The sequence below is a fragment of the Carassius auratus genome, chromosome 2 (genome assembly GCF_003368295.1).
Source record: "Carassius auratus strain Wakin chromosome 2, ASM336829v1, whole genome shotgun sequence".
Classification (NCBI taxonomy): Eukaryota; Metazoa; Chordata; class Actinopteri; order Cypriniformes; family Cyprinidae; genus Carassius; species Carassius auratus.
This window is the reverse complement of record NC_039244.1, coordinates 4,145,938-4,253,933: the sequence shown is the minus strand read 5'-3', so window position 1 is coordinate 4,253,933 and position 107,996 is coordinate 4,145,938. Positions and strand designations below refer to the sequence as shown.

The window sequence follows — 107,996 nt, the reverse complement described above, 5'->3', positions numbered from 1 at the left end:
AATGAGGTCTCTCTTTCCCCCCTCTGCGGATGAAAGTGGTACATTCCAGCAGCGCAGGGAGACGCCAAAAGCCGCTGAAAATATCTGAAAAGAGGGGTGGACATTTCTTAAAGGGCTAGTACAAGCAAAAATAAATTTCGTGTTATGATTACCTTAAACATGAGGTATTCAAACCTGAATGTTTTATTCCTAAATGGAAGACAGACGGAGAGGTTTGGAAGCATTCACATAATAATAATAATAATAATAATAATAATAATAATAATAATAATAATAATAATAATAATAATTATTATTATTATTATTATTATTATTATTATTATTATTATTATTATTATCGATCAAAAATCAAACAGGAATAAAAATAAAAATAAAAGAAATGCCTTATTAGAAGACATATAGTATACAAACAAGTATGTATTTCAATAAAAAGAACTAAAGAAAAACAGCTTGAATATAAATGTGAAATCTAGCCTATATAATTTAACTGAAGATTAATTTTGCCCTGGGCAATTAGTGGAGTTCTTTGGTAATCAACTGTTTCTAAGTAACTAATGAAACAAACGGTGCATTTCCCTTTAAACTATCTTCAGAAAGCAGCTGCTACCAAAATAAGGGAATTTGATTAAGCATCTAGGAGTCAATAAAAGGATTGATGTGGCACGATATTCTGCAATGATTAAAACCATATAAAGTATCTGACTGTGTAATGAGAAATCACATGCCAATTATTGCTCTCTGATACAGTACATGCTTTAATCAAGACATATGAGTAACCACTAAGTGGCGACAAAACACCATTTAAGTAAAAACCTAATTTTTTTCACTATCCGACGTTCATAAAGCTAACAGGCTGTAAAAAAATACAAAAATATACTTATTTTGCTCTTTAACAGAACTGCAAGGCTGCACAGATTCAATTAAATATGATCATAACACAACAACAGACTATAATAAAATAAAAGCCTTCTGCATTCAAGCTAAAGGTTTTCCACTGTCATTTGAGCTGTAAATGCATGGAAAACAATTCAAGCTAATGTAATCAACAGTAATTTACAGGCATGTGCGCTTATGATGTTAGACCACATCTGAAGTGAATCCAAAACAAGAAGCTATAGGTGACCAGTGTTTGGCATTAGTATGTATTTTGTGCATGTGCAGTGTCTGTCTCTCTTGGAGCTCATAGAGCCAGTGAATTTCCAACTCTCTTCTGCCTGGATAACCCTATTCAGCCCTGCAGTGTATGTCAGCATTTCACAAGCACAGCTGAAGACACTTCCAGCCGATGTGCACAGGCTCAACCGCTCATGCTGTGAGAAATCATTTTAAAGGAAGCGATCACTGACAGTATACTGACCCAGGAACAGCCTGGGGTTAATCAGATGATGTCATACAGCTTATCTGCAAGACTTCTATGAAAACAATACCAACTGTGTTCAGCATAAAGAAATAGTGTTTATCTGTGTTGGCTTAATTGCCTTTTTTTTCTAAAATGTGGTTTAACATATGACAATCCCTGCCTCGTGCATCTTATAATTCAAACAGAAAGGACTCATACAGTCTTCTCTCATTTATAGACTCTCACAGGCCAGCATATTACTTACTATTTCCAGACTAATACAGAAATACATTTTCTATTGATGAACACATGCATGACTTGCTGTAAAAGAGTATACCATAATGCAATGCACCTGACCTTCCATATCCTTCATAATTAATGAACTAAATTAATTTATGCCATGATATCATTAAATTTTTTTTTAAATGGTGTAGCCAATAGTCATTCAAAATTAAATTAAGGATGCAAAAGAAACATTTACTTATGATTACTGGACCGTGCTGAATTAAAGGTATAGTTCACCAAAAGAAATTACAATTCTGTCATCATTTACTCACTCTCAAGTTGTTTCAGACCTTTATGAGTTAAGCACAAAAGAAGATGTTCTGAAGAAGGTTGGTTACCAAACAGTTGATGGTAGATTGATAGTATGGAGAAAAAAAATGCTATTGAACTCAATGCCTACCGTCAACTGTTTGGTGAGAAAATGCTGAAAAACCTTTGGGGTGAACTATTCTTTTAAAACATGCATGAAAATTTAGTTATGTTTATCAGTGCATAATTTCAGAGATTAACATTGTGATAATAAAAAGTTTTTAAGTATCCCATTCTGAACATATTATTGATCAAAATAATTTCCTTCCTAAAATCATTTACTACAGCTTGAGATCTTGTCAAATGTTAACAAAGCATAAATGCTACACTCTATACAATGGAACTGTTTACAGGGAGAATTGTATTCATTTTACCCATTACACTTCCAATGAATTTTGCAGTCTCAGGTAAAAGTCTTATTAAATTATCAAGGTGATTTCCCGGGGTTGGCTCAGCTGAATTCTGGGAATCCCATTGTTTTGAACAGTGAAAAAGGCTGAGGTTTTACTATTAACAACAAAGTTCTCATAAACATAAATAATACAGATGTAAATGTTAAACTGCACAATCCAGCAGTCATCAGTGTAAGATCATCAAAAAAGACTGCCAGCATGAACTGAACTGAAACACAAGACCTGCCAAGGATGAATTACACATTAAATCACATGTGTTATATGGAGAAGGGTGCTATTACTTTTCTGAACCAGTCCTGGCTTTTTGGTCATCCGAAGATCACAGAGACATGAGGCATTTGTATCTGGGCACCAGAATATCAGTAAAAATACTAAATCATAGACTCATGGCCAACTCTAGTATCATGGGGGTGAGTTTTATATAAGCAAGATAAACTTTTCTTCAGAAAATGTGAAAAAAAACCTTCACTTTGACTTTTAAATAAACAATCGCTTTTGCACAACCAAGTATTGAATACATACTGGTAATGAAGGAGTTCATTATCTGTTCAGCTTTAAGCATCTGCTCCTGACGTTTTGAAAGCAAAAAACACAGCTGTCACTGACAGATATTCAATTGTCATGCAAATCAGACATGACTAGCTAAAAACATGGGCTGAAATTGCCTGGGTTATTATGTTTAACTAAAAACTGACTTTAATAGTACTTTAAATAAAATATTCAAAATAATATACTGAACAAAACATGAAATTAAATAAACTTTCACTGGAATTTTTCTTTCAGCTATTTGCCAATGTGACATTTCTCATTTCAGTTTAGTTTGACTAGATGTACTTAAATAACTACAAATATAACAAATATATATAAACCTAAGAAAATACTAAAAACAAACCAAACTTAAAATGTTTAAATGAAACTAAAATTATCAAAAAGACATGGAACATTTTTATTTCTGGCTTTGTTATTTAGTTTATTTTTACAGTAAACATGTACACACACATGCAGACACAAATCTCCTGCTCTCTTATAGACTAATCAACCCCAGCGTAGCCCTTTCTGCGCTCCTGGAACCCTTCCATCGCCCTCCTGAGTCACCATGGTGACATGAACAAAGACCACTGAGCCTCATTATATGCTGCTGTTGAGAGTAAAGTGTGGCAAACTCATTCTCTACATTCTAAAAAGGTTTTACTTCATCTAACTCCTTTCTCAGCTCCCTAACAGACTCATGAAAAACCTAATTATCAAAGCAACATTTCTTACCCAGTTCTCCAGCCTGTTTGTTGGAAAATGCAGTAGCCATAACAGTCAAATCAATTCAATCAATCATGTTCCATTCCTAATAACCATGAACATTTAAAAAAATATTTAACATCTAACAATATAACAAATTCTAATCGCAATATGAGCAATTAGGCTAAGTGTGTGTGTTTGTTTGTTTGTTTCTATGCTGGTGGGGACTTAAACCTAAATACACACCAACTCATGGGGACTTGTGTCACAGTGTAAAAAAGCTTATAAATCATACAGAATGAAAATAATTGTTATTATATGTTATTATTATTATTATTATATTTTTTTAGATTGTAAAAAATGCAGAAAGTTTCTGTTAGGGGGTATGTTTAGGTGTAGGGTTAGTGTAGGATGATAGAAAATACAGTATAAAAACCATTATGCCTCTGGGGAGTCCCCACAAGGATAGTGCAAAAGACGTGTGTGTGTTTGTGTGTGTGTGTGTGTGTGTGTGTGTGTGTGTGTGGGTGTGTAAGATTTAACAATACAGTCAGGAGTACATTATGAGATATGGGAAATAAATAATCAAACACAAAATACAGAAATAAACGTAATAGTCTTTTGTTGGTGAATCAGACTACACAGACTGTGTGGTGTTTTTGATTCACTAAGCCGAGCCATAAGATTCATTTGTTAATGAATCTGAATACACTGGTTGCACTACAGTTATTGATTCACTGCAAAGACTTGGCTCGTAAGAGTCATTTGTTTGTAAAAGGGACTACTTGACACGCTGAAATAGTTTGTGCTTGTTTTTGTATGCAAAGACAGACATTTTCTTACTATTGCTTTGGATCATCCTATCATATTCACATTCGTTAAACACTGGCTTGCTCTATTCTTTTTCTACTCTATCTGTTTTCTTTTTATACTATTTAAAAGCCATTGCTACGCGTACTGCGTATAAGCTTACTGAGACTTGTTATAGCTTATATATCATTGCTCTTTTGTTGTTTTTGATTCCTTCCATTGTCCTCATTTGTAAGTCACTTTGGATAAAAGCGTCTGCTACATGACTAAATGTAATGTAAATGCAAAAGTTAAATATTTTGTCTTTTGCCATTTCACTGTAGATCAGTGTCGTGCTGAAAGACTGATGAGAAATATTGCGAATGTGCGACAGTTTTTACATTTTGACACTTGCCCTGATGTAACTATGTGATGAAGTAGCGTAAAGTAGGCCTAACTGATCTGAATATTGAACTATAAACTATAATACTAGTCTACTTCATGTTTTGGATTGTTAATGCATACCGTGTTACGTGTTAGAATCCAACTTTTATGTTGTTGGGGACAATTGACTACATTGAAAATCATCCTTTTGAAATATCAAACAATATATATGTTGTAGCCTGTTTGTTAGCAGTAAGAAGGAAAACTGAACCGAATCCTTGCTGGTTGTTTTTTTTGTTTTTTTTTGTAAAGACATGTTTGCTTGAGTTTCCGTTGAAAAGAGACATGATGATCAGAGGCTCAAGATAAAACAAAAGAGCTGTTCAGCCAAACTGGAGGTTATAAGAACCAAGGCCTCATCAAAAATAAAAACACTTGCCGAAAAGCAAGTTGTTTAGTCTAGCAGCAGACTGAATGTAAAATATCAATTGCAAGGCCTGAGATAGCACCATGTTGACAGATGAACATGCTCTCTGACCATCAATATTGAATTAACTCTCCAAGGTCATTATAGCTTCCAAAGAAAAGCTCAGGAAAGACATAAGCTCAAAGGTCTTTTTCTTTCTTAAGAAGATCTGTTTAAGATGAAGTGGCTGTAAACAACTGCTGTGATCTCTCCTGTTTTCTACCACATCCTCACTTTACAGGTTAAAACGGCTCTTGAAATAGCAGGAGCAAACATTTTAAGACTCACCGAAATATGAAAGCCCTGTGGTTGTGATTATGTGTGAAATGACTAGTGAAATTTAGTAGGTCAGTGGTTTGAGAAACATATTTCTGAAGCCATTTGATCAGATCAGCGTAATTGTTAGAAACATTTGGTTGAATATTCAACAAGTGATCACAGAATATACTGACACAACATATTTACAGTATGTGTGCTTTACAGATGTGGGTGGAATTTGTTAGCTATATTACAAGTAGTGCATAGAAACAAATGAATAATGTTTAGTGCAAAAACTTTAAACTGGAGCTTGAATATTTTTGATAATGAGTCGTGTGCTGAATAACAATAAGATGAAGTTCAACAGTCATCCCTATAACATTCAAGATAAGACAAAAAAGAGGAAGAAACAACTAATGCGCTTGGTTCCGAAGATTTTATAAAACAGTGTAACTAAACCCAATTACCAAACCCATTTTTTTTTTAAAGATCAAAACCATTCAGTAGATGCTTATTTATTTTGTGTTGATATTTTAATAAAATAATAAAACATTGAATCAGTTTTTATTCTATGAATAACAATATAAAAATAAATAATACAACACAAAATACATTAAAATAATTACAAATATTTGAATGTGTGATATGTACAGTAAAATATGTATGTAAAATATGTAAAAATTGATAGCCTGCACTGTAAGTCGCTTTGGATAAAAGCGTCTGCTAAATGCATAAATTTAATTTAATTTTAATGTACAGTATGTTTGGCTTTAGTGAAATAAGTGGCAAATCAATCAAATCTATCAAAGAAATTTCAAAATGCCATTACATTAAAGAGGACATATCCTTTCTCTTCGACTTTATTTCCATTATTTTATTTCCTCAGTAGGCGGAGAGCATTACAATAACTCTAGAAACTCTCTCAGACTCCACAGGGTTCCGCTGGTGTCACTCAAATCCTCCAGCACCGTTATGTGATTTGCATAATGAGTTGACTATAAATGATGCTTCCTCTCAGACTGTCGCTCCCTGTTTGTGACAGTTCCTGAAGAGAGACACAGTGCGCAGAGCAACAACTTCCAAATTTCATGATGTCTACCTCATCCTACAGAAAGCGCTTTGGAGATGTGAGCCGGAGCAGCGCGTTCTCCCACGTCTCCAGCCGCCAGAGCTCCAGCTCCGTGCGCTCGCGCGTGTCTCTCGGCGTCTCCTCGGCTCCGGTCATTTACGCGTCGAAGAGCTCCAGAGTCCGAAACAGCGCGGCGATGCCACGACTGACCTCTGAGATTCTGGACTTTAACCTCTCGGACGCCTTAAACACGGAATTCAAGGCGAACCGGCTGAATGAGAAGGCGCAGATGCAGTCGCTGAACGACCGCTTCGCAAGTTACATCGAGAAGGTGCGTTTCCTGGAGCAGCAGAACCGGATCCTGTGCGCGGAGCTGGAGCAGCTGAGGGGTCAGGGATCGTCCCGCATCACGGATCTGTATGAGGACGAGATGCGCGAGCTGAGGAGACAGGTGGACCAGCTCACCACGGAGAAAGCACGCGTGGAAGTGGCGCGAGACAACCTGGCTGAAGATTTTGAGCGACTAAGAGAGAAGTGACTAAAATATGTTCTAAAAACGTTTTCTTGAGTTATGAAAACGTCATTTCTGAATGTTCTGTGAATTTAAACACGTTCTTTTTCGTTGTGCGCACGTTAAAACAATATGGGAATGTTCCTTTGGAATGTTATTTGAGCATTCTGAAACAAGTAGTTACATAAAAAAAAATCTAAAACATTTCAGTTTTTGTTAACATTTTGAGTAGTAATCGTTCTATTCACGTTATTGAAAGAACATTTGTTTATAACTTTTGAGAGAGCCTTGCCATACAATTCCAGCCAACAAAAATATGATCTAAGAATGTTTTTCTAACGTTCCCATTAAGTTATGAAAACAGTATTTCTTTGCATTTTCTGAAAATGTTTAAAAAGTAGGCTTACACTTAAAAAAACACATTCAATTTTTCAAACATTATATATAACTTATTTTTTTCTATATTATAACTTTCTGAAACAGGTAGCCTATAGTTACATAAAAAAAAAAAAACTGTTAGTTGAGAAACATATCTAAAGTTTTTCTGCTAGCATTTTGAGAACATTATAAAGACCAGTAAATTAACGTTTTATTACGGCAACTGGGAGAACATTAATAACCTTAGCTCTGTTAGTGGTCCCCAAAAAGTTTTCATTCATACACTTTTGGGTGTGTTAAATTATAGATGCATTGCATTTGATCACATCAACTATCAAACCAAATATTATTTGCAGTATGTTAAATATAAACACTTTAAGCAAAACATTTAACAACAAAAAAAAGAAGTTTTATAAAAAAAAATGGGTGAAATATAAGCAGAAAGTATTTGTTTTGTGGGCAAAGTGCATGAAGATTGAGAAAAAAAAACATCCCTTTTGTATAACAATGGAGATAAAATAATACAGGAAGCTGTTCTGATTAAAATATTTTTTTTTTTATCTCATGCAACCATGATCTTACAAAATGTATCATTATATGCAAACACAGAAATTAATAATCAATATTCAATATCCATTTAATATCAAAAAAATAGTATTGTTTAAAATATCAAATTAAGGAAATTCTCATAAAAAATAAAATGTGCATATAAACCACAATACAATACTGTGCAACAAATCAACATTTAAAAGTTATTGTTAGGGTTGCTGGGAGAAAAAGGGACCCAAGAGCAGATTCGCAGTTTGCCAAAATTTATTGAACAAAAACAGGCAATAGTCCAAAACAAAGACAGTAGTCCAAAACAAAGGCAATAATCCAAAACAAACGCTGACAATCAGCAACCCAGGAAGGACTCCAAAAACTGGACTGTGTACGGGACTGGGTACACCAAAAAGACAAAAAACAAGATTAAATGAACAAACAGGGCATGACAACTAGGCACAACTTGAGCACAATAGTTTTAAGGACAGTAGTGAAACGGATGGTAGCCAAGACACACTGACAGAGAAGCACAGAAAGAGAGAAGCATAAGTATAGAAGAAAATCAATGTGAAATTGAGAGACAGGTGTGTGTGTGTGAGCTGGAACACTAATTAGGATGAGGTGCAGCTGTGAAGACAGAGTGAGTGGAATTAACCACTTTAGACATAACACAACAGAAGTCCTGATGATCAAACCAGTGTCCTGACAGGACCCCCCGCCCCAGGAATGCCACCAGGCTTTCCAGGGTGAGGGGCAGATCGATGGTAATCCTCAATAAGAGAGCGGTCCAGAATGTCCCGAGTCGGGACCCAACATCTCTCCTCTGGACCGTACCCCTCCCAATCAACCAGGTACTGGTATCCCCTGCCCCGCCGCCTGGAATCAAGAATCCTCCTAACGGTAAAAGCGGGAGCACCCTCAACTATCAAGGGAGGAGGGGGTAGGGGTTTAGGGGAAGATGATGAAGAGAGAGAACGAATAAAAGGCTTGACACAAGACACGTGAAACACTGGATGCACTCGACGAAGAGGATGCGGAAGCCGAAGCCGAACCGCCACCGGACTGAGCACCTTAACAATGGGGTATGGCCCAATGAACCGCGGTGCCAACTTCTTGGAGGGCACCTTAAGAGGCAGGTTCTTGGTGGAGAGCCATACCTTTTGCCCACAGATGTATCTGGGTGCCTCAGCCCGACGACGATCCGCCAATCTCTTGGTGCGTTCCCTAGTTCTCAGAAGCGCTTCCCTGGCCCTCCTCCAGGTTCGCCGGCATCGACTGATAAATGCCTGAACTGAGGGAACCGCAGCTTCGGAACTCTGTGAAGGAAACAGAGGGGGTTGATATCCGAGACAGCAAAAGAAAGGAGACAATCCAGTAGACGACACCGGCAATGTATTGTGCGCATACTCAACCCACGTAAGCTGCTGGCACCAGGACGAGGGATTATGTGAAGCCAGACAACGAAGGGTCCTCCCAAGGTCCTGGTTCGCACGCTCGGTCTGGCCATTGGTCTGTGGGTGGAATCCTGACGACAGGCTAGTGGTAGCACCAATCTGTCGACAGAACTCCCTCCAGAAGTGGGAGACGAACTGGGGTCCCCGGTCAGAAACCACGTCCTCCGGAAGACCATGGATCCGAAAGACGTGGTCCACGACCGCCCGAGCAGTCTCCCTGGCAGAAGGAAGTTTAGGGAGAGGGATAAAGTGAACCGCTTTAGAAAAGCGGTCCACTACAGTGAGAACAACCGTATTGCCACTGGACTCTGGTAAACCACACACAAAGTCCAGCGCAATATGAGACCAGGGACGAGATGGGACAGGAAGAGGTTGGAGCAAACCAACGGGTACAGAACTAGAGGACTTGTTTTGGGCACAGACCGAGCAGGCGACCACAAAATCACGAACCTCCCCCCCCATGCCTGGCCACCAAAAACGCTGACGAATGGCAGCCAACGTTCTCCTCACTCCTGGGTGACAGACCAGTTTGGAGGCGTGACCCCACTCCAGAACCTCTGGCCGAACCAACTCCGGAACAAACAGCCGACCCACCGGGCCCCCCTCTGGCACCTCTGCCTCCGACTGAGCCAGCCTGACATGCTCCTCGATGCCCCAGGTGACGGACCCCACCACACAACCAGGTGAAATAATGGTGTCTGGTGGAGTTGCATCCTCCGGGGCAGTGAATTGACGGGAGAGCGCATCAGGCTTAATGTTTTTGGAGCCTGGTCGGTAAGACAGGGTAAAATTAAAGCGACCAAAGAAGAGTGCCCAGCGAGCCTGCCTGGAATTTAGTCGTTTGGCAGTTTGGATATATTCCAAGTTCCGATGGTCGGTCCAGACCAGAAACGGCTCCGCCGAGCCCTCCAACCAGTGGCGCCACTCCCCCAAAGCTAGCCGTACAGCCAGCAACTCCCGGTTGCCGATGTCGTAGTTCCGTTCTGTGGGGGACAATCGGTGTGAAAAATAAGCGCAAAGATGTATTTTATTGTCAAGAGGGGATCGTTGAGATAAAACCGCTCCAACACCTACCTCTGACGCATCAACCTCCACAATAAACTGCCGGGAAGGGTCCGGAGTTATTAAAATAGGTGCGGATGAAAACCGCCTCTTAAGTTCATCAAAGGCTGCCTGAGCAGCTAAGGACCAGCAAAACGGTTTCTTTGTGGAGGTTAATGCTGTCAGAGGAGCCGCCACCTGGCCGAAATTACGGATAAACCGCCTGTAGAAATTAGCAAATCCAATAAAACTTTGCAGAGATTTACGGTTGCCAGGGGTGGGCCAGTCAGAGACGGCCTTTACCTTCGTAGGGTCCATGCAGATCCCCTCCACCGAGATGATGTGGCCCAAGAACGGAACTGACTGGTTGTGGAAGGAACACTTCTCCACCTTAGCAAACAGTTGGTTCTCTAGCAACCGCTGCAGCACTCGTCTGACGTGCTGAATGTGTACCTGGAGTGAACGAGAAAAAATTAGGATGTCATCCAGATACACAAAGACAAATTTGTTGATCATGTCTCTCAGCACGTCATTGACGAGCGCCTGGAAGACGGCTGGGGCATTAGTCAAACCGAAGGGAAGGACCCTGTACTCAAAATGCCCTGTGGGTGTATTAAAAGCCGTCTTCCATTCATCCCCCTCCCTGATCCGAACCAAATGATAGGCATTGCGAAGGTCCAACTTCGTGAAGTACCTTGCCCCCTGCAGGATCTCAAAGGCTGATGACATCAAAGGTAGGGGATACCTATTCTTAATGGTGATGTCATTCAGCCCCCGATAATCAATGCAAGGACGCAAGGAACCATCCTTCTTCTTCACGAAGAAGAACCCCGCCCCCGCCGGAGAAGAGGAGGGACGAATAACACCGGCCGCCAGAGACTCAGACAGATACCGCTCCATGGCCGCCCTTTCAGGACCGGACAAGGAGAACAATCGCCCCCTAGGAGGAGAAGTGCCAGGGAGAAGATTGATGGCACAATCATAGGGACGGTGTGGAGGGAGAGATGCGGCCCGGGAATGACTGAAAACCGCCCGCAAATCATGGTAGACCTCAGGAACACTGGAGAGATCAATCGGCTCCTCCTGCAACACAGGAAAAGAAGAGACAGAAGACAAGGCAGACACAAGACAATGGGCATGACAATAGGGACTCCATGATAGGATGGTGCTTTCAGACCAATTAATGTGTGGATTGTGAGTGGTTAACCAGGAATGGCCTAAGACCACCGGAGTGAGGGGTGAGCGAGTGACAAAGAATACTATTTCCTCTCTATGATTACCAGATGTGATTAATTGTAATGGAACTGTGGCCTGAGAAATGGTGGTAAGTTCGCGACCATCTAAAGCATGAGCAGTGAGGACAGGAGAGAGAGATTGAAAAGAAATGCCCTTCTTCAAAGCCCAAGAAAAATCTATAAAATTCCCCTCAGCTCCTGAATCGATGAGAGCAGAGAGTTGATGAACTGCACCTTCATAAGTGACTGAGACAGGAATCATAGAGCGCGAACCAGTAGACGGGGTGGTGGAAGTAGCGCTCGCCAGAACCCCCTTTCTTACTAGCGAGCGTTGGCTTTTGCCGGACAGGAAGAAGCAAAATGTCCATGACGGCCACAGTAGAGGCATAATCCTTTGGAAAGACGTTTCTGTTTCTCCTCTGCAGATAACCGGTACCTGCCCAACTGCATAGGTTCCGGAGCAGATAAGGGAACGGGAGTATCGGACCCCGAAAAGGCAGACACAGGGTTTACAAAAGGCAAGAATGTAGAAGCCCGAGCTCTCCGACGAAGATCCCGTCGATTATCCAAACGGATAGCCAGGTCAACAAGTTCATCTAGATGTTCAGGAAGATCGTGAGCATACATCTCATCCCTTATCTCATCCTCCAGGCCTTCCGTGAACCTGGCTGCCAGTGCTGCATCATTCCACTTACTGGACGCAGCCAGAGTGCGAAACTCGATAGCGAAGTCCGCCACCGAACGCCTCCCCTGATGAAGTGCTGCCAACAGCCGCGATGCCTCTTTACCGAGTGCTGAGCGGTCAAATATCTTGACAAATTCCGCTTTGAAGCTGGCGAACTCCATACAACATGCTGCCTTAGCAGCCCATACAGCTGTGGCCCATTCCCGAGCCCGACCGGTAAGAAGGGAGATGACAAATGCCACCTTGGCTGAATCTGAGGCATAAGTGAGGGGTTGCAGAGAGAAAATCACCTCACATTGTATAATAAATGATCGACATTCCGTAGGCTCACCGGAGTAATTGGGAGGATTGTTGATGCGTGGTTCAGGGGTGACTGAAGAACGTCCGGTGGCTGTTGACAGTAGGTTACGTTCAGTCTCCATCCGGCGAATGGTTTCAGTTAGCTCAGAGACTTGACTGGCTAAAGTGTCCATGGCATGATGAGCTGCCGCCAGCTTTCCCTGATGCTGTCCGAGCAGCACACCCTGCGCTTCCAAAGCTGAGCGAAACTGCGATTGATCTGCTGGATCCATCCGGGTCAGTGTGTACTGTTAGGGTTGCTGGGAGAAAAAGGGACCCAAGAGCAGATTCGCAGTTTGCCAAAATTTATTGAACAAAAACAGGCAATAGTCCAAAACAAAGACAGTAGTCCAAAACAAAGGCAATAATCCAAAACAAACGCTGACAATCAGCAACCCGGGAAGGACTCCAAAAACTGGACTGTGTACGGGACTGGGTACACCAAAAAGACAAAAAACAAGATTAAATGAACAAACAGGGCATGACAACTAGGCACAACTTGAGCACAATAGTTTTAAGGACAGTAGTGAAACGGATGGTAGCCAAGACACACTGACAGAGAAGCACAGAAAGAGAGAAGCATAAGTATAGAAGAAAATCAATGTGAAATTGAGAGACAGGTGTGTGTGTGTGAGCTGGAACACTAATTAGGATGAGGTGCAGCTGTGAAGACAGAGTGAGTGGAATTAACCACTTTAGACATAACACAACAGAAGTCCTGATGATCAAACCAGTGTCCTGACAGTTATTAAATATCAATAAATTCACCTCAGTTATTATTTTAAAAGCACACAGTGACCCATGCGTCAGAATAACTGTGCAGTGCATGGTGACAGAGCAGTGTTTAGTTAAGTGATGTGGTTGTGTTTGTTTTTTAGTGTTTTGGAAAATATAAAATCAATAGTCCCCTTTACCTCGGGGGGCCTTTAGCCTTGTTGCACTCTGAGTAGAATGAAGACAAAGCAAATTTGGAAACTTTGTGGATGTCAGACATCAGCTCTGGCATAATTTGATTGCACATGCCATTGTTTATTATTTGTGATTTAATGCAGTAAAATCATTTCACACAAGTGTTTAGATACTTCTTGGGACCAGAGTTGTGTAATAATGAATAAATCAACTCTGCTGAGTGAAACTATTTTGCATTGTAAAATATTAGAAAACAGCTTTTTATTGACGTTTGTCATTTCCAGACTGCAGGATGAGATTCTTCAGCGAGAAGATGCAGAGAATAACACAAAGAGTTACAGACAGGTAAAACATATTCATGTTAAAAACGAATGGTTTTGAGAAACATATAACCTTCATTTATTTCAAATGGCAGTGTTTAACAAATCTGCAGTAGTTGTTTTATAATAATAACTAAAAGTCAATAATTCTGTTAGCTGGACCAGGCATAAAAGACAGCAACTGTTCGCAGGGAATTATTTCATGAGGCCTTTCCTGATGCAAGTAGTTAGAGATGGTATCGCAACTACTGTTAACAGTTTCAGAAGTATGGTAATACTTGTTGCAACACTTAACCCTTGAGTCAGGTTTCAGGATGTAGATGTAAAAATGTGAGTAACGTAAGATGAGCTGAATAACATTGTGTAATTTCTGCACACATCAGAACACATCAGAAGTTTGTGAAAGGAATGAATACTTTTATTCAGTGAGGAAACACTGTTGGTCAAAAGTGACAGTAAAGACATTTCTAATATTACAATAATTCTGTTTCAAATAAATGCTGCTCTTTTGCCATGTTTATTAAAATCAAAGAACCCTATAAAAAAGTATATCATGGTTTTTACAAAAATATTCAGAATTAATAATAATAATAATAATAAATGTTTCTTGAGCAGCAAATCGCCATATTTGAATGATTTCTGAAGGATCAAATTCAGCTTTGCATCACAGGAATACATTTGATTTTAAAATATATTCAAGTAGGAAACTGTTCATTTAAATTTAAATAATATTTCACAATATTTATGTTTTAACTGGATTTTTACCAAATAAATGCAGCCTTCTGTCAAAAATATAAAAAATCTTATCGAGCATAAACTTTCTAATGGTAAACAGACATTTAGAAAGTTACAAAAAATGATGAATCTATTTATAATCATTGAACTAAATTTCCTAAAATCACCAAAGGGGGTGCTATGACCAAACTTATTGCTGCTTGCAGCTGCAGTATACTTCTCTATTTGAATTGGGAGCTGCTAGAGGTTCTGCTTTGGGTCTGTGTTGGAGGAACGGCTCAGTGTGGCATGTCAGGCTCGGAGCTGTGTCTTTGTCTCTGGCATTAGTGCTGGGAAATCTCCATCTCTGCTGATTGCTCTTCCAGCAGACCAGCAGACCCTGACAAAGCAAACTGTTGTGACTGAACTGGCTGCCAAGGGCAGGAATGTCTGGATATGTGTGTGTGTGTGTGTGTGTGAGAGAGAGAGAGAGCATGTGTCAAGCATAAAAACAGTGTTAAAGCCTCTGTTTATTCATGGTTTTAATGCAGGCTGTGGTAGTCCTGTCAGCAGACACCTGATTGGTGCCACACAGACTGCAGGGCATTGTGCCCGGCCCCGATACTTAGTAAAAATATAAAGACCTCATTACTTTCGGTGCATCTGTGCTCAGTACAGCAGTGCTGTGTAATATAATGTTGTTAATCTTGTGCAGGACGTGGATAAGGCTGCTCTTGCTCGAGTGGATCTGGAGAGGAAGGTGGAGTCTCTTCACGATGAACTCGCCTTCCTAAAAAAGCTCCATGATGAGGTGAGACACATTGCTACAGCTTCCATTTCCTGAAACAAAGCTCCTTTTTAAAAGGCATTTAATGACCACCACACTCTCAACTAGTGACTGATTAATCACAACCAATATTTGCCCATTTCACGACAATTAACTAAATCTGCACAGTCAGTTCAGAAGTATTCGTTTTAAACTGAACTGACAGCAACAGTCTGATAATTGACCCTAAGTGCAGGAAATCAGTCTAAGATATTTATGGGAAAACCTTTTTGAAACCTTTTTGCACTTTAAGAAAATGTAAATTCAGCCATTGAACTGAATTACATTTTTATGATTTCAAAAATATTTATTAAATATAATGTAAAATTGCATACAATTTTCAAAGGTTTCTTTATCTTATTTTGTAAAACTGTATCATGTAAATTAATGAAATAAAATATAATATTAAAATAAGTTTTTATTCATTTGATTATTATAAAAGTAAAATGGTGCAACAAATTCACAAATATATTTCTCTTGTAATCATAAATCAAGTATATATACATTTCTTACAATTATTATAATGAAATAAAAATGTTATGATGTATGATTTCACAATGTTCTTCAGTATTATCACTGATTTGTGTATATATAAAATTACTTCATTACATTACTAATAATTGTTATCATTAATTTAATATTTAGTGTAAGTATAACTTATTCACAATTTTCTTTGCCTAATTGGCAACCATAAAACTATTATGCATATAAAAATATTTTATTAGGATTATTATTATAATAAAATTATGATTTGTATTATTAATTTAATTACAAGTGTAGGTATAAATCATGCAAAATGTTCATTTGCAAACATAAAACTGTATTATGTATATATAAAATTAATTAATATTAATATTATAAAATACATTATTATTATTATTATTATTATTTATTATATATGAATACATTCTTATTATTTATGATCATATAATTTATTTTCCCAACAAAAAGTTCAAAGATCTTTTCCTAGGGAACTTTACATTAAATCACAGGATGGAGGACTTTTTTTTTTTTTTTTTGGAGATCATTGCATACTAAAAAGTAACTGATTAGATTTATTAATTTCAAAGGTTCGTACTAGTCATATGTAAATTACAGAGGTAAATAATAAACAATAAATGTTTAAAGGAGCAGTCAAAAATATAACTGGTACCAAATGTCAAAACCATCTGTGCTGCTTAAACTGCATAAAAACACCCTAGCATTGTGGCTATTAAAAGAAATCAGTATTTAGCTCTATTTTTATGACAACACAAGAAAAAAATATATATATATGACAGATGCTATTCAGAAAGCACTACAGGGGAATCTCTCTGTCTGTCTGTCGGTCTGTAGGAGCTGGCTGAGCTGCAGGCACAGATCCAGGACCAGCAGGTGCAGGTGGATATGGACATAGCCAAACCTGATCTGACAGCTGCTCTGAGAGACGTCCGACTGCAATACGAGAACCTGGCAACCAAAAACATCCGGGAGTCAGAGGATTTGTACAAATCCAAGGTATTTAACATGAGCCATTTCACCGGGGCTTTCCTCTGTTTATCAACATTAATCTTCCTCTTTGGGATCTTTCTTGATCCTAATGTTTTCAGATGAGCGTCTTCTGCTTTTTGAGTTTTACTTCTGTCTACCACCTCTTCCTTTCCTAACATGTGTCTTCCTTCACTGTCAGTTCACTGACCTGACGGAAGCAGCTAACAAGAGTAATGAAGCTCTGCGATTGGCCAAGCAGGAGTCCAATGATTACAGACGTCAGGTGCAGGCGCTCACTTGTGAGGTGGACGCACTCAAGGGAACAGTAAGCATCTTGCATTTACCTGTTAGACTTATTCCTTGGCCAGAAATGTGATGACTGTGACTGTAACAACAAACCTCAGTACTCAAGGGGGTCATAGAGTTTTCTTCAAATGCTTGTGCCATTAAACCATGGGTTATTAGTTCTCTGCAAAAAGATGCTGTACCATGATAGCAGTTGACTTATGAATATGAATAATGAATTGTCTTGTGCTCAGACAAATTCTTTAATGAAATACAATGCAACAAACACTATTTATTTGTTTGTGTTTGTGTGTGTGCGCTCATGTAATTTTAAACGTATTGCTGGTTCACCTGGTAAAATTTATATATATATATATATATGTATATGTGTGTGTGTGTGTGTGTGTGTGTGTGTGTGGGTGTGTGTGTTCATTTTCTGAATAATAATAATAAATTATTATTATAATTTCAAACATATATATATATATATATATATATATATATATATATATATATATATATATATATATATATATATATATATATATAAATAAATATATTTGAAATTATATATATAAATATATATATAAATATGGTTTAGGAACATTAACTATTTAATTTTATTCTGGTTTGTGACATGTTTATAGACATTATCTAGTACAAAGTTTACCTATTAAAATGTGTTAATTTACTTTTTTTGTTATTTTATTTAACTTTAATTTAATATTGTATATAAATATAAATCTATCTGTAATGTAAATGATGCAGAATGAGTCTCTGGAGCGTCAGATGAGGGAGATGGAGGAGAACTTTGCAATGGAGTCGTCGAGTTCCCAGGATAAAATCGTTCAGCTGGAGGAGGACACACAGAACATGAAAGACGAGATGGCAAAACATCTGCATGAGTATCAGGATCTGCTCAATGTCAAGATGGCCCTGGACATCGAGATCGCCACCTACAGGAAACTTCTAGAGGGGGAGGAGAGCAGGTGAACACTGGTTTATTTCAGGTTGAAACAGCACATATTATGTCTTATAAAGTAATTATACACTTAATTCTCTTGGATGTAGAATTTCAACCCCTCTTCCAAACTTCTCCTCCTTTAATCTGAGAGGTAAGAAATCATGTCACCAATAAATATCATAATGAAACATACAAATGTTTGTGCAGTTTAACTGAAGATACTCTTGTGTTTTCACAGAAACGATGCTTGAGTTGAAGCCAAATATTGAAAGTACATTTACTAAGAAAGTTCTTATTAAGACCATCGAGACCAGAGATGGACAGGTATGTGTGTGACTTATCACAGTATATTAGTACATCACTTCTTATGCAAGGGTTTTAAAGTGATAAGTGCTTACTCTGTGCATCTCACAAAAACAGGGCCTGGTCAGTGAAGTTAAATGAAGAAAAACATTTATTTTTATTTTTATTTTAAGTACTTTTTTTGCATTGACATTGTCATTATTCTTTCATTATTTTAGACAAAATGAGTTCCGCCATGTTTTGTAATTATTTGATTTATATTTTAATAATTCACATTAAATGTATCTCTGTTAATCTCTCAGAACAATACAAAATTCAGTTTTGTAAACTTGAAGTTCTACAATGAACTCGAAGTCAGTGATTTCTTTCGGGTCTCTCATGAATTAACACTTCCACTCTTCTCTTCCATTAAGGTGCTCAATGAGTCCACACAGAACCATGATGACCTGGAGTGATGAAGGAAATCAACCACTGCACGCAACAAAAAAGCAGCACCATCCCGATTATACAAACAACCCACAATAACCTGCTTCAAAGTGCCTTTCTATCTGCACAGAAAATAGCGTTTGAGCCTGTAGGGGAAGTGTAGTGATAGCACTCAAGCACAGAAACAGCATGACCTTTATCATACTGTGAATCTTTTTATTGTCTGAACCTGCGTTTATTTTCCACATAGCTTTTTTGAGACAACATAATTTTCTTTAAGCAAAATGCTCCAATAAAACAATCAAAGGAGAGTTCGTATTGATAAAGAACCTCATTCTTTGTCTGCATGTTCTTCCATGCATGGGCTATTATTATTATGGTTAATTTACTAAAAACAAATTATTTTTAAGTAAAACTGTAAAAGCCTTAACTAAAATCCAGATTTTTTTTTTTAAATATGATTCCATTTTTAGCTGATTTTTAATTGATTCTCTGTTCTGTTAGGCTCATGGATTGGTTTAAAACTTTGACAGAAATTCCAACAGGACTCCTGTATAAATGCCTCAGTATATTGGATAAATGAGAAAAAAATAATAAATGAAGTTTTGAGCTGAAAAATATTTGTGTGAATTAGCAGAGAATATATATATCTTGAGTCTTTTAATACTCCCTGCTCTTGGGTTTGAAGCCCATCATTGCCATCTTGTGGACCAGAAGATAGATGCATTCTCAAGTTTAAGTCTGAGTTTTAAAGGATCCTTTTCTAAATAAGGTGCTTCTCTCAGTGTGGAACATCCGTGTCCTCTCTTAGTGGTTCATGTGGGACATGCTTGTCATGTTTGTTCCAGTGATGGAGATATACACTCCCTGGACACAAGTGTTCAAGTTCCTGTTCACTCCCAGGAAAGTACACCGAGAGCTCATGTGTTTGGTGTCATAACCCACCGGCATTTATAAAGCAATAGCTCAGAAGTGAAAATCACGTGCCATTCCAAATGTACATGACTGTCTTTATTCTGTTTAACACAAAAGGAGCATTTCTGAAGAATGTCCATGCTACTTATTAATTCAGAGAGAGAAGAATGGTTTAATGGCTCTCAAGCTCTATAAAGGATGAAAAAGTATCATTAAAATAGTCCATACTCATCCACTACATGTTGAGCCATACAGTTGCTTTGTGTGATGGACAAACTGAATTTTAAGTCGCTATTTTCTACAATCTTTCCATTTGTCAGTTATCAAATCTCATTTACTCTCATTTGCACATATTTATGCATCATGATCCAGTGTTCAATGTCAGTTATTTCAGACAACACACTCAAGCATCCTCTGGCAAGTTAAAGCAAACTTGATTAAACTTGAGTTGTTTTCAAAAACTGCTTAAAAATAAATGCAGCAACAAGCTACCAACTGTTCACACCAGTTTAACGTGGTTAGCGTGGTTAGGAAAATGTTGGTTAACTTAGTAGGTTAAATGGAGCTATAATGACGAGCTTAGATAGAAAGCTGGATTTTGAATGAGAAAGCAAATAGAGACACTTCCTATGTCATGAAATGACGACAGAATTGTATATATATATTTTTAACCCTTATTAGCTACTTGATTATGCAGATCAGAGAAATAAATTTTTGTAAAAGCAAAACTTTAAACAAAACTAAAATAAAGCATAACGTGTAATAATAGATTTTATTTTTAAATATTTAAAATATTCACAAAACAATTCATACCAAAATGATTTTTGTGAACTGATTTTTTTTCTAATTTATCCATTGTGAATATATATTTTTAAGATTTTGTGTATAAACAAAAGTGTAAATACTGAACTAAATGGAGAATGTTGCTTTCGAATGACGAACCCAGATTTATACACATGACATAATTTTAATTGCGAATGTAATTGTATGTATTCGTAGCTCGCCAGAGTCGGATTTCATTAATGTGATACACTTGACAGACTAATTACAGATGTTTGTTTTCAACGCTCGCGACCCCAGAGACTCGTGTTTTCTAACTAACTTTATTCGTGTGACGAGCGCGCGCGCATCTCCCGGGAAAGCGCACAGGAGATTTCCGCAGGTTTTCACCGCGTCTAGTTGACAAAATGACACTCAGATAGACCGAACCGAATGCGAGGAAGGTGGATCAGATCCGCGCATTCTGAACGCTCAAAGGACACGGTTTGCTTAGTATCGTATTTTAATGAGCACGCGACAGCGATGACAGAACCTGAATCCAAGTCATGGAGCGCGTAACTGTGTTTCCGGAGCAGACGTCCAGTCAGCTCAAGGGTTTGTTTGGCAGAGATGGGCTCAGTGACCTCAGCTTTCACCAAGTCTCGCAACACTCTGGTCAAAGTGGGTTTGGAGCCGCAGAAAGAGCCGGACGGGAAAGCGCGGAGTGGGTCTCGTGTGATCGAAAAGCAAACTAGCAAACAACCGCTGGCTCGGAAAACAACCGGCAGCTGCAGAGCAAACACACCGCAAACCCCTACCTCTGCAACAGGTGAGCTTCTGTCAGGAGACATATTCTTATGCGAGTGGATTAAAGCATGTCAAGATGAAACTGCTTGTTTTATTTATGTAGCTACAGTAGCCCCAAAAGTAGTACTATCTGGAGTCTTAAGATTATCTTAACCAAATTAAATTCCAAAATTTTAAACCAAATGACATCCTTCCAGAAAAGCCCTTTCTATATTAAAGAAAAACATTTGTGTAATAAAAAATCTTTAAAAAAAGGCTGAATTTAAAAAAAAAATAGCCTGTGACAATATTAATGGTCAAGAAGCGAGTTCTTCATCATCTGCAATACAAATTCTGACACAATTTACAATTTACAGACACTTGTGTGTCAAGGTCATTAAGTTTTTGACTTTTGAACTTTTTATGAAAAAGTATGTTTTGGAAAAGCATGGGTAATCCTAGGAAAATGTGTGGACATTCATGACTCAACATTTCCTGATTCATGTTTTCTTTCTCTTTTTTCTTTTAAATAATAATTAAGTTATGATTGGCTATTTCATTTAAATTTTAACATATTTTTAAGAGAGCTGAAGTGTTAAGATACTCTTTTGGGGTTCACTTATTAATCTGCCTCTAATAGGTAATTGTGGAATTTCAGCACATGCCTTCATGAGACGGGTGGGAAACAGGTGTCTGCTCATTTTGGGTCAAAAACGGGGGGTGATAGCGGCCATTTATCTGCACATTAGAGAGTTCAGGCACTTCTGCGGAACAGATGAGAAAAACGCTTCATAATGGGATGATCAATGATGCGCCGCTGCGATTCCTTTGAAGGGTCCAGATCCGTGTTTTTATGTTTGAACTCTTTGATGTTGGAATAACAGCCCTCATGATGCTTTATATAGCACAAGTGTGTTTCAGAGATGGATTTTTACATAAATCTAAAATGGACATAACCATGCAAGCTTTATTTTAATGATTTGAAAATGCTAGATAAACTTTTATTAAGTACATTTATTAAATACAATACCTTTCAAAAACTTGATTTTTATGTTTTTGAAATAAGTCTCTTATGCTCACAAATGCTGTATTTATTTGATCAAAAAAAAAAATACAGTAAAAACAGTAGTATTGTGAAATATTATTACAATTTAAAATAAATGTTTTGTGAATGTTTTAAAATGTAATTTATTCCTGTGATCAAAGTTGAATTTACAGCATCATTACTCCAGTCTTCAGTGTCACATGATCCTTAAGAAATATCTGTAATATGCTGATTTTTACTGCAGATCAATTTACAAACAAAGGCACCATTTAATGCAGGATTTTCAGAAAGTTTTAAACTAAAAGTCATTGCTGTGCTGACACTGATGTCTCGCCACACAAGTGTGTGTTTCTAGTACATGATCACTATTGCTTTGTTTGATATTACAGATAGTTTGATATGTACTGAATATGCATTTTTAATTTTAAATGACAGCAGCATCCATCTATGAAGGATGTAGGCTGTCAAACATACACAACTGTTAGCCAATCATAGCAGTGGGTGTTTACTTCTGAGTCTACAATCAAAACAGGACAGAAGATAGCCTATTACTTTTAAATTATGATGTTGTTTTGATGTAAAGATTTTGATAACAGTACAAAATAATGAAAAATGGCAGTTCATGACCCCTTTAAAGGAAGAAGCAACCCTCAAGGGTGACTAAAATATCACCTGTAGCTCTATGTTTCCTGGTTACCATGAAGCAGCGACAGTAGTCTCCCGCTGAGGTCCCTGGTGGACCCGTCGCGGAGTTGTTCGGGTTTTTTTCCCCCTCTACAGCGTATCATCTCTAGAGAGTCACAGGCTAGGAAGACACAACCAACACAGTGACTGAATGTTACATTTGGATCAAATCAATACACCAGTACCTGTGTTTTATAAGGTGTAGGCAGTGTTGTGAGGAGTCAGAGTCCCAAATGTAAAATAAAAACAATACATGAAAGGTGCTTTGGAGCCTTTTTATAATTTCTTCACTTTATAGTTATCAGAATGTTCTTCAGTTGATTCTTTTAAGAATGGTTCACTTAGATTATCTTTGGGGAACCAAATATGGTTCTTCTATGGTATCGCAGCAGACCCTCCTTGTTTTTAGGAGTTGTGAAGCCTGTCACGTGTTTTAACTCAAGCAAACTGTGGTAAAATGCTCATAAAGCGACTCTCAGAGCAGTTCTAGAGATTATGTTCATGTACTCATATATTGAGGCAGCAGAGGCTGAAAACACATCGAGCATCACACGTACTTTAATATGTGTGTAGTAAATTTATTTATTAATCCAAAATGTGGCAAATTCCATGACATTCCGTGTTATTCAGTGAATTCCATTTTATTCTGCAATTCTGTCTGCATTTTCTGCATCACAGAAATCATAAGGCCCTACAGATATAGGATGTGTCTCATTCAGCTCCCTGTTTCTGTTGTTGGTGTACTGCAAATAGATTTGTCAATTCTAGGGCTGTCTCAAGTTAAAATCACAATGTTGTTGATAAATACCAGTGATGTTTTAATTTATGTTGCATGAAATTGAGTTATCAGTAACATGACATGTACCAATATTTAAGTGCATAGTTCCTCATTCTTTGTTGAGCTGCTTTCCTGCTTATTTAGTTGGGTTAGTGAGTCAGGACCCTTGCTGGCTGATTTATGTTCCATGGCTATTATAAAAAAAAACTAAAATGAAAATGAAAGTGACGTGAAGTGTGGCCAAGTGTGGTGTCCCATACTTGGAATTTCTGCTCTACATTCATTTTGCCTCATTGGCCGCTTTGATCCGTTGCCGCGATACGTCAACGTGTCCGCCATGTTAGTGAGGGCAAGACTGCCTTAAAACAAATGAAAGTAAACGGGGACGCTGCGGTTTTTACTGAATAAAAACACCATAACGTTCTCACTTGCCAACCAATTTCAGAGGTTAAAAAATATTAAAAAAAAAACTTTGCCTCCAGTTGTTTAGTAAGGTTTATTAAAATTATTAATTGAAAGCTCACATTTGTCTCACTTGATGATTTCGTTGATTTTTTCGGTTTACAAATCTGTTAATTTAGTATAACTGTTACATATTCATGTAATGTCATTTGAATGTACATTACATGGTATGTAGTTGTTTTATTGCTTTCTCTGTGTTCAATCCCAACATTTTTCTTTCTTTTTTTTCTCTCTCTCTTGTGTCTCAGGTCAGAACAAAGCTCATTCCCTTTGAAGTACTGGGATTAAACCTAAATAATACATCTTTAAACACTAATAATTTACTATCAAATCACACAAATCACACACTTGAAGTCTGCTTTTCATTTTGATAGCACTATAGCCTACAGAAGAACACAACAAATAACTGATGAGGCTATGGATCCAGTGAAAATGAAAATATCCACTGATACAGAGCACAGTACAAATATAGTAAAAGTGATATGTTATATTAAAAAGTATATGTAGTACAACTTAAAGTAAAGTGAATAACATGAAAAGCGAGTACAACGGTACAATAACATATGAGATATAATAGATTTATAAAATTCTATGTATAATATGAATAATACCATAATAAATAACTGAACAACAATAGGTTAATAATAGCAAGAAGAATATGTAATATAAAGGGTGTAATAATACAGAATGGATAAAAATGAAGAATAAATTAATAGTAAAATAAAGAGTAAAATAAAAAAAATTGAAATGTAATTTTAAAATACTAATTCTTAATCAAATTAAGACACAACTAATGACACAACACAAAAAATATTGTGGACATGATTTCCAAATTGTGTTTAATTAATGAGCTCCTTAAGTATAATATATACATGTACTCACACACACACACACACACACACACACATACATATATATATATATATATATATATATATATATATATATATATATATATATATATATATATATATATATATATATATATATATATATATATATATATATATATATATATATATATATATATGTATGTATGTATATAATAGAAAATCCTCTGAATCAATCTCAGCTCAAAAAACACATTTTATTTAAGTTTTCAGTTCTGTCTTTCTCAGGGGCGTGTCTAGAGCATTTTCAGTAGGGGGCCATGCTGGGGCACTGCCTCCTAATGGGGTGGCAGCCAGTGCCAAAAAAATTGAATTCTACAGTGTATTATGTGTATTATGTATATCCTATTGATTTTATTATTATTTTTAACTTGAATAAGTTACTTGTAAACAAATGCAGTAATAAAGCACATTTTTGATTAATTTAGTTTTTGTCATCCCTGTATATATCCATTAAGTTAAATTTGAGAATACATATATTTATTTATTTTTTTTTCATTGAAAGAAACTCCCTATATCTTTACTTCTTTTCATGGCTTGCCACTGCTCTCTTCCCTGACTTCAAAAGAAACACTTATGTGTGTCTGTTTTTCTCAATCTCAAAAAAAAAAATTCAAATTGTAAATGAAATGCACAAAATGCATCCACAACATTTCATGTGTAAATGGCTAAGTTAGGCCTGACAATTTAACTGACTCTCTAACTGACTTACTCTCATGCATTAACAAGTAACGTGTCACCAGACAATTATTATTATGGAACATTCTGTGCTTATTGTCATTTGGTGCAATCTTGCTATATGTGGTCACTGTCACAAAATAAACTGATACAAAATATGCAAATCAACATGACTGTTTATTGTTTGATAGCCCCCAGAGTATTTTACTTTTATTGTGTTTTATTAAACGTTGACTAAACGTTCGATTGAAATCAACCACGACCAACGCGAGCAGAGCCTGACGGGGTAAAAACATTGATCTGAGAAAACCATACAAACATTTTAAAGCATACACAAATGTTACCTACCAGCTCTTTGTTTGGTGTCTTGTGATGTGTCGTTCTTGAACGACGAATCTTTAATGTAACTAGGGAAGAACGAGTCGTCTCTATGAGGGCGACATCACTTTTTTTTTCTTTTTTTTTTACAGTGGATTCTAATCTTCAAAAATGACCGTGTTGTATGATTTATGTCTTTTGAGTTCACCCTTCAGATTAGACTATAGAACTGTAGTGTTACTTGTTTAGGATTCAAAATGTTGTTTGCTTTTAATTTATGTCATTATGTCCTTTTTGAGCAAGCATCTTATACATATATTATTAAAAATGGATTAAAAATTAAACTAGGCTATAAATACTTGGATTATTATATTATTATAGCCTAGTGTTTATTTACTGATAGACAGTGAAAACGACAAATTAATCAATATTTTATTTATAAAAAGGTTTTATTTATTTATAAAATAATAACACCACAGATCCTCAAGAAACAGTAACAAAAACACAGTGACAGAAATGTCAGAAATAGCGCATGGGTTTGTCACGTGATTAAGGAATGATTTGAACCCGAAGACTTGTCAGACACAAGGTGAGTTAATCACAGACTGAAGAATTAATTAATTAAGTCCAAGATCGCGACGAGCGTTGTTTCTCTGAAGACGCTGCACTTCTTTGAATGGCGAACTTCAGTAGAGTCAATAGACTGATTTGCCATAAAATGAACCAATCACAAGACAACTTAAGGGGTGGGGGCACCTGGGGTGGCCAATCGAATTTCAGTGGGGGGGGGGGGGGGGGGGGGCGGTGCACCCCCTGGCCACCACGTAGACCTGCCCCTGGTCTTTCTCTGGGAATAGAGTGGTTTATTTGTGAAGACAAACCCTGACTAATAAACATTAATTCCCCTCCGCTTCCCTCAAGATTTTCTATTTTATTCAATTAATGAGTCAAATAATGTAAAAAACTGGACGATGCTTGACATTTTGTTCTATAATGCACATTACACACACAGTGGTTTGTTTTTCCATGTATGTTGGCCGGCACTTTGGAGCCTGTTTGCGACTAGGTTAATTCAGATCCGCACTTCGGAGTCTGTTCGCGACTCGGTTGATTCAGATAGGCACTTCGGAGCCTGTTCGCGACTCTGTTGATTCAGGTCGGGACTTCGGAGCCTGTTCGCGACTCGGTTGATTCAGATCGGCGCTTCGGAGCCTGTTCGCGACTCTGTTGATTCAGGTCGGGACTTCGGAGCCTGTTCGCGACTCGGTTGATTCAGATCGGCGCTTCGGAGCCTGTTCGCGACTCGGTTGATTCAGATCGGCACTTCGGAGCCTGTTCGCGACTCTGTTGATTCAGATCGGCACTTCGGAGTCTGTTCGCGACTCGGTTGATTCAGATCGGCGCTTCGGAGCCTGTTCGCTACTCGGTTGATTCAGATCGGCACTTCGGAGCCTGTTCGCGACTCTGTTGATTCAGATCGTTACTTCGGAGCCTGTTCGCGACTCGGTTTATTCAGATCGGCACTTCGGAGCCTGTTCGCGACTCGGTTGATTCAGATCGGCACTTCGGAGCCTGTTCGCGACTCGGTTGATTCAGATCGGGACTTCGGAGCCTGTTCGCGACTCGGTGGTTGATTCAGATCGGGACTTCGGAGCCTGTTCGCGACTCGGTGGTTGATTCAGGTCAGGACTTCGAGCCTGTTCGCGACTCGGTGGTTGATTCAGGTCGGCACTTCGAGCCTGTTCGTGACTCGGTGGTTGATTCAGATCGGGACTTCGGAGTCTGTTCGCGACTCTGTTGATTCAGATCAGCACTTCGGAGTCTGTTTTTATTATCGTGTGACGGTTTGTAGGTGTCCAATCTGTCGATGAGTCAGGTATGTTTTCTTCTGTCCTGATGTGAGAGTAATGAGAGTTGCCCGCTCCAATATGGCGGCGACGTTGACGTGCGGTCGAGACGCCAATGAGGCGTCTAGGTTTTTATATGTCTATGTCGACAGCATCTGAAAGCACGCGCTATGCGTCGCCAATTGCAACAAGCGCGTGAACAGATGACGTCTCTGATGATGATCGCTGTGCTTCTTTACTTTGGGAAAATGTTTTGTTTGGAATTGTTAACTGGAAAAAAGAGCATCTTCTGGAAAACAAAATATACTTACTTAATCTTCTTATTTTATTAACAAAATTTCATATACATAAATGTAAATTTCCAGGTCAGAAACCACTTTTTAATGGTTTGCTTGCTGAAGTGCGGCATTACTTTGGGACTAACTCGTGTAACAAGAAGGCTTTAAAAACAAATGAAATTTGTAAGTCTTTTAAGCTTTTCCTTTGATGTGATCTTCTTTGATTAGTTGTGCCCCATATCTTGTTAATACCCTGTAGTTTTTTTATTTATTGGAATCGCTTGCCTTTATATCTTAGACTTTTACCTAGATTGTGTTCTTTTAAAATAAAGGTAAAATTGTATTTATTAGAGTTAGCTTTTGGGTCAACACAACGACTAAACAAAGCGGGTCTCGTTCTCTGCTATGATGGTTGTTTTACTTAGCCTATTTATTTATTAGTGATGTCGTTGTCGCCCTCTTGTGGTTAGAGCATAATAGTTCCACTTAGAAACGAAAATATAATGTTAAATCAAATGAACTGCATCTAACAATATAATCATTCTAGAAAACTTGTTTTGAGATCAAAGACAGTAGCAGTATCTAGTTTTATGACTGAAATGCATGTCATGTGGTAGATCCTGAAAAAATCCTGAAGCAAAACCGAGCATCTAACCTAAAAAAAAAGCATAGAAGAATCTTTTATTTTCAAAGTGCATTGCATTTTTTTATTTTTATTTTTATTTTATTTTTTTTAAATTTATTAATTCTTGCCAAAAAATGCATCAAAGAAATTAATGAAAAAGGTTTATTTAATTTATTTAATTTAATTTTTAATTTTAATTTCAATCATGGCCATGATGTAATGAACCAACAGCTAAAGAGTTGCTGAAGAGTTATTGGACGTTAGTCTCCTGGATAATGGAAATGCATGATGTATCGGCTGATATTAGAAAATTTGGTTGCTTATTTTCAGATTTAGATGAGTTTTACCAACATCTAGCACTAACTAAACAAAACAAAATTCTATTAAAAGCAAAAAGTTAAGCTCATTTCTTGAAAAAATTGCTACAATCATTATTAATATTACTTTAAAATGTGCTGTAAACTCTATTTCAGACCATTAAAGTGTTAAATCTAGAGCTTTTTTATGGAATAACTCTCTCCTCCATTATTATGAGCACTTTTTTCTGAAGCAGATTTTTATAAATAAACATTTGTATTTATCTTTATACTAATAAATATTTGTATTCATTGAAAAAAAAAGGTAGAAACAATTTCCACTCAAAATTGCTAGCACATTCTTCACAATTAATTACAAAGAAATGGCAAGTAACACAGTGAATTAAACTTGAAATAAAAAACAAGCAAAAAATCTAAAGAATAAAGAAAGACTAAAATACTGTAGTATTTTCTTGTAAAACATACTGCAGTTTTCTTTGTTTTAATTACCACTTCGGGAAAATGTTTTTACAATGCATCTTTCATACAGCATACCAATGTTGTTATTTGTTCCTCTTTTTTTGTATAAAAAAATTACGATTAAATGTTTGCTTTTATAGTTAAAACCTGAAAGGCACAGAAACGGGTAACATAAATATTTTTCAGACATAAACACATAAAAGCACTAGAAATAAAGTAGATTGTACATCTTCTCAGTGAACATGAGCTCCAGCTTTTGTCCAACATTGCATTACATTAACCTCAGGATCTCTTCAATGCTGTGGGTAAAAGCCTTGGCTGGTTGCCTAGAGACCAGCATTCACAATCCAGACATCATATACATGAGCTGACATCACGCACAAACACACAAACAAGTAAACGACTTCTCTAATGACTAGAAGCTTATTAAAACACTTTGAGGACAGACCAGACGAGATTTGCTTGCCACTATAAGAATCTCAGCTACTGAACGGCATAACCATCTTCATATGCATTCATTAAAGCTATTAATATCTAATTTTGTCTGGAGAAGAACAGTTCCTCAAATCTGTGACTCTGTAATGCATGCAACGGTAGAAGTAGACCTGAATTCACTCTCTGCTGGTTTTTGTGGGTGGTGGAATATTGCTTAATGCTTATAGCGGTTAATATTAACTGCAAAATCTATTCTACTCTATTCTTTGTAAACATCATTTTATTTATGCAATTTTTTTAATAGGAATATATATATATATATATATATATATATATATATATATATATATATATATATATATATATATATAATATGTATATATATGTAATATGTATATATATACACACACACACACAATAATATATTTTATAGCACTATGAAATAATGTAGGATCTAAATAATATATTTTTGAATTTCTAATTTAGACTTTTTACTTCTTAAAAGCATAATTATTTATTAGAAGAGGCCATATTTTAATACATAAATATTAATCAGAGAACAATATTTACAATACTAATATTACCTAAATATCATATTTTGCAATGGCATACATTATCCTCTAATTAATTAGATGATTACAAGTAATCTAATTTATTTTTTAAAACTATATAAAACAATTATATATTTTTTTCCTTATATATAATATTAAAGTTTAATATATTGCCTTTTAATTAATTATATATGTTTTTAATAATATTATATAATTTTTATATTTTATATTAATAGTATTTTTTTTAATGATATATAATTTTTACCTGACAGTATATGGTAAGATAATTTACAGCTAACCACCTAGTTTTGTACTGTATGATTGTTTAATTAATTAATAAGTTATTTATTTATTTTCTATTTGTTTTGGAGCCAGAGAAAGAATCTTTCTGATTGTCTTCTGCTCTCTAATCATTCCCTCAGACGTGAGACAGACACACATTAAACCGTCACTGAAACCTCAGGGGTTTGAGGTCGTCCAGCCCACTGTGTTTAGAGAGAGACAAAAAGACCAAAGCTCTAAAACTCCAGCTATTATTTCAGCACAACAGCTGAAGAACATCTCAGCCTCCACCTGTCTATTCATTGCAATAGATCTTTTTTTTTAAAAAAAGCAACAGTATTTGAATAGAAATATATGAGTCGTGCTTTACCAAAATATACACACACCTCACGGCCTTGGCCCAGCTAGACACATTTCTGGGAATGTGTTCAACAAATCTGCAGCAGTTCGAAATAGGTTTGATTGCATTTCAATGTTAAAATCACACACACACATCACACGTGGTGCTTTTTTTTTTTTCTTCAAATGTGCATTGAGTTTCCGTGCGATGAGAGAGGCAGAGTGTGTTATGTTATGCATTGGTACACTAAGTGCTCTGTTGAGAGGAGAATCACATTCAGCCGGGGAGAAAATAATGAGACTGTGAGAGCGACAGAGGACGAGAATGATAGTAAAAGAGAAAATAGTGTCTTCCCTCTGAGAGTATAGCGTGAGAGCAGGGCAGGATAGAGAGATCTGACAAACCGGAGACAAAAGACTCGTGCACAACTTTGGGATTTACTCAACAAGAGCTCACAAAATACAACAGGAAAGACAGAACAAAAATGTCAGAAACGGACTCCAGGAAAAAGAACTTCACCAAAGGCAGAAGTGCCACTTTCAGCATCGACGGATTCAGCTTCACTATTGGTAAGAATCAAATAGATGACAGAATCAAGATTTAATGGACATTTGCATGTGCGTTTTCATGAAACATTTAATGGCGATCCTTTCTTTAGTAAGTGAAATTCATCAAGGCTAGATGTACAGTCCAGTCATTTTTTCGTGCATCAGCATTAGACATTGCAGTGCTTGAACAGATGTGTTGATTTCAGCATGTGATGTGTGAGTGTTTGATTTCTGAATAGATTCTTTCAGGTGAGCACAACTCCACGGAGCCATAGCAACTAGAGTAAAATGCACCTGACCACACGGAAACACACACACACACACACACACACACACACACACACACATGCAATACACAATGAAACGCATGCACAAACCTACTCCGATGAAACTGTATTGTTCTTGCATAGCATGTAAGATTTAATGAAGTCTCATTTAAGTATCAGCTTTGTCTCTTTTGTCTCTTTGTCTCTGATGTTTCTCTCTTCTTTTAGAGTAAGAAAACAGTAGAGAAAGAGGTCTAAAATAAATGTGAATTCTATAATTTGAAGAGAAATATTTGAGGTCATATCCAGACCTTGGAGAACAGTTTGAGCCAGTGCTTTTTTTTAAATGTTTGAAATTGAAGGTGTATTTTTTATTATTTATTTATTTTTATTTCAGGTAGTTTAAGGCAAGTTTTTGTTGTCATTTTAAACGTAAGTCTGAAAAACAAGAAGCTTTAACAAAGCAGTTTGTTCTCCATTTAATCTCATTTCTGACTAGGAGAAACCACAGAGATATTGCAGAATAATCTAAAACTGATTCTTGCGAGGATTTAGGGATTCATCATCTATTATTACACAGCCTAATGAATACTTGATTCTGATTGGTCAATCCCAATCAGAATAATCACTAAACCATATCATTTATTTTGTAAAATGTATTTCTGTTATTATTCTTAATTTAATTTAATTTTCAGATTTCAGATAGCTTTACTTAATGATAACAACACAAGTATTTAACATTGCCTTTCAGCTCATCCTGCACAGTTTGAACCATATAGTAATATCATTAATCAAATTTGACAGATTATTAGAATACTCAATTCTGATTGGTCACTTGTGGTCAGATATTTTTGGGTAATAATCAACTAGTCTCCAGCATAGCTGTGCTAGATTCAAATCTTCCTTCTCACATAATAACATTATTTCATCTCAGATCCATATTTCATTTCCATGAGGTGCTCATCATCTCAAAATAAATGCTACGTGTCTGGATCCTGATCACCTTGTTCAGGTTTATTTTGAGATAATGAACCCCTGACTGTACATTTTTCCATACTTAGACATGCCGTCCTGTTTATCAGCCTTTTTTTTTGAGAAACACACACCCACATGGGAGGACAGTGGTCAGGAAAGGTGTTATTATTGAAGCATCAGAGGTGTGAGATGATTTTTACTGTCTGTCCTGATGCATTTATAGAAGGACATTTTAAAATGGTCCTTACTCGCAAAACTGTTTATGCACTTTTAACACTGTTGATAAACTAGTTGATCATAGTACAAGATTGCAGGGAATCTCCACATTGCATTATAAGCTTTATGACATTTTCAAACATGTGCCTGTCGTCATGGTTACGCAGCCCAGCGATCAATTGCTCATTGTGCTTTGAGCTCATCACATGTGACGTGTTGTCAGTCAGGTCCAGTGGAGCATGACAAAGAGCCTTGTTAATTTAATGATGATTGGCTAAAACAGTGTGACCACTTCCTCTCCACCCTCAGTGTCACTCTGGGGGCTTTTAATGGGTTGCTTGCTGGGGAAACATAGCGTGCGTGCGTGTGTGTTTTGGTCTCGATACAAAATGTCATGACTCTTAATGGGGGCCATATGGTGTTTTACTTCACTAATGCATGTTATGATTTTTCCCAGCTCGAACAATGTATGCACTCGAAATGAGATCTCATCGACTGGTTTTGTTTTCCTGACTCTGCTAATGCAGTTTACATTTAATGCACAGGAGCAGCTCTCACAAACCAGCTAAAGGATCTCTTGAACTTTGAACCTGCCTGTGCACTGACTAGATTTACACCGACTCCGTAATGCACCGACTCAACTCTTGTTAGTGTGTTAAAATGCAAATGCATGCATTACTGCTGCTATTGATTATACTTGGGGTTAGACTTTTATTCAAGTCACTAAGCCCAAGTCAGCATTATTTTAGTATTATTAATTATATTTAGAATGATATTTTTCACATTTTTTTATTTTCAATTTTAATTTGAACTTTAGTTTTAGTAATTTTATGTTTATTAATCTTTTAATGGGTTTTTTAATTTTTTAATTTTATATTTAAATATCTTAGTAATTTAGCAAGAAAATATGCATTAAAAAAATAAACTTAAAATCTAAAAAAAAATTGAAATCTATTAAAATCTAAATATTAGATGAATAATTACTAAAGAAACAAGTTTATTTCTAATTTTCATACAGATGTAATAGTGTTTATATATATATATATATATATATATATATTATATAATATAGTGTGTGTGTGTGTGTGTGTGTGTGTACATAAACATATACGGTATATAAAAAATATATAAAAATCTGCTGTAATTTAATTACCCAAAGTATTCAACTTTGCCTTGCAACTCATCCTACACAGTTCAGGCCATGAATGACAGAAATTAAATTGCATGGTTTATGGTTTTCATGTTGTGAATGATAAAACAAAAGGAAAAAAAAAATCTCTTAGGCTGACGGAAGAAGAGACCAGAGTCACATCTAGAGTCCAAAAAAGATCAGAGAGAGGCTCATTTGACCTGAAATCACCCAGTATCCTCCCAGAACACCCTAGCAACCGCAAAGCAGCATGCATAAAAAAAACCCATCACAGCCTAGTATCAAAATGCCGTTAGAAAATGTAGTCTGATAATAGAAATGATAAATATGCAAATAGAAATAAAGTCTGTTTGCCCTTCTCAGTACAAGCATCACAAAAGGCTTTCTTGGGGAGCGTGCTGATTTTCTCTGCCCTTTTTGTGCTTGTTCTTATGTTATTTTTTACTAGAAGTGACTCACAGTACACTAACAACACCCCTCCAGTCCCCTACTGATCAAGACCCATTTCAAATCCTAATGAAAGGCTCCCATAACAGCAGCTGAAGTCAAATTAAAGCAGCCTTCCGTGCTTTTCCAGCAGCTCGGTTCATTATATTCACATTATACAAAAAGACACATTAAAATAGGAGCAAAAACAGCTTTTTAATGATGTATTTTACTAAGCCACTGAAAAAAAGCTTTCAGAATAAGCTCATTTTTGTTTTTAGACACACACACACACACAGAGAGAGAGAAAGAGAAATGCCACCATATAACTGTCTCTTTCTGTTTTTCTCTGTAGTCGCTAATGAGGATGGTGAGACCAACAGCAGGCCACTGGCGAGATTTGCACGTAAGTATATGTTTTAAAGAAAGCAATATATTTGCAGAGCTCTGTCTACATTTAATTTTGTGTAAATGTACATATTTTTATATAGGAAAGGGAAGGGCCAGAATGAAGAAGCAGATTTGCAGTTATATTTAATCGTATAGCAGATGCTTTAATCCTACAAAGTGCTGCAGCAATTCTGTAGAAACACTCACAGCTTGTCTTTAGCAAAAGGCTTTGCACAGTCATGGAAAAAATAAATCTGGGAAAGTTAAAATTGATTTCTAAGCCTATAAAAGTGTTGTGAAATGTCTAATAACAGTATTGAAAATCCCATTTCTAAAAACCATTCTTCAGTAATCACAAAAGACTGGAAAAGTCATGGTAAAAATCAAGTTTTTTAATAGTTCTTTGGCAGGGTGTATGGTTCCATGAAGAACCTGTAATATCCAAAGAACGTTTCCCTTGCACAAAAGGTTCTTTGTAGCACAGAAAGTTTCTTAAGACTATACACATTGGTTCTTCAACCTCAACATGCTTTTTTAAAGCAAAAACTTATGAAACACACAACAATAGTAAAACTTTAAAACTAAAAGAGGAAAAAATGTTACAAAAATATAAATGTAAATACTGCTAAAAATATAGAATACTATAAAAGTATTGATACTAAAAAGGTGAAAACTTTTATATTTTACATTATTGCTGCAATGAATTTAGCTATGGACTTTTTTCATAGAGGCCTTGGTCTGGGACTAGTTTTTCACTCTGATATTAGTCATTGCTGTATGGCTGATGTTCTTTTAACATGACACGGGCATGACACTAGATGGCAGCATCTATCAAGATTATCAAGTTAATTTGAGTTTAATACTTGATCCGAGGAAACTCAGAGGTGGCACACAGATTACATCTGAATGACAACATTATGATTACATGAGCTAATGATAATGATATAATGATATGCACAGCATTGGTGTGAATATAAGCCATTAAGATCCCTAAAGGAGACTTTAGGTTCTTTTTTAATCTTAGAATTTTGGTTTACTAGTGCCATAACCGTTATTTTGAAACAGAACACTGAAAAAAAAGTGCATGGGAAGAACTTAAAATATTCAAATTTAATTTTCAGACATGTTGACAAAGACATAATGTGTTGCTTTTAGACAGCAGAATACTGCCAGAGAAAAATGTACTAAAGAATATATCTTTCGGGGTATGACAGCTTGTCACCGGGGCTGTACCCTCAAAGGGACTCCTTTGTACCGTCATTACCTGTGTAGTAGTAATGTCTACCCTAAAAGTATTGATATGAACTCTTATGGTACGATTATGTACACTGAAGGGGTACAGAAGGGCAAATTAGGCCAAATTAATTCCTTTTGAGCGTACTGCTCCAGTGATAAACACCTGTACCCCTGAAGGTGCAATTTTTGCAACAAAAAAAAAACTCTGAGAGTGCATGGGACTTGTTTATTGTTTATCAAAGGCTTTACATGTTTCTTTGACTCCGATTCATCTTGTTTCCAGGCTCAAAGTCTCAGAGTGCACTCTGGAACACGCTCACTGCTGGGACGGGTAAGAAGGAGAAGGTCAAATTTCAGAGGGACATTCCGGACGATCCACGCAGAATAGAAGAGATCCTGGCGGATGAGCTTCCCTCTACAGACGTCCCAGAAGCAACCGAGAAAACTGCCGTCAGGTTCACCTTTTATTCCTTTTATTATGGTTGACCATTGTTTTACAGGTCATGTGATCACTAATGGTATGCGCTGATCTGGAAACAGCATCTTGAGGAATGTTTTCTCAGTTATTAACAAATGTTTTTAATTATTTTCAAAAGTTGCGAAAGAAACCACTTCAGTTTTATTCAGAGCCCAAACTGAAGAATACACACAAATAATCAAGTAAACCCAAGTTACTTTAATCCAGAAAGTGTTCCTCTTGAAATATTACCAAACAAAATCAAAGTTATTCTCATGTTTACTTTATAAAAATCTGATTTCACAGCAAAAATACATGAACTACAACCTGAAGGTGTATGTTTGTACAATTATACAAAAAGGCCTTTTACTTGCTTAAAAAATAACAAACTACCAATCAGATGGCTGAAGACGTAGTAGATAGTGTACAGTTTATTTCAGTAAGGTTTTGACCATGTTCATAATTTGGAGGCCTTAGATATTTGTGTTTCAGGTCTGAGACAGTAGCCTAAGTTCCATCTGGCCTAATTTGGAAGTAAAGTGCTTTTGAAAAGCAAAATTTCTTCATTCCTGCAGAACCTTTTTTCAGCTATAGGATCCAAATTCTGCAAACCGAATGCATGTTTTGTTCTTTTTCATTCCTTTTGCTGACACTTTGGTCTAAATCTTAACATGCACAGAATGGCTGCACGTTTTTAGTAGTAAAATCAAAAGGCCAAAAACAGGAATGAAAGAGCACTTCAGTGCAGTACTAAATATAGTGTGGACAGAAGAACATCGAATTTTTCTGTTTTATTTGACTGTTTTATTTGCCTTGTTCAAACAGTGTCTTTTGAAAGAGCATTGTGCTGTTTTCTAGTCAAATTACTTTGAACAGACTTTTCATCTTTGCTGTCAGAGATCAGAAGAGTTTAAGTACTGACTCCTGTTGTCTCTTGCAGTCTGACTCTGCTAAACCAAGCTTTATTTTTGGGTGTCATTATTGAGAGAGGGTTAAGGGACATTGTTTGTCTTTTTTTCCCTTGAAAAGTCATAAAATGTGGGTCACTTCCCAGCCATTAACTGTGTGGACACATTTATCGCATCAGATTTCAACAGGAGTTTCATGTGAAGGAGAAAAAGTTCCCCTTGCAGATTTCAGGAATGTTCAATTTGGTCTTTTCTTGGAATTTGGTTCAATTCACCACACTGACAACCAAAAGCTGCTTGCTTTGTCAGAAGATAAGAACTGTTCTGTGTGAACTGTGCTTTATATATCACAACACTAATGACAAGAGACATTGGGCCTTTTTTCCCCCTGTGAAATTTTGCTGTGACTGCGCTTTTAGTCTAGAAAAGAGTTAATGACGTGAAGAAACCAATCTAAGTGCTTGAAACGACATACTGGTGATGCCTTCTGGTCGAAACAGTGTAAATGCAGATAATACTGATCTGAGATCAGGCAAAATCTATATTAACACTGGTTCATCATGTGATCACGGGCAGCAGCAAACCATTGAATTTTCGACATATTTCGAAACCGTTATGACATAAAGCTTTGTTAACTGAAATAATGTGACTTTGGAAATTTGATATTATTTGATATGTGACATTTGGGTTTTGTCATTTTGAAAACATTGAAGGAGTTTCCCTGAGAGAATTAAATGCATGCATGCAAAAAAAAAAGAATTTCTGATAAAGCACTTTAAATTAAATGTCGATCCGAAGAAATAAAGCTCATCGACTTAAATGTGTCTTCAGTTACTTGAAGTATTTAGTCATTAGAATGAGTGGCATTTGATTATTTTCACGAAATATTCATTATGATGCACTCCCGACAGAGATGCCACCCTTAAAATGATTGTTATTAATGGTGTGTTTGCCTGTTGTCATAATGCAGTAATGCTCATTAGCAGCATTGTTAGTATGAAATGTTGGGTGGTATCGGAGGGTTAATTAATAAGAGGAATATTGTTCAGACTCATTAACCGACACCTGTCTGACTGCTGTCAATATTAAAATACCTTGGAAAAGTTGGAAAATCTAAAGAAATCCAGTAGCTTACCGTCAATATGATTTTATTTATTGCCATTTAGCCATTTATTTATTGTCATTTATTAAGATATTTATTTATTAACATTTATTTAGTCCTTTATTTATTGCTATTTATTTCTGTTTATCAAGCCGTTAATACATTTTTTATTTCAATTTATTTATCCATATATTTATTTGCTGTTTATTTATTTTTGCCATTTATTTCAATCTATTTAGTCATTTTTACCGCCATTTTTTTATTGCCACTTATTTAACGACCACCTATGAAAGGAAGAAGTTCATTTTTCCAATCAGACCTACTGTTGTTAAATGTTTATTTGATTGTGTTCATTAAATGTGCAAATGCATGCTTGCATGAGAATGCTAAAACCACTCCTTCAGACGGCACTCATCAGCATGTGCACTCTTAGTAGCAATCACTTAGTTCTCTGCTGACAACATGGCTTTACAGACCCATTTACTATGACGCAAGTGATTTGTAGAATTCACAGACGAGATGCATTAATTTGTTCAGCGCATCACACAGCATGTTCTTAATATTGCTTTGCAAAGATGTGTGGCACTGTTATATTCTCATCAAAGCATCTGGATCAGATGATTAAAAGAACAATAGTGCAATTTTTTCAGTCAGAGAGAAAAACACCTCAAATCAAAAACCAAGTACAACCATTCATCCACATGCAAGCTCCCTGAATGAAAAATGCTGGAAAGTATTGGGAAAATGTCAAATTTGAAATCGTCCACTGGAAGTCAGTGAGATTTTTCGTGTCTCTGACTCATCCTAAACTCATTTGGGACTCGTTTGGCATCTCAGACCTTCATGTTATGCCACAGTTAGCTCCTTTACACTGAATCTTGTATATTTTTGGGGTTCTTGTAATTTTTGTGTGCAGTATGCAGTATGCAGTCCACGAATGGTGTATGCTTTCTCTCTTGGTTTGCTGTTTTCACATTCATTGGAGAGAGACCTTCTAACGTCCTCCTGTGAGACCTTTCCTCTGTCAACACGGCCGCTGGGATTGACCTGTGACATTTGAGAGACTTTCACCTTTGTAGGCTGTGATGTCTGTTGGTTTCATTCAACTCCAAAGATTTTTAAAGCTTTTTAAAGAACCACTTGTTGGTGTGGATCATCTAGAGAGCCTTTCTTTAGTCCCAAAGTCTAATGTTGCTCATTGGTATCTGAATTTCTGCTTTGGGAATTAAATTTGCTGCAGTCTTTGTTGTGTGAAATAAGTGTAAGCCCATAAAATGAATGGCTGGTTGACTGTGTTTTATTTTAAGGCTTAAGTAGTTGCCTTAAATTATAAGAATGCCTTTCAAGACTCCTCTTATTCTGGCCAAATATTAAGCAGCGCATGTATCCTGTAATGAGGTTGCATTTGTTAAAAGTCATCCAAGATGGTAGAAATACAACAAAAATAACAATAAGAAATCCAAGAAATTGGATATTTTTTCATATTTGAGATTAATTTGCCATAATATTGTGTTGTTGTTATTGTCAGTGAGCTCAGCTTTCTTCAATGGACTTTGACTCTGTTGCTCTGCAGATGTGTGTGCGTGTTGGATATTAATAATGTGTTTGCACATTACTTTTTAAATTTTTAGAAAGTACTTTTTTTTTTTTACTGCTAGACTACCGTTCAAAAGTTTTTATTCAATGTTTTTAAAAGAAGTCTCTAATGCTCACCAAGGTTGTATTTTTTTTTTAAATCATAAATACAGTAAAATCGGTATATTGTGAAATAGTATTATATAAGTGTGTTTTATGATGTAATTTATTCCTGTGATACAAAGCTAAATTTTCAGCTAAATTTCTCCAGTCTTCCGTGTCACACGCTGATCATATTTATAGTGTTTTGTGATGCCACTGGTCAAGGTTGATGTGTCTAGTGATGATGTGATGGGTCACAGGAGGTCATGACGTCATGGTTAGAAGCTCTCAGCCTCCTTACACTGTCACTTAAAAGAGAAGAATAGTAGAGTATAGAGAGCAGGAGGAGGCGAGGACCTTCAAACAAGACCTTTGAAGAGCTCCGAGTAGACGGAGGGGAGCCCTCATGTGTGGCACAGAGAGCATCTCCATAGATGAAAGCGGCCCAGTGCTGATGTGTCTGAGACTTTGCCCTGGCATTATCTCCTTCCTCCTGCATCAGGTAATTGAAAGCCCTTTGAAAGAGTCATCATCATCATCATCAGGAATGAACAGCAGGCAGGAGACACAGGTAGAGCGGAGAAGCTAAACACAGAGACAGGACTCGAATGATAATTGTTTTTAATAGGGGGATGCGATGTAAATTACTGGAAAGTCGTGACTTAGTGGTTGGAGAGTTTAACTCCTAACTCTAAGGTTGTGGGTTCGAGTCTCAGGCCGGCAATACCACGACTGAGGTGCCCTTGAGCAAGGCATTGAACCCCCAACTGCTCCCCGGGTGCCTCAGCATAAATGGCTGCCCACTGCTCCGGGTGTGTGTTCACGGTGTGTGTGCGCACTGCTGTGTGTGTGCACTTTGGATGGGTTAAATGCAGAGCACAAAGGTCACCATACTTGGCTGTATGTCACGTCACTTAAATTAAACGCCATTTTGGAGAACATCCGCTGAATGCAAACTTCGTACGTGTCAGCCACGACACAAGGATACTTTTTGTATGTGTATTTATGCTTTGCTTTGCTTTGTATATGAATAGCACACCCGTGTAGTGCGGCTGACACAGAATAGCGTGGATATTCTACTAATGTTATATTTTTATGCTCACTGCTAAAGGTCATTGTAATAATGAGAATTTGAGTTACAGAACCAAGGGGGTCAAAGTTTGGCTGATTAACTTCAGTTAGACTCGTACTGTAAAAACTCCATTATGGCAGCAATAAGTGAGTTCCTCAAGTATCTGTGTGATCTGACAAAATGAACATTTTGGTAGCTTTATATAAAGCAAGTATTTCATTATATTATAGTAAATGTTTTACCAGTTTACTCAGAATTGCATGGATGATTTTCACCATGTTTTGGAAATCTTCGTCACTAACCTGCTGCTGTGTCTCGGCTTTCAATAACAGCTGTCCCTGAACCTCTCCCTAGAGAAATAACATTTCCAGTGTGAGGAATTAGATCTCTGCATTAGTCTCAGGCCGGTCAGCCCAGCTTTCAGCCTTATTGGATTTTCGGGGTGTTCAGGAAACTCCATTATGTAATGGCCCCATTGTGCGAAGCAGATGGAAAAATACAAAAGCACAAGAAACAAAAGGAAGGATGAACTTAATCAACTGATTTTCGATAAGAGCAGTGTAAGGGAACATAAGTGAACCACAGCATGGTGTCACGACTCTGGAGGGGTTCAGTATGTTTTTAACAGCATTTATAGAGCATTCCATGCTTTCGAAATAAACATCACAGCTAAACTGCTGGGAAGCAATGAAACCCATGTATATTCTTAGCATTTTTTATGTACTTAGCAGTTCAGAAAAATTTAATTAATGAATTTGAGAAATTTTACTTTGTGTTAATACTTTTAAATGCAGATTTTGGTCTCTTTTGTCAAACTGTAAGGATTGACAGGTAAAATACTTAAAAGTTTTTCCATTTTGACTCAATATTTCAATTGCAGGCATTCTCTGGCCAACCAAATGTTATCTTCTAGATCAGATTAACATCATGTTAATATTTATTTGAATTAGAATCATAAAAATATTGCAAACCATAACTGTCACGATCATTGGATGGAGTGCCCATGAACTTCAGAAGAGGGCACTCCACTCAGGACCATTCCATCCATCAACCACCAGATGTCACTTGGACACTAGCACCTCTCATACTGTTGCACCACACCCGAACTACATTCCCCATGAGTCAGTGCATCACAATCACCTTGCCACACCTGCACCTCATTCATCAGCCATTTTCCTTGCCACACCTGCACCTCATTTACACACATAAAAGCAGCACGATCACTGTCACTCACTGCAAAGTCTTGTTTAGCCTGTCTGACATTTCCGAGTGTTTTTCCTAGTGTTTGTTCTTCCCGTGTATTATCTTGTATTGTATAACCGACTCTGATTCTCTGCTGCCTGCCCTGATCTCTGCTTGTTACCGTTAATGATTCTGGACATCCCTAACATACCTGACGCCGTTCCTGATTTCTGCCTGTATGACCATTCTATTAATAAAATTCTGCAAATGGATCCGAACACCTCTGACTCCCTGTTACAATAACAATACATACAATTGTTGACAGGTGATTAATATACTCCTTGACAATAGGTAATTTGGAGATCAAATATTAAAATGTTTTATTGTTTTTAAGAGGTGTTTGTTTAGTAACAAAGTAGTTGACAGATATTGTGTTGACAAGGAAAATTTTATATTTTCTTATTTGAAAGAAAATGTTATTTAAAAGTATATTTTTCAAAGGCATTCAGATTGTAGAAACAAATTTAATATAGATAATCTTGACTTTTCAATTTTTTATTCATTATTTTGATTTCAAGGCAATAAAAAAAAAAACACTGCAATTTCAGGGAAGTAAAGGCATTTTTTTGCAACCTGAAAAAGATGCACAAAATATATGTTTGAGATGTGAGTATTTGATGTTTTTGAACATAATATGTAATTATCACCATTGGACATAAAATGTATACTTAATTACAAAAAAAAATATATATATATATAGATATTATTATATTATTATTATATATTAATGTATATGTATGTATGTGTGTGTATATATCCAGTCTTCAGTGTCACATGATCCATCAGAAAACATTCTAATATGCTGATTTGCTGCCCAAGAAACATTTTTGTTGTTGTTGTTATTATTATCAAAGTTGAATGCAGTTGTGCTGCTTAATATTTTTGTGGAAACGGCAACACTTTTTTTCAGGAATCTTTGAATAGAAAGTTAAAAAGAAAAGCATTTCTTTGAAATAAAAATCTTTTGTAACATTATAAATTTAATTACTATCAATTCTGATGAATTTAATGCATCCTTGCCGAATAAATTATTTTATTAAATAAATAAATAAATACTGCCCCCAAACATTTGAACAGTAATGTATATATGAGCATAGTTGGAGACGTTTTTAAGATCCCATCTGAAAGAGAACCATGAGTTCAAATATAAGAAGCGAGAGACTTAGTCTCTCTTAATTTCATTGCTCTCTCGGAGAGCCAATCGAGATGTTAAACTTCCATAATGTTCAGCTCCTAAAAAATAAATTGATAATGCCCGCTCATAGACTTTTTTATTTTCTAGAATTCTTGAATTTGTTCACTGTGAAGTCTCCTGATCTTAAAGACTAATCTGTTTGTCGTCTGCAAGTCCTGAAAGAAAAATGGAGCAATCATTGGATCATCTGGTAAATGGAAGTGAAGAATAGAGCAGTGTGTGTGAATGTTTGTGTTAATGTGTATCTGACAGTAGGGTGGCACATCAGCTAACAGGCGTATAATCTCACTCTGCTCTTCAGCTGCAGGCTAATTGGCCTCTTCATCTCTCTAGTCACAGTTTGTGACTTTAATTCCTTTCTATTTCTCCTTTTCCCCCTCACCTCCTCGGTCACCCCCCTTCCAGCATAATAAGACGCCTAAATGTTATTGCATAGCGAGTTTTTCATTGCCTATGGGTGTTTTCACATCAATTTGCACGGTTGTTAATTGTTTACTAATTGTTTTTTTTATAGTTTTTAAGTAATCATGCTAGATGAGCATCTTTTCGACCATTGCAATATGTCGTTGTTGTGTTTTTTTTTATCATTCTTTTGCATTTGGTCTTTTTTTTAATGTTAGAACTATGACTTTCACACCAATCCATGAAAATGATGGCAAACAAACCAAAAGCTCTAGTGTGAAGGTCTCAATTATTTTGCATTTATGAGCTATAATGAGAGAATTGCTCCCTTATGAGTATGATACTGGATAGTAAATCTCAGATCATTCACTCTTGGATGAATTTGAGAAATGTTTGAGTTCATGTTGAGATTTCTGACTCTGATTGGTATCTTGCCAAATCTGAGCATGTTTTAAAGCCTTGTTGACATTCTAGGAGATATTTTAACTGATCATTAGACACTATTGAGACACTACTATAGCTTTATTATTTTATTTCTGATAATGTTTATTTAATTTTAAGTAACAAAAAATATATATTTATGTTTTAGTTAACTATAATAACCCTGGAGATTTCTCATGGGGCTCAAACAAAAGCCTCCATTTGCTCTTTGTTTAATCTCATTGCTGTCCAAGAGAAACAATTGAGATATTAAAGAGATGTCGATTGTGATTTGTCCTATGGGAAGAGAGCCAGTTTGTCACTATTGATCTCCCTGTCATCACTGCTAGAGGCTTAGCTCCTCCCACCAACACTCATGAAATCAGGAGTCTGCCTCTATGTGAGAGAGAGAGAGAAAAAGAGAAAGAGAGGTCGAACTGCAGTACGCTCACACACTCCTGTTCTCAGACAAGAGTGAAGCACGAGGGACAGGAGGAGGAGCAGCAGGAGAAAACAGGGTTATGACGACTGCAGAGTCCTGAACGCAGCTCATCTGAAGAGGGGAATCTGTCTCTCCTCTCCTCTGCTCCGGCTCTGGCTCTGGGATTAAGTTTGTTTTTTCCTGTCTTGGCATCATGGAGTCTCCCACCAGAGAGATCGAGGAGTTTGAAAGCACGTCGCTCAAGTACTTACAACCCGACCAGATCGAGAAAATCTGGCTCCGACTGCGGGGACTGTGAGTATGAGCTTTTCAACATGTTGTCTTGTGTGTGTGTGTGTGTGAGAGAGAGAGAGTGTGTCCATCCAAGAGATTGACAAACATCCTGAATCTCATGTAAACATGTCAAATTCACTTTTCACCCAAAAATAAAAAGGAAAAAATAAGAAACGGTAATCAGAATAAACTCTAAACCAAGTTTTAGGACCGTTTTTGCATAGTGACCATAATTTTTTTAAATGAAAATTTAGCATTTTTTTTGTGGATTCTCTTTACTGAAAGTCACTTCCTGCAATACATTTTGTTTTGTTTGTTTAAATCAGTGTAAATTAAAGGCAGTACAACAAATATAATGACCGACAAATAATAATATTCACAATATTATTTATTTTATTTTATTATTTTTAAGTTGTATTATTATATTGTCATTCCATATGTCAGATTCATAATAAACAATGAAAATGGTGATTAATAATAAAATAATTAAACATTTAAAAAGCATTTTGGACACTTACTGGATTTGAATAGTCAAATACTGTAAAAACACACTAAAAATAATAAAATAATACATATATATAATTTTAAAATGTATTACTTTTTGCATTGTAGTAATGAGAATTTATTATTATTATTATTATTGTTATTTTCAATTGTCATGAAAATGGCCCCATGCAAAAAGTTAGTTTTTTTAAAAATCTTTTTTTATCTTGTTTCTTTTGTGTGTGTGTGTCTAAAATATGATTTTAAACCATTCTTGATTAATGCACTTAAGAAGATGCTTTAAAAAATATGTATATAGGTCATTTCACAGATACCTGGTGACTTTTTGTTAATATGTTTCAAATACTTCTCAAAAATATATTAAACAGCTCCATCATCTATAGACAAACTCATTTATTCACTGTCAATCACTTTTTCTCTTTGGCTGTTATTGAGTGGCTGGAGAAAAAGTCTCTATATTATCCCAGAATGAAATGCAATTTCCTCACTATGAGTGAAGAAGAAAAGACAAGAAGAGGAGGAGAAAGAAAAAGCGAATGAAAGCAAGAAAGAGATGAAAGGGGGAGGGTTGGTTGGTGACCTCATATATTTTTCCCCTTCATGTAGTAGAATAGTAACTTTCCTCTGTTCATGACGAGTATGATGAGTTTTTGTGTGTATTGAGTCTGTTAAAGTCAATTTTATTTCTATTTAGTTTGTTAAATGCATAGTTCTGGTCTTATTGTAAGTGATTCATTAGTGCAAATTAATCCAAAAAGGAAAATGTCTGTCTTCATAATCTTTTATTCAAACATAATAACTTGCTCCTCCTCTGAAATGACTTTTTCTTCATTGACAGACGTCAACAAGAACTCTTGGTAACACTTTTGTATAGGGGCCGATTCTCACTATTAACTAGTTGTTTATTAGCATGCATATTGGCTATTTATTAGTTTTTATAAAGCACATATTCTGCATGACCATATTCTACATATTCTACACGTTTGCACATGCACGTTTAATGTGTTCCACAAAAGTAATGCCAGATCATTATATTTGTGGTGAACTGTTCCTTTAAGAACGTTGTTGTTCTCTCTAATGGAGAGCCAAAAACAAGTGCACTTTTTTGCCAATATTGTGTTAGTCCCTTCACTTGGTTTGGATTACTGCCCGTCACAGGACGCCAGGCGGGTTGACGGGATGTTAAGCTGTTTTGCTGTTTTGGGCATGTAGAAGCAGCTGTAAATGTGGATGTTAAAGGTTACTGCAGTGGGTAAATCTGACCGCATCTACATTTAATCTCACTGAAAAGCCTCAAACACGCACAGCTGTCATGAGAGTGTGCACATTCGTGGACATGGTTTTGCACGTGCCCTTGAGCGCATACGACATCTTAATGGTGTGAAGACACACTCATAAACGTGTTTGGGGACTTTAGAAAGAAAAGGGAGACAGAAAGAAGGAGTTCAGGCAGCAGTGTAGGCTCATGGCAGGAATGAGTAATGATTGGGCAGCTGTGAATTTTCCTGTGCGTTGAATATTTGCTTCACCGTCCTTGTGTTGTTAATGGAGATACATATATGAGCTGTCAGTGATACACTGTAAAAACAAAACACTTTGAACAGCCTGTAAAGTCAATTTAATACCTTTCATAACAAAATTAATTTAGGTTCATGTCTCCAAAAAAAATAAATAAGGAAAAAACAACATATTTGACTGTATATCAAGTAGATAAACAGTAAGAGATTTTATTATTATTATTATTTATTTTCAGAAAGGGTGTGTGTTTGCATGTTATATGTTGATAGCTTAAAATAATTTTTTAAAAGTGGATGCAAAAATGTTTTTCAACTTGCAACCTTAAAAATAATATAACTAACAAAATATGTATAAATAATAATAATACAGTTTGTTTATGGATACTAACTCATATTCATATTTATGCTACAGTTAAAATAAATACATTAGACCATGAAACAGCAGGGTTTAAATATAATCTGTGTATGTGTGTGTTATTATTTATGAAATCTAATATAATTGTGTACAGTAGTAAAATGTAAGTTTTTTAACATGGTGTTCGTTTTGTTTCAGGAGGAAGTACAAGAAAACATCTCAGAGGTAAGGCGGAGAAGTTCTGAGGTGTGCTGAACTCATCACCATCCACTGTGAAAACCTCTTTCAGCAATAAAAGTGATTTCTCTAATATTTGTGTTCCATGTATGTATTAGCCAGATTCAGTAACATTCACTGGAAAAAAAAAAAAAATAGAGCTAAAACCACCTGAAGGTAGCTGGTCCAAACTGGTGTAGGTGGATGACCTCCCTTCAAATGTCAGCCGGTTTTATTTATTTTTTATGACTCCATGAAGAATCTTTAACATCCATGGAACATTTCCATTCCACAAAAGGTTCTAGAGACATGCATTAAGAAAAGTCTGTTATGACTTCCTGTTAACTTCAAGTGAGTTTAAACTGGATTTTCTAGCGGGGACTGGTATTAAAATGATGTAGTATTACTAGAAACACGTATTACAAATGGGCTCAGTTTTGACTTCCTGTTGATCTTGTTTTCTTATAAGAAGTGCTGGCACGTGATTCTGAAGTAATCTTGTTATGGAGTAGAGTTACTTATTGTTTTTTGAACATAGCAGATGGTTTGTTGCTGGTCCAAAGTGGCCTACTAGTACAAACCAGTATGATCAAGATCATTTAAGCCAAGTTAGTAGAGCAGCAGTTCACACAGATTGTTTTTTCTTTGCAATAACATAAAGCGAGTCGTGTACAGTATCACCAGAAACAAGTAAATGGGGTCAGTTTTGACTTCCTGTTGACTTTAAGTTGGTTTGATATGGATTTTTTTCTGCAGCCACTGTCCTAAAATATTTTCCAAATTTCTGATGAATTCCCATAAGTATGGAAGCTTGTTTCCACCTTTGGATAAAATATCTCACAATTTATTTCACATAAACTCAGTTTATATCTTGCAATTCTGACTTTTTTCCTCCTAATTTTGAGAAAAACAGTCAGAATTGTGAGACATAAATGCAGAATTGCAATAAACAGAATTATGAGATATAAATGCAGAATTGTGGTCAGAAATCTCAATAAACTCAGATTTGTGAGATATAAGTGTAACTGTAAGAACTGTAAGCTAAAAATGCAAAAATGAAAGATATAAAAGCTGCATTATGAGATAAACTCAAATTTGTGGTATGCATACAGAATTGTAAGATCTAATTGTATAATTGCAAGATATAAACTCGGATTTGTGAGCAATAGATGCAAAATTGCAAGTTATAAATGCAGAATTGTGAGCTGTAAACTCAAATTTGTGATTTAAATGCAGATTTGCGGGAAATAAATTCATAATTGCAAAAAATTAATTCAGAATTGCAAGATATGCAGAACTGTGAGATATAAACTTGGAATTGCAAGAAAGTAAGCCTCAATTCTGAGTTCGTCTCATGCAATCCTGACTATTTTTCTGGTTGAATTGTGTGATACAAACTAGAATTAAACAGAAAAAGTCTCAATTACAGAACCAAGCTTTCGTCATAACAACTGCCTGGAGGTGATTATAGAGTAAGCATGTGATTGAGTAGAGTTACCTTGTGCATTTATCAGAATTACATGGCAACACAAACCACAGAAAAGGCGCAGCGTTTGAATGCAGTATGTGGCACTCTGCATTGGCGAAAACATCTGTTGAAACAAATGTGCTTCGGCCTGCACTGAGCACTCTGCAATTATGAGTGAGAAGAGTTGGGGGGGGGGGGGCAATAACAGAGAAAGAAAGATGTCAGGAGAGCCGATGCTGAAACGTAACGTAAAAAAAGAGCGAATGAGAGAAACGCAGAGAGAGAGAGAGATGGTTAAGTCTAATATTAGAGCGAGAGTGGGTTTGAATGGGGAGGGCTCAGCGGAGACTTTCCTCCACTAACAGAGGGAGGGATGACTTCCTGTGCAGCTCCTCTCTGATTGACAGCTCAATGGGAGTCTGGGTAATTATGGAAGGCTAATTGGCTGCAGAGCATTCTGGGACTCTGTCATTACAGACGCAACAGGACAGTTACAAACACGTGTGTGAGAGCATTCACACAGACACACATGTAGTACATGAAGAAAGACTGGAGGATCGTTCATTAATTTTCATTTTCAATGAACTGAGCCATCATTATTAATGCAACTAGTAGTATTTCTGTTCATTTAAATTAAGTACAATTAGTATATGCAGTTCAGAAAGCAGTAAGAATTACTAAAATAAATTTTATTCAGGATGCATTAAATTGATCAAAAGTGAAATTTATAATGTTTCCAAAAAAAAAATCTATATATTTTTTTACTTTCTGTTTATCAAAGAATCAAAAAAAAAAAAAAAAGGTATTGTGGTTTCCAACAAAATATTAAGCAGCATAGCTGTTTTCAACATTGATAATAATCAGAAATGTTTCTTGAGCAGCAAAGCAGCATATTAGAAAGATTTCTGAAGATCATGTGACACTGAAGACTGGAGTAATGATGATGGAAAATTCAGCTTTTATAACAAAAAATAAATTACACTTTAAAATATATTTACATGGAAATAGTTATTTTAAATTGTAATAATATTTCAAAAACATTATCTTGTGAAACATCTTTTAATTAATTTAAAATCTATATGTATATAACAACTAATTATTGTAAGAGAATGTTAATGTAAAATAAAATAAAAATTTATTATATAATATGTAAATTATATAAAATAAATGTATATATATATTTTAATAAAGATACAGTATATCACATTTCTTATATTTTCATGAGTATTTATATAAATATAAACAAAAAACATGGAATAATTAACACTTAAAATATTTTACTGTAATAATTTGAATAAAGTTCAAATGACAATCATAGAAAGAATTGGATTGCCAGTGTTTCACATGCAATGATAGTTCACTACTCTATATGATCATTTTATGGTGCTTTGGAGCGTGTTTGGACACTATGCTTTTATTAATTGGAAAAAAGAAACAACACAAGGCTAAATAATTTGGCACAAGTTTCATTTTCTCTTTAAGAAGCTCTTTTCCCTGTATTTCATCATTAAAATTCTCCTGTGTTATCTTATGTTATGGTGTGTTATGTCATTCAGACCAGTTTTTAGAAATCATTCAGAACAGTTCAACAGCATATGAAGTTAATCTCAAAAGATATTGAGCTTTTCCTTTGCGGGCCCCTGGTTTTTAATCCAAATTTGTGAATCTTGTTGGAGATCTACAGTGGCAGAAGGTCTAAGAGCTCTCGCACCTGGAGATGGCTCCTTTGAGTAAATATAGGCTGTAAATATGGCTGATAATCAATGCAGGATTAATTGATGCAGAATGTTGGAGTGGTGGCTGCAGACACTCACAGAAGGTAAAGTGAAGAGCGTTGGGCTAATTCGGTACTGAAACACCTGCATGGTAAATGACACCAGCAATCACACACACTTCACATGAGCTCTTCAAAGCCTCTCCACATCCCCACTGATGATAAGAGTGAGTCCTGAATGTTGTGTGAGTGTGTGACACAAACAGGCAGATTTCTCTTAAAATATAATCAAATGCAATTTATCTGTAATTAAAGTGGTGTCGTGAAGTGTTTGTACCCTGTATACAGTGTATACTGTCTACTTTAAAAAAGTGTGTGAAACAGTATGCGGTGATACATTTTTAATAAATATTCTATGTCATCACATGATCTTCTTATCTTGTTTCATTTAGCTAGTTATCCAATTCTTATGTAAGAAATAAATATTATTTATTATTTTCGGTTAAAATGAAAAAAAAAAACATGATTTCCTGCTTTTGAGAAATTTAGACCAAAAGTGACAGTAAGGACAGTTATAATTTCTATATAGAATTCTATATAAATTTCTGTTTTTGTTTGTCATTTTTATTCATGAAAAATCCTGAAAAATTATCTCATATTTTCTACAAACATATGAAGCAGCACAACTGTTTTCAACACTGATAATAATAAGAAATGTTTCCTGAGCAGCAAATCAGCATATTAGAAAAGAAAGATTTCTGATATTCACATAGAAAACAGTTATTTTAAATTGAAATAATATGTCACAAATAACTGTTTACTGTTTTTTTTTTATCAAATAAATGCAGCCTTGATGAGCATAAAGGAATGCATTCAAAGACAAAGTTTTTAAAAATCTTACTGATAAATCCAAAAAAGTTAATTATTAGAAATATAAATATACAATATGTTTATAGCTAATTAGCGAGTGTTATGAGAATTTGAGCAAATTTGGGAATAAAAAAAAAAGTAATTTTAAAATAAAAAATATTTACGTTTTTTAAGTTTATTTATTTTTAAATATTTTAATAAATATTGCATATTTATGTTTATTTTACATTTTAATGTTTAGCTTTTTTAATTAAAAATTACAATAAATCTAACCGTAACAAACTCCAATGTTGATGTTTCTGGGGTCTTTAAAAAATGTGATGAATATGGCTTTTAGTTCATTTCATCAGGTTGAGTGCACTGCATTGTGGGACGCACTGTCCATTGAGGAGTGATTAGTTTAATTTACTGCACATGTTTTGACTCCTGCAGTAGATCATGTACTGTATTCAGTATATACAAAACATTTGCATGCAGAAAGTGTAGTATGAGCAGTGTGCTTGTTCACTTACATTCAATGTTGCTGTTTGATTCCTGCTCTCTTTCCACAGTGACAGAATCTTGATAATGAGGGGGGTGATTTATTCCGATTCATGCTATTGCATTCCTCTGCTCTCTGATTCTCCTCCCACTCCTTTCTCTTTCTCCGCCCCTTTCATCTTTTCTTGTCTCTCTCTCCGCCACCCTCTGTTTCTGTCTGGCCTGTCAGGTGCTTTTTAAGGCTCTGTGTAATTGTCATGATCGCACTGAGTTGCTTTGTGGAAGCAGGTGTGAGTCCGTCCCCTCATAATGCACTTCCTCTGCCCGGCATCTTTATTAAACACATACATGTGCATTTAGCCATAGAGCACATTATCTTTGAGAAAAGAAAATGCAAAAATGTGCAAGAAACCAGTTTGACCATTTCAGCGCTGGTGTTACTGCTCCATTGAAGGATTTTTGGTATTTTTCAGCATTTTATTGACTAAAAAGTATTTCTATACTATACTACTACAAATCACCAATTCATTTAAATAAAATATTTTCCTTCTTTCTACTTAATTTGTGATAATGTTTCCTGCACAGCATTTGAACTTAACCAGACTTCACATCAAGATTCCAGCTGTAATAATAATAATAATAATAATAATATTTATTTATTCCTAGTGTTTAGGAAAAATGTTTCTATCCTCGCTATGATCGGGTGGAGCAAGTTTCTGAACACAATAAGCTTAACTGATGTGTAAATGTGGACAGTCAAATATTAATATCTTTGTGACTTTATAAAGTCAAACAAAAAAAATGTCTTTTGTTAATAGTTCAGTATACACTGTAGCTGTTTTACAGCAGATTACATTGCTGAACTGAGCCATTTAGGCACCAGATAATTATATCGGGTCTGACTAGTAATTATACACATATAAACACCTTGGCATCATGGTAAAACTAGTCAATGTGAAACTAGCTTCCCTTAATGGCTTTACATTTGGTTGTGAGTTGTGGATATCTGAATATGTTTGCATAGTATTTTGAACTTTTTTCATTTCAAAAGGACATGAACAATCTTTCTTCCATGAAATAGCGGTCCCTTTAAAGTATTGCCTTTCATGTTTAGTTTTGGCAGGTGTAAATTGATTTTTCCTCTCTGTGAACAAAAGAAAAAGCAGTCCACGCAGTCTAATATTTTCAGGCCTTCATATCATCTGCACTGGCACGATAGATCATAAACTCTCACTCATGTCAACATTGCAGCAAACTCCATATACTGTCAGCACTCAGATTTACACAGATGATTGCTTTATTCACTGTTGAGTATCTCTCCTGGTGCTAATGAACCATTCATTCCACTTTATTACCTCTGCCCTCCTGCGATGTTGTGCCAGGCATCACCAATCCATCAGCTGCTCCCATCTGACAGAGTGAAATAACATGACTGATATTGAACCGGCTGTGGAGAAACTATTCATTATTTACTCTGGCTGATGTTTGTGTGTGTGTGTGTGTGTGTGTGTGTGGCTAATAGTGGAACATTTTTAAAGAAATGGTTTCCCAAAAAAGGATCATTCATCAGTCATCATTTACTAACCCTCATGTCTTTTTAAACCAGTATGACTTGATTCTGAACACGATGTTCTTGCTGTTCTTTTCCATACATTGAAAGTGGAAGGTGATTTTAATACGGCTGCAACTAACAATTATTTTGATTTTCAGTGAATCTGTAGATTTTTTGTTTGGTTCATTTTATCGAAAGACCAATTTTATCTGAAAAAAAGGTTTGACAGGTTAACTAATGTATAACTTAATATGCAATGCTCGCAGACCTGATTAAACGGCGTTGATTATTTTTCATAACTATAGATACGATGCAAGTTGTTCATAGAGCATGACGTGGTATAAAGTCTTTTAAGGTAAACAAATTGGTAACTTTATTGGAAGAACAAATGCACATTATAAGTCATTATTAACTTTAAATGATTGTGTTTAATTGTATGGAAAAGAGTGTGGGCATTTTTCAGAACATGTGACAGTGACATCACTGACAATTGAAAGTATTTGTCTTTAGCTGGGTTTTTGAGGTGGTAACCTGTGAAGGGTATTTTAAAGCCCTCCTCACTGCGGGACTTCTGCGTTAGTGGTCTGCTATTCTTCTCCTAATGAATCAGGCTTAACTGGGCTGTTAATAGAATATTAATCAGTGCAGGACAGCCCGTGTTTCACAGAGAAACCAATCTTTGAAATGCTCAGAACAGACCTGCATGCAATTATCCACGGTTTGGAGTATTATATTGAAAGTGACCATTAAAGCAGTAAATCTACATTTTCCTAATGCTTAATACATTAGTATGCATATTAGTGTTTGGTCTGCTTTTTATGGTAAATACAAGTGAATTGAGGACACACGTTCATTTTTTTTGTTGTATGCAGAGGACAAAGTGTGGACATTAATCTAGAAGAGCAATGAGTTTTACATAAAAGCAAATTATTTTTATGCTTTTCTCATGCAGTGTCTCAACATTGCCTGCTTATTAACTTGTTGACTCGTGAATATTTTATAATACAATGCAGTTTGTTCTCTTTAACAAAATGTGATTTACTCTGACATAATTTGCTATTTATCTTGCATGCTAAGGCAGTTACCATCACTATTCCAGTTGCTCATACATGCTAAATTAATAGTCATGATATTTATCCCTGAGAATTAATTTTACAGATCGTGATTTACTACTTCAAGTCATATGGGATGTTGAATAGAGGCGAGCTCTTTTCTACTTGGACATGCATTGAATAAACCAGAATAGAGATTTGGGGGTGGGCTTTTTGACTCGGCCTAGTAAACAACCACCTTAACAACTGCTAGCAAAACCTTGGCAACCACCTACATCACCCTAGCACTGTGGTGGCGTGTTTGGCACAGGCGAGCACCACTCACATTTGATGGAGATGAATAGCAACTAGAAGGTAGATTCTGAGGAGAACAACACAGGCAGCATATACTGATATTTTCTCGGTGTTGTTACACTCACCTGTCACCTGTGTTCATCACCTCGGTTGAGTGATTTGGTCCTTCCGCTCTTGGGTCAACAAAAAAACTCCATTAAGAATGAGTCACCGTGCAGGCAGCAGGTCAGGTTTGCTTCCCTTGACAATGTCTGCTGTCATGCAGCTACAATAGAGATTTCATCAGTGTGAGGTGGACTAACTCCTTCAGAAACCTGGATCTTTAAAGAAGTTGAAGTGAGCAACACACAATATTGTGCATATAAACATATATATACTATTCCATATATAAATATGGAACTTTTAAGATTTGTTTAAATGTTTTTAAAAGAAGTCTCATATGCTCACAGAGGCTGCTTTTGTTTACAGCAAAATACAGTCAAAAGTCGAACTTTTATAATTTATTATTTTAAAATAATTGTTTTCTATTTGAATATATTGTAAAATGTGGTTTATTCCTGTGATGCAAAGCTGAATTTTCAGCATCATTTCTCCTGTCTTCAGTGTCACATGACCCTTCAGAAATCATTTTATATGCTGATTTGTTGCTCAATAATTCATAATGGTTCTTATTATTATCAATGTTAAAAACTGTTTTACCTGCTTAATATTTTTGTGGAAACTGTGATACTTACATATTTTTTGTTCCAAAATTCTTTGTGGAATAGAAAGCTCTAAAGAACAGTAAAATAGAATGTATTTGAAATAGAAATCATTTTGATATTTTCATCAGGCGACAGTGTGACTAACTGACCTTTAGTTCTGAAAATAAGGACAGAAATCATTATACCCTGAGTGCCGGTCCTCACTTTCCCCAGGTTATATGACACTCGAAAATGTTTTTAGTCACAGTGCAGTTTAATTATTATGGATTTACAAAAATCCAAGCATGTTTCATAACCTCAAGTTACATATGGGCAAAATCGATCAATCTATCCCATCAGGCACTGTGTTCAAAAATCATTTTATACTTTACAATCCAACTCTAAACTTCTACAGAATGAGCTCCACAAGAGTGAAAACAGTTGTTGGATGTCATTTTCTAAATTTAAAGCTTTAGCAGTACCTAAAATAAATAGTTTTTGATAAGAGGTTACTTTTTCACTTATTTGATGTCTGTAGTTTAAAGAGGCACTTGTTTGCATGTTTGCTTTTTTGCTACTTAAATTTGTACACAGTGACATGAACTAGAGATTTTTGAGATTTTGAAAATATGCCCTTCAGTGCATGTTCATAGTTCTCTGATGCTGGTCATTGGTCACATGACATGCAGGAAAAAAAAAAAAATCATAGATACTGATAGTAAGATATATTCTAGTAACATGGAAGAGTCTTCTTCCATCTTTCCTTCCCTAACGTCTCTGGCGTGCCATCTGGATCCCTCAGTAACTACTCGTCTGTTTAATCCAGATTACTCCTCTATTTTTCTTTTAAAGGACACATGTCAACACAACCCATCAGCGCCTGCTGATTTTCTCCAGTGGTTGTTTTAGAGATGCGCTTGTGTCATTTACTACCAGTTTTTGTGTGGATACTCGAGAGAGAAAGACTGGATAAGGATTTTGCACAAAAATCTTTTCCCCTTTCATTTTATGTACGTGTGTTTGAGAGTAAGTGAACATAAGGGTGAACATCTTCTTTTTCCTGGACATATCCTAGCTGGATTTCTAAATCGCTTAAAATAAGGAGTGGGTGACATGACTGAAATCTTATATCATGATTTGAGTAAATGTATTTCACGATAATGGTATATCCCGATATGCATTTATTTTTTCTGTAAGTAAGGTTTTTATGATCAGTTTCAGTTTCAGTTTTCGATACCCTTGATTTTTTTGTGATAAAATAAGAGCACTAAGCTAATTGCAACCAATAGGACAAAAATAAAAAGTCTACAATAGTACAAAGACACAAATGAAATGTAACCCTGATAGAGATGCTAGTCCAAAATCTCTACCAGTTGACAGATTTCTGGTTTGTGTAGGAATATCAGAGACTAGTGTTGTGTGCTTTCAGAAGTGCATCTGTAAATGTCTATAAAAGTTGAGCCAAATGTTGATTATAAATATATATTTTTATTTTTTTTGTGTGTTTTATGCATTTTGTAGCCTACATGGAGCACTTCAAATCAATGTTTTTGATTTCAGTTAGTTTGCTCTCTAGGTAGCTGTCAATATAGCTCACTAGGGATTGGAAGAGTGCCACAGTCTCCCATTAAGATGTTACATTTAAATGCTTTATTTGAACAGCTTTAGTTAGTGGTCAGAGCTAATCAAAGGCGTTTACCATAAGCATCGTTAGCCAACTATGGTTGCAAGTTCTGTCGTTACCAACATAGTTAAACAAGTCTGTTCTGTTCAAATGAACGTTCACAAACAGCGTCACAAACCTCTTTGGTTGGAACAACAGCTCTCGACCTGTGGTTAGATGCATACAGTAGTTACTTGGTTGTAAGACATATGGACTTAAACAATGGTCTTCTGTCCCATAAGCAAGCTAACATGCAGTTCAGTCTTCCATTCAGCGAGTTATGTCACCCCAGAAAAGTAGCCTACTTAACTCTCATTTATTTAAAACCAGCCGCTACATCGCAGCTCCTTTCCTCTACTAATGGCAACATGTTTGATCACAAATGCATCAATTTGTAATTCTGTCATTTTTCTGTTGCCACATTTTTCTGTGATTATGATACAGAAATATTTACCCCATGGTGTGTCAGTCTCTCTGTCCGTCCTTCTGTCTGGACGTTCACCCATGGAGATGGAGGGTATGTTACTCATTAAGGCTCTCATTAACTGTCAGTAAAACAATGTGCTGACATTTCTCCAGACTCTGGCAACACAGTGTTCCATCATTATTTCAGATCGTTCGTCATTAATTGATTTCCTGCCCAGTCTGACCCTTAACGCACTGATTGGCTGCCACTGAGAGAGAGACAGAGAAGGTGAATTAGTGTGTTGTTTCATTTATGTCACTCATAAACACTTTAATGATAATCTTTTGAATGGATAATGAATGGGAGTTGAAGCAGACATTTCAATGTTTTAGGATGTTTTATGTGGTTGCTAGATATGATTCGGGTCCCTCTTTTAATGTAAGTCTGTGGGGTTATTTTTATCCCTCTTTATTGTCTATTTGGCAAAAAACATAAATATAATTACTTAAAGTAAAAGCACACATTTATGTGTTTAATTAAATTTAATTAAAATCTTTTACTCACCCTCGAAGCATCGTAGGTGTATGTGACTTTCTTCTTTTAGAATAATCCAGTCGGAGTTAAATATTGTCACACACCTGCTTACCACCATTGAAGGGCTTGGAAGAGCAAGAACAATTTTTAATAAAACTTTGATTAGATTATTCTGAAAGAAGAAAGTCACATACACCTACGATGCTTCGAGGGTGAGTAAAAGATGGACAAAATGTCATTCTCGGGTGAACTAACCCTTTAAGCTGAGTCCATTTGTACCAGGAAACAAATTATTGTAAAAAAAAGTTATTAAAAAGTTAAGTCATAATAATGCGAAAGACATCAAATATTTTGAACAAATTTATAACCGTTTTATTTTTTTTATTATTTAAAAATGCTCATAAAAATGAGTAAATTATACTTATAGCATTTATTCAGAGTTGTTAAAAAATGTAGAAATTCTTAGAATAAATATTTATTGTTCTCTCTATTTTCCCCCAATTTTACAATCTAACAGAATTAACCAAGCACATTGTCAAGGTTTCAACATAGTTTGCATCACTTATCATCGATTGACTCTTGCGTCATCCATGCAGCATGTTATGAAATGCCCCACTGAAAGTGATTCTTCAAAGATTTTAATCTTTTTTACATCTGGATAGAAATGAGCATCTGAGCAGTGTCTGTGGTTTTAATCTCAGCGTGGCGGCTGTGGCTCTGCCCTCTGCTGCCCCGCTCAGAGATCAGCGCTTTAATAAGCTGTTGGATTGTTTGGCCATCACATTTTCTCTGCTTTTCAAACTGTTTCCAGGAAGAAAAATAATGGGCCAAAGATTAAACGAAGATTGAAGCGGGTCTTATGATGCCTGTGGTTTGAATCAAATCCCGAATCTCAGTTTAGCTGTCCCCTGTGTTCTAGTTAGTGCTGTTTGCTGTTATTAATGCTCATACAATACTCAGGGCTGGGGTTTAAACAAACCCATTGCTGAATGTATTAATCTTTAGCATGTAACTCGATCTGCGATATTGAAAATTCATCTAACATTCTGACAAAGAGGTGTGCTGTTATCAGTGCTATTTGTTATCAGTATCTGTTTTTGTTGAATAAAAAAGCTGAAAACAATATTTAATATTTTGTTACATTTTATTGTTTTACTTTCAGTAAATGTGTTAATTAATAATTAATTTATTGTCTTGTGGTTTTTTAAATTCAGTATCATTAAAATTATTGTGTTAAATGAAAAAGTTTATTTAATAAAATAATCAATAATTATTAAAAAAAGCAAAGTTTCGGTTTTCTGTCCAGTGCATCCATATTTTTCGGTTCTCATTTCGGCCCAGAATTTTCATTTTGTACTCATTACTGTAGAGTAGAAAAGAAGCTAGAAAAAAAAATAGCATTGTGTTTGTTTTATAGAATTTAGGACTTTTTTCTTATTTGTGATTGTTGCTTAAGTGCTTGCAGAAAGGATTTGTCTTAAGCTGTTTCTTACAGTTTGTAGAATCTGATGTATTTAACTTGATTTAATAATATTTGTATATTATTAGTTTATTTAGATGTTACCACATGAAGCACATTTTTTTGGTTGCCTGACAAAGCATTTTTGTGCAAGAGAGGCTTGGAGAAATTATGATGCAGATGCTGAGACTGATTGTGTAAGGGTGGGTGAATAAACAAATCATTTTATGGATTTCCCCCATACAGTATTTGAAGCTGAGGTGAGGCTGCAGTTATTCTCCTGTGGGAAAAAAAATAATCTTCTGAAGTTTCTCCTGAAATGATTTTGCTTTGCTAAACTTGATTGGCAGCTGCTGACACGGGCGGCTGTGTTCATCCAATCAAACGTCATGTTCCACCCACATGTCTCGAGACATCTGTCAATCCCGGCAGAAACAAGCTTTGTGTGTAGAGTGTTAAGGACGGCTATTGTTGCTGTGCTTCTGATGGATGCCATTATCTCCCTGATCTCGAACACAAAACTGTTAGGTTTTTTATTTTTATTTTTATCTTAAATCTTTGTATAGCAATTTGCATGTAGAAAATAACTGACTGTGTGGAATAAACTCTAGACAAATAAGATCTCTTGTAGAGTTATTATTGCTAACTAAGACAAAAAACAAAAAAAAGTCAATACAATAAAATTTAAATTACTGAAATAAAATAAAATACAAAAAACCTTTAAGTTAGTCGCCAAGGTAGTCAAGGTAGCAGTTTAACTTGATGTATAAAAATACCTAAAATTAATTTAAATAAAACCAATAAATAAAAATTAGTAAATACTATATAGACATTTAAAAACAATAATAAAAATGACTTAAATTTTCACTAAAATTAAAGTGAAAACTAAAATTATTAAACTTACTTTAAGCTTGTTGCCAGAGCAACATTTCTCATTTTCATTTAGTTTAAGATTAACTACCACAATAATTCAAAATAATTAAAGGGAAACTAATAAATATACTATGTAGACATATATTAAATAATAAAAAAAAGACAAAAACACAACAAAATTACTAAAAGTTTTAGGTAAAAACAATAAATACAAAAACAAAATATTCTAAATAAACTAAATATTAAATTAAACATATTAACAGAAACTACTATACTACATATGTGTGATAATAACACTGATTGTTTACATTTTCAATGGTTTCAGCTGTTTTTCTTTGACATCAAGGCAATTGATTTAAGAGCCAAGAGACCTGGTGAAAAAAGAACCAAGTAAGATGTCATTTAAGACTTGATTCAACTATTGATTGAGGAACTGAGGAACCTTTGAGCAAAAAAAGTTGTCTTCTGATTTGGCACAGTTGGAAACATCAGTGTTTTATTTCCCCTTACCAAAATAGTCCAGGGGGGTTTGATTGGGGCATACGAGTGTGATTTGTGATCAGGTGTCGTGATGAACAGAGCTGTTGGGGTTTGGGTTGTCCTTTTTATCTGCAGGCAGCTGTCAAACCACTGAGTGGAAATGTTAATCTTCCTGTGTGATTGCATTGACCCTAAAGCATCGATGGCACGTCGTCGCTGTGTGATTTTATAGTGATGGCTGTCCAGCCTCTTTACAGGTGTGTAATCAGTTTCACGGTAGAAAGCACTACCTGTGCCGGTGGACGCAGGTGGGACGCAGCTGTAGTTTGTGCTTCTGTATTGCCCACCACTGTCACATCAAGATAAAAATGTTACATGTGAATGACAGATAAATATTTGCAAATATGTGGTATGCACCCTGTGGGAAATTACCAGCGAGCAAATAATGTTTAGCTAGCAGTCCCTACAGATCCTCGACAGATCAAATCACTGTGGAAATGTTTTAACTGCATATCTGTGTGTGTAGCGCACAAATCTGAAACCAATGAATTGATTAAATCTGTGACCTTTTAGCACCCATCAATAAACTGCATTGCATCTTACCAGATATTTCAATAATCTGACCTGTGTATATATATATATATATATATATTTGTGTGTGTGTGTGTGTGTGTGTGTGGAAACCATGATAAATGTTTTTTTATGATTCTTTGTGAATAGTAAATTTATTTGAAATATAATTATTTTGTTATAATAAATGTGTTTACCCTCATTTTTGACCAATGTAATGCATCCTTGCTGATTTATAAAATATATAAATGAATGATTTAGGTAGTTTCTTGTTGCTGCATTTCAGGATTTATGTTTTCAAATGTTATATTGATCATTGTTGTGCAGAAATAAGTGCTGCATTTGTCACGCTTGACGTTGGCTGGTGCTCTCAGATAATTGCTTCATAAAATAAACAGCCATTTAGTTGCGTTTGTAGAATTAATGTATGTGCGTGTGCTTGTTTTCCAGATTACGATGCTTGGTAAAACAGCTGGAGAGGGGAGAGGTGTCTCTCGTAGACCTGAAGAAAAACCTGGAATATGCTGCGACTGTTTTGGAATCGGTCTATATTGAGGAAACAAGGTACAGTGTGGGTTTTACACTCTTATTTTACTTTCCCACACCCTGTTTGCCAACATTTGAAATATATCCACTGGCAATCAACCTGAAATTTTTAATTATTTGAGACTCTTATCTTCAAAATAAATAAGTTTTGAGTGGAATACTGCTACGGCATTCCAAACATATTCGTTTTCTCATGCTGTTTCATGAAAGACATAATTTGCAAAGTAATTGCTTGGACTACATGGTACATTTATGATGAATATCCTACTCCAGGCTGTTTTATTCTCTACACAAATGTTTGACTCTCACGAAGCTGTAACAAAGCATCATTCAGTCTTTCCGTGTCAGATGCTGATCCAGATTTTCCACACAATCCCTAAATGGAGTCATTGTAAAGAAACAAATGTAAAATTGGTCCAGGATCAGTCTAATGGAGCCTTAAGCTATTCCCTCATGCAGATCGAGATTGATTCAATTAGCAGTTAAAGATCTGTGTGCTTCAGTCCCAAGAGTGACCAGTTGAAGGGTCACAGGCGTCCTTCAACAAGACCTTAAAGAAAAAAGACTTTTTTTTTTACGCCACCAAAAGTGTTTTTTTTTTTTTTACCTTTGAAGTTCCATGCAGATGCCATGGTATATGGATATGATAATCACACAGTCTATGCTATTAATAAGTAGTGAGGTATCACAATTAAAAACCACAGTTATTTACCATATTGAGGGTTTGCGTTTTTTTCTAAAATGAAGCAATATTTAGTCCTATTAAGAATGCACTGGGCCATTACTTTTAAGAGCGCATATATTCTCTCATTTAACAAATACATACCTAAATATGTAAATAAACAAACATAAAAAAATAAACAATCAACAATAATCAACAATTAGTTGATATATATATTGGAGTTTTAATAAAAGTAATTTAATTAATTTTCAATAATATATGTAACATATATGTTATATAATGTATATAATTGTTATGTATAATAATTCATTAAATTGGTTTTCAATTATTGAATATTATGTATATGTATTTTATACAAAGTATAACACAGAATATCTTATTTTGGGTTGAAATGTCACCCGGACATGTTTTCATCGGAATAAAAGCCATTGCTAAATTAATAAATAAATGTGTGGACATGAGAACATGCTGATAGTCTTATTGAGAGCACATAAACGAACACCTGCGGTATGAAAGAAGCCGAAAAACTGCTTCCTTATCAGTGCCATTTCATTCCCGCTCAATGATAGTATTTAATGTCTCTGCGGGGCGATGTAGAGTGCCACTAATATCTTTATTTTGATGTGCAGAGTGAAGAATAACAGCTGTGAACATTTAGATGGCAGAAATGATAAAAGCTTATGGAATTATGTAACTGTAACGTCATTGCGGCCCGGGATTACGACAAACCCGCTCATGCCAAACCACAGAGACCACCAGTCCGGTCTGATCAGATTCAGATTCACTCTGTGATTTATGACTGTTGTGGACTTTAAATCCATCATAAGAGCTTATGTCTTGATACACAGATGTTTATGGCACAGTTACTGCGAAGATATTTTGAGCAATGTAAAATGATTACATTTCAATACAGTGCAGTTCCAAAGCAAATTTACAACACACGTGGTATTACCATAATTATGCGGATGAGTGACGGATTAGTCCTAAACCAGAAGGTCTTGACTCGAGCATCAATCACAGTTTAGATTAAGTATAAATAGTCATTTATCCTCCTTATATGCACAACAATTACCTGTCACAGCTGATATGTTAAGTGTAAGTGGTAAAGACATGTATAAAGTCTCTTTCCCTCTCTCTCTTTCTCTAAGGCGATTGGTCGATACCGAGGATGAGCTCAGCGACATCCAATCAGATTCTGTGCCGTCAGAGGTCCGTGATTGGCTGGCCTCCACCTTCACGCGGCAGATGGGGCTGATGCTGCGACGGACGGAAGAGAAACCGCGATTTCGCAGCATCGTACATGCAGTGCAGGCTGGGATATTTGTGGAGAGGTGGGGTTAAACGCAAAGCAATATGCTAAAAACAAACTAGCATGGTAAAAGCTCCGATTTTTTTCTTTTTCTTTGATCCATACAATTTAAGAAGACAGTTTTTTTTTTTATTATTATACCTTTAAAACTTTAAAACACCATCATTTCATGTGAAATAAGTGTTATTTCAGTTTTGTGTATGTGTATATGTATGTATGTATATATATATATATATATATATATATATATATATATATATATATATATATATACAGTATATAAATATTTTTATTTTATTTCAGCTTTATTTCAATGACCAAAACTGATTTGAATAGTTAAATATATTTTAAAATAGTTATATAATATATATAGTTATAGTTATAATAGTTTATATATATATATATATATATATATATATATATATATATATATATATATATATATATATATAGTTTTAGTTAATATAATATCCACACTGGAAAATAAATCCCGTCTAGCTGTAATTTTTGTAACCTTAAAACCAGGAACACAATCCAAAATCTTCCAGTGCTTGTGAATCAATCTACTTCCCCTTCAAAAAAAAAAACAAATTCCTCGCCAGGCAGCATTAAAGTCTTCTGTGAAATGATTATAAATCTGTGTGTTGAGCTCCGAGTGAGTTATACATATACGGTAGACCTCTTGACAAGTCTGAATAACGACAGTCACTCTCTCTCTCTCACTCTCATCTGTTAGCATCATTTCATTACATCTCAATGCATTTTAAGCAACACGGCACAAATACATTGCTTTGACAAAACATTTCCTTAAAGAAAGTACTCCTCTGTATTTAATGTTTTGGGGTTTTGTAGGTGAAGATTATAGCGTTGTGTTTGGAGAGTCTGTGGTCTGTGCTTCTTTCACTTGATGTTTTTATCTCTTTCTAACAGAATGTACAGGAGAACCTCTAACATGGTGGGACTGAGTTACCCTCCGTCTGTCATAGCTGTGCTTAAGGTAAAACACACACACACTTTCATTCTTAGAAACAGACGTTGGTTTATCTCTCAGCTTCTTTCTCTTTGTTTTGCTCTCCAAGTATCGCACACAGACACACACACACACACACACACACACACTAACGCATACACACACAATTGTTAAAACAAAAGGATGTTTCTTCAACTCTGGCTACATTTGGCCATGTGGTCTTCAGGAAAAAAAAACTTTTTCACTTGAGTCATAACTTTTCATGTACTTTTTATTTGTTCACTAACAGTGCCCAACAGTAGATATATATGCATTACAGAAGATTTCTGTCATTTTTGTCATTTTCCCCTGAAAGTCAAGAATATTTCCACTATATCTCAGATGATGTACTGTGCAGTACATCATGTGAGTTTAAACGGAAAATGAAAATTGACAAATATGACAAAATTGCAGCTTGATTGGAAATGCCACACAAAAATCTGTTTATGTTTGAATGTATTTATTTATTCATTCATTTATTTATTTTTTAAATATAATACAAAATTAATTTGTATATATTCATACAACAATATGTTTTATAAAAAAATCTTTTAAATGATTATTACAAATTAATTAAAATGATTAAATATAAGTTAAATATAAATATACTGATAAAAATATTAATAAAATTCAATTCAGTTTTATTATTTATTTTGTAATTATTGTATATTATGTATTTTATTTCATTTTGTATTCTAATCATGTTTTATAATTTTATTATAATAATATGATCAACTTTAATAAAATCATGCTTGAGGCAAGGGTGAAACAATACAAAATATATATAAAAGCACTTGAAAATATAAATGAAGGAATAATTTGACTTTCCAAGACAGTTTTATTATAACAAAAAAGAAAAGGTTAAAATGTAGGTACGTGAAAGTGGCCAAAATATAATTTACTCTTAAAAAGATCCGTGTGCTGTCTCTGAGTTTGTTTCTGTGTTTCTTCTTTTCAGAATGTGGATAGGTGGTCTTTCGATGTATTTGCTCTGAACGAGTCGAGTGGTGACCACGCTCTCAAATTCATCTTTTACGAGCTCCTCACTCGATACGACCTCATCAGCCGCTTCAAGGTGAAAACCGCTCTTGTCAAAGTGAGCGTTGAGGGCCTTAATGGTCTTTTTCAGAGTTATTATTAACACTGTGTCTCTGACAGATCCCCGTCTCAGCACTCGTCTCATTTGTGGAGGCTCTTGAAGTGGGTTACAACAAACATAAAAACCCCTACCACAACCTGATACACGCAGCCGACGTCACTCAGACCGTGCACTACCTGCTCCTCAAGACGGGGATGGTGGTAAGCTGAAACCCACACAAAGATCACATCACAGGTCCAAGACTGCAGTGAATTAGGTCAAGAGGTCAGTAGGTCAGGACTGATCTAATATAAGAACTATTTACTTCATGAGGAAGTATTCCCATTACACACTGCAAAAGCTCAGTGAAATAATCCACACAAGATGACAGGAGAAATTAGAGAGGTGTTGATTATAAATAATTATATAATAAAGAAAATGAAATAAAATATAATATATAAAATATAATAATAATACAATTTAAGAAAGTATAATTTCTTAAATTCCAAATAGTATAAATTAAAAATGGGCTTTTACTTAATACTTGTACACACACACACACACACACACACACACACACACACACACGCACACACACGCACACACACACACACACACATTTACATTTACATTTATTCATTTAGCAGACGCTTTTATCCAAAGCGGCTTATATATATATATATATATATATATATATATATATATATATATATATATATATATATATATATATATATATATATATATATATATATATATATATATATATATATATTTTATATCTGTTTATACATGTAAATATATACAATTAATTTCTCCATCTCAAATTAAATATAAACATTTATTTGTTTCATTATAGTATTTGTTTTTTATATAAAGTATTTATTTATTTTAAATGAATGAAACAATAATCAATTGTAGACTGCTGTTTATTCTTGCTACACATTTTCTAAAATTACTTTATACATTATCATATATTATTAATTAATTCTATATATATATATATATATATATATATGTATATGTATGTGTGTGTGTGTAACATGTACTATTTGCTTTACAGTTTTTCTTGTTTAAGTATTATTTATATGCTGTATTTTTATTTATTCATTAATAGTAACTTTTATTTGTGCATTTTTCCTTTTAATGTACGTTTAAGTTTTAGTAATTTTATGTACTTTTTATTTCTATATAGCTTACAGTATAATTAATTTCAGCTTTAGTATTTTTTTCCTTCAACCTTTTATTTGAGCTTTATTTTAGTTACATAACAGTTTTTTAATAGTTTTAGTTCATTAACAATACCAGGGTTGAGTAAAGTCTTATCTCATGTTTACAGCAGCACAGTACAACAAGACTCAGTCGCTAGCTTTCATTATCAATGCTTCATGTCGTGCTCTTGCTGTATAGACCGGCTTGTTGATTATAATGATCTAATGTTACGTTGTTCCACTCGCTCTCAATGCAGGTACAGTGTTAATCATCTTGATAATGTTACTGTGAAAACATGCTGAAGCCTGTGGGCACAAACTCATGAGTAACTGTGCAAAAACCCAGCGGTGTAATCATTAATTCTGCTGACACACACACACACACACACACACTAAGCTTTTTAATTAACAATCATAAAGTAGCAGTTCCTAAAGAGAGAAACAGAGAGAATCCTCACACTGTTTACTCATATGAGGTTCTTAACATGGCATTGACCCAAATCACTTTATCTTTATCGTCTGACGAGTCATTACAACACAATTAATGCTTACTCACAAAGAGGCACTTCTTCTCTCATTCAGTTCATTGTTGGTTCAGCACGCGTGACTCAAGACAAATGAGGTGAGATGGTGTCATTTTACACCAAAGTCAAATGAACTTGAGTCTCTCTAATAGGTAATTAAATATTAAGATGAAGTCCTGAGGGAATGCAGTGAGAGCTCGGCGTCCTTCAGAGCTCGCCTGTTTCCTTCATTATTCTTCTGCCAATGATTCCATGCTTTGGCTTTTTCAAGTTTGAAACCACAGAATTATTTATGTATTTATTTTCTCAGTCATGTTTTATTTAAATATCAACTTTGTCTCGGGTGTTTCTTCTTTTGTTTCTTCTGAAATAAAAGTAGACAAAGTTGAGTCAATAGTTGTTGTAAAGTAACGTTATAGAGATCCATTTTAATTTAAAAACCGCATAATTATTTTATTTTGCTTCATTTTATTGCTCCAGAATAAAGAATTGAGTCAGTTATGTATTAGGTAAATATTCAACTTTGTCTTAAATGTTTCTTCTTAAATTCTTTAAGATAATAAGGAATAAAGGAGCAGATGAGTCAGTAGTTGTCAGAGGTGGGTAGTAACGAGTTACATTTACTTCGTTACATTTACTTGAGTAATTTTTCGGGGTAACGAATACTTTTCGGAGTATATTTAAAGATGGGTACTTTATACTCTTACTTGAGTAAATTTTTTGGGAAAAATCTGTACTTTTACTTCGTTACTGTGGGCGACGCCCCTCTCGTTACTTTATCTTAATGCAATAAATGCTTCAGTTTATTCCAAACGCGCCGTCTTCTTTTCTCTGGACAATGAGCGATGCCCATTCGCGAATGATTCATTCTTTTGAGTCAACTCTGTTCAAAGGCTTGATCAAACCAATTGGCAAACGAGTGAATTGGTTCATGAATCAGTTTGATTGAGTCGTTCAGTTCCATGCTGCACGCGCTGAGTTCTGAAGCGGTTCACTCAGAGTTGTAACGTTTAAGAATATTAGCAGCGTTGAAAACGGGGCTATGGAACTGCACTGAATTGAAAGCTAATCTGCAAAGGCTATTCTTTGCTTGCGATGGAGATCCTTATTAGATGAACGCGTGTGCTGTCTACTGTTTAACAGGTAATAACTTGGGCTACATTCGATTACAGTACACGATACCACTGTGACATTAGTTTGTTGTACGTGTGTGGCTTATAACAGGTTGAATGCACCTTCCAAAAGACAAAGAATAGCCGATTAAGATTTTATTAATTTTAATACAATCACACCAGTGCGAGTACGTTCAGCAAGTCATATCATCAGCTGCTAAATTCAGATCTGTGATCGCTTGCTGGCGCTGAGCCAGAGACAGACGCGTTTTTACAGCGCTGCGCATTAACCAATCACACACGGTTCTGTTGAGCTTTTGAATGCAATGGCCAATCAGAGGTGTTTCGATGAGTCATCGCTGAAATGCCGGTGCTTCCTTCACTCGCTCACTGAATGGAGACCTCTTTCTGGCGAATTCTCTCGTCAGAAACAACAAAGTGCAGATGTGTGTACGAATCTATAATTAAGATATTGATTTCACAGTGTTAACAGTTTCAGTGATTTTAATGGTAGTTTCTGAGAGTGAATGAAATCTAGACTGTCAGTGAAAATTATGTTTAATAATGTAAATGTTATTTGCTCTCTTTCTGAACAATGAAAGATTAGTAGCAATATTTATATCACATTAACTTTAAATGTTAAATTCACATTTAAAATAAAGTCAGTCGTATTAAAAATATGTTATGGCATGACACCTATATTTGTTACTTAAATAAACAGACAGGGTTTTATAATAAATTACATAAATTGGATTAAAGGCTGATGAAATATATACATTTATACACACACACATACATTACATACATTTTTTGTCTATATATCTATATAAAAAAAGGCTCCGTATATATGACCCAAAGTAACTAGTAACTAACTACTTGAGTAGATTTTTTATCCGATACTCTTTTACTCTTACTCAAGTAACTATTCAAGACTAGTACTTTTACTTTTACTTGAGTAAATATTTCTAGAATTACTTTTACTTTTACTTGAGTAAAGTTTTTGGGTACTCTACCCACCTCTGGTAGTTGTCATAAAATAAGGCTAGTGGTGAACTTTAATTTGAAACCACTGAATTATTTCTTTATTTATTGCTTTAAGGTAAAGACTAAATTGAGTTTTCAGTCAAGTTTGTTTTAGTCTCATCAACTTTTTCTCAGATATTTCTTTCATCAAGAAAAAAATAATTTTAACAGTTTCTAACACCACCAGGAATTTTAACAGAAGTCTCCATTTGCTCACCATTTAACTATTACGTCAGCAAAGTATTATTAAAACATAAACTTCTTTAGGAGAAATAAAAACAGAAAAATGAGTCCGATGAATGTGGTAGAAATATTTGTGTCCATACTGAGATATTTGAAATTTGATTGTAGAAATTTGATGAAATACTCATGAGATAACTTTTTCTCTGGAGAAACTGCTTCGAAAGTCTTCGATTACTCTCAATTTAACTTCATTTAGATGTTAGAGATCTCTCATGTGTGATAAAGCAATAAACCCCAAGAAGCTGTGCTTTACTGTGAATTTATTACAGTTAAGGGGCATAGTTAGGCTCAACGTGAAACAGAGTGACCAAAACCCCCTTAGATGTAATAAATTCACTAAATCCAGCTTCACAGGGCTTATTGCTTTTATAAAATGGTTATTCCATATATGTAGTAAGGTTTCACAAAATAAACCAGAGCAAATAAAGTGTAATGATTTTAATAAAAAGCAGTATTCTTCCACCAAACAATGTAAAACAACACCAAACAATTGCAAGAAAGTGGTTGCCGAGTAACACAAAAACGTAAACAAAGGTGTCTGTTTGTAGAGTAATTTACAACAGTTTAGAACGCTGCTCAGCCAATCAGGATCAAGCACTGGAACTATCTGTTTTATAATGTTGTTTTCCCTCTCCAGCACTGGCTGACGGAGTTGGAGATCTTTGCGATGCTTTTTGCTGCTGCCATCCACGACTACGAACACACCGGGACCACAAATAACTTCCACATCCAGACCAGGTAACACACGAGCGCCGCAGGGTGAGTCATCCATCAGACGCCTGCTCTGACAAACACACGGCCAGCAGCCACAACACCTCAACGAGATGACATTTCTGACCAAAAACTGACCTGGGACAAATGAGAAGAAATGGGAAATGAGACTAAAACATTGGTTTGGGGGTCTGTTTCTATAAACCTGTACAAGTCAGTTATAGTTTTTTCATGTTTTTAAAGGATGTCACTTAACTGGTCAAAAATGCAGTAAAAACAGTAATACTTGAAATATAATTTACATTTAAAATATCTGTTTTCTATTGTAATTTTAGTAAAATGTGATTTATTCCTGTGATCAAAGCTGAATTTTCAGCATCATTACTCCAGTCTTTAGTGTCACATGACCCTTCAGAAATCATTTTAATTCATTTTTGGTTCTCAAGAAACATTTCTGATTATTATCAGTGTTAAAAACAGTTTGTGCTGATAACCCTAGTAAGTCATTTTTCAGGATTCTTTGACGAATAGAAAGTAAAAAACAAAAATGCATTTATTTGAAATATAAGTCTTTTATAACATTCTAACCATCACTTTTAATTAATGTTTACTTGCTAAATAAAATACAAAACACTTAAAGCAACACACTTAAAATCTCTTTAGCAATGCCTTGTCAATCACCCACATCATCATAGCATGTTGCTTCCCTCATTTTTACTCCTTTCCTGCCAAAATGCTAAATATAAATCACAGTTAGTTCTGTAGGGAGAACCCTGTATTGAGTTGAGATTGATTCCTGCAGGTCGGACACAGCCATCCTGTACAACGACCGCTCTGTGCTGGAGAGTCATCACGTGAGCGCGGCGTATCGGCTGCTGCAGGACGACGACGAGATGAACATCCTGTACAACCTCTCCAAAGATGACTGGAGGTACAGTACCGCAGGATTTCACAATTCACATCCAGCATCTAATCGTTTTCACCATTGTCTCTCCTCTTTTATTTCCAGAGAACAGAAAAAAATGCTTACTGACACAATACATTTTCTGTAATTACAATATTGTGATCATAACTGGTTAGGGGTTACTTTTTTAATTAAAACTAATAGATTTCTTTTTTCTTTTTTTTATGAATGTCACATTAAAATGGTATTGAAAGCTACTTATTTTTGCATGCATGCTTTTTAGCTGACATTTACATTTTTACATTTACTTTTCTTGTCCTAAAGTCTTATGAAAATTGTATCATACACACACACACACACACACACACACACACACAACCAAGAACTTGAGAAGTATCTAACATGATGTGCAAAGGAAGCTATACAATCAAGATAAATATCACAGTAGATTATTATTATTATTATGCATTTCCAGTCAAGCCTTAATTTCATCTAAATTATTCAAAAAGTTTTAAAATATTTAATTGGATGTCTAAATTTTAGTGTTTAAGATTTAAAAAAAAATCCTTTAAAATTACCTTTAGCAAGGAGGAGTTGGTTTAGAAAAATAAAAAGATAAAGTAATATGAGTGTTTTAAGGTTTGTAAAAGATATATTTTTTTAAGGCCAAAGTGCTTCTAGTCGAATAAACACCCTGCAAAAAATGCTAAGAGAAATGTTTTTCTGTGCTATTCTCAACTAAACACTATAGAGAAGGAAGGTCTGATGAACTTCTGCAATACAGATTGAAACGTTTTATTTCTCATTCAGAAAGATAACTATTATTCGCACACTTTGAAGTGGAGCTCAGAGATTCAGTGCAGTTTTGTGTGCTTGTGTTTTTAGAGAGCTCAGGGCGCTCGTGGTGGAGATGGTTTTGGCCACTGACATGTCCTGCCACTTTCAGCAGGTCAAAGCCATGAAGAATTTCCTCCAGCTGCCCGAGGGGTGAGAAACCTTGACAAACGAACATCAGACATGCTTCACTGTTGTCTGTCGCCTTCTTCCTCGTCTGCGTCTCCCCAGAGGAAGATGTTATTACTTAGTTTACTCTTTCATAGCTGAATTTCTCAAGATGTTTCTTTTACTGCTCCTTTGGAGAAATAAAAATAGACAATTGATGCATAAAGTAAAATGAAAATGTTTGAGTTTGATTAGAAATTCTTATCGTGAAGTTCTTTTTGAAATCTTGTGTTTAGATTGCAGATTTTCTTATTTTGGCAAATATAAACATATGTACTTTTTTACGCATCTTTTAAAACAAGACAAGGTCTTTTTCTCAGAAGGAGCATTTGAAATGCTGGAAAATTATACATAAGTCTCCATTTGTTCTCTATTTCATTTTATTGTCGTGTCAGATAAACACATTCATCACATGGCCTTATTTCTTGTTTTAAATACAGAAAAAATATTATATTATATTTGCTCTCCATTTAATTTCACTGTCATGTGTTAGAACAAACATGTATTTATCAGTGGGATTGGTGTGTGTTTTCCTCACCCAGAATTGACAAACCCAAGGCTCTGTCGTTGCTGTTACACACCGCTGACATCAGTCATCCAGCCAAGAACTGGGATCTACACCATCGCTGGACTACTTCACTGCTGGAAGAGTTTTTCCGACAGGTTTGACACGTGTTTATTCTTTAGAATCGTTCGGCGAGCGTTTGTGTTTGTATGAATGTGTGAGAAGAGCAAAGCACAGCAAGAACAATCTCGTGTCCTCCTATGTATTTTAATCCTCTCTTGGTTCTCTTCCTGTTCTCTTCTGAATGCTCTTTCATCCAATCATACGTAAGCCTGTGCGAGGATTATCACAGGCCGCAGAAACCAGAGCATGTGGAGAATCGTGTCATTCGAGCTTGTTTACACCTGAACGTAAACCTCTGAAAATAACTGGCTTTCACGGCCTTATTGAATGCAGGTCCCAAAATTCAGCTTTGGCATGATTATGTGACTTATCGGTGTGATTAGCACTTTGCTCTTCTGTTAAACATCACAGCAATGTCGTACGAATGTATTCTGTAATATTACTCATTTCAAATACCTTGACTGTTTTCATTTTGTTGTGTGTTTATGTGAAAACCTCACCAAATTGTTTCAGATTTTTTTCTTAAAACAAGAAAAAACTCTAATGCAAAATAGACTTCATTCAAAATATATTCTCAGAAACGTGTAATACACTAAAGCAGCATTCAAAATTCAGTTAAATTAATCTTTCAAAATTTAAGGCAAAATTTTTATTTAAGTATATTCAGTACATAAAATAACAAGTCTATTTATTCATTTATTTATTTCTGGATAAAAACAGGAGAAGCCTGTTTAACACCACCAACTTGAAGGAATAGTTAATCCAAAAGTGAATATTTGCTGAAAATGTACTCACTCTCAAGTAGATTAGATTAGATGTAGATTAGATTTTTCTTCATGGGAACTTCACTTGTTCACCACTGGATCCTCTACAGTGAATGGGTGCCGTCAGTTTTTCACTTCATTAGATGTTAATTGATGTACTGAAGTGGTGTGGATTATTGTGTTGTTTTTATCAGCTGTTTGGTCTCATTCTGATGACACCCATTCACTGCAGAGGATCCATGTATATGTGTGTGTGTGTGTGTGTGTGTGTGTGCGTATATATATATATATATATATATATATATATATATATATATATATATATATATATATATATATATATATATATATATATATATATATATATATATACACACACACACACACACACACACACACACACACACACACACATATATATATATATATATATATGTACATATTAATATTTTTTGTGGTTGAATGTTATCAATTGTCAACAGAGAACAAATGTTTTTATGGACTCCTCCAATTTCTGTTTGTGTGGTGAACAATGGAAGGGAATTGCTTTCTCTGTATTACCTTCTGTTCTTAGCCGTCATGTGTCTGTTTATCTGCTACTAATGTGACTGTTATAAAGCCCATTCACAGCTCTGTTCTCCACAGAGTGGGCTTCATAAGTATGCTTTGATTGATTGACAGATTAGAGAGTGGGAGCTATTCCTGTGTGTGTCTAGTATTGTTTCAGCAGCTGAACTCTCAATAGTGACAGGCCCAGCATAAAAGAGTGACAGTTTATTTTAATCTGCCTTCAAGAAATGTTTGTGAATATTTCATATAAAAAAAACTAATCTTTAGTCATGTCCTTTCATAAGCATTTAGCTGTATTGGTAACTTTTGTTAACAATAGTGCTTTATATTTAGAAATGCCAAAATTTTCCTCTATGTCTTATCATAGCAATGCAGTTGAATGTGTTTGTATTTGCAGGGTGATAAGGAGGCAGAACTTGGTCTACCTTTCTCACCTCTGTGTGACCGTAAATCCACTATGGTGGCTCAGTCCCAGATTGGTGAGTTACACACACACACTCTAAGTGTAATTGTAATACTTATTTTAAAGGAATAATTCCTCCAAATTTATTTATATATGAATATTTACTCATCCTCAGGCCATCTAATATGTAGATGAGTTTGTTTTTTTACAACATATTTGGACAAATGTAGCTTTGACATCACTTGCTCGCCAGTAGATGCTCTGCAGTGAATGGGTGCCGTCAATGTAAGAGTCTAAACAGTTGATATAAACATTCCAATAATCCACAAGTAATCCACAGCACTCCAGTCCTTCAATTAACATCTTGTGAAGTGAAAGGCTGCATATTTGTAAAGAACAAATCAAACATTAAGATGTTTTAACTTTAAACCATCACTTCTGGACAAAATATGAGACCATAATACATATTTATGCTTTCTTCAGTGAAGAAAAAAATCTGTAAAAAAGTCTTAAGGGTGTATTTGTTTCTTACAAATATGCAGCTTTTTGCTTCACAAGATGTTAACTGATGGACTTGAGTCATGTGAATTGTGGATTATTGGGATGTATTTATCAGCTGTTTGGATTCTCATTCTGACGGCACCCATTCACTGCAGAGCATCCTCTCATGAGCAAGTGATGGATTTGTGAGTAATTCCATAGCTGAGGGTAAATAATTACATAGTAATTTTTGCATTTTTGGATGAAATATTCCTTTAAATTGGAACAGGGAAAAAAAAAGACACATTTCAGCTTTGAACTCGCAGATAGCTGACACAGCTTTCTTAAAGATCATGCATGTAAGGATAATTTATTCAAATAGCTTCTTTTAAAAAAGCCATTTCTTTATCATTTCCTGCAGGTTTCATTGACTTCATCGTTGTTCCCACATTTACGGTTCTGACGGATATGACCGAGAAGATCGTCACGCCGCTCATCGAAGAGGCCACAAGTTCAGGCCTGGCTAGTTTCCGCAGGTCTGCTTCTACAGGACAGGAATAGAGATAATGAATGAACATTAAGGCAGACAAATTAGTGCTCAGGTCACCGTAATAGTGCCTTGTGGCAAAGCTTGTCTTTTTATCGAAACCCAATTCACTGATGCAATTGCAGTCATTGCTGCAAATCCAATTCAGCCATGCTCAGACACCTCAGTTTCATCATTTGGAGAAAAAGAGTGAATGTGAACAAATGCGCTGCTGTTTCTTAGCTCTATAATTCAGTCAAAAAGTGATCCATCAGTTCAGACAGAAGTTAGAGTGACTCCACTTCAACACTCTTTCAGTTTCTTTGGATTTTCTAAGTAGGAGTTGAATTGCTGCTGCTGACTCTGCATTAGAGCACCTTAACTCTTTTCACAGCAAAAAACATCTGCATATAAGAGACTGAATTATATCCATTCACTTTAAAATATGCAGTAAACTGAAACAGATCAAAGGTTCATAGAAAGGGCACAAAGCAGCAGCAGCAGCATATTAATGACCAACAGAGCAGGAAAACAACAGAACTGTGTGGATAGATGGGCTACTGAATGAAATTTAGGTAGATGTGGACATGTCACGGAAGCTTAGTAGATGTGATGTGATGCTGCCAGTGCATTTGTAATGTGATTTGTGATGAGTTAACCATTCGTCCTGTCCCCATCATCTCAAGCAGTATTAGTGCGGGAGATGAGAAGCGAGGCAGTGTGAACAGCTCTGGTTCTGACAGCAGCGGATCTCATAACTGCTCGCTGCTCACTGTGGACCTGAAGAACTTCAAGAGCATCTGGAACGAGGAGGTTTCTCTGAACAGAGAACGGTGGAAGACGCAGGCAGCTAAAGGTGCGAGCAGAATCTTCCCTGGCAGAATGCATATATTATATATCAGTATGCAAATAAACAGGATTGCCTGCACACTGGAACTCAATGGCAACACGAAATTAGCATGAAATTGAAATTTGTGGAAAAAACAGGGTGATTAGTCTGGTCAACCTCTTCTAAATATACATTACCATTCAATAGTTTATAATCCGTACATTTTTATATATACACAAGTGTAAAAAAAAAACAATTTCAAATAAATCCTGTGCTTTTGAACTTTTTATAAATCAAAGAATCCTGAAAACAAATGTATGACCGTTTCCACAAAAATATTAATAAGCACAATTGTTTTCAATATTGATAAAAAGACAAAATGATTTCTGTGTGACACTGAAAACTGGAGTAATGATGCTGAAAATTCAGCTTTACAATTACAGGACTAAATTACATTTTTAAATATATTTCGATAGAAAGCAGTTATTTTAAATGAGACTTTCAAAAACATTAAAATAATCTTACTGAAACGTTTTAACAGTAGAGTAATAAATCAATATGCAAAAAAACTAAAACTGAATTAGTTTCTCATGATCTGAACAATGTTTTGATATATCGGCTTCCACTTGAAATTAGATATTGACAAATATAAATTTTGCCTATGCATACATTTCTGTACATAACTAATATTTTAATGTTTGAATGTAGTTGGATTGAATAGGTAAACCAGCCATTAAGTTTCCAAGATACACGTAAACTTCAAAAGTGTTTCGAAAACCCAGGATGAATTTGGGTGTGAAAATGCTGAGAGTCAGAAGCACAAATGGAAGTATGGGAATTATTTTATGCAGTGCTTTGATGACTTAAAACTGGGGCAAATGGGACTAAATTGGGTCCAGTACATCCAAACTTTTAGCAGTTTGTTCATTTTTCTGAGTAAGCAAATCATGTGCCTCCCGCTGTGTCTCATATCAGAGACGGAGGAGAAGGCCAAACGGGAGCAGGAGGAACATCAGGAGGCAACGGCAGAAAACCAGGAGCACAGGAAAGACCCAGAGCTGTCGGGACCAAAGAAAGAGCAAAGGGTGGGAGAGGACAACCCAAAGCCAGGGGGGTTAAACAAACCCTCTGAAGAAAGTCCCCATGAGAAATCAAAGAAAGAAGAGGCGCATCAAAAATTACAGAACGGTATTTAGTTAAAATTATATGATTGTTATTGTGAGCTCAGTTCATGTCACTCAAGTTTAACTTTTAGTAATGACTGCCCTCTGGTGGATAATCAGAGGAGTATCAAATGAATAGAGAATATATTATATATATATATATATATATATATATATATATATATATATATATATATATATATATATATATATATATATATTAAATATGGTTGCTACTTCTGGTTCAGTTGTCACACTAGAAATAGAAGGTAACCAAGTGCATTGCATTGTGGGTTTTCAGTCCATACAAAATATGACACCACACAACTGTTTTCAACCATTTATTGTATTGCATTGTTGGTGTGCAGAATAGATTTTTTTTTAATATTATTAATCCAAACTTTTGAACGGTAGTGTAATAAATCAGTATGAAATAAAACTATTCAGTGCATACTTGTGCACAGTGTTGGTATATATCTTGAAAGTGAAGTGACATTCAGCCAGTGAAGAATTGTATTTTACATTTACATTTATCTGACGGTTTTATCCAAAGCGACTTACAATTGCTATATATGTCAGAGGTCGCACGCCTCTGGAACAAATAGAGGTTAAGTGTCTTGCTCAGGGACACATTGGTGCTTCACGGTGGATTCGAACCCGGGTCTCTCACACCAAAGGCACGTGTCTTATCCACTGCGCCAACACCACCCCATCTTATACAAAGAATTGTATAAGTAGAATGGCAATATGCTATTCCAAACATGTTTTTTCCAAAGTGGTCCAGCGTCTGTGAGTCATCTCTAATAATCTGATGTGTGTGAACAGGAGAAGTGTCTGAAGAGGCCGAATCCCCAGCTGATGAACATAAGAGAGCACTCAGTGGTAAACATACACATTATTCTGTAACAGAGACTTCTGAGGCTTTGATACATACTGGAACTACTTGCAGTGACACCAACAACACATTTAGACACTTTATGTCTGAATGTTGATGCATCATTTAATAAAATTTCAAAACAGATGGTATTAAATAAAGATAGCTAAATATTTCACAAAATAAACTTGGGTCAGTAAAAAAATATTTAAAGGAAAAATACTTTTAATTTACTTCTAAAGTGACTGTTAAAACATTACAATTTCAAGTAAATGCTGTTCTTTTCCATTTTATATTCATCAAAGGATTCTGAAAGAAAGTATTGCACATATTTCCACAAAAAATGTGAAGCATGAGCAATAATAAGAAAAGTTTCTTGAGCAGCAAATAAGCATATCAGAATGATTTCTGAAGGATCACTGAAGACTGGAGTTATGATGCTGAAAAGTCAGCTTTGCATCACAGGAAGAAATTACATTTTACAATATATTAAATCTGAAAACTTTTTTTTTTTAGTTGTAATAATATTTCAGTTTTTCAGAGTTTTTCATCAAATAAATGCAGTCTTGGTGAGCATAAGAGACTTCTTTTAAAGATATTAACAGATCTTACCAACCCCTTACTTTTGAATGATAGTGTAGACTCTTAAATAAATACAGAATAAAGACAAAGTATTGTGTGAATTTGTGTTTGTTTGTGGTTAGTTGGCCATGTTTCTAGTTAACATGATGTGGTTCTTCTGCTAGAACAATTCATATGTCCACTAAACCCTGGACCACAAAACCAGTCTTATGTCTCTGGGGTATATTTGTAGCAATAGCCAAAAAAAACATTGTATTGGTCAAAATTATAGATTTTTCTCTTATGCCAAAAATCATTAGGATATTAAGTAAAGATCATGTTCCCTGAAGATATTTTGCACATTTCCTATCTAGGGATGCACGATAATATCGGCACAACATCGATATGAATATTTCTGCCGATGAGCCAAACCGATATTCTCCAAGTGAAATAATTGACCTGTTTTTCAGATGTGAATGTCTGTCTACATTTGTAAAATAATAAATTGATGGTAGAATCAGTACAGAAGAGATACATGGATTTCTCTTCAGTAAAATTAAAGTTTAAATATATCAGTATATATTTGTATATATATCGGTATCGGCATCGGCCAAAATTATTTAGAAAATATCGGCATATCGAATATCTGCCAAAATCCAATATTGTGCATCCCTATTCCTATCATAAATGTATCTCAACTTAATTTTTGATTAGTAATATGCATTGGACATCTTTATATCATTTGGACAACTTTAAAAGCGACTTTTTCAGTATTTAGATTTTTTTGCGATTCCATATTTTTAAATAGTTGTATCTCTGCCAAATATTGTCTGATCCTAACAAACCATACACCACTGGAAAAATGATTTATTCAGCTTTTATATGATGTATACATCTCACTTTAAAAAAAATTGACACTTAATACTGATTTTGTGGTCCATGGTCACATTTGACATTTAACAAAAGTTGTTCAAAATGATGAAATAAAGCAATGTTAGCACAGGAGCATCCAAGACACTGCAGATATCTAATGCAATGACATTCAGATGTTTTTCAGTGCTTTTTTTATGTCTGATGCTATCTTTTGCTGATCTAAATGTCTTCAATCTGCTGTTAACAGAAACTGCAAATGCCTAGAGTGACTTCCATTGGCGTCTTGATGTCCGATGTCACACACAGAGCAGTGAATTAACCATCAGGACAGTGCTCAGTTCTGAAGATCCACGGCGCCCTCTAGAGGATGCAGCTAATGCTTACATCACTTTGTTCTCCTCTATTCCCTCCAAAGCTGCCATTATCTCCAGACTTTCATAAGACTCTCTCTCTGAATCTCTCTGAATGATGAAGGACATAACGGACAAGATACAACAAGCTGCTTTTGTCTGGTCTGTTTTATTTACAGAAGCAGATTTCATTTCCTTCCCAAACCTTAGGTGCATCCTTAATGGATGCATCCACTAAGAAAAGCATGCAGCAGCTGAAACGAAGCCATCGAATGTTAGGATTCTTATTAAAACCTCCATTTCAAATGCAGTCTATGTTTTTCCGCATTTGAGCAGCCTTGCAGTCAGATGACTTGGTTTGTGTGTAAAGCTCAAACTGTGATTTCTATCTTATATATATATATATATATATATATATATATATATATATATATATATATATATATATAATGTGGCCTGCTTTAAACTGTAAATAACTAATCTTAGCAGTAGTTGCACCCGTGAACAATATTCAGCTTTTGCGGCCTGCAGCGATGTTGTGTTCAGCTATATTAAATGCGCTTTACCTGACTCGCGTTTGTTTGCCTCATCTGCTAATAGAGGTCGCATATATGAAACCCTGAATATGTATATGTATTCCTATTATAAATGACTGTCTGCGTTTAGATCAGAGCTTTTCTAACTGGAGAAAAGTTGTATGAAGTGGCAGTATTTGAGCACGTCTGTGTGCTGCTGTGGAGTAGAAAACCTAAGATTTGACCTTCTCTCGCTTAGCTTCCGATGCCTTTCTTCATGTAGTCTTTCTGAAAGCGAACCGAACTGAAACGTCTTCTATAGGAAACGCTCACACACACAAACTAGCAGTCACCGTAGACGATGTAAGACTTATAATTGACCGTAGTCGTGTGTAAGTCATAACCATATCACTGTGCTCGCTCTGCAATACCTGCATATTACGTCGTATGTCATTTTAACCGGTTTCCTGGGGAGTCTGTGACACGTTTTTCTCTGTCCTTTGAGCACGGTGTCTCAAGATATCTGAAGAGAGCATGTCCAGGTCATGTTTCACCCCAAAATCAAACATAAACAAATAGGAAATGACATTTTGCATGACCGAAAGAACAGGATTTTTAAAGAAATGTAGAATAGAGAAATATGATTACATTATATAAATGAGCATAAATTAAAGGTAATAAAACGGACAGTACATTTTTTTTATATAAAATATATATTTGTAAGAATATCCCTTATGCTCACCGGGGTTGCATTTATTTGATGAATATTATTGTATATTATTTGTAAAATATTATTACAATTTAAAATAATGGTTTTCTCTTTTAATATGTTTTAAACTGTTATTTATTAATGTGATGCAAAGCTGAATTTTCAGCATCAATACTCCAGTCTTTAGTGTCACGTGATCCACCAAAATCAAACATAGCTTCTTATTCTCTTTTTGATTTCAGGGTTAAATGTGACCTGTATATGTTCTTGACAGCTTTTCAGAGGTTCATCCATTATTATGTTCAACATTGAGGAACTGGTCTGTTAATTGAAACATTTAAATGTTCTTTTCTTTTCTTTTTTTCGGTCTTTTTTGTTGTAAATATGGTTTCTCTGAATGAGTGAGTCTGAGATGGGATGTGTAACTTGATGATTTCGTTTTCTGAGGATGTGACGTGAGTAAAGCTGAGCTTCTGAATTGTATTTTATTTATACAAAATCTGTAAAAATGTTTATGCATAACTGTATCTCGTGTATGTATATTATTTACCATATTTATTAATGTAAAGAAAATTGCTCCCCCCTTCCATATTTTTACACTGCTAAATGAATAGCATTCTTTATGCATATGCATGGAGATGAAGCAAATTGTCATTTATTACATGGGTCACATGATTTGATTTGCCTTGTGGTTTACAGTAAAGTTTCCTGTAGATTCAGACTATTTACTAGAGCTCATGTGACAGATGAATGTGATGCATGTGCTGAGCTGATGCTAATCCCATGAGTGTGTGTGTGTGTGTGTGTGTGTGTGTGTGTGTGTGTGTGTGTGTGTGTGTGTGTGTGTGTGTGTGTGTGTGTGTTTGAGCTGATCATGTTTAGTTTGTTAAAGTTGACACTTGTGAGCTTTAGGGTCTATAGCTGTCCCCATGATGTCTGTTTTTGAGCAGGACGCAGAGAAAGAGAAAATCTGCACACGCGTGATTCACAATAAACATCAACTTAAAGGGCTCAGAACAAACGCTCTGCTGTTTTTGGGACTGAAGTGTGTGTGATTTAAGCATAAAAGGAATAGATCCTCCAAAAATCCAGTTATGTTCCCATACTCTCCCTAATTTCATTTCCAAACCCATATGACTTTCTTTTGTGCAACACACCTAAATTTAAGAATTACATATTTGAATAAGTTTAACATTTATATATTTGAATTGTGTACCTAATTTCCATCTATTTGGATCACACAGTTTAAAGATAAACTAATAAACTTTGTGATGCATAATTGTCAGTCACACATAAATAAAAAGTTAAAAAAATAGTTTATCATTAACTATTTGCCTTTTATTTTATTTACATAATCATATATTCATGATGCATTTATTAAATTTGCAAAGCCAGCATAAAATTCAGTTAAAAATGGATTTAATGATGATTTATGTGCGACTGACAATTAAGCATAACATTTAATTTATTGGTTTATTTTAAAACTATGTAATCCAAATGGATGGATAATGTATATATAATATAAATACATATGTCTAAAATCTAGCACTAAATATTTTTTGAACGCAAAAGGCAAGATGTTCAGTGAGTATAAACGTTATTTTTGTGTGTGTGTTCCTTATACAAATATAATGGATTCAGAAGACTTGAAACATATTGCATATAGAGTACTTTATGATGATTTTATGGTGTGTGTGGGTTTTTTTTTTTTTTTTTTGGATCTTGGTAGTCACTAAATGCTTTTATTGTATGTTGTCCGAGTACTAGCAGTGTGTACTTTCTGCTATATTTCTCAACAGAAGAAACAATGTCATGTGAAGAGGCCTGAGGTTGAGCAAATGATCAGGAATTTCAATTTTTGGGATGAATTATGAATTATACACGGTGTTAATATTATGTAAATAGCTGACGATTGCGACAAATTCTGCCACAAGGTGTCACTGTTTTATGAGAGAACGGATTTTCTCTAAGGAATGTAATGCTTACTAGACTAAATGCAGTTTATACTGGCTTTTAGTATACTGCTTGTATTAAAAAATGTGTGTCTTTTCAATTTCTGGAGAAGAGCAGCGTGAACATTGCACTAGACCTCTGTATTTTTGTTCATCAGAAGAAAGGAAACCACATGTGTTTGCGGCGATATGGTGAGTAAATGATTACAGAATTATCACTTAAAATTATCCTTTCCATTATAATAATAATAATAATTATTATTATTATTATTAAACAGTATTGAAACACAATCTTCCACTAGGTGGCACTGGTCAAATGAAGGAAAGTAGCACAGAATTCAGACATTGAGAAATGTATTTGCATTCGATAAATGTTCAAATCAATTCATCTGCTACTCTTTTCCCCACAGTAACTTTGTCTAATTTTTTGTGCTTAATGTATTTTAATCAGTTGTTGGTGTTAGGATAGTTTTTACCCTGATTGTAGTTTTTTTCCTTCATTATGAAAAGTATCTATTGTTTTTTTTTCTTTTTTTTGTTCACAAACACTTTTATTTTGCCTGGTTCATCTCTCAAGTAAACGCAAAATGAGTGAGTGCTGCTCATATGACTGTCACTCTATACAGTTTTCACAACAGCTTCAATCTTGCAAGATGGAAATGTTATGTCAATGCCAAGTAATAAAAAATTATTTGAATATTCACAGTACTCTAAAATAATAATAATAATAATAAAAATAATAATAATAATACATAGGCTTCCGGTGCCATTCGCTTCCGGTCAAAACGGTCTGCTTGATCGTGCAAAAAGGAAGAACCTATCTGTCATGATTTTATTTTAATAAAGAAAAGTAATCATGAGCACACCGCAATGCAAATAATTTTAGTGTTTACCACATTTTTTATTTTAATTATTCTTCTAGTTATTGTTTCTAGTAATAGCTTGCATTTTCATTGCAAAATCAAATATTTATTGATGGGACTGAATTGTTTACCCGGTTCCTTCCCTGTCCATCACTCCTGTCCTCATCATACTCTATCTGGCAACAGAAATATGAGACAAAAAGTCCATGCAGAAGTGTGCGTGTTATGCAGTTGTCAAGTTCTTTAGTTTAACAAAAACCCAACACAGCAACATAACACCTCACTTACACCAAATTCAATTTTCACACTGCAAACATGTTGAAGTGAAAATAATCATCAGGCCGTCAAAGCAGATGTTGTATGTTCATACATCTGTGTTTAAGAATCCCTATCCACCTCTATATTGTGAATATATATTTGTTTGGGTAGTAAATGATGTATGCGACATATATGATATAGTCTTGTGTTTATCATATTTATTTCGTAGCTTGTACAGTGATGTGTATATATATACACATGCGTAGTAACACAACTACTCTCTCTTAATTAAGAATTGACAGCTTTTGCTGAGCATATTGTGAGCAGAAAGTGAGGTCTTCGTTTAGACCTTAGGTGTTACACAGTCTTTCTTGTTTCCTAAAGGTCAGCGCATTGAATGTGACTTTTCAAAGAGGAATATTGTAATTAAGAAGGAGTCACCATAGCAACAGGCCATATGCTGTGTTATCTGAAGAATTTTGCAGTAATGGAGGTGTCAGAGTAAGTGTTGCCCGGAAGGTTCGAGTGATGTGTGGTATTTTTTTTCTGGCATTAAATCGCATTTATCAGTGAAATTAATAATCAGTGCAAATATTTTGTTGTGACATTGGAAATATTTTATTTTGTACTTTGCTTCAAGCTAAAATTTGGGTTCAGATCAAGTGCATCTGCGGCCTGCCATCAATTACCACAGACAACAACTTTGTTTTTCTTTCTTTTAATTTATAGTATTATGCATTTAGCAGATGCTTTTATCTAGAGTGACTTAAAATTGAGTAACATAAGCAATTCATCACATATTCAACAATATTCATAATGTACAATTGATCTATTAGAAAGAAAGACTAGTTCAGCAAAACCATAAAAAAAAACATTTTCATTACTTCATATGAAATAAAACAAAATATTTATAAAAACCAGTTCTCAAGGCAGCCGTTCTCATTTTCATTTAGTTTAACTTAATGAATGTCAATAAAACTATAGACATTAAAAATAATGAAAATGAAATTCATTTATAAAATTAAGACAAAATATTAAATAAATTATATATATATATGTGTGTATATATATATATATATATATATATATATATATATGTGTGTGTGTGTGTGTGTGTGTGTGTGTGTGTGTGTGTGTGTGTGTGTGTGTATATATATAATAAAAACTATAAGTAGTATATAATTTAATATTTCCATAATCATTTTTCCATGTCACGAAAAAAAAATAATAATTCACACTTGTGTCCTTCAAAATGTTTGACTTCATTACTTGGATATTTTTCCCCTCTCTCTCAATATAATGACAGTCTGTGGTCCAAAAAAATATAAACCCTTTTGGGGTGAACTATCCCTTTAAAAAAAATATATATTTTTCTGTTTTAGGAGGATAAACTTTTGTAATCCGTTTATTAATAGTATTCTATTTAAACTGGCTCTTTCTAGTTTCAAGTCGTTCGCTATCAAAAGTTTGCACACACAAGATATTAGTGATTTTGTCATACTAGCCTCATTTTAATGTTTAAATATTGTGGCTATACTTCTGAAATGGTGAGTATTTTAACATGTATCTCAGTACAGTGCCCCCGCAGACTTCCATCATATTTGTATAGAATCCAGAAAATTCCTTTAATTGAATCAATCTGTCTTGAACATTTAAAGGGATCGTTCACCCAACAATGAAAATGACCTCACTCTCTCATGAACACACATGACAGATAGAGATAAAGGTTTATAAAGTCTTACACAAACACATCGCTTCACTTCAGAAGGCCTTTATAAACCCACTGGAGTCGTGTGGACTTATTATTATAATGGATGGGTGCAAATTTTTGGGCTACAGACAGAAAGACATGAGTTTGTGAACATAAAGAGACAAAGGAAAGTGTCCCTGTCAAATGAAGCACAGCTTCAAGAGATCCGTGCTCATCATGACTGAATTCAACAAATGTTCTGGTATGATTGACAGCTGATGTCAGCGACTGGACACCACCCAGCAACAGATGAAACTGCATTTCCTGTTCCAAAACAGCTTTGGAGTGACTGCAAGTACACGAGTGCCATCATTTACTGGCAGTGAGTCAGAGAGAGAAGCTGAGCCTGCCAATACACACGACCTGATAAGAAGGGTCGGATTATTGAGCTGCTGAGAGCAGGAAGAGCAGCCCAGAGTTCTCAGCACGCAGAGAGCAGAACATTTAACCCTCCAAACATTATACAGTCATCACTGTCACACTACACCTGCATTCTAGGAAGATAAAAATACTTCAAATAATCCAACATAAAACATTTTAGAATAATAATTAATTACATCAATTTTATATTTTCTTTATTAAAAAACTAAAATTAATGGTAAACATTTATGTAGTATATGCATTATACAAATTTAAAATGCTTTACAAAACAAAATCATATTAAATATTTTCATTTATTTTATTATAGTTAAAATAATGAATAAATGAATCATTACATAAACTGAGAAAATTAAAACCACGTCAAATATATTAAATTAATGCATTTATTTTATTTTAAATCTAAAATACTTGTCACTATTTTATATTTTAAATTTTTTTTTTACTTTGTTTATTCTATAATTATACAATAATTATAATAGAAATAATAACAATGAGCAGTATGATTATATTATTTCATTGTCATTGTTTTAAAATGAAACAAAATTAAACCAAGTGAATGAATGTATAAATGAATGAATATTAAAATAAAAACCAAACATCAATTATTTTATTTATGCATTTATTCATTTATTTTTATTTTAAATAAAACTTAAAATGCATGATTTTTATTACTATATTATATATACAAATTCAATATTTTCATTTTGTTTATTTTCTTCTTGCTAAAGTAATAATCATTGCTGTCATTACTATTCATTACTGTTTTTAAAACTAGAAGAAATTTGGCTAAATTAATGAATAAATAAATAATTACATAAACTAAAGAAATGTAAATCATGCCAAATATTTGATGTATGAAATTACGTTATTTTTATTTTAAATTAAATTTTAAAAGCTTGATTTAATAAAACTACAGGAGATGAAATGTATTTATATCATAAGTGGAAATTAGATTAAATTGCATTAAGAGCTTTTATACTCTTAAACACAATAAATAACTCATTCATGATGTGCTGATGATCACATGACCTTTACATATTTTTAAACAAAAAATGAACATCTGCAAGTAAAATCTAAAGGTGTAGTGGTATATTTGTCATGTAATAAACATCTTAATGAAAAAAATGTTATGTAGATATATATAAATGAAAAGAAGCAGATGTTTCTCCTTTATTTCAAACACTGATGCCACATTTCTCCTGTTATTCTGATTCTTTAGCTCTTGTTAACATGTGATATTTGCCCTGCAGCAGAACATATGAATCCCTTTCACCTCTCCAATATATTTACATTGTACATTTTAAAAACAAATAAATTATTCATGATTTCAGATTTCATGTTAATTAGTACTGGTTTCCTCCATCTGTGTTTTCATGTTTTAGGCCCCACTGAATATTTTAAATATTTCACTTCTCATAGCAACGCTTGTTTAGAACAGAATGTAGCGACAAACTTCTCGCTAGGAGAAACTTCTGCTTAATTGAAAGACACACATAAAAGATCAACCTCTCTATATTTAACACCCTAAGAGTTTTTGCATGTCTTTCAGGAAATAAGACACCTCCATGTATGTGTGTGTTTGTTTTTGTGTGACCATCGTTGAGTTCGGCTCACACCTTTCCCTCCATCTGAGGTTCCACCTGGGTGGAGTGGGCTGCTGGCATATGGGCCATGTAATTGGTAGAAACAGCACAGCTGTAGATGGTGGTTCTGAGACCCAAAGTCCTCTAATGAAGGCAGAATAACAGTGGCCAGCCAACCTGCACGTCTCTCTCTCTCTCTCTGTGTGTGTGTTCTTGTTTTTGTGACATATCAGGACACAACTCTGTATAATGTCATGGGTATGACACAGGTATTACAAGGAGAGGGTGACTTATGAGGACATAACCCATGTCCCCATTTTTCAAAACGCTTATAAATCATACAGAATGAGTTTTTTTTGAGAAAGTAAAAATGCACAAAGTTTCCTGTGAGGGTTAGGGTTAGGTGTAGGGTTGGTAGAATATACAGTTTGTACAGTATAAAAACCATTACGCCTATGGGATGAACACACTTTTCACAAAAACAAACGTGTGTGTGTGTTTGCGTTTGCTGTCCTCTGTCGTCAGACCATCAGTCTGATCATTGCACCACTTTATCTTCACTTTTGATAATGTAAGGTTTTACAGCTTCTACGGAAAACATAATAGCCCTTTTCATGATCTTACAAAAGAAATCACATTTTTGTTCTTGTGCAAACCTATTGAAGGGTTTCTGTAGAAGAGAAACTAAACTTAAAAAATGTTACTTGAAAAAAAAGAACTTTAACTAAAATAAAATATTACTTAATTTCAACATTTTTTTAAGAATGTTAAAAGGGCAACTGAGGTTGAAAGGGCATAAAATGACAGAAAACATACCATAAAAGTGAATCATTGGAATCTGGGAAACTGGTTAAAAACAGACAACATTTTTGCAATTCCATTTTCTAACCATTGTTGTTAATGGTAGCTAAAACTAAAGCTATTCCATTTATTTTCGTTAATTGAAAATTTCTGAAAGTAAATCAAATTTGAAATTTGGGTAAAAGTACTTCATGAGTTAGAGTATGAGTTTTACCTGTTGTAAAACAGTCATTATTTCTGCAATTTTATTTTCCAACCAGCATTTGTTATTGTTAACTAAATCTATGGTTTTCATTAATTAAAATAAATCCGAAACAAAAGGAAATATAAATTTAAGATGAAAGACTTGGCTTAAAGGTGCAATATGTAATTTTCTGCTTTAGAAATAGCAGAAATCACTATATCTATGTTATATATATTTTTTAGTTGTGTACTTACATCATCCCGACATTTTCCACGAACTTTCAAATCCGGAGATAATTATAGTTTAATTAGAAGACACGGCACGTTTCTTTATTTCTGTTTTGTCGCCCGTCTATGGCGTCATATAAACTTTGATCCCTCTAGTTTATCTAACTTCCTGTGGAACTGCCAAATACAAAGGTGAACAGAAGCAAAGAAGAGACGAAGAAGAAAAAGTAGTAGCTAGCCTTGATCGAGACTATTATATTTTATATTTATATTGTTTATATTCGTATTTAAACCTCAATCAATAACTTAGTTATGGATCATGATTATGCTTTGCCTGCACGTTCTGTGAAGCACAAACGTACGGGTGAAATAAATGACCCGAGATGGTTTTGGGACAAGAGAAGCAACAAGACACGGGGAAATATTGGAGTTGCATTTCCAAGATAGAGAGAGCTTCGTGACAAGCTGAATCTACAGAGAGATGCCGAACTCGCTTGCATTCTGATAAACAGGTATGCATCCATTCAGCTAACTGTATATATCCGTATATTTTGTGAAACGATGATGTCTTGTGTAAAACGCAGACGGACTAGCTCTCATGTAAATCTACATTTGTTTTATATCTAGCTGGGTAAAGTAGATTCAAATGCAGTTCACTAACTTGTTCGATATCATAGTATAACGTAATTATAATTATTAACGAAAGGCGACCGTGTTTTTTAACATATATTACTACTAACTAGATAGAATATTGATTTGATAGGGGTCTCATAATTCATATATCTCTCCGTTCGAAAAGACGTGATTGTCAAAATACTAAGTTAGAATGAATGAGGAATGACAGGGAGCGACAGAGCGCGTGTTCCAATGAACAACAACTCCCATGAGCCATACGCTCTTTCCCGACGTCATCAAAGTACGTCTTATGTTATTATTTTGATTGAGTGAACCCTGGTGGCCAAAAATTACATACTGCATGTTTAAAAAGCTTATAAATTAGAAATGTTGCCTTGGCAGCTAACTGAGTATGTTTAAGTTGAAATACTATTAATAAAATTCATAAAAATATTAAATAAATTAATAAAAAAATTAATAAATAACATGAAAGCTAAGTAATAAATCTACATAATATTAATAAATGACAATAACATAACAAGTTACTTTAACATTAAAAAGAGAAAGTATATATAAAATCTAATTCAAAAGAGTAATAAATAGCCAATACAGCGTACAGTAGATACTAAATTAACAGTTTCCAAAACCTTTGAAAAACTAACCAATTTGAAATGTTGCCTTGCAGCTATAAAATAAGTTACTAAAATAATAATAAAAAACAACAACATAAAACTAAATAGAAATATGTGAAAATGAAATATATGAAAACTGATACTGTTTCCAACATATTTCACCTTTAAATTGTGGTCTATTACTCACTTAAAGCTGTAGATTCTGAGACTTGATTATAATCCTTTACTTTACTTCCAGTACTCTCTTTTTATTATTATTATTATTATTTTTTTTTTTTTTTAGCTAAACAGTCCCTGTTTTTCCCATCGTATGGGTTTGAACAAAAAATAGGGTAATACATAACGTAAGTGTTAATTATTACACCTTGATAGAAAATGTATTACTCCTTCTATTTACACCTGGAATAACTTACACAAGTAAATCTCAGGAATTAAATAAGGAATTCCAATGGAAACAAAGAACAGTGTGAGGATGTGAAATCTATAAATAAAGAGGATTAAAAAAGATTTCACAAAAATTCCACAAATGTTCTTTCTTTGTGATGTCTCTTTGATAAGTCAATGAACCTGAAGGACAGATCACAGGAAGAACTTAAAACACCTTCGACGGGAAATCCAGCAGATGAACCTGTTATGATGTGAATCTCTGTGTAACATTGTGTTTTGATTGATCGTGTGTGTGTGTGTGTGGTGGAAATCAGGGTGCTTTTTGCATTTTGCGACACTGTAAAGGTGTGATCATGAAAAGTGAGGCGAGGGTACGCCTCACAATGCTGTCAGTAGTGAAGGTGTTACTGCAAGAAACATCTGCGTGGAGAAAATGGTATATTTTTAAGAGTTATACTCAAAGAAAGGTAAAGCACACACATCTCCCTCTGACAAATTGTTCTTTTTTCTGCCTGTATTGATCGTCTGTGGAGGCAGCAGCTTCGGATCGGACCAGCAGTCGGAGTGTCACCTGTGATTCTGGCAGGCGGTTTGTCTCATCTCCGTCCCATTGTGAGAGTTCCAGCGCCTTCATTAGCAACTCGGCTCGTCACACTGCTTTTAAATGCTGATAATGTGATAATTAAAACAGCTGACGAGCACGAGCTGTCATCACTGTGGTAACAAAAAGCCTCATTTACAGGTGGAAGAATAGCAAAGCATATCCAGGTTTGCCATCCACCTCACGGCACACTATGATAAACTTTAGCTGCTAGAAACCTGAGGAAAAATACTGGGTGGTACCAGGGAAGACAGACTGAATCAGATGGAATACCATAGTACTTTGATACACTACTTTTTTTTATGTTCGAAAGAAAGAAGCATCTTCTGCTCACCAAGACTAATTTGATTAAAAATACAGTTATATTGTGAAATAATATTATAATTTAAAATCAGTCTTTTCTATTTTTAATTTTATTTTAAAATTGAATTTATTCTTGTGATCAAAGATTAATTTTCAGCATAATTATTCCAGTCTTCAGTATCACATGATCATTCAGAATTTTTTTTGGAAGTTTTGAACATTCAGAGAACATGCAGAATGTGTTCAGAACTTAATTAGAACGTTGGCAAAACATTCTAAAAACATATTTTTGTTATTTGGGACTTTGTAATTAAATAATTCTTATCTGATTCAAATTGTCAAAAAAAAAACCTTTTCTGAAAGTCATTGCTGTTGGAATTCTTCCCAACTTTCACCTCGGCGTGTAACTGGACTCATGTTGAGTGTGTGTGAATCATTATAAGAGTATTAGGTGGCAGATAAATGCATTTCCCCTTCCTCTTTCCATCTCTTTCTTTCAACTACACAATGATTTATTACCTGAAAAGACCAGAGAACTAATTAGTGGAGTAATTAATTAATTTAAATTTGCATATTTGCATTTGCAATTAGTGCAGTCAACTGATTAGTCTGAAATGAGGGGTTTGACTCATCAGATGCTGGTGTGAACTGGACCAGAACGTGCAGAATGCCAGCTGAGGCGTTTTGGGGGGCAGAGTGTGAGTTTGTGTGTGTGTGTGTGTGTGCGCGTGTGTGTGTCCGAGTGTTGGAGTTTTGAGGACTGCCCTCTGCTGCACAGAGAAATATTTACTGGAAAAGTAGTAGTTTTTCTGCTATATGATTTAAGGACGATGAAGCGTAAACTAAACACAGCTGCACTTCTAACAGTCTTCTCGCTAGACTGCACTACAGAGATTCATAGTTGTCATACACTGTGGGTTTAAACTACAGAAGCACTTAACACAACAATGTCTTACACCTGCAGAACCATGGCACTACCATGATGAGGGGGTGGGGGGGGGTTGTATCTGTAAGAGAATACATGATATGTGCTTGGAACTCTTGAAATTATCATGGAGTAAATGCAATGTTTAAATGTAAGGTAATTATTCAGTATCACAGAATAGGTCTTTCAGTAATTAATATCTCTGGAAGAATTTTTTTTTTGAAGGTCACTATATTATTTAATAATATTAATAAAAAGATAAAGTTTTCTGAATTGGCCCAATAGTTGGGCATGTTGTCACACATTGTTATCCTATTATGCTTCTCAAAAAAAAAAAAAAAAAAAAAAAATATATATATATATATATATATATATATATATATATATATATATATATATATATATATATATATATATATATATATATATATATATATAATTGTTTGACTGTTTTAGACCTTAGAAATCCTGTATGCAAATGTTATTTATTAACAAAATAATGGTTATATATATATATAAAACTAAAGGTAACATTTAAAAAAACTGAAAAAAAAAAAACTATTCTGAAAGATAAAACAATAAATTAAATAGGAAAAAAGAACAAATAATAATAATAATAAAAATAATAATAATAATAAATGCTGTATGAAACCATATTTTTTGTCCAATAAATGTGGACCATTTAAAACACGTGACAACTTGCCCAAGCAAAAACACTACTACTGAGCCCATCATTTAAAGTCTCAGTGCATTTTAGTCTCTCAGTACAGTTTTTTATGTTCATTGGTTCACCCAATAAATATAGTCAAATCTTAATTTGGAGGACAGAATTTAGCTATATAATCTTAGTTGGCATTAAGACTCAAAACCTTCCTGCAATATAGCCAGTGTGACAACTAGCGCAGTTCTGCTTTAAAAACCTAAATATCATATTTACCTATAGCCTACAATCACTGTAAAGTTAGAGTTTAAGTGCATCATGACAGCACTAGCAATTACTTTTTTGCTCTGTTTACCAATTGAATGCTCCTCAAAATGTATATGCACACAGGTTTTATTATTCATATGTTAGTGCAGAAAATTCACCAGATCACTCTATAACACGCATTCGTGAACTGATTTGCTCTTGCCTGCAGCATCCGTCGCCCTATAATCAAATACACGCTTCGTTTTAAAGTCTAAATCATTTAGTCGTCTCTACACTGGTATTACCGCAGCAGAACTTGCATTAATCTCTCTTTTTTTAACTCTGAGTTTTCTGACGGTAAATGAGAGCCTCCCGGTGCCCATTACCGCGCGCACCAGATGATGAGAGCCGAATGAAGGTCCCCGGAGAGCGCGTCACGTGACCAACAAAACGTCAGTGGCAGATGGCATGGGTACCAGCGCTGGTGCCTGGCATGGGTGTCATTTCTCTGTGAAAGAGAGAGAGAGGGAGAGGGAGATTAAAGGAATTCTTACAGCTTCACATCAAGCACATGGGAGGCAGCTCTGCACGTCGCGAGGAATTCGAACATGCGAGCTGAACACTGAAAGAAACAGGTGAGCCATGAAAAACCAGTCTGCCGTAGAGCATCAGTTTTGGCATGCATGTGTTGTTGTTGTTGGGTTTATTGTTATAAACAGTCACGCGCATATCTCCAGTCTTTTCTATCTTACAACTATAGCCATGGTTTTGGGTTCACCCATCGTTGCTATTTTATAATTGCTGTTAGTCTGAAGGAATAACATCGTCAGTCTAACCAATTAGAAATGAGCTAGAGGACTGAAATCAGTATACATGACCACCACCCTCCTGAGATGACAATAGAAACTGTAAATCGTTGTGCAAAATGCATTTACCTAACAAAAACTAATTTTGTGTTGATTTATACAATTTCACGTCTGGGAATTTGATATGTGATCAAGCTAATGGATGTTAAAATGACAGAACGTGTCATCTGAATCAGCAGGTTATCGTTTAATTTGATATATAACATCCACGTAAAATGTATTAGTATGATTAAAAATAAAAACTAGAAATATCATATATGACCAGACGGGTAACATTTTAAAATTAACGAACCATCAAATATGAAAAACAAACAGCACGTAGGCCTAGCTTCAATGACGAACACGTTCTGATATGTTTTTAAACAGTTTTTTTGCATTTATTAATGCACAATACAGTGGGATTGATTGCAAAAATTGCCCTTTTTTACTTGCAACTTATTTACACACTTTAAGGATAAATTGTAGCTTTGTAAAACTGATTTGTTACAGATAAATATTAAGGATTGGGACATATTTTGAAACATTTTCTATGCAGGTCAGACCAACAGTCTCGTTTTGGTTTTATGAATTTCTTAACTTAAAAAAACACAAAAACAATAGCAGATTAAATGTCACATTACTGAACTTATATCGTGGAGCAAAACGTTAAAGTGTCTTCAAGTAAGGCTAATCACAGACTTTATTTAGTCATAAATCCAAGAACAACAACTAAACAAAAAATTTAACCCATGGGCAATTAGTCTTCCGTGCAACTGAGGTCATGAATGCTTTATTTTGTTGTTAATTTTTGTCGTTATGCAGGGACGATGCTAACCGTACCATTCGAAGACCCAGAAATGATGCACGAGTCTCAGTTTGGTGCCACATTCACCCGTCAAGAAGACGCCCGGACACTCAGTAGCGCCGAGCTCAAGGAGACAGAGGACGACAACACGGACAGGGAAGAAGAGGAGGAGAGAGAGGAGGACGAGAACGGTCTCCCGAAGAAGAAAGGTCCACGTAAGAAGAAATTCTCAGAAGGACGCGGCGAGCGTGTCAAAATGCGCCGGCAAGAAGCGAACGCGCGCGAGCGCAGCCGCATGCACGGCCTGAACGACGCGCTCGAGAGCCTGCGCAAAGTCGTGCCGTGCTACTCCAAAACGCAAAAACTGTCCAAGATCGAGACGTTGAGGCTAGCCAAGAATTACATATGGGCTCTTTCTGAGACTCTGAGCGCGGGGAAAAGACCCGACCTGCTGGCGTTCGTGCAGACCCTGTGTAAGGGCTTGTCACAGCCCACCACTAACTTGGTTGCGGGTTGCCTGCAGCTTAACGGCAGAAATTTCCTTACAGATCCCAACGGGGACGTGTCGTTCTCTGGCAGGCCTCAGTACGATTCTATGTACCCGTATCCGAACGCTGAGATGGCCACGCCCCCCGGCCTCAGCTCTGGGACCCGGGACGGCGTCAAGCCGTTCCGGCCGTACAACTATTACGCGTCCTATGAGTCCTACTACGACAGCGCCTCTCCAGAGAGAAGCAGCCCTCATTTTGACGGCCAAATGAGTCCCCCGATTAATTATAACGGGATTTTCTCGCTTAAAAAACACGAGGACCAAGTCGAGTACAGTAAGAACTGCCATTATGGGATGAGATACTGTAACGTTCCCGGCCGGGGCACCATGTACCGCGTTTCCCCAGACAACCATTTTCCTTATGACTTACATCCCCGCAGCCAATCGTTCCAGAGCCAGGACGAATTAAATACGGGTTTCCATAATTAAAAGCGAGCATAGGGGTTGGATGCCAGCTACACTGATCTGTTAATTAATTAGTCCTTGTTGCCGATGGTTTTGCTTTGTTTTAGTTTGATTTCTTCATACGATATTTCAAAATACTGTAAAATCAATTCTATTTATTTCAGACTGCTGTTGCTCATGCATTGACGCGGGCTGAAGGTGACCTGTTACAATCAATGAATCAAAGGAAGATGGAAATTAAATTTGAAGCTTTTCAAACAACAATAGCCTACTTGTCTCATATCCTGTGCAAATGGATTTATTCGTGTGTTACATGAAACACAAAATCACGACAGCAATAATGGAACTATGCAACGCAGTAGCCTATGACAAAAATATTACCGTGCAAACATGTAAATAGCCTTGTTGTGTGAATTTCAGTATTCGTTAGACTTCTGTGTCTTTGAACTATACTCACTATTCTGACTGATTTAAGGAAACTATTGTGATTTTGCTATGTAAAAGTTTCCCCCCCTGTTTATTTCGTTTATTCTCTGAGGAGGAGCGTCGGGTCTTGTGAATGATGTGAACTTGAGCTCACTTCGATCAGTTTGTCGAAATAAATCTTGAATGTGATCAACTGTGTTCATGCTCTTTCTTGAGGAAGTAACCTGAAAGATGAACGTTAATTTAATTAAAATTTAAACAATAGACATTAACGTAGGCTACTGTTATTGTATATCACCATATAAGTGAATAAAATGTTACAGCATCACTTTAATCTCGACTTCTACGTCTTGAAATATTTATTATTTATTATTATTTATTATTAGGCTATCAGATTCGTATCTGATGACTGAGGTTATTTAATAACAGGGAAAAAAAAAGTAAAATCTTTTAAAACCATAAATCCTGTCTCTGAAAATTGCCGTGTAACAGCGAATGAGTCTGACAGCTGAGATTCTGATCGAAATACACTAACATGGGTCGAAATGATTTTGTTGGGATTCAGGAAAAAGCCAAAAAAAAAAAAAAAAAAACATGAAATAATAAATATTCAATTAGTTGTTTGTTTTTGACCTTATGTTTATTCATATTTGGATATAAGTGCTCCATTGGGGTTTCGGCGTGAACATGTTGAATCTATCATGACCTTTTACAAGATTGTTAATAATGTTTTTGTTATCCAAGTGACGGACTTTAATAAAATTTCTTAAATTATTATTATTAGTAAATAAAACATCTAACGAATTTAATTATTAACTGTTTAGCTACATTTTATAGTTTTCTTTCTTTCTTTTCCCGTTTTTTTTTTCAGATGAAGAAGGTAGCTACTTTAAGATGTCAGATAACACGTCTCGAAGATGATGGTTGAAATTTATTGATTTCTTATTTAAATAACTGTTTTATATTTGAGTATTAATTTAACACTTGTTATTTATTTTTATTACCTATTACATATATTCCAAGATTGCATCTCAGATTGAAAAAACGAATAGACGATTTTCCATCAAGGAAACAAGACCTGAGTGATTCTGTGATTTTCTTCTTCTTCATCTTATTCTTTATAGTATCTTCTTCTTCTTCTACTTCTTAAAAATAATAATAATGATAATGATAATAATAATAATTATTATTATTATAAATGATTAAAACGAATTTTTGAGAGTCAAACGAATACCTGAGGTCGGACAGAACGGACTTTATCTAGAGTTTGACCGACTATTAGTAAACGCCACACAAATCAGCAGCTACGTATCCGACAATTAAAATATTAAATAGATAAAATAGCAATTGGAAAACTTTTCAAATAATAATAATAATAAAAAAAATAATTGAAATCCCCATTCATCTGAAACGCAGCAGTTGTCACTGAGATTTAAAGCCTTTTAAAGTGTCTGTACAGGTTCAAATAAATTTAACCTGTAATTTTAATTTTTACATAAATGACAATTATAACAAGACGTTATACATATGTGTATATGAAATTAAATTTTTTTCCAGTCAGGTATAAAATACACGGAAGTAGCAAAGAGGACATGAAATTTACAACTAAGCTTAAACACCGTTTGTATATTTGGATGTGAATGTCAAATAAAATAAAACAAAACAAAAAATAAACAAATACAATTTTGAAATAAAACAACATAAAATTCCGAAATATTGGTAAAATTCCAGTGAAGTTAAATGAAATAAATCTATGAATGCCGGGTTTTTTGCTCCTCTATGACATCATCTTGTCCTGCTCTGTTGCTGTGAGTGTGAAAATGTGTCTCTGTATTTGACACGTGAATCTCTGGAGCTGGAAACCTCCAGGCCAATGACACCATCCTTCCTCTCACACTCATCCTCTGCTTCAGTCAGCCTCTGACAGCTGCTCCCTGACAGGAGGAGTGTGTGCGTGTGTGTGTGTGTGAGAGAGAGAGGTCTGCCGGCAAACAGTCTCGGGGGTGAAGGTCTGAATGGTTGGCATGCATTTGCTCTCCTTTGACTGAGAGGTTAACCACGAATGTGCCCTTTTTTCTCTATCCTTCTCATAAGAGTCTATAGAGGTAAAGTATAGAGCAGCATATGGCAGATTCTGTGTGGGTGGCAGAGCTGGGGGCGTCAGTCTGGCTTTATATGGACACAGTTTTCACATTCATATCTGTTCTTTATGAGTCCTTGCAACCAATATTAATATGCTATTTATAATGCATGCAGCACATGCATATAAGCATATACATAAACACAGACAATCAACTTATACTCTCAGTGAATCAATTAACAAGTGGCTCATAATTGCACCCCATGGCTTAATTGTCAGTATGTCACAAGTAAATATTAATTGCATTTACAATACATTACAATATACAGTATATGCCACAAATCTTGAGGTTTATTGAGGAATATTTCAGTTTTCCGAATTCAAAATTTCTTGTTTAATTCAATGCATAATTTCCTATTACTTTGTAATGGTTTGAAATTGACTAATTTCTGAGTCAAAATTGTTTCTACAACTAATTTTATAAATAGAATGATAGATATATTTTGTATTTTTTTCTTATTTGTTTTTTATTATTGCATGGCAATTACATAATTCATCTCTTCAGAATTCACTATGCAAGTCTTGAAGAAATTGATCAGTTAGGATGAAACATTTGCAAGTTTGAGAAATGAATTTAAATTGTTTATTTGCTTCATTGATTCATTTATTGAATACAATGAAATGAAAAGTTACAGAATTCCAGTCCTGATAAATAGCGGTTATTTAAATGGACAAACAGTGTCTTAAATGGTTAAAGAGCACAATCCCTCTGAGTCTGGCATTACCCTCAATAAATAGCCTGTTAGAAATAATCTGGGTGATTAAAAGTGAAAAATGCTCTGCCCCCACAATGGTGATTTAACACCTTAAACTTTGGCTGCAGAAGTGAGTAATAATTCCCGGAGAGAAAGAGAGAGGGAGAGAGAGAGAGAGAAAGAGAGAGAGAGAGAGAGAGAGAGAGAGAGAGAGAGAGAGGGGAAAAAAGGACAGCTCTAGTCACATCGTCAACCCTCCCCAAATTTCCAGCCTTCTCCGGGACACAGATGGCCTGGGACACAAAACTCTCCCTATTAAATTCCTAATAATCATTTCTCTTGTGGAATGGTGTGAGAGACTGGGGAGGGGTGAGGCAGAGGGATCTGCTGTTTTAATTAGATGCTTTAAGGAGCAGAGGCGGTGTGGGAAGCAATGCATTCTGGGAGTGATGGGTGCAGGGCTGCCATAAAATGACACCACAGCAGAAGCCAGGAGCTCATTTGCATGTCAGATTGGCATCGGATTGGCACGAGGCCTGGGCACGGGGAAACACTTCTGAACTCAGCAGTCAGAGGTCTGAAGAGGAGAGAAAGACAGCAATTATGTTCTGGAGTGTGAGAGTCTATTTGGAGAAAGGAGAACAAAAAAATTACATAACAGAAATGCAGGATAGTAATGTTTTTATTACATAGCAAAGACATTAATTGAACTCTGTAAACAGTCATTCCAAAACTAATATTTATCACAAATCTTGGCTGATATATTGGGTCATAATAAAATGCATATACACAAATGCTACTGCAGGTTTCCAAGTGTCATTCAGATGCTTGTAGATGCTGTTGTAACAATGTCTGATGCAAAATATCAGACATATTTATGCATAAATAAGTAAAAAAATAAGATGTGTGTGTGTGTGTGTGTGTGTGTAAAAATATAAAACATTACCAATCAATTTTAATATCAGTTTAAAACATACATTTGTATATGCATATAACATTTATATTAATTTAACATTGCAAAAATACCAAATATAAACATATTATGTATTTACATATTTTTTTTAAACAATAGGCTACATTGGTTCCAATGTAATAGATAAAATCACAAGAATCATGTAATACGTTTATTTTCAGTGTTTTCTAATTGAAATTATGTGTGTGTACAGAATACCTAAATATAATGTTAATTTATGTTTATATTAGCATGTAAAACTTAAACTATAAGCACACATAAATATCAAAATATTATTATTATATAATAATAGTATAATATTTAGATTCATATTTCACTTTTGTATTATTTATAATTATTTTATATTTATTATATTTTATTATATTGTAAATATGACATCTATACATAATATTATAAAACAAAATATAAAATATTACATATTTATAGAACATTTAAAAAAATAATAATAATAATTTAAAATGTATTAGAAACAAGAATCATGACAAGAATCTTGTATAAAAATATGCCAGATTCATTATCTCTCTCTATTTATCCTAAAAGCCCTGCGTGTATTTCAATGAAGTGTGTGATAGCCTTTCTACAACTTTTACCTTTTCAGATCTATATTCAAACTGTATGAAATGTCAGTTTCATAGGAATGAACATGATACAGTCAGTGATTAAACATGTATGAGTTCACGTCGTTTATATAAATCATAAGTTTATTGGAGCTCCAGAAAGACTAATAAGAGACATATTTAACTTCCATTAGTAAAAAGTGATGACATATCATTTATAATAGCGTGGATCTTGCTGAGAGGCTCAAAGCTATTACAGAGTTCATCTTGAGAAACTTCATTTTCTGTTGACATTTGTCCAAAGTCGCGTTTGTGTGAAAGGCTTTAACAGACCTGCATGCCTGAGGGATAATGCTGCACTTCATAGTATGTTTTTTCTCCACCTGCCATCAGCAATTTGAAATAAAAGTGATTTTAAAGCCCCAGCACAAAAAATAAGCCTACATTAAATGAACATTAAACTGAGCAGCTTTCTATGTGTCAGGTTTCTCCATGTCTGTGCTGTTTGTCTGTGAGCAAATGGGACACGATCCAACTGCCATTACCCAGAAACACACCTGCTGTTCACGACTGATACGAACATATAAAATAAATCAGGCCGTGGAGTTTATTTGGAAAATTAAATCTAAACTGCTTGAATGTGAAGTTTCTGCCTGCACCGCAATCATTTGAGTTCATCAACTGTTCAAACTAAATAATCTTAGTGTGCAGCAGCTATTATCCATGTAGACAGCCTATTGTTTATGTTTTATGTACGACTAGGACCACTTACAATTAGCTTATTTAAATTTGTATATTTCAAAGAAAATATAAAAAAATATATTGTTTTATAAAATAATGGATAGATCTGGTTCTTGATTGTGGCTGTGTTTTATTTATGATAAATACACCGCTTCACCAAACAGATCTTTTAGCGATGCGAAAAACCGTTAACAGCCACATACTATTAAAACTGTTTTTAATTTATTGTGTATTTTAACATAAGCGACTGTTTTTTTATTTATGTAATGAAGTGAGAGTCATGTTGCGTCATTCATCTTTCATTTTGAGACCACGCCCTTCCCTAGATACACTTTGCGTGCACGCGTGCACGCGCAGTTTCCAAAGTGAAACGGGGATAGCTATTATTTTAAAGTTTTATTTTTCAGGTATGGCACTGTATGTTCATAAATCATAATCGAGTTCTATTTAATGACAATTCTTATAAGATGAATTCTCACAGGTCTGGTTTAAAAAGACGGAAAACAAAGGTTCTTCGATGAACAGAAATCTTTCTTATGTGTTTTGACCGTTCATTTACATGACAGCAGCGTTTTGGGGGATTGGAAATGCAACCTTTTGAAAAAGGTTTTTGAAAATTATGAAAGTGCGACTGTGTGGAAACAGTGACGTCATGCGCATGCGTATTGCGCGTTCAGTCCATACGAGAAGTGTTTCTTTACAAAATGACATCGCCAACTACTGGCCAGCATTTTTTTTTTGTGGATTTGTGTGAATGGTGATCATTCGGCTCTATGCAAATCATAAAAAAAATTGCTAAAGAACAACTACTTAGTTTTTAGTACTGTCGTTGCCACATATTCTTAAGATAACAAAGGCCTTCTGCATTTACGGTGCATGTCCGTTGACATGGAGTGATTGGGGAAGAGCAAGTGTTTTACAATTCATTTCTAAGTGGGTTGAGCGTTACACTCGCACAGTGAATTGTGGGATTGACAGTGGACTAGAGAAAGGCAGCACAATCAAATCATATTTTTAAACTCTCAAGACAGACGTCACTTCCTGAAATTCACTGGTTGGCTGCTTCCCAAGTTTTTCCCTTGATATTTGCTTGAAGTTGAGCATTCTGCAACATTTTGACGCTCTTGACTGCTCTCAACACGGTCCACAGTCAATCCCACAATTCACCATGCAAGCTTGAAAACGCTTGGCGCTTCATGACAGTGGAAACGCACTGTTACTAAATTTACGACAGACTTAGATGAGACGCCATACTGAATTTAATACAGAGGAAAATGTGGCTGTGAGGGATAGACTTACAGTCTTTACAATGGCACGCAATGTATAAAGGTCATGTAGTTTTCGGTTATTCACACATTTGAAAACTGTTTTATGGAGTTTTTGTCTACTGAAGGTTTTTTCGTAAAGATGTTTGTCTGCCGAACAGTAAGCATGTTTTTAAACAACAGTAGAATCCATTGAACACTCTGTATTTCTATTTCTCACAGCCTCTTTTTCATTATTGTCAAAAGTTAATTCTGACCTTATTCCGTAAAAATCCTAATGTGTCTGTTACATAAGGCAGACAAAAACCTTGCAAACAACCCATGCATTAATTTCATGGCCTTTGAGTAAATAACACAGTGGCAGGGTGAATTGATGAAGTCTGGGGCTTTTGCTCCGAAGTCTGCGAGTCATCTTTTCAAGGTGGAGGTGTTCTTGACCCAGGACTCCCATCGCTTCAACACCAGATGTGTGATAGTGTGTTTACACTGCTGATCACTGAACTATGAACCGTTGAAGCGACTCAAAGTCATTCACTGTTTTGTATTGCATGCATCTTACAAATACAACCATACAAGTCTTGCTTTACATTTTATTTCTGCATAGAGCTGTACAAAAATATTGTAAGATGGTGTGTGGCACAGCTTCAGAACAACATTCACAAGTTCTGATGGAACTAGCCAGGTAATTAGAATGAAGGCGGAGCTTTGTGACACGCTTCATACTGTGTATCTTTTGATGTTCATCTAGTATGCAAATTTATTCTGCACTATTGGGTCTTTACAAGCAAATGCGATGTTTACATTTCACACACATTCAACAACAATGCATTACAGAGTTGTTTTACACCATTCACATTTATTCACTTAGTGCATTACATTCAAAAACCTACAAATTAGGAATGTGAATCATTCTAAGGAGAAATGTTGAAAAACAAATGACCAAACTGGAAATAAGTACAGAATTGTAACTGACAGAATAGCAGCACATTTTAGTAAATATTTTTTATAAGTTTTGTTTTAATTTTAGTTAATTTTATTTTAATTTTAGTAAAAATGTCAGTCAGTTTGTTGTGTGTGTTTTGTCATTAATATATGTATATATATATATATATATATATATATATATATATATATATATATATATATATATATATATATATATATATATATATATAATATAACTGTGTATAACTGTATAATTCAGTTAATGTTTATTTTAAATAATTAAAATATTTAATAATAACAAAAAATGCAATTATGATTATTAATTTCACTTTAGTTCTCAATTTTCTAAAGGAAGATTTTGTCAGTGTTTGCTTGTTTATAAGACCAACTGATGCGGAAAAAAATCATATGGGTTTGAAATGACATGAGGGTGAGTAAATGACAGAATGTTTATTTTCTTTTTGCATGAGCTATTGTTTTAAGTACACATGTGGCCTAATAAACAGTACACTGCTTTTTTGACTGTCACATTTCACCCTCTGTCCTCCTGTCCTACTGTTGTTCAGCTCATGATGTTCCTCTGTTCCACCTGTCCACCGGGACGGCCCTGTTCTCCAGGACTCCACCCCCGTCTCTCCCTGTCCTGCGATTGGACAGAAGTGAGCTATCTGACTGCAGAGGGGGAAAAACTTGGTTTTCATCCAACAAAGTGTCATTGGGGACACGCATGGCCTGCTGGAGGCAGGGACTCGGGCGCTAATGGGGCCCGCCGCAGCACCTGGGGATTTTGGAGAGAGGGCTGGAGGAGGAATTCTGAATGCCTCGGTAACCAGAAGGACTGTTTTCTCCTTCCACTTTTTTGTTTCTTACTTTCGAAAAACACCAAGGTGTGGTAGTCTGCAATCTGTCATGTTTGTTTGTCATTAGCTGTTGGTTGACAGCTTGGTTTTTGGATAGATTAATAGAACAATAGATGGCAATTTTTTTTCAGTATAGATAGATAGATAGATAGATAGATAGATAGATAGATAGATAGATAGATAGATAGATAGATAGATAGATAGATAGATAGATAGATAGATAGATAGATAGACATAAACTCTGATCACAGCATATTGGTTTTGATTTATTTTTATGCGTATGGCATAATGAACCTGAAATCAATAAATCACTCTGCTTTATGTATTTAAGTCTTCCTTCTCTCTGTAAACTTCTTTTGACAAACTTGTGAAGCGGATCTCATATATGAAGCACATATGTTCACCTAAACAGGATAAGACTATATTTACAGGAGCAGAGAAAAACATTTATTATTTCATTAAAAGCTTGTTTGAAAGAAATCTGTGTGTGAGAGAACGAGAGAGAGAGAGAGAGAGAGAGAGAGAGAGAGAGAGAGAGAGAGAGTGAGAGAAGTGGTAAACAGGCAGGGCAGGTGTTGACGATGCTAATGAAACGGATGACAGATGGCGAGTTTCTCCGTCGCTCACTGTGCGGATAATGGATGAAGGTAATCAAATTCCTCTGTGGCTCTATGACTTTCCTCACAACTTTCCCATCAATAGTGCCATCAAACGCCAGCGCCGCACCTCACGGCTGTCACACACTCTCTGTAAGAACACCGCAAAACTCTACGGAGCCTTTAACACAAATATCTTTTAAAAAGGAAGGGTCCCTTCAAACGGGACCCTTTTTTGGCATCTGTTTTTCATTGTAAACACGTGGTAGACACATACATTTGATCATTGTTTGCCACACATCTTTCTGTTCTTTCAGCGTCTTGCATCAAATGCATTGTTTTTAAGATGATGTGACATGGTAAAACTGCCCAACTTCCAGAAATTCTATTGCTTTTTAAACACAAGAAACTGCGTCTAGAACAAAGACTCCTCCTTTACATCAATGTTTTAAAAATAAAACACTGAAAACTGCCTATATGCCTATGATCCATAATAAATCAGTGCTAGTAGCATGTTATAAAAAAGATTAACATACTGTATATCTCAGTTTGGAAGCAAAACAGACATTAGTGTACATGTCACAGATTACATTGTTTAGTTGAAAGGTATAATATTTAATTAAAAATGGTCTTAATTCAGCAACCAGTTAATAAAAGCAGTTTTATTTATAAATATAGTTAGTCCCTAGTCTCCTATAGTGACAGATCTGCTGAAATGGGCTGAGAATGAAACTTGAACTA

At 35.1% G+C, this 107,996-nt stretch overlaps 3 protein-coding genes across 5 annotated transcripts; all 3 read left to right on the top strand.

The window, feature by feature from the left end:
• Positions 1–6,486: 6,486 nt before the first annotated feature.
• On the top strand, positions 6,487–19,259 carry viml (vimentin like). Its single transcript, XM_026279355.1, has 9 exons — positions 6,487–7,079; positions 13,925–13,985; positions 15,390–15,485; positions 16,836–16,997; positions 17,170–17,295; positions 18,024–18,244; positions 18,327–18,370; positions 18,458–18,543; positions 18,936–19,259. Exons 1-9 carry the CDS (start codon positions 6,565–6,567, stop codon positions 18,975–18,977), a joined length of 1,353 nt encoding a protein of 450 aa, XP_026135140.1. The 5' UTR covers positions 6,487–6,564; the 3' UTR covers positions 18,978–19,259.
• Positions 19,260–21,099: 1,840 nt separating this feature from the next.
• On the top strand, positions 21,100–82,261 carry LOC113113158 (calcium/calmodulin-dependent 3',5'-cyclic nucleotide phosphodiesterase 1C-like). Of its 3 annotated transcripts, XM_026279347.1 has the most exons (18): positions 21,100–21,451; positions 35,334–35,384; positions 36,888–37,059; positions 62,935–63,048; positions 64,861–65,043; positions 65,952–66,018; positions 66,989–67,105; positions 67,189–67,329; positions 71,859–71,959; positions 72,735–72,863; positions 73,722–73,823; positions 74,381–74,501; positions 76,198–76,279; positions 77,105–77,219; positions 77,899–78,065; positions 79,014–79,226; positions 80,027–80,083; positions 81,757–82,261. In XM_026279347.1, exons 1-18 carry the CDS (start codon positions 21,253–21,255, stop codon positions 81,771–81,773), a joined length of 2,148 nt encoding a protein of 715 aa, XP_026135132.1. In that variant the 5' UTR covers positions 21,100–21,252; the 3' UTR covers positions 81,774–82,261. The 3 variants fall into 3 exon arrangements, with proteins under 3 accessions (XP_026135132.1, XP_026135126.1, XP_026135121.1); XM_026279341.1 differs by lacking the exons at positions 21,100–21,451; positions 35,334–35,384; positions 36,888–37,059 and adding exons at positions 45,503–45,815; positions 48,372–48,395; XM_026279336.1 differs by lacking the exons at positions 21,100–21,451; positions 35,334–35,384; positions 36,888–37,059 and adding exons at positions 45,503–45,815; positions 48,369–48,395.
• A 13,638-nt stretch (positions 82,262–95,899) lies between these two features.
• On the top strand, positions 95,900–98,738 carry neurod6b (neuronal differentiation 6b). The gene is made up of 2 exons (XM_026279330.1): positions 95,900–96,087; positions 97,120–98,738. The coding sequence occupies exon 2, from the start codon at positions 97,125–97,127 to the stop codon at positions 98,079–98,081; it is 957 nt and encodes a 318-aa protein (XP_026135115.1). The 5' UTR covers positions 95,900–96,087; positions 97,120–97,124; the 3' UTR covers positions 98,082–98,738.
• Positions 98,739–107,996: the final 9,258 nt, after the last annotated feature.

Coding starts and splice junctions, on each gene's coding strand:
- viml (XM_026279355.1), top strand. CDS start 6,565: ATGATGTCTACCTCATCCTACAGAAAGCGCTTTGGAGATGTGAGCCGG. Junction 15,486..16,835: donor TAAAAAAGCTCCATGATGAG/GTGAGACACATT, acceptor GTCGGTCTGTAG/GAGCTGGCTGAGCTGCAGGC. Junction 18,245..18,326: donor CTAGAGGGGGAGGAGAGCAG/GTGAACACTGGT, acceptor TCTTGGATGTAG/AATTTCAACCCCTCTTCCAA.
- LOC113113158 (XM_026279347.1), top strand. CDS start 21,253: ATGGGCTCAGTGACCTCAGCTTTCACCAAGTCTCGCAACACTCTGGTC. Junction 72,864..73,721: donor CTCTCCAAAGATGACTGGAG/GTACAGTACCGC, acceptor TTGTGTTTTTAG/AGAGCTCAGGGCGCTCGTGG. Junction 73,824..74,380: donor TTCCTCCAGCTGCCCGAGGG/GTGAGAAACCTT, acceptor TTCCTCACCCAG/AATTGACAAACCCAAGGCTC.
- neurod6b (XM_026279330.1), top strand. CDS start 97,125: ATGCTAACCGTACCATTCGAAGACCCAGAAATGATGCACGAGTCTCAG.